We start from the raw sequence: 144179 nt of genomic DNA on the forward strand, positions 1-144179 counted from the left end.
AAGCAAAAGTATTCTTTCACCAGAAGCTAGAGGAAAGATTTTTATAGAACATACCTAGAAAAAAAAACAAGAAAATTACTTGATAAACTATAGTGTAAGTAGTTTCCTTCATATTTGGGAAAATCACATTAGCTACTAGTGATTGGTTGTTTTTCAGTTCCATTTTCTCAGGTAATGCATTTCAGGTCTTGCCATTGGTTTAGTTCCTAGTTTCTTTACATCAGGTACCAAAGCATAGATCACATATCTAATGGCCTTCTTGAAATGCCTTAAGGAAAATAGCAACACTGATTCTTCTGTGGTTTTTTTATTGAGATAAAATATGTTTGCACTTTGCAAATATTTCGGGGTACAATTTCTTGCCTCTTCAATTTCTTACCACTCTTCAACCACCGCCAAAGTCTCAATATCCATCCACCAGTCCACTGGTGTGGCTACTTTGTGGATAGATATCTAGAGACTTCAGTGGGGATGAATATAGAAACAAAAAGGGATAGTGTAGCAGACAGGGTGCTTGCCTTGCATGCAGCCAACCAGATTTGATCCCCAGCGTCCCATATGATAGCCTGAACACTGCCAGGAAAATATCTGGGTGCAGAGGCAAGAAAGACTTCTGAGCACTACCAGATGTAGCTGAAAAGTGAAAAGAAACCAAAAGAAAAAAGAAGAATGCAAAAAATAACTTCATTCACTGTATCACTATATCACTGTCATCCTGTTGTTCATCAATTTCCTTGAGCAGGCACCAATAACGTCTCCTTCGTCCTAGCCCTGAGATTTTAGAAAGTGCCACATTTGAGGCTCTTTCAGTGTCAGGAGAATAAGACCCGTCATTGTTTCTGGTTTTTGGCATATTGAATATGCCACGGGGAGTTTGCCAGACTCTGCCGTGTGGGCAGGATACTTTTGGTAGCCTGCCAGGTTCTCCAGAGTAAGCACTAGATAATACGTTGTCCGGGAGCTGGGTTTTATAGTCTCTGGGTCTTGGCCATTGATGGGATTACACGGCGCCGGGGGCAGTTGGTGAGTGTAATGCCTATACACTGGAAGATGGGGGGGATTTTGGGTCGAGGAGGCCCAGTCCCAATCCGAGCAGGCTTGGAGATCTACGCCCCGGGTCCCGCACACCTGGGTTCCTCTGCCAATTCCTTCATGTGTGAGGTTCGTCCAAACGTGTGGAGAGTGGTCTTAAGCATGGCTGTGGCTGGAACCAGAGGTCCTGAGCTGCTGGGGCTCTGCTCGGGGTGGGGAGGGAAACTCAACCCACCCTCCTCCAAGGGGCCCCGGTGAGGACAGTCAGGCGTGGAGGCAGGAGATTGTGCGCTCTTCTCTTCCGGCAGCTGGGTTTTATAATTTCATTATTTTGTGAAATTGGTCTATACTATGGTTTATACTATAGGTATCATTGGTTTATACTATGAATGTTTCAAGGATGTAATTTCACATCTTGAATCTTGATAAATGTGACCCCTACCACCAAAGGTCTGTTTACAATCCACCACAATCCTAACTCTACCTGTTCTCCCTTCCTCTCTAATCTCCCCTTTTTCATACTTAAAAAGACATTTGCACCTCAATTTTGTAGCCTGTTGCTTTTATATTTTTTAAATTACTATTAGTTTTTTTTATGATAGTCTTTGTGATATTTCCATGTACATTATTGTGTAAATAGGCAAATATAACAGTTTTACTTCTTCCTGTCTATATCTTCTTTCTTTGACGTCCTTTTTTTTTTTTTTTTGGCACAATTGCTATGGTGAAAGGTGAAAATGAATGCTTTGTCTTACAGGAAAAGTTTTCAGATTTTCACTGAGAATATCAGATATGAATTTGTCATATATAGCCTTTATTGTATTGAATTATGCTCCTTCTATAGCTTAAGTTTTTTTTATTATAAAAGGATATAAAATCTTGTAAAATGCAGTTTCTACATTTATTAGAAAGCAGAAATAATTCTGGTCCACTCCTTTGCTGATTTAATGTGGTACATTGATTCACTGGTAAATGTTAAACTATCCTGGCAACCGTGGAATAACCCTCACTTGATCATGGTGTACAATCTTTTTAATATGTTTCTCATAGTTAGATCCTGACTGTGTATGAGAGCCTAAGATAAAGCTGATAGTGATAACTGACAGACTTATAAGGCCAGGATGAAGCTCTCCAGGACAATGCCAGTGTACATCAAGAACTGGGTATGTGTGTGGTGGAGGATTAACAGAAATAGATAAACCATCAGTCCCAGGTAAACACAGAAGAATAGCCGAGACAAGATGGAAAAAGAAGTGAGCTGATGATGGCCTGAAAGGCAAGAACTAAAAAGGAGATGCCACCTACCAACAGTTTCCAGAGAAAAGGAAATTCTGGATTACACCCTCATCAGTGAACTTATTCCCCCACCCTCTTTTTTATTGATGTACCATGATTACCAATACTATGAGAGTTTTATGTCTACATCATTGCAACATCATACTCACCACCAGTGTGCCCACAGATCTCATTTCCTTCTGGATCTCATTCCATCCAACCCCAAAATCTCCCAGTAAGCTTAGTTCTGTGGATCAACACTCCAGTTCTGCTGCCTTTGGCTGTTTGTTGTTTCCTGTGTTTCTTTGTTTTTTTTTTTTTTTGGTCTTTTTTTCCCCCTTTCAGGTCACATCCAGTAATGCTCAGGGGTTATTCCTGGCTCTGCACTCAGGAATTACTCCTGGCGGTGCTTGGGGGACCATGTGGGATGCTGAGGATCAGACGTGTGCAAGACAAATGCTCTACCCACTGTGCTATTGCTCCAGCCCCTCCTGTGTTTCTTTGCATTCCACATACGAGAGAGTTCATTCTGCAACTTACGTTTAGTTCTTACTGGTATTATCCAACTGCCTACTGCACAGCTCCACCAGGATATATTTCTGAACCACTCTCTCCTAAGTGAACCATTTTTTCCCCCAACCTCTATAATTTATTCCTCTTCTGCCATTTCTTTATACAGTAACACTACTACTCATCTTGGTAGCTATTTTAAAACATAAAATAAGTCATCTGCTCTAACCCTTTGATTTCCACCCAGACTGCTTTGTCGGCTCCCTTGAAAGCTGTGTCCCTGCAGCTTGTACCAATAATGGACACTAATAAAGAAACCTGTCACTGGAGTCTGGTCTGGCCTGAGTACCTGCCTGACGTCTGTCTGAATTGATCTCAGAAATATTAATATCCTAACCCTTCTTTTCTTCTTCTACAAAATGGTTATACTACCAATAATCACATAAGCTGTTAGGAGATTTAAGTGTCCATGTAAGGAATTTAGCACGGAATTTGACACAGTGACTGTCCTCGAAGTTTTGGAGATTATGAAATTTGGGGTTCTCTTTCTCTTCTGAAATCACGGTATCTGTAAAATATGTGACTGAATATCTTAACTTTTGCCTTTTCTATGAACGAACTCCTTACAAAATTCATTATTAAAATACTCATTTTTTAGAAATTTTTATTAGTGAATCACTGTGAGGTACAGTTACAGACTTAGAAACTTTCGTGCTTGCATTTCAGTCATACACTGGTCGAGTACCCATCCCTCCACCAGTGCTCATTTTCCACCACCAACGGCCCCAGCATCCCTCCCACCACCCCAACCGCACCCCCTCCACCCACCCCACCTCTGTGTCAGGGCATTCCCTTTTGCTCTCTCTCTCCTTTTGGGTGTGTGGTTTGCAGTAGAGGTTAAAATACTCATTTTTTACTTACACATCCAATCAAGTCAGTTTAAATTATGTGTGCTTTCTTCTTACACACTTTGGATCACACCTTTTAGACAAGAAACACCTACACACACGCTTTCTCTTACCTGTTCCTTTTACTCAAGATTCTTACGAACAACATCTAACATCTGAATCAAGTCACTAGTTATTTCTTAATCATAACATTGTTTAGCAAATACATGATTAATTTTGAAGGGAAAAAAAATCCTTCCCACGGGTTGTTTCTAGACATTCAGATTCAAAATTCAAACCCTTTCGGTACAAAGCTTTTTAGAACGGAAATTGATAATAGCTCGGGTTAGGGCAGGGAGGAGGAGAACAAGCTGTCAGAGTGGTGGCTGGCCCTGTGCATTCGTGGCCTCCCCCATCCCACCTGTCAAACCAACACTCACGTTCTCTTCTTACTAATCCCTCCTTAAAGCTAAATTCAACTCCACCTTATCCAGGGCAAAGGTTCAGAGTGAGAGGGAAAATGAGGACATTACTAGCCCTGACTGGTAAACTGCAGTGGAACGTTATTCCACTGCCCACTGTCTGCTATGCCCTCACTGCTAGCTTCTCTTCTCTTTCTAGCTCTTTCCCAGTTTCCACTAACCATTGCCATTGAACCCGAACTCTGACTTACCGAACACCTCAGTGCCACTGGGGAGGGCAGCAGCAGGCAATGAAGATGGGTTTTGGATGGTTACTTTGCCAAATATTCTTTTCAGTGAGGCACTCCATACAGATTTTCTCCCAAAGAAAATCCATATGGAGAGAGGAGACAGAGAGTTGGTTTTAAAATTAAGGTTTGTGGAATTAGGTCTTAGAATCAATGTTAATAGTAGATTGAGTTTCATAATGGAGGCTCCTTCCAAGAAAAAAAATCTATTAGGAATAACAAATAGGAAAGATTCAGAGATAAGTAGCCATGTCTTTTTTCCTTCCCAAATATCCATATTCTCTCCCCCTCCTCTTCCCCGCCACCATCCTTTAACCATTTACCTTAAACTACACATTCATTACAGAAGCCAATTACTTGCTCTCTGCTCTAATTCTGGAAAATCCCAGATTTCCATGAGAGCTAAGTAAGAGAAGTAAAAATAACTGCTTCCACCATGCTTGCAAAGCCTTGACCATGAAATGTTTATATATGGATCCTAACACGTACGTGTGGGTGCCCCACCCCATGCCACCCCATCCTGTGCCAAAAGAAAGAAGGCACAAAGACTACTCTGTGAAGAAAACCAATTTAAAAAGAGGAACACTGGTACCCACATTGCCACGCACTATGTCTCAAACCAAACAGCACCGGAAAATAGAAAGAATGTGTCTGTCCGAGCTAGTTCCTAGATCCCGGTATCCCGTAATGGAGAAATGGAATTAAAATTCAGCTGCAAAATCCTGGGCTCTTCTTTCCCCAGCGGCCTAAATCAATCTCCCATCCTGGACAAGATGCTGAACAAAGATGTGCAAATATTCCCAGCCACCAGGTTTAAGCACTATTCCTGGTAACTCTGCAGCCAGTGCTACCGTGTGGCTTTCTAATTCTCTTTGATGATTTGGTTTTGTGTATGTAAGCTGAGACTTTTCTTTCAGTATTTCAGCCAGGTAAGCAGGAAGGGCCAGTGCCAAGCTCATATAGCCAATCCAAGTCCATTTCCATTCTTTGGCTGTATTGTTTAGTCTACTCCCCACTGCTTCCTCTTTTCCTGACACCTGTTCTTGTATTTTTAACTGATTAGCAAAAACCTAGTGAAAGAACCTCAGGTACCCACTCAGTCATCTGAAAACTTCTTAGCTGAAGAAGTACCAAGAATACTGAGCTAAAACGGTGTTCTACCGAAGGATAGTAGATACATGGGACAGATAGTTTGCTCCATAGCTGGAAGCCTGCCTCAGGAGCAAAGGGGAGAAGGCAGCTGGAATAGAGAAGGGATCACTAAGAAAATGATGGCTGGAGGTATCAGTCGGGATGGGAGATGTGTGCAGAAAGTGGATAAAGGATCAAACATGGTAACCTTTCAGGGTCTGTATTGCAAACCATAATGCCCAAAAGTAGAGAGAGATTTTGGGGAATCATGCCTGCCATGGAGGCAGGGGGAGGGTGGGAAAGGGGGGGTATACCAGCGATATTGGTGGTGGGGAATGTGCACTGGTGAAAGGATGGGTGTTTGATCATTGTGTGATTATAACCCATACATGAAAGCTTGTAACTATCTCACGGTGATTCAATAATTTTTTTTAAAAAAGTAAAAAATAAGTAAATAAATAAATAAACAAATAAAACGGTGTTCTTTGTGGTCAACCTGGAATCCTGGCCCCAAGGCTCAGAGCAGTCTCCCCCATGGCTGTTTTGAAGGTGAGGTTGAGACCTCTGCTGCTTTTATCAGAGGCGATAGTGACCAGGTCATCTTGCCTATTACCGAATCTCTTAATTCTTGGCTTTGAAGGTGTGTGTGTGTGGGAGGGTAGGGGGGAAAGGGGGGAGGGTAGCAGGGATGGCATTCCGGGTTATTAACTCACTCAAGGGAAAGGCAAACTTGGTCATTCTCACTTGGAAGATGCTATAATAAAAGTTTCCAAGACGTGTTTAAAGTGAATTCACAAAGCAGGGTTGTTGCTGGAAAGTGGATCAGCTGACACTTATCCCCCAAGTTTTGTAGGTCACGGAAGCTTTGTAAGTTTAGAGCAAAGCTTTCCTCGCCGTACTCCTCCTTGAAAACTTCTGTTTACTTTCTTAAACTGTGGGCACCAGTGGAGAGGTAGCAGGTGTACATTCCAGACATTCACACAATATAGACTTGACCGTCTGCCTGTGGGGTACACAGGTCCAGACTGAAGAATTTTAAATGGTGTTAGAAGAACAAATGCATTAGGGGGAGCCACGCTCTGATGCAAAAGGAAGTATTCCAGAGCCTTGCAGAGAGACTGATTTAAAAAAAAAAAAAAACACCGTCATTACTACAAACCCCAAATCACTTTCTTCTGCACAGCGTTCCTCTCTCGCCGCGCCTCTTCACGAAATAAACGCCCATCCCTGTGCTGAGAAAGGGGTAGGTGTAGCTGCACCTTCTGCACAAATTAGATCTGGGCTTGTCGGAGATTTCCATCCCCCGGCACCCAGCTCTATCTGGGGGCGATCAATTCGCCGCGACAGCTGGCCACCACAAATGCCACCGCACACAAGTTGGAATGCCGGAAACATGCAACTCCCAACCCCGTGCGGATGAGCGGGCGCCGGGGAGTTTTTCCCTCGACACACACACACACACACACACACACACACACACACACACACACACACACACACACACACACGTGGCCACCCGCTGAGCCACACGGATACCCCCCCAGCCCTCCCCAAAGCCAAACAGCAGCGGCCGGGCGCTCGCGCGAGCGGTCCCCCCACCCCCCTGCAGGCCGCCGCGCCCGCCCAGCCCCGCCCGCCGCCCACGGTCCCACCCGCCGCCCACGGTCCCCGCCTGCCCGCGGCGCTCCGAGCCCCGAGGCGGCGGGGGAGGCCCGGGGGGTGAAGGGGTGGGGTGGGGTGGGGGGGCGCGAGCGGCAGGGGCCGGGCCTCGGCACCCGGGGAGGGGACAAGGGGCGGGCGCGGGGCGGTGCCCGGCTCACGTGGGCGGGCGGGAGCCGCTGAAGGTCCGCTCCGGAGCCGGGGCTTGTCCTCTCGCGCGCGGCGCTGGCCGGGGCGGCGGCCACCGAGGAGGAGGAGGAGGTGGAGGAGGAGGAGGAGGAGGTGGAGGAGGAGGAGGTGGAGGAGGAGGTGGAGGAGGTGGAGGAGGAGGCGGCGGCGGCGCTCGAGGAGGGGAGCACGGGGGCGGCGTGGGACCGGAGCCGAGCGGCGGCCGCCCAGAGCTCGCCCGCCGGGGCCCCGCTCCCGCGCTCCCCGCGCTCCCCGCGCTCCCCGCTGCCCTGCCCTGCCCGGCTGGCTCGGCGTCCGTGTCCCCGCGGGGCGCGCGCCGGGGGCTGCCCCCCGAATGACGGGCGGAAGGTTCGACTTCGACGATGGCGGCACCTACTGCGGCGGCTGGGAGGAGGGCAAGGCGCACGGGCACGGCATCTGCACGGGGCCCAAGGGCCAGGGCGAGTACTCGGGCTCCTGGTCGCACGGCTTCGAGGTGGTCGGCGGCTACACCTGGCCCAGCGGCAACACGTACCAGGGCTACTGGGCGCAGGGCAAGCGGCACGGGCTGGGGGTGGAGACGAAGGGCAAGTGGATGTACCGGGGGGAGTGGTCGCACGGTTTCAAGGGGCGCTACGGGGTGCGCCAGAGCCTGTGCACCCCCGCGCGCTACGAGGGCACCTGGAGTAACGGGCTGCAGGACGGGTACGGCGTGGAGACCTACGGGGACGGAGGTGAGCGGCGGGGACGCGGTGGGGGGGACGCGAGGCGCACGTGTCGGGAAACCCGCCCCCCTTACCCCCTCCCACGGCCGGGCGACACCGCCACCGCCACCATCCCCCCGCACCCGGGGACGCCGCCCCCCGAGCATCTGGGAGCGGATGGTGCGTCTCCCCGCGCGCGCGCCCGGGGCGGCGGGGCGTGGAGGTACCTGGCCGGAGCCAGGGCCGGGCTGAGCTGTCACTTGAGCCCGTCACATTACGTCCCCGCGCCCTCCCGCTCCCCCGGCCCCTGGTTTGCGATGGCCACTCTGGGGCACCTTCGAGAGGACCAGCCGGGTGAGGCTGGCGGGGCCCGCTGGGTTGCTTGCTGACCGCTCCCCGGATTGGTTTCACGTGGAGTCGTATTTCGCTTCGGGGCCTCTCGTAGCCTAAAGATAGAAGCCAGAACCCCGTAACTGGGATGTGGGGGCAGCTGTTCCTTACTTGGGGTGCATTGGGAAACGTTAGGGAAGGAGGTGCCACCTGATGCATGTGGGGTGCGGAGGGTATGGGGAGTTTTCGAACTTCCATTCGGTTCCTTAAAGCATTGGTATACTGTCAAGAGGTTAGTCTTTGGTCGACCCAGACACCTTTGGGGAAGTCACTAGGAAAATAGTTTAGAAATGCACAGTCAAGTCTACCTCTGAAAAAGCAAGTGGAAAGTTACCTTTGCATGGTTGTTAAATTAGTAGCTACTTTCTTTTCCTGAAAAGGGCAGTGCTTTTGCACCAAGGTGTATGATCTAAAAACAGTATGCTCACCAAAAATCACTGTTAACTTTCTCACGATGTTTGCAAACTACTTTAGCAATATTTGCAGATGATATTGCATATATATATACATATATATGGCAGAGTTCCCCTTTTTAAAAAAAATGGAAAAATTGTGCTTTATCAAAACAGTTGTCAAAACCTGAGAAATTTCCTGAGTGATAAATGAGAATGAATGGCTTATGCTTTGGCAAAATGTAATAAACAAAATCATTTAATTCAGAAGGATTGGAGGAAGGATGTCAGCTTTGGGAATTAAGCAGCTCAGAGTTAAAGGATAGTAAATGAGTCCAATTAAAAGTTTCTCCAGCCCACTGCAACCCTAGTTATGCCAATGCTTATATAAAAGCTTATACAATTTACACTTCACTTACTCAGAACACTTGAGCCATGTTTAAAATGCAAAACAGCCGAATGGTAGGATTTGCTAAAAAGGACATCTTTTCCTCCTACAGTATAAACAAAGAATATAGTTCTCATGGATTAAAAAAGGTGGAGGGGGGACTTTTATATGAGGACATGAATCCTGAGTTCCACAGTAGTTAATTAGAGCCCTTAAATGTTCTGAATGGGTGTAGAGTACCTTGACCGACAGCTCTATAAATGTTAGCTTGTGATCGGATTTTATTGGAGGCCACAACTCTCCAATTTAACTAAACTCCATGCTTAAAATTGGAATGTAAAAATTTTTTTGAGTGTGTGTATTATTTCATAACTTTTTTTAGGAGGCCATAAATAGTTCTCTTCTGTTTCAGAAGATTAAATAAGTTCTTTTAAAGTTAGTATCAATAAAATCTCTTGACCAAAAATTTAATTCACTATACCTCGTAATTATTATCATATAATGTATATATACATATGTATATATATCACAGTAAAGATCATCTCTAGTCTATGTATGTATTCTAGAATTCTTCAGTAACCCAGATGATTTTATGAATCATCCTTCTGTTTTTATAGTCATTTCTTAAAAAACCTTAAAACTATGGCATCACTCTCACCAAAAGTTTGAGTTTCTCACCAAAACACAAAACAAACACAAACAGGATGATGAGATAGTATGGGGGTAAGGTACTTGTCATGCTTGCAAACCACCCAGCTTCAATCCCAGGCTCTCCATGCAGTTTCCCCGGGCACTGCCAGGTGTGATCCCTGAACACAACCCTGAGCATGGCTGGGTACGACCACATAACAACTCCCAACACAAAAATCAAAACTAATATCCTAGTTAGGAAGAGGAAGAAAACTCTTAAAATTCACTATTATAACTGTGCTAATTAATACCCTGCTTTCTTTCATATTCCACCACATTTCATTACAAGGCCCTTAATCATAAAGTGGGAGGTTAAGTGAAGAGCAGTGTATGACTTATCCAAAGCTCTTGGCCAAAATAGGAAATATCACTCTCCTGATATCACTTAAAATGTGAGCTTCTTTTTTGCCTTACCTACAGCATATTTCCACCTATACATTCTCTGTCAGATTGAGGGAAATATGATTGCATATATTTTTGTTGAAATTAAACTAGAGGAAGAAAGGGAAATTCTACTGATCTATATATCACTTTATCTATGTAGTGATTTGTATGTGCAAGTGTTGCTAAAATAGAACCCCCTGAACATTAAAATAATTACTATAAATTCATGAAACCCAAGATAGGCTGCTCAGAATTTTTGTGCAAAATTATGATCTGCTATTCTTCTGTTTTGTTTTTCAATCTGTCACACAATTGAAAATAAGCAGGAAGACATTGTTTTGTCAAATACATACTTGTGTAGATCCATTCGTAGCATGTAAGTGTTAAGTGTGGCTGAGTACGGTCTAAATTTGAAACTCTTTCTGAACTGGATGCCTTCCTTTGCAAATTCGAATAGTTAAATTGGCTAGGTCTAGAAAATTACCTCCCAGATGAAAAAGCAGAGAATATAATTTAAAACAAAGCCCATCAAATAATTTTTACTCTTGCAAAAGAGTATAAGCATCCATATTTAAGGAATGGAGATGAACTAATTAGAACTTTGAGCAGCAGGGAAAATTTGGAATCCACCTGCTTCATGAAGAAACAGAGGCCCTTATTTTTAGGTTCATTGATAAATTAAACCTATTTTAAATTTCAGGTGAACTACTAACAGTTTGACTGCAAGGTGATTTTTAGCAATTTAATGGAGGAATTTATCCACATTACATGATTTAACAGAACAGGACTGAACATGGCCAATACTTTTGGTTCCCTTTCCCTATCTGAGAATTAAACTGAGACCTAAACTTTCTAATTACTGCTGTTGCATTAAAGCACTTGGCTTTTTGAGCAATAGTTTTGGAAATTCTAAATACTAGTCTTTTGGATGTAACAGCTTAAGAGAACTAGTTTTTAATTTTCTCTAAGTTATAGTGAATATTTACTAAAATGTTATGGTTGTATTTTAAAAGTCTAAATAGTTGATAACAAAAAGCACCTCCGGAAATTGTCTTAACAAAATTAACTTGTCATTTAGAAAAGTTAAAAGGATATGGTTATGTACAAACAAAATACTCTAACACGGTTTGTTTTAGCACCTCTTAGTTGGGTTGTATAACTTTTTATTCTAGAGCTTAAACTTTCTTTACACTGACAAAGGAAAAGTAATGTTAAAATGACCTTAGTTCTCAATTTCCTCTGCTGTGAGGGGGATGGTTAGAGATGGCAGTCTTGGGGAGAAAGTTTCCTAACCTGGAGTGTTTTAACTGTGAACTCAATCCCTTTCAGAAAAAGTATAGTATGTTCACCTCACAAGTTCACAGATGTTAGTTTAAGACTGACCCTATCTAGAATATGAAACATGACATTCTTAGTACCTGATCCACTTCACATTTCATCATCATCCTACTACTGTCTTTATATAAATAAAGCAAATATACATCAGAATGAATAGAAAGAACAATGAAGTGCCAAAGTTAGTCAGACTTTTATTTTTAGTGCCCTCGTGGTTTTAACTTTTAAGTGTGGCCTAGGTTGTCACAAATGATATAAAACCCTTGACATGATTGCCTGATTATTTAAAAGTTAATAAGTGCTATGAAATGGAAGTCTGTGTGGGGTTACCAAATGAAAAGTGACTGCCTGTGAGACCAATATAATCAGAAAATGCTTGAGGTCAAGACATACTCTAATAATTAATTTTTTAATATTGTGAATCACTGTGAATAATATAGAAGTCATTACTGAAAATTTCCATGCAGCATCTTGTGATGAATACAATAATTTAAAACTGACCTTTAAAGGAAGTGGCCTTGATTTTTTTTTTAAATTCTAAGCTCCTAGAATTTTAACATTTAACATCAGTTGCTCCTAAGATTGTTTTCAAAAAGCTGCACCAGCTTTTAAAACATCACTGCTAGTTGAGTAGAAAATCTTCACCCAGTGCTTTAGATTTGAGATGATTATATTCTTGAAAGGACATAATACTCATAGAGAATAATCTGGCAACATCAGTTTTCAGGGACACAGTCAAACACAGCTTTGCTGTGAGATCAATTTCAGATTGTTAAAAAGAATAGGTTCCCTCTGGCCTTTCTAAGGACAGTGTCAGCCTTAGCCACCAGAGCTGTGTACTATACAGTCATCAAACAGACCATAGGACACAAGCCATGAGTTTGAAACTTTTGTGTTCTTTCCGGAAGTGATTTCCACCCTCACTGTGCATTCTGGCTCATAAATATGATTCAGAGGGTAGAGGCAGAACCCTGGGAAATCCACTCAGAGTGACCAAAACACAAAGACAGCAAGTCACATGGAGCAAATTTTGAGCTTTTCACTCATGAGTACAAAATGTAAAAGAGATTGCCCATTTTTTTCATTTTTTTTCATAATGATTCACCTTAAGCAGCATAATATATTTATCAAATAACTTTGAACTCAAAAGCCCTCACTCAAGCCTAGATAATAATCCTAAATATTAGTTTCAACCTATCCCTCAATAGATGAACCTGGTGGAAAGAAACTCTAAGACCATTTTTTTGAAGAGCCATGTATTAAGGGTGCTTTCAGATTTATATTAAAAAATCTGAAGCCTCTGAGCTTTTTAGAATGTCACTCTGACAAACCTAAATGGGGGGTGGGGGCGGTGACTGGGGCAATAGCACAGCGGGTAAGGTGTTTGCCTTGCACACGGCTGACCCGGTTTGATTCCCAGCATCCTATACGGTCCCCTGAGCACTGCCAGGAGTGATTGCTGAGTGCAGAGCCAGGAGTAACCCCTGTGCATCGCTGGGTGTGACCCCAAAAAAGAAAAAAAAAACTCAATGGGGCATTGCCATCCTAAGGGATTTTGGAATTGCTGATTTGGGGGGAGAAGGGTTGTTTCCTGGTGTTCATGGCCATTAGAAAATAGTCACTCATCTAAACACCCGGTGTTGTTTAGATGAGCGTTTAGGTGAAAGTCAGCTGATTATTGGAGGATCCCATCTGGCAGTATGCAGGGGCCTGGATTCATAAAAGGACCCAGAAGTTACCCTCAAACTTGGATCTGCAAGCGGGACGTTGGGGTGGGGGTGGGGGGACCTTGGACCGCCTGCTCTGCATGCCAGGCTCCACCCTGTGCAAGTGCACGCCTGCCTGGTGCATTCTGCAAGACCCTCGCAGCCTGGGCACCTGCTGCTCACAACTCTGCTCTCTCGTCCTCTCCTCCCCAGGTACCTACCAGGGCCAGTGGGCCGGCGGCATGCGGCACGGCTACGGCGTGCGCCAGAGCGTGCCCTATGGCATGGCCACGGTGATCCGCTCGCCGCTGCGCACATCGCTGGCCTCGCTGCGCAGCGAGCAGAGCAACGGCAGCGTGCTGCACGACGCGGCGGCCGCAAGCGCGGACAGCCCGGCCGGCACCCGCGGCGGCTTCGTGCTCAACTTCCAGGCGGACGCCGAGCTGCCCGGCAAGAAGAAAGGCGGCCTGTTCCGCCGGGGCTCGCTGCTGGGCAGCATGAAGCTGCGCAAGTCCGAGTCCAAGTCGTCCATCTCCAGCAAGCGCAGCTCGGTGCGCAGCGACGCGGCCCTGAGCCGCATCAGCTCCAGCGACGCCAACTCCACCATCAGCTTCGGCGACGTCGACTGCGACTTCGGCCCCGTGGAGGACCACGTGGACGCCACCACCACGGAGACCTACCTGGGCGAGTGGAAGAACGACAAGCGCACGGGCTTCGGCGTGAGCGAGCGCTCCAACGGCATGAAGTACGAGGGCGAGTGGGCCAACAACAAGCGGCACGGCTACGGCTGCACCGTGTTCCCCGACGGCTCCAAGGAAGAGGGGAAGTACAAAAATAATATTCTGGTCCGCGGCATTCGGAAGCAGCTGATACCCATCAGGAACACAAAGACTCGGGAGAAAGTGGACAGAGCCATCGAGGGCGCGCAGCGGGCCGCTGCCATGGCCAGAACCAAAGTGGAAATAGCAAATTCAAGGTACGTGGGTGGCGGGGCGTGGTGTGTGTGGGTGTGGGTGGGTGTGGGTGGGTGGTGGGGACTTCGGAAGGGCGGAGTGTCACATGGTCAGTCTGTCGGTGACGGAGCCCAGTAAGATCGCCAGTTTGCAGAAATTAAAAGTGGAAAATGATGAAGCCCAGTAGGATGGACGCTTAAGGAGCCCGCGGTCATCATGCCATTAAGTAACGCAATGCTTGAAGGCGCGTAGAAGTCCCCTTCCTGGTGTAAAATACTCCACCAACACCAATAGGGGATTTACTTATACTTATCTACTTTTTTTTTGCTTTTTGGGTCACACACAGCGATGCTCAGGGGTTACTCCTGGCTCTGCACTCAGGAATTACTCCTGGTGGTGCTTGGGGGACCATATGGGATGCTGGGCATTGGACCCAGGTTTGCCGGGTGCAAGGCAAATGCCCTACCCACTGTGCTATCGCTCCAGCCCAACATCCATGTACTTTGATCGATCGTGAAAGTCAACATTTATTTTAAAAGTATTTGGTGGGTTTTTTTTTTTCTTTTTGGGTCATACCCAGCATTGCACAGGGATTACTCCTGGCTCTACACTCAGGAATTACTCCTGGCAGTGCTCCGGGGATCATATGAGATGCCGGAGATCGAACCCGGGTTGACCGTGTGCAAGATAAACACCCTACCCGCTGTACTATGCTCTGGCACCAGTATTTGTATTTTAATTCAAATGATAAACAGAGATATTTGCCTTTAAAGGATTGATGCTTTGTTCAGTTGTAGGGGTAACAGATTTTGATACCTTATTACTAATGCTTTCTTTTATAAAGAGAGCCTTCCTTAGAGAACTGAGATAAAGTTGAAAATTTAATTTTTCAAATTAATTTTCAATAAAAGGGAGGAAAAAAGGTACTGGTGAGATACTGAAGCAGTGTGCTTTGTGTGCAGAAAGAATTTGCCCATCCACATGAAACATTCAGAGTCCCTTTGCTCTGATAACTAAATTGAGGTATATGTAACTCTCCTGTCTCTTTTTTTTTTTCCCCTTTATTGTATTTTATTTTTTTTCTCCTGTCTCTTTATCCTAATTTATGAACCCACATTGGTTACTTATGACTTCTAGGGGAAATTGGTTTTTGAGAAAGTTACCAAGATCGAGATGGGCAGAAATAGAGAGTTGTATGACAAAATGTAGCTTGAGGGTTTTTTTGTTTTGTTTTGTTTTGTTTTTTGTTTTTTAGTTAAGGCTGGGAACCCTGGCTTAAACAGCTCAGAGGGTTAGTGTGCATGTGTGTGCCTGGCGCTGTATGTCCCCCTGGGCCCAGCCTGATCCCCTGAGCAGAGAGAGCAGGGAGCTTTCTGCTCTCACCCAGCACCACCTGGGCATTGGCAAAAAAACAAACAGCGCCACAGAGTTTGTGTGGGGGCTGTGGGGGAGGGGAAGCGGAGGATTAAGGCTCTCAAGAGAGGTAGCTGGACCATCTGAGCACATGCTCTCTGGGCCAAAGAGGTAGCTGGACCATCTGAGCACATGCTCTCGCCGCAGGACGGCCAGGTTCCATCCCCTGCCCTGCATGATCCCCGGAGCACCACTGGGTGTGACCCAAAAACAGCAACAGCAAAAAGGAATGGTCACTTTCTATGCAGGAAAAATGAGTTCACCGGTGTATTAAAGGAAAGAGGTGGGGGGGACCTGGCTTGGACAGATGGGATTGTCAGTGCGCCAAGGTTAGAAGAAAGTAGAGCAATAGAGAAGGGCTGGAGTGAGTAGGAGAAAGTGGGTGCGGAATATACTGAGAAGTGGGTGTGCGGGCACAGAAGACTGTGTGCTTCAAGTTTTGCTATTAATAACAAAGTCCAGGGATCCAGGGAGAAATTAATTGGGAATAGAATTTTATTAGCTATAGATGGCATGTGTCAGACAAAACATATAAAGGAATAGTTGTGCATAAAATTATTTTTATGATTATTAAGAGCATATGCACTGGTCAGTTTGTGTGACTTGAGGCAGCATATAATAGAGAATATCAAATCTTTTTTCAGCTTGATTAATATTCTTTCACAGACACAAAACTTTATTTGTAGCCATAAAATACTCCTGTGTCTTTAGATTTTATCTTTAGCATTAAAATTAACATTAAGCCCTGCCCCCCCTTTTTTTTGCTTGAACCATATGAAAACTCTGATACTTAAGATTTTTTTTAATGTGCAAAAATTAGCACTCAAAATTCAGACTAATGAATTTTCTCTTTCTTCTTCTGGTGTCTTGCGGCCAACCCAGCTCTGTTCAGGGCTTACACTTAACTCTGTGTTTAGGAATCACTTGTGCTGGTGCTTGGGGGCCCTGTGTTTTGTAGTCCTGGGGGACCATATGTGGTCCTGGGAACAAACTCTTGTTGGCTGCCTGCAAGACAAATGCCTTACCTACTGTTCTCTCTCTCTCTCTCTCTCTCTCTCTCTCTCTCCCCCCCCCTCTTCCAGTAGACTAATGAATTTTCTGTTTAAAAATTTATGATCCTGTTTTATGATTGCTATTTCTTTCTGAGAGTCTGAAATAGAAGTTGGACATAGAAGAGGTTTTGTTTTATGTCATTTTAAAGTTAGGTAACATTAAAGGCTTCAAGGTTTCTATTTTTTATCCTAAACACTATGTATTAAAGTTATTATTATTATTAATCCTAAATTCTTCTCTGCTGCTCACCTTTTGGTTTTTCCTGATCACCAAGTGATGTATAAACTTTCTTTTTCAGTGTGCTAATTGATAGGCTATTTGGCAAACCTGATATTACTAGATAGCTTCTCTGGCATTTAACTTACTACTAGAGCTACTGAGAGACCTTTGATTAAGCCCTATTCTTTTATTTAAGACATACTCCTGGATTTTTCCACATGATTTTCATGTTACAACCCTAGTGATACATTGGAGACTGTTCAATCTTCTTGACAGATGGAAAATAAGCTTGTGCAGGGCCTGTTAGGAAATGACTTTGCTATGAGTGTTTTCAGTATTGATTTTTGTGATTATTTCAAATTGGTGGAATCTACATAATGGAAGGGAACTGTTGATGATGCAGAAATGATCTCTAATTGTATTAATGTCTTAAAACTCACCCAGGTCCCAGCCATACTGTCTCTGTTGAAAGTCTTTTCAGGGTAGTATTCTGTAGCTTAGAAGGACTGAATCCATACAGTACTTGGGTAATATAGTAGAAAAATATCAAACATAATATATTATTAGCTAGTTAATTTCATAAAGATTTCAGTTAGATGTTTGAAAAATTATCAATTCATTGTACAAACTGAAATAAACCCGTCATGGCATAGAAATGCATAATTGCATTTATTAGGTACCCAGGATGGTTGAACTCTTAGACACGGAGAGAAATAATGGTTATCGGGCTGGAAAGGGGAGCAAGTGGGAAATTGCCATTCAACAGGTATAAGCTTTCAGTTAAACAAGAGGAGTAAGTTCTAGAGATCTGTTATGCCACATTTCAGCTATAGTTAACAATACTGTATTGTGCCCTTAAAAATTCGTTAGTAGGGTAGAGCTCATGTTCAGTGTTCTTATCACAGGGAATATTAATACTGTTTGGATGACCTAACAGGTAAAAAACTTCTGCTCGGTTAACCTTTCCCTATTTTATTCACTGGGCCTGGTTTAGACCCAGGTCCGCATTATTCTATTACTCTTATTTATATTACATAATTAGTTTAAATCCTGAGGAAATTGATCTGTTTGTGCAATTTTATATTATCTAGAAGCAATATCTGAAGTTAATTCTAACCAAAAATAATAGAGTCATCCAGTGAGGGCTCTTGAAGGAAATCAGGAAACACCTTTAACACCTTCCAAATTACCAAAACAAGCAAAAACAAAAAATCCATGTTTAGGCCAGGAAGATAACTCAAGGCACCGGGAGAACATACTTTGCATACAGAAGGCCCAGATTTGCTCCTTAGTGCTGTGTGGCTTACTGTTGGAGATTCACTCCCTCACCTCCCTCAAATGGTGGGTCTCTGTAGTTGTCCTTTGCTGCTTTGAAGAGGAAGTAGTGGTTCTCCTGAGTAAAATACATGAGGTGTGTTTCAGATCACACCTTATTGGGGACCCCTGTGGAATTCTTAAAGATTAGGGGGATGGCCTGACAACAGACAGTAACAAGAACATAACAGGTAGAGAATTGGCATCTACTGATTGTTGCTGCCAACTTAGCTCCTAAAGAGTTGAAATGAATGCAAAGAATGCTGGCCATTTCCCAATTCTTCTAACTTTTCTTTAAGTTTCTGGTCAGCTCCCAAAAGCACTTGTTTATAGGACCTAAGTAAATGTCTCAATCCCCTTTGTCTTGGTCCTGTGAGCAAAAAGTTATCACCTGGATTTGACAGAGTGACTGAAGCCTGTTTTATTAGAAATGGTCCAAGAGGCGGAAGAGCAGCTGTGGATGGTTTGATCCTCTCTCTGAGGTTAGTGCACTGCCCAGGTTACCCCAACTCTCCAAGGTTTAATTGCACTTCTCCTTTGTGCTCTTTTTTGGCTCCAGTAACTCTTGCCCCCTCAGGAGAGAGGTTCAAGTTGCTGAATGTGAGACAAATATTGTAGGAGGAATTTGAAGGTAAGACACAGAGTGACTTAGACATCCACACTGCATGCAGATTGATCACTGAGAAAGGACTGTTGAAAGAATTGGGTAGAAGCTGCACCTCCAAAGAAATCATACCGCAGTAAAGGATGGAAGATGTGTGTGGGGAAGATGGGAGCGAGCTGGCCTGATGTAGTTGGCATCGACATCTGGATTAGGGCCTCGATGTCAGACAGATCAGAAGAAAGAAAATGAAGCAGGAGGGTAGTGTGGAATGAGGAGTTCCACTTGCATCTGTCCCTGTGGCCACCTCACTAAGCTGATTGGGCAGCTCTATGACCCTGGTGAAGAGACATCCTGGGGACCAGCCACCAAGGACTGTGTTACCCAAGCCTCGCCCCAGCTGTTAGTGCCACTTCTAGGGGGTAGCAACACTGCTTTACTGGCCTGTGTAGGAGGGAGCACACCCTGCCATCTGTGCTAGGTTGTTCCTGAACAGGGAGTGCAAGTAACCCCAGGGAATATGGAGGGCTTTGAGTTCAAGGGACTGTGTGTGTGTGTGTGTGTGTGTGTGTGTGTGTGTGTGTGTGCAAAGCAGCCGCTGCGCTGCGAGCATCTCTCTCCAGAACTCAGGTTGAATCCTGTGCTCGCAACTCTGAAAATGACTTGGATTTTCCCTTGAAGATTTTTTTTAATTCCCTTTAAATAGCCAGGATTCCCTATGCATTCATAAAGCTCCATTATAATTCCATGCCACATTTCTCCTTTCCTCTTTACCTAGATCTCCACAACCTTCAATTCTAAGGAAAGTTATGGATCATCTCGTCCCACTCACACCTACTTGGGGACTCCCCCAGTCAACCCCTTCAGCTGGTCCAGCCTTAGGTTTCCACACAAAACTCTGCAAGGAAGATTTCCCTGGTCCCACATCCTCCCCCGCTGCTATAGCTCCCTTGGTCTCCATCCCTCTATAGTCTAAACGGTCCATTTCACTTCACTCAATTTGTGTATTTCTTTTTCCAGTGACATTGGAAAACCAGACCCTGAATTTGCTCACTTTCATACATGCAGCTGCTCGCTTGGGTCCAGGCACTTTAGGAAAGGCCCTCGTAAATATTTGATGAGCAAGTGAATGCTCCCTGCTTAGGGTATACACTTTTGCAGGGCTTCTAATTCCATTTTGCTGGACATTTATAAACAGTTTTAAGGAAGGAAGCTCTGCTGTAGTAATTTATCATGGCATAATCTGACAATAGTAAGGGAAGTGCAGGAAATAAAAAAGTGTGTGTTTGGGTATTTTTTTTCTTAATTAAGTCAGTGTTGTTAAAATTATAACCAAGGCCAGGAAATTGGGCCTTCAGGTAAAGACTGTGCAGAACATTCACAGAGTCAACTTCTCCTCCCCCTGCTGCTGTTGGTTCATCTTGTATATTTTGACATCATCCAAATGATGTCAAAGCAGAAGAAATGGTCATCCTCCGGGGGGCGGGAGGGGGGATCTAATTTTTCTGAATGCCTTTGAATTTTTTTGTTATGTCATTATGGGGAGGTGGCAAGGAGATGGTTATTTTTCTCAAAAAATAATTCAGTAGAACCTAGCCTCTTAAACTGTGGTTCATGACCTCCCTCACATGGCTATGTGTAACAGAATATGGGACTTGTGAAAAGTAAGAAAAGTTGGTTTCAAAAGAAATTTTGTGTGTGTGTGTGTGTGTGTGTGTGTGTGTGTGTGTAAGGGGGGGGGGCGTGGACAGAGTATAGCACAGCAGACAGAATGCTTGTCTGGTATGCTGCTGGCCATGGTTTGATCCCCAGCATCTCATATGGCCCTCCAAACCCTACCAGCAGTGATCCTTGAGCACAGAGCAAGGATTAAGTCTTGTGTATGCTAGATGGGGCCCAGAAACCAAAAAATAAATAAAATATCTGTAGTATTTATGATGTGTGAATTGTGAGCCTTTGTGCCCAGAGTCATATAAAAATATCTCTGAGGAAAAAAGTGACAAGTGAGAAAGGTTTCAGCAGTTCCTCAGTAGACCAGCCCCTCAAAAAAATTAAACCTTTCACTTATTAGTAATTAAAACCCAGAAGGCAGCCATGAGTCAGTGCACATTTATGGCTCCAAATTAAACTTATTACTACCAGTTTTAAGAAGAAGCTCTGTCTCCGCCAACTTATGGTGAAAGGCCAAGAATTTAGAATTCTTGAATTGTGTTAAACAGAAGGATTCTTTCTCTGGAAAAGCAAAAACCACCATTTCTACCTTTATTTCTTTTCTATACTGTTATTGGTCTCAACATGTCTTTCAAATTGCAGTGTTAAGTGTTCTATTCCAAGGACGTTTTTATGTCTTTCACTGGGGCTCTCATGATTTTCTGATATTATCATATGCAGCTTTTGCAGAAAAGTAGATGCTTGAATGCCCTAGAAGTCATTTTAATGAAGAAACGTGCGAAATAGTTTTAAAAAAATACAAATGGAAATCAGCAAAATGCATATGAGTTTACAGCTAATGCGAATACTGGTCATTTTCTTATGCCTCCTCTGTTCATCCACATCTGCCTTTGCTGTTGCTCTTTCCACCTGCTTCTGCCAATCTTCCTGTGATATCCCAGTGGCTTGTTTTATAGCATTCTGTGGAACAGAAAAGTGACTCTGAGCAAGGACTAATATTTGCTTCATGCTTCCAGAAAGGGTTGTGCTTTGTGTTTGTGTTTTTAGTGGCAAGACTTCTCTCTGCAGAGTTGACAGAACCCAGATCTGTGTTTCAAAATGATCGAATTCAGGGAAAAACTGTCAACTTAGTACTAAGAATTATGAAGAAAAGCAAGCATTTTTTCAAGTTCCACTAAACTGACGCCTTCATTTTAGTTTTTCTATCTTTCTCTGTCTCCACCATTAAAATATCCAGGCCCAGTTGATCTCTATGACAGAAGTTTGAGAAAGCATGCCAAGTTGTCTGCCACACAGAGTTCCCATCAAGTTGGTGTTTCCTTTCACTTCACTTCAGGTCCCTTCTCTCTCTGAGGTGTTTCTGCTAAATTTGGAGAAAAGAAATTGTGACTCTGAGGATTACCTGAGTCTCTGAAAGAATCCTCATCCCTCAGTGAGTGAGGTCTTGGCAACCCTGTCTTTATAGCACATTCAGTCCACAGAAGAGTTGTGGATGAAAAAGTAGGCATTCCAGAGTCTGGTCAATTAAAATCCACTTCCGGAGTCACTGTCTCTGTGAATCCTCCTATCCTACAAGTAACCATTCCCCAAAGAGAAAGTTGACCAAAGACCTGGAAGCCAGTGCAGGATGGAGCCAAAGATGGTAGCATAAGAGGGAAGGAGGGGAAGGCAGAAATAAGCAAACAGACGGGCCTAATTCCACCGACCCGTACGTGACAGAAGGACAGTGGCGAGGGGACTTGGGCTCTTCAAGGATGGTGAAGGTGCATTAACTTTGTACAGCAAAACCATAAAAGTTAACATTCCTACAACCATGTTACCTGAAATCAAAGTGGTTTAATATAAATAACAAATAATGATAACATTAAGTAAATCTCCCAAACTGGCCTACCCATGTGCAGACAGATGTGTGTCTCAGGACTCTTCCCATTGCCAACTTCAGGACTCTCTGAGGTCAAGAGACTGTCAACAGGTCCGCTTTGCTTCCTGTCATTGACATTGCCGTGATGATGGCAGGGGCCACATGCCATGCTGCAGAGCTCAAACCCTTCGATGTGGGTGCTTGGTTTAAAACCTTTAGAGCCTGTCGGCAGGGTAACAGCTAATATGTGGGGTGGTGCTGGGGATCACAATTCAAACTTTCAGGCCTATAAGACAGTTGCCATTGCATTAAGCTCTAGACTCTTGTTAATTTTTTAATGCCCAAAAGAAGAAATGACCTATGTATTAATATCATGCTATTGTGAGGGCTACCTAGGATAATAATCAAACTTTTATAGTCATTGTGCTTCTGTGTTTGTCATCATCATCCTTGTCTGTGGCACACACAAAAAAATTACGATATAATCCTTTCACTGATTTCCCATAAAATGCCCATTTCTCAGTGAAGAAAACGAGAAGACTGCTCTGAATCCCTCCCATTTTTCTGTAGGCTGTTCAAAGAAAGACACACTTCATTGTGTCAGAGGTCTGGGACATCTTGATGGGCTGAAGTTACTAAGAATCCTCTGTGTGGGTGTGCAAAGGGAGCACTTGAAACCAGGAAGATCACCTGTCTTCTGATCCTGCCCCTGAGCAAGGAGCTCGGATTGGAAAGACGCTTCTGGGGCAGAAATGGGGAATGCAGAGAAACTTCTTCCCTCAGTTCCTCCCTGCGCCTCCCATGGTATATGACCTCTCTGCTTAACAGGTCATTACACATAACATGGGAACATACTGTATTATGAGAACCTTGTAAAATGTTCCTAGGGTATCTTGTTTCCAAAGATCTTTCTTTAAAAAGCTCCTCAGCTCTCCTAAGTCCAGCCCCATTCAGAAACTGTGAGGCCTGAAACTAGGCATGTGTTTTAATGATTAACAGTTTTGTTCAGGTCACGTAAACTTAGTAAAAAATACTTTTAGACCATAGTAATGGAAGTCACCCAGTTACTCAGACTCAGGAGCCATTGAAAACATACTTTGAAAACCCTCAAACTCTGAGCTTTCCATTTTGCTTTAGCAGGGAGGGCAAGGAGAAGATGCTGTGTGTAGTGTGAGTGGGATATGAAATAATAGTTCAGTTCTGCAGAGTCTTGGTGAAATCAATATGAGGTAAGGCACTTGCCTCACATATTGCTATCTCAGTTTGATCCCCTACACAACCTATGGACCCCTAAGTCCTTCCAGAAGTGGTCCCTTAGTGCAGAGCCAAGAATAAGCCCTAAACAGCCATGTGTGTCCCCTCACTACCAAAAAAATAAATAAATAAATTTTTTTTTAAAAAAAGGCTTTCAGACTGAAGAAAAAAAAAACAACCATTCAGGATGATTTTTTTTTAAATCTAGGTTTTAGAGATACATTTAAATCTAGGTTTAAAGCTTTTAGACATAGTTATCGACTCTGTTTAAACTAGAAATCTGAGTTTGCAAATAGGATGCAACTATACACATTCCATCTCATTTAGCTCTGAAATAAGACACCTTTTCTGATCCTGTAAAAAATACCATGATCCAAGTAGCAATTTCTCTGTTATATAGTCTCCTTACAATGAAAGACACTCCACTCTAATATTTTCTGGAAAGCCAAAAGTGGGTTGTTGGTGTTTGTGTTCCATCTTGGTGCTCCCAGCGAATTTTAACTTTGCCTTGGAGAGACTGTTTTGGGCAAGTGGCCGGCTCTGGGCAGCTGCTCCCAGGGAGCCAACGGACCCGGCACACAACTTTCCATTATGGATTAAGCTGACTCTGCCAATCTCACCTTACTCAAGACACCAAACTGGACGCTTGCAAGACTAGTGCCTTGCAAATCTTTGAGATGCTTTTCTTATTATAGATGAAATATGAACATTGTGTTTAGGAACAAGATCCAACACATGCCAATGGTATTTATGTAAGTCATTCAGCTCTAGTGCAAAGGCCGCTTGAGAATAAAACCAAATAAACTCTTAATAGGCTTGCCCTTCTATTTTAGTAGGTATTTCACACTGATCTGAATAATATGCCCAATTCGGAATAAGCTGCTTTATGAGAAATTTAATTAATATGTAAGGAATCAAGGTTATCTCCAAATTATACAACTCCTTCGAATCAAACCTCCTTAGGATTTCTAGGCCAAAAGAAACTTTGTGAAGCCAAATAAAATGCATTAGTTCACTTTCTAGTGTTCAGAAAAAAAAACATGCTAGATATTAACTGAATTTTGCTATATTCTTGTCTCAACAGATTTTTTTAATGTGATATAAAATCTTGCTAAACTTTAGAAGATCAAATCTTAATCACAGTTGCTTGGGCTAGAAGTCCCTGTCTGACTTTTCTGCATTAGTGCACAAGGCATTTGTACATTTGGTATTTTAGGATTTCATGTATTTGCCGTTGAGATACATGCAAGGAGCCTTTTGTTCAAAACACTGAAAACCACCCATAGGAATGAGCCGTTTATGGTTTGAGAGGGGAGAACAGGTGGTTCGGGAAAGGGACTTACCCATCCCACTCACCCTGGCCTCTTGTCCCTACCCCTCCTGCTCAGCTAGTGATTTGAAACTCAGCTAGGATTTGGAAGATCCTGCCAAAAGGCGAATGTGCTGGAACTCGGGAGGTCCCTTTCTTTATTTTTTTCTTGTTTCAACACATTATATTATTTTCTATGTTCTTGTTTCAAATTTCTCTTTTCTTTTTTAAAAAATTTTTTATTGGTGAATCACAATAAGAAGAGGTACAGTTACAGATTTACAAACTTTCGTGCTTGTGTTTCAGTCATACAATGGTCAAGTACCCATTCCTCCACCAGTGCCCATTCTCTACCACCAATGATCCCAGTATTCCTCCCATCCCCCTACCTCATCCCCCCCACCTCTGTGGCAGGGCATTCCCTTTTATTCTCTCTCTCCTTTTGGGTATTGTGGTTTGCAATAGAGGTACTGAGTGGCCATCCTGTTTGGTCTATAGTCTACTTTCAGCGCACATCTCCCATCCCAAGCAGGTTCTCCAGACACATTTTACCTGGTGTTCCCTTCTCTATCAGAGATGCCTTTTCCTCCAGCATGTGAGGCCAGTTTCCAAGCTGTGGAGCAAACCTCCTGGTACTTATCTCTGTTTTTCTTGGGTGCTAGTCTCCCATTCTGTTACTTTATATTCCACAGATGAGTGCAATCTTTCTATGTCTTTCTCTCTCTTTTTGACTCATTTCACTTAGCATGATACTTTCCATGTTGATCCACTTATATGCAAAGGTTGTGACTTCATCTTTTCTAACAGCTGCATAGTATTCCATTGTGTAGATGTACCAAAGTTTCTTTAAGCAGTCATCTGTTCTTGGGCATTCGGGTTTTTTCCAGATTCTGGTTATTGTGAACAGTGCTGCAATGAACATACAAGTGCAAATTTGCACTATACTTTTTTGCTTCTCCAGGATATATTTCCAGGAGTGGTATTGCTGGATCAAATGGGAGCTCAATTTCTAATTTTTTGAGAATCGTCCATACTGTTTTCCAAAAGGGCTAAACCAGTTGGCATTCCCACCAGCAGTGTAGGAGGGTCCCTTATTTGTCCCCATGTACATGTCTGGAGTCAGAGAAAAGGCACTTGGTTAATAACCCATTGTCTACGCTTCAGTGTTTAGTGAAATATTATATTCACTCTCGGGTTGATTATATGCTATATAAACATAAAATCTTTGGACACAATTTAATGCAGTTGGGAATGGATCAGTTGACTCTGGGATCATTGGCATCTTTCTGTGAGCCTGATCACAGCTCTGAGGAGGGGTCCCAGCACCTGCTTCTGGAAGCAGGATGCTGCAGGTCGTGTCCATTTTGAGAGCCAGAAGAAGATGGAGTCGGGTGCAAAGGATAATGGTCCATTTGTAAAGTGCTATGAATGAGAAAGAGAATACTAGTGTGTGTTAGAAATAAAGTGGACAAGTAATCAGGGGATTATGCAGGTGTAGTTATCTTGTAACTACAGAGACCCCAGGAACAAGGAGATGGTCCTTCGGTCTAGGGCAGTGGATGCTCAGAGATGTGTGTGCAGCATGGCCAAGACAAAGCCACTCACAGGTGCCATAGACTCATAGTTATATGATAAAGTCTATTGGGATAGTACAGTGGTTATATACGGCAGAAAGGGATGCGTTATGTGTGGGTCAAGAGATAGGAAGAGGAAGAGGTTTACATGGGCTAGATGGGACAAAGTGTCACGAGGTGTCACAGATTTCTATGAACTAATGGAGAGGTGAAACAATAAGCTTTACAGACACTGCAGGTGTCAGCCATCCCTAATTTCAAATCTAATGCTAATCACCAGGGAATACCAGTTCCCCTGGTAACAACTCACCCTCCTCAAGGCTGGGAACTGGGAGTTTCCCCGCACGAGCCCAGCAGTCAAGATGGTCAGGGAATTGTGCCAGGAAGAACTCCAACATACAGGCGCATCTGAACATCTTCCCAGAGACGGGAAAGCCACTGATGGGATTAGGCAACTGATGTAGGACTTGGAAGAATAAAGCGGCGGTAATACTGAAGAGAAATTGATCATCTGCTCACTAATAGCTTAGGCGTGAGCCCATGTATTTGAGTTTTGCAGAGAAAATGGATAAAAATAAATGTAAGAGCCTCCCAGTCTGACTCAGTAAGGACTTGATGGTTGAATAATTGTGGCAGACCTAGGGATGAGAGTGACTCCAAAGATTTAGGCTTGGCCAGCCAGGTGGGTGGTAGCACTGTAGCGCTGTCCTCCCGTTGTTCATCGATTTGCTCAACCGGGCACTAGTAACGTCTCCATTGCGACTTGTTGTTACTGTTTTTGGCATATTGAATATGTCACAGGGAGCTTGCCAGGCTTTGCCGTGTGGGCAGGATACTCTCGGTAGCTTGCCAGGCTCTCCAAGAGGGGCAGAGTAATCGAATCCTGGTCGGCCTCATGCAAGGCAAATGCTCTACCCACTCTGCTATTGCTCCAGCCCCAGGTCCGTGTGATAGTACTTGTTATTCAGATAAGAGCAGAGAGAAAGCAGTCTAGAGAGGAAGATGAGTTTGGAATTTTGACTTCTTGAATCTTGAGGTGCTGGCCTCATAAACAACACACAGTATGGGCCTGTGATGCAGAAACATTTATTCCAGACATTTCAAGTGCAGTCAAAATCCTGAGGAACACAGACATTTATGAGGCCCACAGAGAAAGTCAGGAATTCCATGTACATGAAACAAGATGGCACTCTTCTTAGGAACTGCAAGTAACGCTGTTGTCACATTAAGAAACAGGGAATACATCACCATATGACTCTGCAGTTCAGGTAGCATGGGGTCTGGTCTTGAATTTGTGAAATCATGCTTTTTAGGATTTGTACTCAAATGACCTATACTGTGAGCAAGAGCTGTTGGCCAGTTCCTTGGCAACACACTGGAACAAAATACTACTCTCACAAATTATTATGCTAAAGAAACAGCATTTTACAAGCAGTTAGTGCCAGTTCTGTCTAAATATGGCTTTAGGCCCTGGGAATGCAGAGAATAAGAAACAGTCTGAGAAGGACAGATACCCTGGTGCACTTGGGGGACTCGTGTGCTGACGGGCAGGGCTGTGAGCTTGGTGGGAGCAGGAGTTGGAGAGAGTCACCCAACTGGTCAGAGACTCTTTCCTGGACACTGCACAAATCGCCCTTCACCTGGCGTGATCTTACTGCCAAGCCCCATTGCTGAGCCTTTTCACCTTTCATGGTTACATGCTAGGTCCATACAGGCATGAATCATGTTAAGAAAACCTAATGAAGGCCAGAGAGATGACTCAAAGGACCAGAGTGCATGCTTTGCATCCAGGAGACCTGGAGTTGCGCCCCTGGCCTCCCTACTACTAGGTGTGGACTCCCCAGCATCCACAAAAGAAAGAAATCCTCCCCAAATGCCTATTGGAATAATTTTATCCTTAATGACAAGAATGGTAAGAACAGAATGTACGTAAATGAGAATTTTATCATGCTGAAGGGAAGAGGGCTAGCAGTTTCTTTTTTAAGACATTTAATTTTTAATGAAATCATTTTCATTTCAATTTTAATATAATTAAAATTATTTCCTCATAGAGTCTTTAAGGTAGGTTTTTGTATGGTAGCAGGATTTGGATACAGCAAGAGCAGAATGAGCTCTTACGCCTTTAGAGTTTTGTCAGTATTAGGAGGGTCCTTCTAAATGTTTCACCCACTTGCCTTGTGAAAATATATCTGCCTTTTTCTAGCTAGGAATAGCAGTTTGGATGGTTTATTTAACCATATGCAGTACCTACAGGTTTTATGGTACCTTGACCTGTGCTGTGAACTTACCTATCATCCCACGCAATCTCCATAGCAACCCTGTGAGTTGGTGGGAAACTTGAGGTAGACAAAGGTAACAAAGCTAGGGTCCACCTCTGTGCAGTGGACCCTAGACATAACATCAGCATCTGAGCCTTGAACTGCTGCTAACTTTTGAGACTCAGAATAGGCTCCCCACCTTTCACCCCCTGACCCCCTTAAATCTGTATATTCTCCTTCAGCTCAAAGAGGAAGATTGTTTAGGAGCAGTATTATTTAGTCAGATGTTTGATTTTATTCCCGTTTCATTTAGTACACATTGTTCATTTAATAGCGGTATTCATTCAAAAACTACAAATCTTGTGGGTGAGACAAGCATAAGGTGATAATGTCAGCGTACTCTGGCAAATTCTAAGAAGTAACTCTGAAAATGCTAAGGAGGAATCCACGCAGATTAGGGTTGAGTTGAAATGAGACGATGGAGAGAATGAGTGGAAATTAAACAGGACAAGAATGGTGGAATGGCAAGAGCTCTCCCCTGGCCAGAGAGAGGAATAGATGCACTGTGTTAGTTCCTATTTGTCCTTGGAAAAGTCAAAGCATGTTTCCCACACAGTGGTCCATGTCCTGCAGCAGAGCCTAGAGGGAGTGTAAAAACCCCTGGTGCCAGGGCTGGAGAAACAACACAGGAGTCAAGGCACTTGCCCGTGCGTGTAACTGATCCTGGGTCCATCCCTGTCAAGAGTGATCTCTGAGCATTCTTGGGTGTGAGGCCCAAAACAAACAAAAAGCAACTTTCTGGTACCCTACCCATCGCTAAATTAACCTCTCTCTGGGTGAAACTGGAAGTTGGAATCTTCCAAGTTTCTGGGTTATTTCCACGCAAAGTAGAGGTTGGTTAGTGTAAGGTGGAATATGGTAGGGAACATGCCTGTGAAGGCTTGGAAGCTGGATTTCCTACCCTTGGCCTTGAGAAACCTCTGAAGGTTGTGCAGGAAGCCGGAAGTTCTCTGCCTTTGACATGGATAATATGTGAGACAGAGACTAGAGCCCAAAATGTGGAGAAGGAAAGAAAGAGCTCTCCAAGGGCATGTAGAGAAACAAGGCACAAAATGAGAAGGAATTGATGGAACGAGGAGTGCGAGGTGTGTGAGGAATAGAGGTACATCTCAGGAAATATGTATCTGTCCACTGTCCCTAAGTACGGTTGGTAGAAATGATCACTCATGCCCAAACTGGATGTTTTATTTCGAACACTTCAGTAATCTTGCAGAATCTCTCTCATCAATAAAAGGAAGTGGAGGTGTGGGGAACTGAGCCATTTTGTCACAGTGAAGCCCATAGTCACAGTGAAGCCCATAGCCCCAGCTGCTTGTGAATTCCCCTCCTTTTGCCTGTTTCAAATGGTTTTGCTCAGTCTCTCTTTTTTTCTTAATTTTTAAAAAAAATTTTATTAGTGAAACACCGATAGCACAGCGGGTAGGGCGTTCGCCTTACAAGCGGCCAACATGGCTGACCCGAGTTCGATTCCTCCATCCCTCTCGGAGAGCCCGGCAAGCTACCGAGAGTATTCGATATGCCAGACACAGTAACAACAAAGTCTCCAATGGAGACGTTACTGGGCCCGCTCGAGCAAATCGACGATCAACGGGAGGGCCTTTACCTTTTACCTTTTAGTGAAACACCATGAGGTGCAGTTGTATACTTACAAATTTTTGTGCTTGGCTTTCAATTGTATGATCAAGTACCCATCCCTCCACCAGTGCCAATTTTCCAGTACCACTGATCCCAGTATCCCTCCCACCCTCCATCCCCCCACTCCCCCCTGCCTCTGTGGCAAGGCATTCCCTTTTGTCCTCTCTCTCCTTTTGGGTGCTGTCACTCACTCTCTCCTAAAGAAATTATTCCATAAACCTCATCAGACATCACTGGTGTTTTACTTTTCCTGTTCTGGCTTTGTCCTCGATCAGAAGAGGATGGATGGAGAGGGAAAGTCTGTTACTTTGTAAACTATTAGGAGCCGGTCCTAGTGGCTGTTGTAGCCAGAATTAAAACCACACAGCCTAAAATACAGTGCTAAGGGCTTATGCACATGCCTGGCCTGTTGGGGACTTGGGTTCAATCCCCAGCACTGCATGGTTCCCGGGCACCACAGCCAGTGGCCTTGGTGAGTAGCACTCAACAGTTTTGCCAGGAGTGGTCCTGGGATCCCGAGCCTTGCTTTGTAAACTTCCCATCACCAACCCAAAAATCAATAATCAAAACTGCTGAAGTAACTACTTAGTGCTATGACCAAGGGGAGCAATTGACAGTTGGAGGTAGGAATGAGTGACTTAGTAGGGGGTGCTTACTTTCTAGGAAATGGTCAAACAGTGCAAAGTATTGCATCTGGTCAGTCTGAGTGGAACAATATCCTTCCCTGTATACTTCACATTGGTTCGTGTATACATGTATACTTCTTATCTGAATAGCAAGTATATGTCTAAGAGGTTGGTTGTATGGACTTCAAAATCAAATAGATTAACTTGTGTAGACAACTCTAATACTTGTATTTGACTACAATCCTGATACTGTTTTCAGGTTTTTGTAGTGTTCATGTTGTTATGTGAACTTGATTGGTTGTTTTTTTTAATTATGTAAAATTTTTTAAATTATTTATATTCAGTATTTTTCCAACTCATGTTTCTTCTTACTATTCACAAAACGAGAATCAGTTGGAACCCATGGTTGTAATGATTAAAATCTGATTACAGAGGAGTCACTAATGCTTGCATAACTACAGACAAGGGAATAGCAACAATTTTCTTTTCCTTTTTAAATTCAGAATTTTCTGCAATACATTCATGTGGTAGTGTTAAAGTTCAGTTACAAAATATTTTTTTTGAAAAGTTTTCTTTAAATTATAGTCATATTTGTAACAGTGACAGAGCCTCCACTGTATGCTGTGCTCTAATGGATCTTAGATATACTACAGGGGAACTTGAAGGCATGAGCAAACAAAGGAAAGAAAAGAAAACAAGGGTCTGTAGAGATAGTACGGGGTTAAGGCACTTCCGTTGTCTGAGGTTGACCCCAGTTTGATCTCTGGCACTATGGTCCACCAGTACCTCTAAGCATGTTCCGTGAGCACAGAACCAGGAAGTAGGCCCTGAGCACTCCCTGCTATGCTCCAAACTACCCATTCCCTGAAAGAAAATAAAACAAATCTCCAACAAATATTAGCCCCCATCCACAACAAGGTTCGGGTCAGCATGTGTATAGCAATCTGTGCATGCCTCCCGACATACAGTCTGTGCTTGTGAGAATCTGCTGAGTAATGAGAAAAAGGGGGCGGGGGGGCTGGGCTAAAGGGGCTCATGGTTTATTTTATGTGTCCAGCAGCAGGTAGAATTGGTCTGGGATGGATTTCAGAACCAATTTGAGCCTTGAGGCACAGTTTGAAGGGAAGCAAAGGTTTGATTTGTCACAGAGACCAACCGAATAGGTATCTGATGACTCACAACCTAAGAAGAATGAAAAACACTTCAAGGGAGCCAAGATCCCCAATGTGCATTGCTGTCCTCGAGGTCTGCTGGGGTTCATCTTCCTGTCAGTGTCACAGCCGCCCCCCTGATGCCCAGTGCTGATATGCAGCAGTCCCTCATTGGTTGGGGACAGCCGACAAGGCTGGGGACTCTCCTGGGCAGACCCTTCCCTCTCAGCTAGGGAAAGGATGCCGAAAGCTAGGAAATATGTGCAGGTCAGTGGCGACGCTGTCCCCGAAATTCCTAGCATGTAGTGTTGGTGGTTTGCACCGGAGAATTGAAAAATCAGGAAAGTAGGAGGCTGGAGCTGCTGAATATAACCCTCAGTCAGATTTAGACTCTGGCACCTCATCCTCTTCGAAAATTTTTACCAATTTGTCTGCAGAAAAATGTGCTCAAACCTTTGCATCACTCAGCTTGCATGCATGTATCTATCATCTTTTGACTTCCCCCCCTTGCTTTCCACCCTATATATATTATCCAAGCGTGGGTTGTTATTTTGGTTTTCGAGCCCCACCGGTGGTGCGGAGGGGGGTGTATGCCCAGCCCAAGGCTCAGGGTCTTTCTCTGGGATGCTCACGAGACTATGTGGTGCTGGCCAGCCTTGGCACTTTCTCTGTGCATGTCATCGAGCCCACATGGAATGCTTTGCTTGGTACTGGTATCACACAGCATCTCAACTGAGGGAGAGTTCAAAGGGGCGCGCGCCCGGTGACAATTGCATAAATGGGGGAGGAGGGTTGTGGCGTGAGCTTTGGTGGCAACCTGGCATGACAGGGCAGGAGGGGTAACAGGAAGGAGAAGAGGTCAGAAAGGGGCCACACTGGCATGGAGTGCAGCTGAGTCACGGCAAGAGGAGAGGACAGCTAGATAAGGGGCGCCGACTGTTCCAGGATCTCAGGAGCACTAATCAGGCGTTACACAATGCACAAGTGGCAACTGCTTCAGGGTTCCGAGGAAGTTGGTAATAGGAGCAATTCAGCCTCCTCTGAGGAGAATGCATTTACCTGCTGTGCACGAGGCAGGTGACAGTGAGCAGTGGGGCGTGGGCCATCAAGGACGCAAAGAGATCAAGCCCAGCCTAAAGAATACTGAGTCCTGTACGTGAGCCATGAGAATTCATCATGGGTACCCCTGGGTTGTGGATCAGGTAGTTAAACTCTCAAGATCTAAGCATCATTAGCCAAGCGCACACATGGACCACACAAAAAAAGACAGAAATATGAGATGGAGGAAGAGAAGGAGGAGGAGAAGGAGGAGGAGGAGGAGGAGGAGGAGGAGGAGGAGGAGGAGGAGGAGGAGGAGGAGGAGGAGGAGACAGGGGAAGCTTTGGGAATTCATGGACATTTAAGGAGCGGCATGACAGAGAGATGAGATGCTTGTAAAAATGATGCTCTGAGGCCCGGTGCATTTTAAGAGCTTCTAAAGGAAATGAGACATCAGCGTTGGAGATCTACATTGTCATTTATAGTAAAGAGTTGTTGGGAAAGGGAGTTGAGAGGGCTGGAATGGAGACATTTATGAGGAGTCGGGGTGAGCGGTCCACACTGTGCAGAGAGGGAGTTGTTTTATACCAGGAGACTGTCCGATGAGTTCGGAACCTGGTTTAATTTGGCTGTGATAGCTTTCAGCTCATAGTTGCATAGTTTTCAATCAGAAAAAAAAAATCAGAGGAATAATTCCTTTTTTTTACCCAATCCAATATAGAAACTAGTCGGTCACCAGATAACAGGCAGACTTTCTCTTCAGAAAAACTGGCTCCGTGCACCGGAGTCTTACGGCTCATCAGACAGATAAACATGAACATTTCTAAATGAGACTAAAATCATTTCTATCGTAGACTCTTCAGGTATAAATCACTCTCAAACTTATGGATTGCTGTGAATAGTGCTTTATAAATTTTTTGTCTGTAAGAAGACACTGAGAGAGCCATGGAAATTAAGGGATTTGTTGGTAGAGAAGCTTTTCAGCAAATTTCTGAATTTATAGCCCCTTGCAACCAAGCGAGTATAAAATAGTTAAAATAGCCCCTAGCCTAGAGTCTGAGCTCTCTGAGGGCAAGATCCTCTTCACAATACCTTCAGTGAAAGGGTCCAGCAGGTGATGTGGTTGGTTTGAGCATCTGTTAATGCTATTGATTCTGCTGGAGGCACTCAGAGACCCTCTGCTTAAGTACACCTCTGGTGACAAGCGCACTATAAAGGTATAGTGTAGAGGTGGGTGTTAGTATGTGAATCTGTACACCAGAAACCTTAGTGATGTCAAGAATCAATACCGCATCGGCATATATAATACTGGATGAAGAAAAGGGGGAATGCCTAGATCACCCTTTACCCTAGTGTTTAGAGAAGACACAGAAAGGAAGAGAAGAAGAGAATAGGAGGTAATGGGGGAACAGTCATCAGAGCTTCAGTTATACTGGTGATGTGGGGGACTGGTATAGCCATATACCCAAGACATGGACTCTACAACTCTGAAAATATGAGATCTAAGCTACAACCCTTGGAACTTTGTAATGTACCTGTCAGATTGACAGGTGGGTGCGGGGCGGGGATGGGGGTGGGGAATGGAATAGGGGAATAAGTGGAGGGAAGCTGATACTGGTGGTGGGATTGCTGCTGAAATATTATATGCCTAAGACTCAACTATCAATAGCTTTGTAAATCACAGTTCTTTAATTAAATAAAAAAAATCAGTATCAATTAAGAAAAAAATGTTAGGAGAGGGGGCAGGAGAGGAGAAAGGCTTTCAGAGCAGATGCAGAAGCATGAAGGATTCCAATCGGTTGTTCCCAGGGAAGCCCCACATATTCCTGTAGTTCCGGGCCCCAGAAGGGCCATCCGAGCTGGTGAGGGTGGGTACCCCCCTGTGGAGCCCAGCCTGGGTGCAGATATGGACACTGTCGCAGACATGCTGGAGAGCTCATATCTCGTAGCCCTTTGTAGGCTCAGTGGGAGAAGCGGAAGAGCTATTTGCAGGACGCTTGTGAGGCTTAAATGCATTCATAGGTTTGATGTGGAAAGTGGGTGATAAATGTTCTGCATTATAGTTGGTTTCGTAAGCATTTCAGTGAACACTTCCCAAGTGCCTGCCCTGTGCAAAGCAGAGGAGGTGTCATGAGAGAATGAGAGAGAGAGAGAGAGAGAGAGAGAGAGGAAAGAGTATGTGTGTGTTAGAGAGAGCATGAAAGACTGAGCCTCTCTTGTCTTCAAGCCTGTAGTTGAGTGGCAGATGAGTGTGTCAAGACGGCAATGCCGGGGTTGGAGTGATAGCACAGAGGATAGGACGTTTGCCTTGCATGTGGCCAACCCAAGTTCGATTCCCAGTACCCCTTATGATCCCCTGAGCACTGCCAGGAGTAATTCCTGAGTGCAGAGCCAGGAGTAACCCTGTGCATCGCAGGGTATGACCCAAAAGCAAAAAAAAAAAAAAAAAAAAAAAAAAAGACTGGCAATACCACTTGGAATGAACTGAGAACAACCGTGAGGTTGAGCTGCAGCATGAGAGCATCATCAGAAACAGTCAGTCCCAAGGAAGAGGTAGCATTCCTGGGAGCAGAGAGGTCGGGTGGCATTTTTGCCCCGTGCTCAGGGCTGCTTACTTTGGCTCCCATCAGTGTGAATCTGGGAGGTCCGCCCAGGCCCCCTCTCGGCTCGATTCCCTTCCCTGTGGTCAGCATCATCCTGGCTCCTCTCCTGTCTACCTGGACAGTGTTCAGATGCTTCCCGTAGAGCTGAGCATGGCGTGGTGAGTAAGGTAGGCTTCTACTATCTGCCTGGAAGGGAGGGCGGCAGAGAGCAGGAGCTAGGACCTTGTCAACCAAGGAACGAAGTTGGGTTACAGGTAAATGCTGGGCCCGCATGCCGGCCACATGCTTCCCCTCCCCGCAACTTAGCTGCCCCTGTTGTGTCCTGGTGGTTCCCAGAGCACCGCCGACTCTCAGTTTCCAAGGAGCTCACTCAGACTTACAGGTTGCCACCCCCAGAAATCCCCCAGTGGAGACCAGAGGGAGGACGACTGGTGTTTTGGAAGTCAGTCCGAGAAAGCAGGCAGAGGAACTCCTCCTGCAGCAGAGCCAGGCCCTGGTCTCTGCTCCGCCAGGGAATTCCTGTGGCAACCAGGGCCTACTGGCTCACAGGTGGAAGATGGATGCTTTGGGGCCCCCAGTTACTGCCAACAATTGTGTTTTGATTGCCCTGCATCTAGCAAAGATGTCCCATGGATGTGGGTATGTGCCTGGCTTTGTGCTAGGACTTATGCTCCAATCAGAAGGACTATCCCCTCTTCTCAGCGAATCTGAGTCTGGCCAGGGAGGCCTATAAGTCGGGCACTAATTCAAATCATCGTTGCCAGAAAAATCAAAGGAGGAGTAAGTGTAAGCGATCTGGATGGCCAAGAATTTCAGAAGGGAGAAAGAGGGAAACAAGTGGAATAAATCTTTAATCTGACACCCTGATTTTTTTTTTTTGCCTGGAGAGGTTAGGAAATTCTTTTAAAATGGTTCTGCAATATGGCAGAGTAGTTAAATACGGGCCTCCAAGCTAGGGCAACACTGAGTCTACTCTGTGACGTTTTAGCTGCATGACCCTGGGCAAATAGAGTTGCCTTCCATTTGATCATCATGAGATGGTATGAGAATTACCACAAGGTCAAGACAAGTACCCCGTGACAAGTACCCCGTGAGTCCATGTTTGGAACTGTGCCAGATATCCATACGTGTGGTGTAGATGCAAGCTCTCAATTCTGATTCTAGAACAAGTTTGATGAAATTCTTCTATGCTGCCTAACTGGGCCCTTCTGAGGATACGATAATGTCTCAGAGATAGTATCCAGCATTTTCTGCAGTTCAGGTGTGATGTGTGTTCAGTTAAGAGTACTCAGAGGTCCCTGGTATAGAATAACATTGCCACAGGGAGCTCAGGTTTATTGGGTTACACCCATCACCGTGCTCCCTACTCGCTCCCATTCCTCTGTTTTATCTGTAAACTCTTCTCTGTGCTCTCCCCCCCAGCCAGTTAATCACCTTTTCTCCCTAATCAGATTCTGTTAGCTTGTAAGATCAGATCCTTCTAAGGATACTGAACTTGTATTGTAAGTTATGTCTTTTGCATAGTTTACCTTAAAGCAATGTCCTTTCTGTATGGACACAGGAAGACAGTTAATATTATGCTTTGTAAATTGGTAGTTGATTGACTCCAGATAATATTTACTCCTGGGCATCTGCTTTCTTGACTCAGTTGCCCTTAGTTCCTAGCACCCCAAAAGCAGAGTCCCGACAAGGGACTGAATGGACCCAGAGCAAGCTGTGAGCTATCCTGGCATCGAAATGGGTCAGGCCGAAGCACCACAATACTTAACCATAAGTTGAGGGCATGATCATGGGCACCTGGTGAAGGTAACTGTGGAGATTCTCACCCAAATGTTGTCGAAGGAGAAGTGGCTCCTAAAACATTACTTAACGCACAGAGAACACCCAGGCTGCAGTGCATGCAGCCACACCTGTGTTTAAGTGCCTGAAGACCACAGTAGGACGTGCGCAAGCTACAGATAGAACAACAGATTTGTTCTCATGCAGATTTCTTTTTTAAGAACAAGACAGGCCTGATTCGCCATCGTGTGCTGTCTGCTGCGTGTATTTGAACAGCTTTGAGCCAAGCACCTGTGTCTCAGTCTTGAGTCTTGCATTGCCGAACAGAATTGGATGGGCTTCTGTTTTCCACACAGTTGACTGCCAGCCCACCTGCATTTCACCATTCCTACATTTCATGTTGTTTAGTCAGGGTGTTTTAAGGATGAAGAAGTAGCATTGGAGGTTGAACAGAAATTTTTCTGTACTACAGTCGACCCTGGAAAAATGCAGGGATTAGGGCTACCCAGCCCACCCCCAACCCCAGAGGAAAATCCCAGGATATTGATCCCTGGCCCATCATGTTGGTAGGTATGCATTCACGGTTCCAGCCAAACAACATCAGGGGGTGGTGGAATCCATGAATGCAAGCCAAAGATAGGAAAAATGTCACCAGGAATTCAAACCTGTATGATTCAAGGTCCTTTCTAATTCTCCGTTTATGGAATATGCACACTGTCTCTCTCCTAACACTGCTGCCCCAGAAGTGAGAACGGGCTGCATGTGCTCTTGTATTGGAAAATAACCAATTCCTTTGATGGTGAAAGGTGAAAATTCCATGACAGGCTCCATACTGGGGTTTTGCCTGCAGAACTTCCCTTTCTAGGTGAAAAAAGAGCAAAGAGATTTCCCTACAAGAGTTCCAGAAAAGAACTCACAGAGGAGTCAAAGTTGGAATTTGGGAAGAAGTAAAATCATTCTATTTAGGAACAGAGAGGGACCGAGGGAAAGGAGAGGGTTTTAACAGAAGCACAAAGAGAAATGATGTGCCCCGGGCTGTAATGTCAGCCAGTCTGGAGCACATCACTTTTGGGAATTTCTTTTAATTGAGTACCCATTAGTCTAGAGCATTGTATGGAGTTGGCTCTTGAACCATGGAAACATTGGCTCAAGAAGAAATGGGGGAAACTGTATATTCTTTTTGTTCATTTGTTTCAATGGGGACATTACTCAGTGGTACTCAGGGATTACTCCTGGCTCAGTGCTCAGGGGTCACTCTTGGCAGGGCTCAGGGAACCATATGCCTGGGGACTCAGACCAGGGCCAGCCACATGCAAGGCAAACATCCTTTCTGCTGTCCTGTCTCTCCCACCCAAGCAATATATTCTAAGCAAATCAAACAGCATGTGGAAAGTCACAAAAGCTACGTAGGTGGGAGAAAACAGTAACACAATGGGGAACATCTTGTAATGTTCCTGGTGTGCTCCTGAGGCTTTTGATTTGGGTGCGTTTTCCTGTTAAATACCTTTTGTTATTAAAATCTTTGGGATCATCTTTTATTTTTAAAAAATCAAAGCTTTTATTGTCCTTGGAAATCTGTTAGACCATCTTGCTGTTCTAGCTAAGCAGATTTGTGTTATCTTTCTCCAAAAAAGGATCATATTGTAGATGATGGGGTATTTGTGATGGATGCAGAAACAAATTGTGATGATTGCGGTTATATGAGGTCAGGATCGTTGTTTATTTCCTTTTTACCCAGTGAAACAAGAATGGGAGCTGGCCAAACTATCACTGTGTTTCTATACAGAGTGTATCCACCCCTTAAGGAAGGCAGTACTGTTTAAGGGAGCCTGTAGATTTCAGGGGGGAGGTACTGGTTTGTCTGTATCTTTCAAAGAAGCTTGTCCACTCTTTCTTATACACAGGGTTTACCAAGGATCCAACTCTTAGGAAAAGTTCTCAGCCCTACACGAAAGAATACATAGTTGAAAAATTTGTTGTTTTTGTTGTTATTTATCGCCATGAATTACAAAGGCACAGAGTTATTCATGATTGAGTTTCAGGAGGACGATGTTCTTGACACCAATCCCTTCACCAGGGTCCATTTCCCTCCACCTTGTCCTCAGTTTCCCTCCCAACCCCCCCCCCACCCCCATCTACCTCTATGCCAGGCAACTTTTATCATTTTAAAGAACAGCTCCGCTCTCTACAGTGAACTATTTACTAGATCAGACCAAAAAACGTGTGAAGAAAGGCTACTGGGATCAGTAGCCAAAGATTGTTATGATTTATGAGACTCTCTTCTAAGGAGGACACACTCTCATCTCTTTTGAGAAACCTTGGTCAGACATAACTTGCTTTTTGTTTCACCTCCCTCAAAAACCCTCTCCTTAAATATTCACATACTCTTTTTTTTTTTTAATTTTATTAGTGAAACACCATGAGGTACAGTTACAGACTTACAAATTTTTGTGCTTGGGTTCCAATTATACAGTGATCAAGTACCCATCCCTCCACCAGTGCCCATTTTCCACCACCATTCACCAGGTTTTCTTTTCTTTTTTAAATTTTTTTTATTAGTGAAACACCATGAGGTACAGTTGTAGACTTAAAGATTTTTGTGCTTGGGTTTCAATTATACAATGATCAAATGCCCATCCCTCCACCAGTGCCCATTTCCCACCTCCTTTACCTGACTCTTTTCTCCTGCATCTTGATCTTTTTCTCACCTTCTGCCCACAACTACCTCCCCCTGCACCCAATTTTTCTGACCGTCCCCATTTTCGTGGGCTTAACATTTATATCTTTCTGGGGGTTCAGCTCTGCTTGGCCAACTTGGACCCCGGAAGTCATTCATAGACTCAGTTGCGTTCTCTATGGGTGCTTATTTAAAACCTGTTCCCTTCCCACCTCCCTTCCCACTCCCCCGTCCCCTCGGTGAGGGAGGTCTACAAAGAACAGATCTTCAAAGGTAGTCCAGGCCCTTTGAGTCCTCATCTTGACTTGAGCTGAGACAAACAAGTCAACAGCCCATTCCCAGGGTAGAAATGCTAGTGTAGCTAAAGTTCTGCCCAGAAGAACAGGGGGATAAAACCTGTCCCTGGACCTGAGTTATAAGACAATGGATAGGGCATTTGCCTTGTATGCGGCAGATGCAGATTCGATCCCCAACATCCCATATGCTCCCCCAAGCACCACCAGGAGTGATTCCTGAGTGCAAAGCCAGAAGTAACACCTGTGCATCGCCAGGTATGGCTCCAAAAGCCAAAAAAAAAAAAAAAAAAAAAAAAGAGGAGTACTAGCAGGGACAGGTTTTTATTTATTTATTTATTTATTTATTTATTTATTTATACTGTCCTCTGGTTGTTCATCGATTTGCTCGAGCAGGCCCAGTAACATCTCCATTTTGAGACTTGTTGTTACTGTGTTTGGCATATTGAATACGTCACGGGTAGCTTGCCAGGCTTTGCCCTGTGGGCGAGATACTCTCGGTAGCTTGCCAGGCTCTCCGAGAGGGGCGGAGGAATCGAACCCGGCTTGGCTGGGCTGGCTGCCTGCAAGGCAAACGCCCTACCACTATTCTATTTATTTATTTATTTTGCTTTTGGGGTCACACTCGACAATGCGCAGAGGTTACTCCTGTCTTTGCACTCAGAAACCACTCCTGGTGGTGCTCAGGGGACCATATGGGATAATAGGAATTAAGCGTGGGTTGGCCGCGTGCAAGGCAAATTGTGCTATTGCTCCAGCCCCCAGTACTCCTCCTTGAGTTGCCTTCTGGCCTCTCTTTCCTCCACTCTGCTCTATGGTGTTCCCATACACACTGGATGATAGGTCGATGTGCTCGAGCGGGCCCAGTAACGTCTCCATTGGAGACTTTGTTGTTACTGTGTTTGGCATATCGAATACGTCATGGGGAGCTTGCCAGGCTCTGCTGTGCGGGCGAGATACTCTTGGCAGCTTACCGGGCTCTCCAAGAGGGGTGGAGGAATCGAACTCGGGTCGGCCATATTGTCTGCGTGCAAGGCAAACGCCCTACCGATGTGCTATCGCTCCTGAATAATACTATAGACAGGAAATCCACTTGAAATGTATATGTGAGCATTTTTTTTCAGACATCTAGCCTCTTCTTATAGTTATACACCTTCTAAATCATACCAGATAGATTAGATCCAACAAACAATAATCTGCACTTGGTCTTTTCATCTGTGAAATGGCAACTGGACTGTGACTTGGAAATTCTTGCCGAAGTTTACTGGCTTTAAACAATTGTGGTTCTCAACTAAAAGGTTTGTGTTGAAAACCATGTAGCTGTTTTATTTTGTGACTGCACAGACATGGTATCAGAGTTTGGTTCTCTTAGTGGGCATAATCTCCAAGGTTGAAAAAGGAGAAAATAAATGTAACCTTAATATTTGGGCCTTAATTTTTTGTTTGTTTGTTTGTTTTTTTGATTTGCTTTTTAAAGCAACAGTTTAGTTGGAAGGAAATTTTTCTTCACTGGATGGAATTTCAGTTTTTGTCAAAAACTCAGCTTTTGGTCTTGGGACAGAGCACAGGAGTTAGGCCTGGTTCAATTCCAGGGCTACATAGCCCTGATAAGCATCACTTAGGTGTAACTCAGGGAGCCCCCACCAAGTACCACCAGGTGTAGCCTTAGAGAGAGTCCTTAGCTCCCTGCAGGAGGGCACCAGTTGCCACAGCACTGATCATTGAACCATCCTATCTGGTTGGCCCAAGTCACCAAGAGTGACCCTATGGCCCCCTGAGCACCACCGGGAGCCCCCCAGGAAGAAAGAGAAATTGTACTAATTGTTTGTTGAGTATATTATTAATACAACTTTGGTTTTAACTCTTAGGTTAGTCCTATATCTCACAGGATTCAAAATCAATGGACAGCTCCTCTTTAGCTTTATAGGGAGCAAAGATAATTTTTTTTAAATTTTTTTTTTATTAGTGAAACACCATGAGGTACAGTTGTAGATTTACAATTTTTTGTGCTTGGGTTTGATTATACAATGATCAGATACCCATCCCTCCACCAGTGCCCATTTTCCACCACCATGGATAATATCCCCCCCAACCCCCATCCCCCCATCCCCCCCTGCCTCTGTGGCAGGGCAATCCCCTGTGTTCTCTCTCTCCTTTTGGGTGTTGTGGTCGGAGCAAAGATAATTTTATAGTATAATAATTCTATTTGAAATTTTATTTCATTCGCCATATTTAACAATTTTACAATACTGTCAATAATAGAGTTCCAACACCACAACCCCTCACCATTGTGTTCATGTCCCTCTACTATTGTTCTCGAGTCCACCTCTGTCCACGTCTGCCCCAACTTTCCCTCTAAACCACCACTCCCACCCCTCACCCCCATCATTTTCAATCATGGTAAGTGCCGTTCTGTAGACTGGTTCTTAGGTTCTGTTACTTTGGATCATTTGTTAGTTCCCTCTGATGCTTCTTTATATTCCGCCTATGAGACGGATCATTCTGTATCTTCCCTTCTCCTTCTGGCTGGCTTATCTTTCAGCCAAGTCATTCCATTGTGTGTATGTACCATAGTTTCTTTATCCAGTCATCTATTCTTGGGCACTTGGATTATTTCCACATTTAGGCTATTGTGAATAGTGCTGCAATGAACATAGGAGCACAGTTGTCCTTTCTGAACAGAGTTTTGGAGCCTTTGGGATAAGTGTCAGAAGTAGAATTGCTGGGTACCGTGAAAGCTCAATTCTGATTTTTGAGACATGTCCAATTTATTTTCCAAAAGGATTGATACAGTCAAGGTTCCCATCAGCAGTGGTTGCAGGTCCTCCTTTTTTCTCACATCTATACCAGCACTGGTGGTTTTCATGCTTTCTGATATGAGCCAGTCTTACTGGTATAAGGCTATATCTCATCATCATTTTGACTTGCATCTACCTGATGAAGAGCATTTTTCCATACACCTACTTACCTTCTGCATGTTTTCTTTGAGAATGTTCCTATTTATATCTTCTCCAAACCTTTTGATGGGTTTGAGTTTTTGTTGTTAAGTTTTACCAATGCTTTACATAGTTTGGATGAGTTATGGTGAAATATTTCTCTCACAATCTGTGGGTCGTATTTTATGGCCATTATTTCTTTTGCTGTGCAAAAGCTTTTTAATTTGATCTAATCCCATTTATCTTTGATTCCATTTGCTTGACCAATAGCATTGATACATTTTGATTGAATGTCATGTAGTTCTGCCTATATTTTCCTCGGTGTAATCTATGGTATAATACTTCATTTTAGATTATTTCGTATGAAACTAGGAGCATCAAAATGTAAGTGGGTTTTGCTTGCCATCCTGGCCCATAGAAGTATTTGAAATTTGTAGTTTTGGAATGACAAGAAGTCCACAACTCTCCTGCTAGTTGTTATACGGACAGTGTTTTAGACTTTGGAAGCCTGCTTAAGTTGTATATATTTTTCCTATTTCAAATGGAAATTTGAACTTAATTATAGGTCCTCTTTTAAAAAAATTTATTTGAAACTCCACAATGTGCACTACTGTTAAAGATAGGATTTCAGGCATACAGTGTTCCAACAGCACACCCTCTACTAGGCTGATTGTTTTCTGTTTCCATTTCATTGCCCTTATAAAGCCTTCCTGGGATGATTTCTGTTTTGTAGCTCTAATTCAGCTGAGCTTGTATTTGTCACTATTTGGGCAGGCCCTGGACGGTTAGTAAGAAGACCAAACATTCACATAGTTCAATAAGCTGTCAATTTAGAAAAAGCTGTGCTAAGAAAAAAAAAGTGAAAGCCAGATTATCTTCACTTTCATGAATTTCCAGGGTAATAAAGAAAATTGGGAAAATAAGCAAGCATGGGTCTAGTGCATGCTTTGCTAGAATCACTCACATAACTGAATTAACCACCCAGGGGGTAGGGAGACAAAAGCTCCATTTAAGAAATGAGGCCATAAATAGCATTCTGAAGGACACATCGGCAGCTCTGGAAAAAGCAGGGCTTATTAAAAAAGAGCACCAGAGAAAGGAAAGTTCTGATGTCTAAGGCAGCAGCTCAGAGCATCTCACTGACTGTGTGTTAGTGACTTGTCACCACGTAGCATTGAAAGTCCAGGATCTTGTCGTGCGCTTAGGATTGCTGACAGTGTTTAATTATAATTTTCTTTAAGTTTCGAATAGGTGACACCTGTTGATGCTTCAAACCTTTAAAGGTACACACCAACATGGACTAGGTGATAACTTTCTTTCCAAACCCCAGGCCCCAAGAAAACTGGTTCTCTCTGAAAATAGCCAACCATTACTGGTATCTTAACAGAATGTTTTTGATATTCAGTCACACCAGTGCCAATAGATACATTTTAGCCCTTTGGCACAGGTGATCACCTGTCACCAGTTTGCAATTGCTTTCCAAGCTTTGGGGGTCTCAGTATGTTTTAGGGTGTGTTGACTCTTCAAAAAGCAATGTGGTGCATATGCTCTAAATTCCATAGTACCCGTGGGGCTTGAGCTCTGCTGACTAATCAGACATAGTAATCCTCCAGGGAAACTGAATAGAAATTATAAATAGCCTCATGTCAGCTGCAGGTGTTCCAGTCAAGTAAATTTGGGCACTAAACTTCCAAAAAGAAAATTTTATTCTCACATATTTTGGGGCTGGAGAGATAGCACAGCGGGTAGGGCGTCTGCCTTGCACACGGCCGACCCAGGTTCAATTCTTCCGCCCCTCTCAGAGACCCTGGCAAGCTACTGAGAGTATCCCGGCTGTATGCAAAACCTAGCAAGCTCCCCATGACGTATTCGATATACCACAGACAGTAACAAGAAGTCTCAAAATTTGTTGTGAGACGTTACTGGTGCCCGCTTGAGCATATCCATGAACAATGGGAGGACAGTAACAGTGACATATTTTTAGATCTTAGTATTACAGATAAAGAATTCTAATCCAGTCTGTACATATGCTCTGCACCCTTTGATTTTTTTTAATTAATAAAACATATTAGAATTCATTCTATATTCTCATTTTGTGTGCAGTTAAAACTGGATCATATGCTAGGCTTCGTATAGAAAATATTTAAATACATGTATATACATGTGTGTGTGCGCAAGCAGAAATTCCCAAGATTCATAGATACCGGTACACTTAAGAACTGAACCAGGTCTAGATCAAATTACTGACATCTGATATGAAAATTCTTTATAATGTCCTCTTAAAATGATTAATGTCATTAGAAACGGTAAGCTGTGGATCTATGGAAATAACGTTACTTAATCAAAACCAGAAACTTGATCGTGTGTGCCGTATTGGGAGCGGTGGGCGCAAACCTCAAGAATCAGACCTGGACTTTCAGTATGCCTCCTGAGCGTCCTTTGCCAATGGAACATTCAGGTTTATTTGTAATATCATGGTCGTTAATCTTTGTAGCAAAGTTGCTATTAGAAAGGCAAGAGACTGTTTAAATAACAGACACTTCTTAAAATTGGTGTGTCAGCACCAGGGCCTGGATGGAGCAAGGCAGCAGTAGCCTGCGCAGTTGTCACCCGCCCTGGTGTTGCGGCAGAGAAGCCTGACTAAATAAGGCAATGCCCCAGTGAGTCTTATCAGCATTTGACCAGAATACGGCCTTGCCACAGATACGTGGTGCCCGTCTGCTCTCTGCACTTTCCCTGACTTCTTGGCCACTGTTGCAGTTAACACGCACGTCAGAGTTACAACCTCCGGTGCTCCCACCTGTGGCCCCTGAGTTTTATTTTCTGTAAAGCCGAACATGAAGCCTCCAGTCCCTAGAGAGGAGAAAAAAGGAAGGAGTTCAGTTTACCGTTCCAAAAATGTGTTATGCATGTAAGCATACTTATTTTTAGTGATGTGTCAGTGCAGTTTGTTTAGGAGTTCATTCACCACTCCTGGCTCCCAGCAGCTTTTTCCCCAATCTCCCAAGTGCCTCCGCAGCTGGCCTCAAGATTAGAGGCCAGAGGGCTCGTGTGGGCTGGGGTGCAAGGAAGGGAGAGGTGTGGTCCCCACCACCCACTGGCTTCTGGCGGACATAAGGTGGGGGCCAGGAGAAATGCGGTGAGGGAGGGGGGAGCTCACGCCAATGTTCAACTAACTGCTCATCATTCCCTTGGTCTCTGTGCTCAGCCTGTTTATATTCTGCCAGCCTAAGTATTTATAAAAAGACAGCGGAGCTCTTTTTATAGCAGTCAATCAAGGGGTTCGCTTCTGATGCCGACTCTGTTTTTTTAAGTTTATGTCAGTATTCCCACCTCCAAACACAATGCTCAGGAATTTGGGGGGGTGGGCCTGGAGATGACTTGTTCATGGCACCCATTAAAGATGTTTCCAGAACTGATGATGGTGTATCACCCCACCACAAAAGAAGTAATAGAACTAAAAATAATAATGTGTGGAGACAAAACTCTGAGTAGCATTCCTAACGTATGTCAACTATCTGTCTCTCCTGCCCAGAGCTGTTCTTTCTTTATGCTTCCCTGACCCTTCATTGCAGATTGAAGTAATCACAGTCCTTGGTTTCTGGCCCTTAGTGGAAGATACAACAGCCCACCGCCCCCCACCACTACCATCACATCCTCTCCCCATGCTTGATTTGTTTCCCCAGCCCTGATCCCTTCCCCCCCTGCAAGCTCACAGTAATAGACGTTGATTATGTGCCACAGAATCTGAGTACATGGAAAAGGGCCGGGTTGTTTCCTGTCCTTTTTAGCTTACAAGAATGCATGACCTATCTCCTACAGCTAATTTTCTTTTAATTGTGCTTACCATATTCATAGCATTTTATACTTTCATGTAATTTTTTTCTTTTTTATGTAACCATTTAATTACTAAAAAATGTTTTTAGGTTTTTAGGCTAGGGGTGGAGATTATTGATTTTGCTACGTGCTTTGAATGAGTGAGGTCCTGAGTTTGATTCCCAGCACCAAAGACAAAGAGATATATCCGTGAACTGAATGCTTGGTTCTGACCAGTGCATAAAAGTCTCTGGTGCACATATGTTTCATTATACAAAACCATTCCTTTGGTGAAGATTGTTCCAATTGCCTCCAGTACCCCACCATCAGTTTCAGAATAAACATTACCTCTAACTCTCTTCAGCACCAGAATACAAGTCCTTGAAGTATTTATAGTAAAAATCTTTCAATAACCATTCAATAAAAAATCACCTGCATCCATTTCTACATTCTAGTAGAGAATTCTTTTCGACACTTGAGAGCAGCGGTTCTCCACCACAGTTCCATGCACAGGTGCCAGTTTGCAGTTGTAAAATTAATCAAACCCCCCCCCCCCCATGGTACGCAACATAGCACAAATGTCGGGCTCTCAATCCTATAGACACAGACATAAATGAAACTTTCATTCAGATAGAGCGCTAGGGAATGCATTCTATGGTGAGGAAGATCCCCCCCACCCCCACGTCTTCAGTCTTAGAACAAAATACTCATGCATTTTTGTAATCGTCCAGGTCCTTCATGGATAAAATGGGAAGGAAGATTCTGGACTAGTAAGGAGTGACTGATCTTACTGGGTAGTAGAGATGGGGAGAACCGGCCTTGAAATCAGACTAAGTTTCACCTTGTATGAGCTCTTCAAAGCTTAGGATTTGTGGTTTTCTCCCCAGTGAGGGAGGATGGGCTCCCCAGCTGTTCCCTGGGAGCTGGGATACCACACTCTTGGGGGAAATGGACTCCAGAAACCCACTTGGCTGAGTTCCAGGGGGAACCATGTGCCAGTGATCAAACTCGGGCCTCTTGAGTGCAAGACATGTACATGCTTTGTCCCTTTGAGTGGCTATCTTTACAGTCTCATTATTTAGCCTCTTCAGCCTTCCTTCCTCGTCAGTAAGACTAGGCTCCTTCCAGAACTCTCCTTGCAGGGACCTGCAGAGAAGTAAGTGAGCTCCCTTATGATCCTTATCCCTACACGGATCTTGTGTAGTGCCTGGGACATAGTGGGCCTTCCACAGTACAGAGCTGTGTAATTTCATGAGAGCCTCTTTGCCTTGGGCCAGATGGCAAGCGTGTCTCTGAGAGTAGCTGAGAGCCTCCTCAGCCATTTCTGTGTGTTTTCTCACTATCTTCCAGGCTATCCGTGTCTGAGAGGATGGCTACTGGACCGTGACACTCGTGGGGAGGCAGAGGCCGGCAGTGGGTGGCATCTGTGACTCTACCACAAGGACAAGGTGTAGGAGGCAGAAATCCAGCCACGTTTAAGTAGATTTGTCTGTGACTTAAGGTCATAGTGGGATGGAGAGGAAGGGATAATGTGGGCTGTCAGGTCAGGGCAAGGGTACCGGGACACAGAGAGCACATCTGGTGTGTGTGCAGTGCAGTGAGATGGGGCTGGGGATGTGCAGCTCAGCACATCCAGAAGAACATGGCACCTCTTGGACAAACACTCATGAAAACAGAATGTTCTCATCAAACTTCAGTTAAAAATGGGTCTGTAGACACTTGGTTCCAAAGAAGCACAGGGTTATTGCGGTGTGTTGGGTCCTAGGCTGGGTGTGTTCAGCTGAAATAATTGGGCAAACACATCTGTCCGCCTCGTAGGTGCAGCCCATTTAACCAGAGGGAGAAGCAGGGGGTTTGCTCCCATATTCAGTCTAGTCTTACGTGCCCCAGCGACCACTCAGAACATTCAAATCTGCAGAGGACAATAGTAAGTGGAGTTGGTTTAGTGATGCTACTTAATTTCCGCTTGATTATTACTTTTCCCTGAAGCTAGCAGAATGGATGAGGATTTTTACCTGAATCATCATCTTACTGAGAACTCATTTTATAAGGCCCATGTTTGACCAAAAAAATAAATAACAAATAACCCAACCCAGTATACAAAGTAAACAATGATTGCAGGGTGGCAGATTTCCCGCCATAACATTTAAATTATTTACAGCCAAGAGCAGCATGATATGGAGGGAAGAACACAGGCCCTTTCCTTTAAATGGGCCTAGGTTCAGTGCATGGTCTGCTCGACACTTTGGATGAAACATGATTTTTAGAGCATCTTTCATATAGGAGAGAACAGAACAACCTTGAAGGATTGTTTTGGGGTCCCATGCAATAAAATGTCTATTGAACTTCTTGGGCTATATAGATGCTTGGTAATTATAAGGTAGTGCTATTTATAAAAGTGTTTGTATAACTGCTCATTGTAGTATCATTAAATATTAAACTTTTTTCTTCAGTTTTGGGGTTTAGACCAAGCAGTGCTCAGGTCTTATTCCTGGCCCTGTGCTCAGGGAACTCCTGATGGGGCTGCAGGGACAATATGCAGTACCAGAGAGTGACCCCATGTTGGCTGGGTGCAAGGCAAACACCTTGCCCTGTACTATCTCTCTGACCCCACCATCATATTCCTTTCCCTCTCTCTTCACTTTCCTTATCTCCTGTCTTCTCCAGATTATTCTTTCTCTTTCCTCTCATACATTTCATCCCTAGTTAAAGAGGTTAATGCATTGAATTTTTTTTATTTATTTATTTATTTATTTATTTATTTATTTGCTTTTTGGGTCACACCCGGCGATGCACAGGGCTTATTCCTGGCTCATGCACTCAGGAATTACTCCTGGCGGTGCTTGGGGGACCATATGGGATGCTGGGAATCGAACCTGGGTCGGCTGCGTGCAAGGCAAACACCCTACCTGCTGTGCTATCGCTCCAGCCCCCGCATTGAATTTTAAAAAGGATACTTGGAAAACATTTTTGCTAAAGAGGAACCCAGTCTTTTTATTATTATTATTATTATTATTTTTATTATTATTATTGAATTACCATGAGATAGTTACATAGATAGATGATTTTCAATCACAAAATGATCGAACACCTATCCCTCCACCAGTACATATTTTCTACCACCTATATCCCCAATATCCCTTCTGCCACCCCCACCCTATCCTTACCCCTACCTCCAGGGCAGCCACCTTCCTTCTTATTCTCTCTACTTGGGGGCATCATGGTTCACAGTACAGATACTGAGAGGCCATCCTGTTTGGTCCTTATTCTACTTCAGCCCACATCTCCCATCCCAAGTGATCCCAACAACCATCATTAACTTAGTGGTCCCTTCTCCATCCCAAATGCCTTCTCCCCCAGCACATGAGGCAGACAAGGAACCCAGTCTTGGCACTCATGTTTAGTATGAATACCGACACTCTGCAATCTAATAGCCCCAAGAAAAGAACAAATCTCTCCATGCTCCACTTCCATTTACCCAACTATAGGATCATTACTTTGCATCCTGTATGGTTCTGTGACCAGGCTGTTATTATGGGTGCTGGTCCTGAGAAGATACTCAATTGTGAAGGTAAAGGTAAAGGCCCTCCCATTGTTTGTCGATTTGCTCGAGCGGGCCCAGTACCGTCTCCATTGGAGACTTTGTTGTTACTGTGTCTGGCATATCGAATACGTCACGGGTGGCTTGCCAGGCTCTGCCGTGCGGGCGAGATACTCTCGGCAGCTTGCCGGGCTCTCCGAGAGGGGCGGAGGAATCGAACTCGGGTCGGCCATGTTGGCTGCGTGCAAGGCAAACGCCCTACCACTGTGCTATCGCTGTAAAATATAAATGTATCCAATGTGCACTTGTGATTGGATACAAGCATGTATGTATATGGGGGGGGGGGGCAGGTTGTGGGTGTGGTTGTTGTGACCTTAGCTGTCTTAGCCCTAACCTATCTGATCTATATAAATGAGCTCATACTAAATGATCTTTCAGGTCTTTCTCAATTTTTAGCTTTTATGTAATATGTAGATATATCAATAAATAATTCAAGGTTTAATACATATCTGTGGGATACTTGAAAGACTTTGACTACCATTGGAGACCCATATATGTAGTTAATATGCCATCAATCCTTCCAGATAATCTGACTTTGTGTTCATATATAAACATCGTTGTTTGACTTTTTAAACTGAATTGTTATGAAATACATACAGTTTCATGTTTTACTTTCTACCAGTGATTTGATTGCTGTGCACCACTAATTTTTTAGATTTTTTGTTTGTTTTCTTTTTTGAAATAGAAAGATTTATTGGAAAGTAGAAGGAAAAGGAAAAGAAACTCCCCAGCTAGGGAGGAACTTAGTATAGGACTAAGATTTTTTTTAGTATTTGGTAGTATACAAATTGTAGGAAAGTTTTATTTAGAAGGTGTCTTATTTCAATCTAATCTCTCTAACTCTGTTTACCAAAGTAAAATAATCATATTTAGGATGAAATACTCACTTTTTTTAAGTACTAGCTTTCACTTATATAATAAACAGATTGTCTCTTTTTGAAGCGTAAAAAAGATTCTTGAAAGTGTAGCTGCTGCAGTTACTAATTGCAGAGAAGGAACTAAAGACCTCGCCTGGGGCCGAAGCCATAGTCCAGCAGGGATGGTGTTTGCCTTGTACATGGCCAGCTCAGATTGGATCTCCAGCATCCCATATGGTTCCATGAGTACCACCAGGAGTAATTCCTGAGTGTAGAGCCAGGAGTAACCCCTGAGCATCGCTGGGTGTGACCCAAAAAGCAGCAACAACAACAACAAAAACAAAAACAAAGACCTACGGGTCATGATGTTTTGGTCAACAAAAGATCATCTATATGACATCACCCTGTCAGGCTGTGCCATAATCTGTATGTAGTGACTCTGAGACTTATGTCATTCCATACTGTGCTGTTTGCACAATAGCAAACCCTAACATTGCAACTCTTAGGAAAGATCCCCTGATTTAAGTGTGACGCTGCTTCTACAGGAACCTCCTCACTGTAATTCCAAGCCTCCTATACTCATAGGGCTCAGGTTTTTCTGGACAGACTGTTGATGGCCTATGACAAGTGAAAGCTGAGGAGACGGAAGTAGGTGCCTGCAAGTCAGAACTTAGGTACTGTCTGATCCTCTGTGAGGCCAGGGAAGCTATATTAAATTCTTTTCTAAAAGCAAATTAGAACTGTTCTAATCCAACCCTATAATTTTTTTTGAAATTTAAAAATTTCTTTATTAGGACAAAAAACACATTTGTATATTTGTAGGCCTATTTGAATTCAGCCCTTACATTTTTCTTTTTTTTTTAATTTTTATTTTTATTAGTGAGACACCATGAGGTACAGTTGTAGACTTACAATTTTTTTGTGCTTGGGTTTCAGTTATACAATGATCAAATACCCATCCTTCCACCAGTGCCCTTTTCCCACCACCACGGATCCCAGTATCCCTCCCACCCCCATACCCCCCTCCCACTGTGCCTCTATGGCAGGGCAATTCCTTTTGTTCTCTCTCTCCTATTGGGTGTTGTAGTTTGCAAAAGAGGCAATGGGTGGCAATCATGTTTGGTTTATAGTTTACTTTCAGCATGCTTCTCCCATCCTGGGAGGATCCTCCCAACACCTTTTATTTGGTGCTCCCTTCTCTATCTAAGCTCCCTTTTCCCCTAGCATGTGTAGCTGGCCTCCAAGCCATGCAGTAAGATTCCTGGTACTAATCTCGGCCATTCTTGGGTGTTAGTCTCCTATTTTGTTACTTTATATTCCCCAGATGAATGCAATTTTTCTATGTCTATCCCTTTCTTTCTGAGTCATTTCGCTTAACATGATACTTTCCATGTAGTACCACTTGTATGTAAATTTCATGACTTCATCTTTTCTAACAGCTACATAGTACTCCATTGTGTAAATGTACCAAAGTTTCTTTAACCAGTCATCTGTTCTCGGGCACTCAGGTTTTTTCCAGATTCTTGCTATTGTAAAGAGAGCTACAATGGACAAATAGTAAGGAATCAGCCCCAGAATCCAAACCTTTTTTTAAATAGGGGGTTAATCTAGTGGTATGTGGTTAGGAAAGAAGGTACCAGGCTCTCCCAGCGATGCTCAGTACAACAGATGGAGGGATCACCCAGGCCACCCGTGCAGTGCTTGGCAGCCAAGTCGTCCTGGGAATCTCAGTAGGCCTGAGCCTTACCACTTGAGTCCTATCCCTGACCCAAAGCCCAGATCCCTTAAAACTCCATGCCTAGTGGCTGGAGCGATAGCACAGTGGGTAGGGCAGTTGCCTTACATGCGACCAACCTGGGTTCGATTCCCAGAATCCCATATGGTCCTCCAAGCACCACCAGGAGTAACTCCTGAGTGCAGCAGAGCCAGGAGTGACCTCTGTGCATTACCAAGCATGACCCCAAAAGGAAAAAAAAAAAAACTCCATGCCATGCTTGGTTTCTTGCCACCAGCATAGCAGAGGGCCTAACCACAGCCAGAAGCAAGAACATGAAGGACAAGGTCTAGCAGCCACACAATGAGAAGATGGAGCATGTTGCATCTGAGAGAGTGAGAAACGCTAGTCTTCATGTCATCAACTCCTCTGGTCCATTTATCTCTAACATCTCCTTAATTTTTTACTGCTATTTATTTGTTTTTTTCAGGCTAGAGGATGTTTCGAAGTAGTGCGCAGGAGACCTGGTGATACTTAACCAACTGGGCCAGAGTGCTCAGTGCTAAAGTCTGACAGTACAGTGGTACTGGGGACCACTAGGTCTAAACTCAGCCGTTCTCAGGGCTCCATGTATGGGCTGCAGGACTGGGAGGATGGTGAGTCTGCAGTGCTGGGGATCAAACTCAAAGCCTGGATCTCTGACTCCTTACCTGTCTCCCCCCAACCCCATCTATTTTCAACCCTGTAGGTCACTTTTAAGTAAAAAGTTTGTTCATGCAATATTAAGTGAGTCCTTGGAGAAGTTGGAACACTTGTTGGGGACATTGAACAAGGTCAATCTTAAGGCACTGAGCACACCACGCACCAAGTCTTTGTTCCTCAAGGAAAAGTAAACCTTCGTGACTCTAGGCTAGGAATGTCAGCTGGGCAGATACCAAGACAGAAATAGAAACTTCATACTCTCCACATCCACAACTGGTGTTTCCAGAAGAGAAAGAGTGGCCGAATGGGTTAGAATGGTTTATGACTGTCGATAATGGGGTGTGTGTGTGTATGTGTGTGTGTGTGTGTGTGTGTACGCCCTCAGTTTGCAAAATTTTGCATGCCTCTCCCCATTCAAGCGTTGGTTGATGACTGGTTACCAATTCTGTACCTCCTAAATGGTTATGTACTCTACCAGGGTCTTTGCAAATGATGGCACCCAAGATGGGTCTTCTGATCAGAACCCCATTACCTCTTTGCTCCTCATTTTACCTGTATGAGGCATTCACACTGCCTCAGGTCAAGGACAGGAGGCAGTAATTTAGCCCAACATAATGGTTTGTGCTGGATTTGGTCACCGTTTTCTAGTTGTATTTCACAAAAGTACAAAAGTATTATATGTATTAGATTTTTCTTCACCAAATGGAGAAAATAGAAGCATTTATTTTTCATTTTATATGCTTAAACTCTGTGATAATCTTTTTTCAGAATAGCAGTAGTGTTTGTCTCTGGCTTTATTAGTGCTGAGGTGAATGAGGAGCAAGAAAAAAAGGAAAACTTTCCTCAATATTTTTAATAATGTATAGAATAATCTCAGTATGACTTATTCATTAACTAAATGGGCTTTTTGTTTGGGGGGGGAGTAGATTTTGGGTCACACCTAGAAGTGCTCTGAAGACCATGTGCTGCCAGGAATTAGGGTTAGTCACATGCAAGATTGGCGCCTTAACCCCTGTTCTCTCTCTCTCCAACCCAACTTAATATATTTTCATTTCTTTTACTCAATAGATAAGTACCTGTAATGACAGTGAGTGTTCTCTGCCCGGTTTTCTCTGCCTTAACAAATAATCTTAGGGCTTCACACAGGTGTCATCATAATAACAACCCTGCAAAGTTGGTTTGGCCACTATTCTCATTTTCCAGATGAAGAAACTAGGGCACACCAAGGCTAAATTTCTTGCCTTGGGGTACATATAACAGGGATAAGAGTTAGTTGGCATCGAGACAGTCCTATTCTAGAGCTTATATTGGTAGCTTCTGCAGGAATTGATTCGATTAAGCAAACAAGAAGACTTAACTTTGCATTCCAACATCACGATCATGCCCTTTTTGGTTTGCACTCTTTGGATGTATGGGGCCCCTTTGTTACAGATCTCTGTCTATAGAGAGAGTCCAAGGAGATGGTGAGATTTCCATGATGCCAATCTAATCTGAGGATGCCATGTACACGGTGCTAGTAACAGTATGCTGAGGGTGAGGCGCCCGGCTTTTCCTGCCAGGTATTAGCACTACTGAGCCGAGGGAGGAGGTGAGGTGAACAGTTGGGGCCTCCAGATGGCGGGAGGCAGCAGGAACCAGGATGGTCTGGCAAGTGGCCTCAGAGTGGCCTGGCAGGCAGCAGACTTCCTATGCCACCACCACAGGTGACAAGTGTCTGCTTCAGGGGGCTTGGCATGTGTCACCAGCTGGACATCCCAAGGAGGAGCTATAGGTCAGCATCTTACAGTCACTGAGGGACACTTCTATCCAATATCTTGTGATAAATTCATGGAAAAGCTAGTATTCAGGGGGTAATGTGTTCTTGGGGAATGGGGAATTTGGGGCCCCACCCAGTTTTTGTTGGGGGCACTGGAAATCAGTACCAAGAGGCTATCAAACATGGATTACTTGATTTCATTGATTTTATTTATTTTCGTGTTGGAGGCCACACCCCATTGTGCTCAGAGCTTACTCCTGGCTGTCTAGTGCAGAGAGTCCCGTGATCTAGTTCCTGTTCTTTTTTATTTAAATTTAAAATGGTTTTTCTCTAGAAGATAATTTTATACAAGAGTTGAACATTTTATACAAAAGTCAAAATCATGCAAAAGAAGTGTCTAATTTGACTTAAGAAATATGTTCATGGGGCTGGAGTTATAGTACAGCTGGTAGGGAGTTTGCCTTGCATGCGGCCAACCCAGGTTCGATTCCCAGCATCCATATGGTCCCACGAGCACTGCTAGGAGTAATTCCTGAGTGCATGAGCCAGTAGTAACCCCAGAGCGTGGCTGGGTGTGACCCAAAAAGGAAAGAAAAATGGTCAGAGAGAGAGTACAGGGGTTAGGTGCATACCTTGCGCATGGTCTGTGGTCAGCCTTGGGTTGACCCCTGCACCACATGGTGTCCCCCAGCCAGAGAATCACTGGTACCACATGGCCAGAGCAACATCCTCAGGCCCTTACATTGAACCTCTGGCCCAGCTGGCTGAGAAGCACAGGGAGTAGCCCTCCAGGCCCCCCAGGCAATGCTTGGGAGCTCCCCCACATCCCCAGAGTATCAAATTTCCTATCTGGAAGAAAGTTAATCTTTTAGTAACTCAAGTAAAAAGGAGAACCAGTATCAAATAATGGCAAACCCTGCGCCTTGGATTTCAGAATTTATTAACAAACTGTGAGGGAGGGATAAGGGGCAATGAAGACCAAACCAAAGGGGACATAAGGACAGTATCTGGGCATCACGGCCCATGGGCACTTTGGTGGTGCGGGGACAGAAACTTTGAACACCAGCACCATGAGCCTTACATCATGGGTTGCATGAAGAGGAAGAACACTACAGGAAGTCTCTTACTTGATTAGAATAATGGAAGGGGGCAGATTATGGGAGGCTTACATGCAAAGGTCTTCGAACGGGTAGTGCAAGTTATGTCCAGCATATGAAGAATGCTCGGTAGGGCCAGAGAGATAGTACAGGGGTTAATGCCTTGCCTTGCACTCAACCAAGCAGGATATGATCCTAGCACTACATATGGTTTCCTGAGTATTGCCACCAGTGATTCTTGAGCACAGAGCCAGGTATAAGTTCTGGCACCTTTAGGTGTGCCCCCCCCAAAAAAAACCCAAAGATATGTTATCATAATGGTATTTTTACAATTTTTTTATTTTATAAAGTAGTTCACAATATTTCATTACATTTAATATTCTTATATCAATCCCACCACCATTACACCTTCCCAACCACCATATTTCAGGTGTTTCCATCCCAAACCCCAATCCCTGCCTGCCCAAAAGCAGAATTGAAATAATGTATTTTGTATTGTTTGTTATGAAAAACTGCTGAAAATGTTGCTAGAAGTTGAGCCTTGTATGCTTTTATATATACCTGTAAAAAAAAATCTCCCTCTAAATTAGTTGCCTCCTGCTTTGAACTCCATCAGAAGTGATGCAGTACTCTTGGAGTATAGGTAGGATGTGTGGTATGAAGTGTTGTGCGTCATCAGCCTTCATCCAGATCACATGTCCTTATCTCCTGGAAGGGAGCATAACATGACAATCACCATAACCATGCCTCCAGACCCTGTATCAGGCTGTTTCACTCAGGGTGCTCCAGAGGGGGGGGGGGGGGGGTGAGAGCCCTCCCCGCCACAAGGGACCCAGCCCTGGCAGCCGAAAACCTCCAGAACACAACCACCATCACACTCATGGCCACTCACCACATGCTCGGGCCAAGCCTCACCCACGAGTGAACCCATAATATTTTTTTAAAAACACAACTGTTCAGGATTGGTATCTTTCTCTTTTCCTTTTTTTTTTTTTTATGTAGGAGTACTGCTATTTATTCAGCCACTGATTAGCTGATTGAATTGGGCATTTACTCCACCTTACTTTTTTTTCATTTTTAATAATTTTATTTATTGAATCACCATGAGAGCGGTTACAAAACTTTCGGGTTTAAGTCTCGGTCATACAGTGAAACACCCGTCCCTTCACCAGTGCCCATTCTCCACCACCAAAAACCCCACGCCTAAAGCTGTTCAAGCAGTTCTGTGAAGGGACTTGAAGTTCCTTTAGGGACATCCATTATTTGTTGTGATGTAGTTGCAGTTATATTCCCATTGGCAGCATTTCCAAGGCAAGTTGTTGATCCAGGCTTCTTGTAACTATGATTTATTCTAAATAGTCATGCATAGTTGTGGTATAATGGCTCACATCATTCCATCCTCTTCCTTTTATAAGGAGTTGGCGGGGATTAACACAGGCGAGCATGGCAGTGACATGGAGGCGTCATTGGTAGAATACATGTTTCCTTGCATGTGCGAGGCTCTCGATTTGATCCCCAGCACAACAACCAAAGAAATGTACTTGGGAAATGTCTTAAGAAACAAAAATTGTTTAGGTTTTGGCCTGGGAGAATACCAGGGAGCCTTAGAATATAACTTGGAAACAATAGTGTGTTTTATTTATGGGAATTTGGAATTAATAGTCTGGAAGCTTAAGGTTGTAAAGGATTTAAATTGTGACTTTCTGATATTCAGAGCATCATTATATTCAGTAACACTCATGTGCCTTCTAGTAAAAAACCAGCCACTATATTTTGATTCATTTCCTGCATGTCCATTTTTGCTCTGATATAGATACAATTTTCGAAAGGCTGTTGCATTCCTGAATGCGTATAACCAACTAGTCTACTAGTGGCCCCTCCCCTGTAAGAGGCATTTAAGAGTGGTTTCTGGCAATTGACAGGTCCATGAGTCAATTTCTTTTCTCCTCTAGCATCTTTTAAATTATTTTCTTGCCCATTCCAGAAAAGAGAAGTACAATCTGTTGTTTACTATCTACTTGGGCAGTAAAATTAATTGGCGGGTTGCGGGGAGAAGTAGAATCTTGGCTGACAGCAGGTAAATTGAAAGAGCCCACACAGTCAGAATGAAGTATCTCAAAAGTCAACAGACAGAAATCCTGCTTCTGTACTTTAGCTCCCTGGATCAATAGCCAATAAGATCCTGTAACTAATGTGGCTTTAGCTCCTCTGCCAGCCAAAGGAGCATGTCACAATGCCCTTTGATGTTCAGGTCTCAGGACAACAATCCCAGACTCTCAGACTAGTGAAATGCATCCTTTAAAGTAAGCTTTCTTCTGAATGCATGATTCTAGCTGTCGGCTAATTTGGAACTGTGTGATGGCCCTAGAAGCAATTCTCTACAGAAAGTATTTCTGAAACATTAACTTTTCCCCATGATGGGCACTTCCCATTTTTTTTTTCTCTCTAAAGCAACCACTTAGCTCTAGGAGCTTACACCTCTTACCTGGAAAGAGGTAAGAAGCTCAGAAACTGAAGCGGAGGTTGGGGCCAGTGTTGAGGGCCAGCTCGTAGCCCAGAGATCCTTAAAACATCTACTTTGGAAGGCTCAGGAACTTGAGAAAGTGGATGCCGGCAAAGCACAAGGCAGGGCATATGCTTGGCTCTTTTGAGGCCCTGGGTTCTGTGCCCAACATCACCAAAAAAATTAAAAAGATAAAAGAAAGAAAGAAACGGTAAAGAGCTGCCCTTTTGATGATCGTCCCATTTCTCCCAAGACTCTCAGATTAGCCACATCACGTCTTACAAAATTCATATGTGTATATTGGTCTATTAAAAATTGTCGGCACTGCAAACATTTCTCGTGGCATGCAGCCAGGAGCTGGAGGCAGCTTTTCTTTGCATTGCTCTTCGCATCTTGCAATTTTCTACAAAGTGCTTCGTGACAGCTCCGTGGGTCTCGGATCATTTTATCCCTCCCAGAAGTTCAGCCCTGCCCCACCCCTGGTGTCTGAACACCTGGAAGGTGGGGAGTGGGCTCAAGAGCGGGGGTGGGGTGTGTGATACAGAACCTCATTCAGCTTGATTCAGAGCCAGAACACCACTGGATTATGTCAAAAAGGGAAAAGTGCCACGTGCGTTTGCCGTGCTCCTGCACCGCACAGACCGATTTAAATATAGCCCTACTACCACAACGTGTGCAGAATTAAAATAGCCCAGAACAAGTGGCAAATGGCAGGGAGTGGGGCTCCGTGCCAAGTTGTGGCTAAGGACAGAAAAAAACGGGCTTTTAAGATGGATTTTGCAGGATCAGAGGAACATAACAGCGAGAACACCCTGAAATCCTCCTTCAGAAGTGACATTTGGGGTCAATATGAATTCCCACAGCAATCAAGAGAAGACTGGTGAACACTCTCTGGAACTTAGAAGCCAATTTTCCAAACACGAAAATATGCCGTATTCTAGTTCCATCACTAAAATCTAGTTACTTGGCTTCCCGTATGATTTCTCATCAATTGAGTCTAGCCTATCCCATTTGCAATTAAGTTTTCAAGACAGAGGAGACATTTTAAACCCAGGAATTGAATTACATAATAACCCTGTAATAAAGCCTTAATTTGACAAAGGAGCCCGGTGCTGAGCATGATGAAATTATAATTAAAAATATAAGCAGCCCTGAATTACTAGTTGCCAGGGCAGTGTTAGTGGTTGGTACAAGAGCTTGAGCTGTATTTTTTTTAATTATTCATTTCTGAAATTTTTTGGTTGATTAGTTTCCTTTTAGTTTTTCTGTTATAATCTCAAGGATTAACAGCACTCACCCCCCCCAACTCATTTATTAGCATTTAGTCGTTATCCAAAATGAAAGCAAAACTTTATACTCACATAATAATAGAGTAACATTAGTGTTGGTGCAAACTAATGTTTGGTACAAATATATGTATATGTATATTTCATGTATATTATACATGTAAAATATGCTCATATAATATATTTATATATGTATATATTTATCATATATTCTTGAGCTGGATAGCACAGCAGGTAGGGTGTTTGCCTTGCTCACAGCCGACCCAGGCCAACCCCAGTTTGATTCCTCTGCCCCTCTCATAGAACAGGGCAAGCTACTGAGAGTATCGTGCCCGCACAACAGAGTGTGGCAATCTACCCTGACAAAAACAGTAACAAGAAGTCTCACAGTAGAGACATTACTGGTGCCCACTCGAGCAAATTGATGAACAATGGGAGGACAGTGCAGACAGTGATGTATTCTTGCCCCCAAATTTACATATATGTTATACATATACATGTTATACATATACATGTATATACATGTTATACATATACATGTAAAATGCACTCATATAATGTATTTGCATATATTTATGATGTGTTCTTGCCCCCAAATTTACTATAAAATCAAGAAAACGTTCCCACCTATGATATAAGGGATTTACAATTCTACGATAAATTTTCCATTCTACCATACAAGGGATTTATCATGTTTTCACATTTAAAATGTTAGTTACAGCTGCTAATTACTTCCAAGCTTGCAAAGCAGATTAAAAATAGTAATTCCAGGTCCTTTCATATTTAGAATGAAACTGGTATGCTTCAGAAACTAAAATCACATCTTTAGAAGCAAGATAAAGAAAACATTGCAGAGAAATTCTGTATTTGTGATTGATTGTCGCCAGCAATGACTGTCCACCAGAGGCAGATTTAAAGGTGAAGAAGCTGTGATTTGAACCACCCAAGTTACAGAAGGGCCCAGAGCAGAACTGGCAGTGTGTGAGTTACAAAAATAAGTGGAAAGATAAGTGAGCGTCGTGTGAAAAGTCAGTTGGTATTACCTGTATGCTTGGAAATAGAAGATGATTTTAAAAGCATTTCTAGACATTTGTAAATCATGTAGTTTGTTGATGGTGTGGCTTGAGGTAGAACAAAATGGGTCACAAAGTGAGGATAGCAAAGAGATGTCAGGAGAAAAGGAGAGAGATCATGAGAATGATATTAGGAAACCAAAACTGAAATGTTATCTGGAGTGAGGAGAGTGTCAGTAGGAAGATAAGGAGCAGTAGACATTTGCAGCACTAGTAGTAACAGCACAGTTCTGAACTCAGCTGCCACAAACGCCCATGCTTCTTCCTTGTCTTGGATGGAAATAGGTTTCTGAACTCTCCTTCCTTAGAGCAAACACGAAAGGGTTTTCCAAGGTCAAAGTTTTCCAAGGCTTTCCACTCTGCCATTATATACTTCTGAAGATGCTGGGCATTCTGGATAACATGATTGATTTCCGCAGGCCTGTCCTTTCATCACTGGGGTCATAGGTTGAGCCAGAAAGACCTATAGGAAGGTATAAAGGGGTTTTATCTAACCTGTATCATTCTATAACAAAGCAGAGAAAATGAAGTATCATTCTTCATTGGTCCATTATCAACATTAGTTGGCTTCAAATTTGCTGAATTCCTAAATACATTTTATTGGTGTACATGAGATTTCTTGAGAGCAACTCATGGTTATAGCGTTTCTGCCTAAGTGAGGGTGGGGGGTTGTCTACATTCCTACTTCAGCCAGGAAAAAGGATCTCTAATACCTGGGTACATCCTTTGTCACACAAGTCTGTCCTCATGTCATTAGACTATTGTGATTTTACTGGAAAAGGGAAGAAGCTACTGGACCAAAGAGAGAGACGGGGAGAGAGAGAGAGAGAGAGGGAGAGGGAGAGAGAGAAATGGATAAGGTACTTGCCTTACACATGGGCACCCCAGGTTCCATCCCTGGAACTTCAAATTATCCCCTTAACCCTGCCAAAGTAAGCCCTGAGCATGGAGCTCCCCCCAACAACTACAAAGTATTTTTTTTCAAACTCTAGCTGCTGGGAGAAATTTAGCACATTCAGGAAATCTCACTTTGAAAACATTTGCCTGCTGCTCTGAAGTGAACCTGAAATCTCATGAGCCTCCATCTGAAATCAGTGAAGCAACGGAGAAGGCCCCAATTTTCCTCTAATTCTGCACAGTTTCAGCCAGGGGGAGGACAGACTTGGAGGTTGCCAGGTAGAGCCTCCTGCTCCCTTCCCGGTGACAAAACAGCAAGCAGTAGATTTTGACTTCTTTGGCCTCAAGAGAAAACTTTTAAGTATAAATCACATTATAAATGTCGACATTGTTCTTGGGATGAGCAGCATTCCCTCAGTGCATAAAATTCTTGTGGAGATTCTTTGGACTCAGTCTGAAATCTGGGATGGGAGAGGAGTCGGTCCTTCCGGCCTGTGCATCTGTTGCAAAGGAACAGAGTCCAGAGAGGTGGACCCCGCTTTCTCCACAGCAGCCGGAGTGAGGGGGTGTCCCTCCAACCTCCTCACGGTCATAGTAGCCTGGCTCCAGAGTCAATTCATTCCACCACAAGAAAAAAATGAAGGTTAAAAGTTCATTCGAATATGTCTTAAGTAGATATCTGGGCAGACATTCAACTCCTGGTCAAGAATATGCCAAGAATTATAAGCACCGCGAAGATACAGTTTCAAAGCAGATCATTGACGATCTATCAGGACCGGAAAGAAAAGATGACTGTTTTTGGAGCCAGAATTTCCCAGGACTCTTTCACTCTCTTTAAATCCTGCTTTACCTTGTTCCCACCGCTTCTAATGAAGGAGAAATACACAGTTTCATCCTGATGTACATATATTTATCTTCAGAACTGCATTTGCTCCCAAATTATGCCCAGTGTTGCTTTTGTTTAAAGACACTGATCAAAAGGTCAGTTGCCCTATATTATACATTATTTCTGCCTCCATTTTTTCTTACTAGCTTTGAATAAGCTTTTATCTCTTGAGTATTAAATGAAAAGCTTCCATTCTCGGTCTAATGTAGCAAAGAATGAAAACAGTTAAACTTGCAATAGAAATTGTTTGAGATTCTCATGAGATAAAAGGAGAAACTTTTCAATTCGCGAAGAACTAGATGATCTTCTGATATTTCCTTTAAAACTTGGAGGCGTTAATTACTAATTTGGTGATTTGGGAAAGGCAACTCTGAGTTGGATGAATCTGTAGTATTTTTAACACCACCTAAAAATGTTCCTGCTAAAGAATAACCTTGATGAAAACCAAATCTTCCCTATAGTCTTTAGTAAGATGTTTTCTAAGCTGTGTTATTTCATTTGGAAGTCAGCCAAATCTGAAACTTAAAAATACATATAAAAAACCCTCAAACTTTGCATTTTTCAATGGGAGCCATATATTTATTAAAATTAAAGAATCGAATATAAAAATAAGCAGGGCACAGCCAGAGACACATGAACGTAAGAACCTAAAACTCAATACGGATATGAAGTCTTTCAGCAGAAAGAAAACTTTATACCTAATGAAGTCATTATAAAACAGAATATTTACTGAAGCAAAATTGAAGAGACTGTAGTGCAGAAACCGGTCACAAAATAGTGACCCAGGTTTGCACTAATGGAGACCTGAATTCTGCCTATCCTTCCCATTGAATATATGTGTGACTTTAATTGTGTTCCTCATTCTCTCTAAGTCTCAAGTTCCTACTGAAGAAAGGTCTGTGCATGTGGAAGCACAGGGACAGGGACAGTGGCTCTGAGAGCTCCTTCCAGCTCTAATGGCATTTTTAATTTTCACTTTGGGGGAGGTTGAGAAATACACCCAGCTGTACTTCGTGCTTACTCCTGACTCTGTGCTCAAGGCTTAGTCCTGACAATTCCCAGGGGACCATTTGAAGTGGTGGGGATCAAACCAAGGTCATCTCTCTGCCAGACAAGCACCTTAACCCCCGTTCCATCTCTCCAGCCCCCATGGTGTTTTATAACTCACATCTTCGGAAGCAGAACTTGCAAGATTCACTTCCTCCAAACTAGAAGATTAATGGCAATCAGAGCAAATCCCTTATTCTCATTATATTTTTGTCCCCAGTGTCTGCTGCAGCAGCCAGAGGTTGAAGATTTAAAATAAAAAATAGTTAAGGACTTCTTATTTGAACTGATGAATGATTAATTGTCACAGTCCAGGCATGAAACAAAGTTCTGTTACTGCACTAGTAACTGCATTACACTTCTTACCGAGGAACGTGGAGTGAGCAAAAATAGTTTGCTGAGAGGATGACTGTACCCTTGTTGCTTCAGCATTGCCTATAGAGCAGCTTCAGCACAGCTATAGCAGAGTTTAAGATGCAGGATGGGAGTAAAGGGAGGGGCGTGGTAGGTGTTAAGGCACTTTGCACAGAGCTGGGAGTAATCCCTGACCACCACCTCGTGTGGCCCAAATCCCCAACCTACCCCACCCCCAGCAAAAATAAATTAACTAGATCCATGGTAAATGGACGGAGTAGCACATTTAGGACCTGAGATGTAGTACAGGGATTTAGGCACTTGCTTTGCATGCAGCCAGTCCCAGTTCAACCCTCATCACTTTTTGAGGTCCCCTATGCACCACCAGGAGTGACCTCTGAACACAGAGTTGCAACAAACCCTGAGCACCACCAGGTATGACCCAGTGCCCTTTCACCCCCTCATACCCCCTTAAAAAATAAAAAAAAATAATTTAAAAAACTGAATACAAGAGGTTTTGTGTCAGTCACAAGTTCTTACACTGTTCACATCAAATGCCCAGTCAGGGAATAGAGTCGTTGGATATTCATTGTTGAGGCTTGTCCAGACAGAACAAAGTAAAGTGGAAAATTGGAAGTTGAGGGTTTTGGAGTCATTTTAAGTAATCACGACCATCCTGTTATTCGTCAATTGCCTCGAGCAGGCCCCAGTAACGCCTCCTTCATCCTAGCCCTGAGATTATATTCAAGGCTCTTTAGGAGAATGAGACCCATCATTGTTACTGGTATTTGGCATATTGGGTACGCCACGGGGAGTTTGCCAGACTCTGCTGTGTGGGCAGGCTACATTCGGTAGCCTGCCAGTTTGTCCAAAGTAGGAATGAGATAATAAGATGTCATAATAAGATGTCGCATGGCCGCGAATGCGACATAACTCCCTCCTACTGGAGTTTGGAGGATCTGGGTGGAGGATTCCCGGCCCCAATCCGAGTAGGCTTGGAGATCTCGGCCCTGGAACCCGCATGACTTTGTCCCTCTGCCAGTACCTTCATGTGTGCGGAGAGTGGTCTCAGCATGGTGGTGGCTGGTCCTAGAGGTCTTTGGCTGCCGGAGCCCTGGTCGGGGCAGGGAGGAAAGCTCAACCCGCTCCCCTCCAAGGGGCCCTGGCGAGGGCAGCCAGGCGCAGGGGCAGGAGACTGCAAAATCCCAAAATCCAAAAAAGAAAAAAAATTAAATCTAGGCATACCACAGAATATGCTATTACTAGGCATTTGCAGTAGGCAGTGACGATGAGCTCTCTGTCACCCATCACTAGGTCCCTTTGTCCCTCAACTGAACACCATGAGCTGCTGGTACATGTTTCAGACCATTAGTTTCCCTCTGCTCTAAGTCTTTGTCATACTCTAATTTATTCTCATAATAGGTTATTGGAAAAAGAAGAGAAGAACAACACTGATGTGGAAATAAAATAGCATCAACTTGGTCATTCTAATCATTTTCCAGACATCTCCTCAAGTGCTAAGGGTCACAAACTATTAACAATCCATATCATCTATAGATATACCATATATCACATATGTCATATATACACCCATATATCATTGAAACATCCAGGTTCCTATGATGCATTACTAATAAGCAAATGTTACCTGGTTATATATAGTTTTGTATGTAATCATTATATAGCATGTAATTATTATATAGTATTGTTATATAGAAGATACGTGTTTTGTAAAAATTATTTGGTCTTCCTTTTGTTACCAAAAGTCTACTTAGTAGCTGAATCTGATAACTTTTTAAGATATATACATATATATATATATTTTCACTTCATGTATGTATATCTTAAAAAATAAAAAATATATATCTTCACTTTATGTATATATAGAGATATCCTTTAATAAGCAAATCTACTTCAAAGAAATCAGTTTCTAGAAAATTTTACATAAGAAAGATAGAAGTGTTACTTTAGTTACAGGTATGATAATCTGCATTTTTATGATTTTTGCAGTTAACAGATTGTCTTCACATAGTTTGTTTCTAACTGGACCCTTCCTATTTTATCTGGTCCAGCACCCACTCTTGCCTTGATTCCCTCCACCCCAAAGCTCAGTCGTGGTTTGCATCCCCATCCTGCATCCTGGAGTCCCTTCTCTGTACCAAAGCCACCTTCCCTGCTTCTGCCAGAGAAGAGCCAAGCTAGGAAAATTGAACATTATCTAGGCTTGAAGTTAGTTCCTCTTTGCCTCATGCAACAGTTCCAGTATCCTTTCTTCTCTTCCTTAGAATGTGTACCATGTCCATATCTTTGCCATTTTAAGCCCCCAGCATGTTCTTCCTACCACCCCTAAATTTTAGTCAGAATAAAAAAGGCCATGTGTTGTCTAAATGTGATCATGTAAGTTAGTAGTAAGTACTTCATATAAATTCATTCTATCTAGAACAATTTCCTCATTACAAATATGGAAATAAATCAGATGACCCAGTCGGGATCTGCTACACTGGGCTGCTGAACCCAACTCCAGTTCCAGAGCTGATGACACTCATTTCAGGTTGAGGGTCCTTCAAATAATGTAAAATCATTGACTCCAACTATATATACTTTTTCTGTTTCTTTGCCCTAACTCCGATAATTGTCACCTCTTCAGGTTTCTACAGTTTTTCCTTTTCTCTGAGGGTCTTTCTTCTTACACCAATCAGCTCTTAATTTTCTTAAGATGCCAGTAAAACTTCTCTTCCCTTGACGTTGCCTGTCCTTCTGGTTACTGTCCAAATTTCCTCCTTCCTTTCTGGGGTCAAAGATCCCCAGCATGTGGCCCACACCTGCTTCCTCTCCTTCCTCTCTTCGTTTCCTCACCAGCCCCCTTCAGTAGTATGTTTGGGCTATGGCCTTCTTGCTAAAACTGTCCTTTCCAAGGTTCTCACCAATCATCCCTTTTCTCGGCTCTCACTGTCCTCCAGCGGACATCGGGATGAACACCTCATCCCTTCTTCAGATTCTGTGTGCTTTTGTTTTAACCAAAAAAGAAAAATTGGCCTCTCCCTACCAGTGGACTCTTACAAGGACATGATATTTTCCAAAACTAAGAACTTCAAAGGGTTCTCTTGGAAGTTCACCTTCTACCTATATGCAACTCCGCTCAGACCTAGGACACTTGGGTCATGGTCTCCCAAGACCTCTTTGCTCTTTTGACTGACATCCTTAACAGATCCATGCACCTTTTGTGAACTCATCATGATGCCCACATTCCTGTTTCTAATTTTGACCTTTACTTCGCATGACAGCCCAGTATTTACAGCTATAAATGTCTGTGTCATGTAAAATCCTGCTTGTCTAAATCTGAACTTGTCATCACCTTCAGACTCTCCTTCCAGCTGCACAGTTTTATTTGTAATAATAAAACCATCTGAATACCAAATCAGAAATCTTGTGGTGACCCATTATGCTTTTTTTTGGACCCATTTGTCCATCCTATTCATATTTGCTAAAGACAGTCTCTGTGTCAGTTTTGTTTGGCTCCCCATTCATCCACCTCCCATCGCCACCCCCAGTGGGCTAGGCAAACACCAGGAGGCCACTCTCATGTTCCCAAGTTCTTCCCATGAAATGGCCCTTGGTGACTCCTTTTCCTTAGAACCCTTCCTCTCATTAGACACTCAGCATGCTGTGGCTTGGGCTAATGCAGCTCCTCAGACAGCTCAGCCTTTGATCTTTTCTCCTCACATCCTCTGACCCATAGGATGCTCTATAAATACTCACCCATCAAGCCACTTGTGTCTTTGTTTTTCACTGTTCGACAATGCACTTAACAAAAAAATGTTGCCATCGTAACCACAGTTCAGTAGTGGCAGCGTATTCACATCACTGTGTAAGTAAGCGATTTTCAGATATTTTTTTTCTCTTGCAAAATTAAAACTCTAAACCCATGGAATAACAATTCTTGATGTCCAGCCCCAACAGTTATCCTTCTTGCTATCTAGGAACTTGACTAGCCATTGCATATGTGAGGAATCATGCCGCATTTATTCTTTTATGACTGGTTTATTTCATCTAGCATAATGCCTTCAGTGTTCATCATGTTGTAGCGTGTGTCATAATTCCCTTCTTAAAGCCGAGCCTATGTAGATCCCAGATCTATGTTCCTCTATTCATCCATCTGTGTGTCTTGGGGTTATTTCCATCTTTTCGCCACTGGGAGAAAAAATGCTGCTATGAATGTGATATACAGATAACTCTTTGAGACCATGCTTTCAATTCTGTCGAGTTGAAAGGAGAACTTGTGGATTATTTTGTGATTCTCTTCCATTTTGCATTCTCACTAAGAGTGTTTGGTTTCCAGTTTCTTCATCTCCTCACCAGCACTTGTTATTTTCTGGAAGTTTTGATAGTAGCTATCTTTACAGATATGAGGTTGTAACTGATTGTGATCTTGATTTGTTGCATACCTTTTCATGTGTTATTGCTCTTTTGTATATCTTGTTTGCAGAAGTCTCTATTCAAGTCCTTCCTCCACTTTACTTGGGCTCTCTCTCTCTCTATATATATATATTCATATATACATATGTATATATGTATATAATGTATGTGTATATATATGTATACCATGAACATATATATTACCAGAAAGTACATTCTTCCCATTCAAAGGATTATAGGTGCTTATATTTCAAAGGAGAGTTTTAATCTTATTTAGTGATGATGTTTTTGAAATTTCAAATGACCTCATTAAAAGGCCTTTCATCTAAAACATCTCTCAAGAATAAAATATCCCTCTTAACTTTTTAACATCAGATTTTTCTCAATGCATAAATTATGTGGAGATGCAATTTTTAGATGAATTTTTCTCAAACTCAGAATAAAGTAAAGATAGTTACTTGGCATATACCAACTGAGGATTAGAAATGTGCTTTGTGCCTAGCCTATCCAAGGAGTATAGCCTTTAAGCTTATTAAGTTTGATCAAATGCTAAGGAATAAAGTCTTTAAAGTACTTAAGAATAGGGATTTATTTTTCAAGCTTGAAAATGTGCTGGATATAGAGAAAAAATCCTATTAAGGAATTCAAACATTAGGTTCTCTTGCCCCAAAGTTGTTATTTGTGTCCCAGAGGGGACTAGAATTCAGAAAACAGTGTAACAAGAGCATATTGGCCAAGATCTTCTTTTCCATTGTTCTCCCACTTTCAAAAGAAAGAAAGAGTATGACTAGTCATGTAAGTAGCCTTTCTGACACTGGGGAAAGTCAAAATCACATAGTGAGGGAAGAGAGAGTCACACATGCAGGTGAAGAATCATTGTAGTCCTGGTTTCCTGCTATCCTTAACCAAAAGAGAAAGATTAATGAGATAGTTATCATTGGATAGCACAGTAAGACACACAAGTTAATCAACAGAGACCAAATATTTCAGTAAAATGATTATGTCACCTAGATCTTTATAGACACGATGGTGATATACATAATGTACAATATTTTACAAAAGGCACATGATCTTTGTTTATGTGAATCTTGGTCTTTTATCTCCCTTTAATAAAATTCTAAGTGCTATTGTTTAGATTCTATATGATTTCCATGTTCACTAAAGTGCTGTTTAACTTCTGATCTCATAAGCAGAATTTATCTGGGGCCTCAACTGGCCTCATTCTAGTTCTTGGTTCTTTCATAATGCTTTTAAGCTTGTTATCTTAGCACCTCTGTGAGAATTGGAATCCTCAAAACACCAAATACCACATTACAATGGAATGCCCTGCCTTTTAATTTACTTTTTTTATAATTAAATAACCGTATATGGCTTAGAGGAAAGGAATAGATAAGCCCATTGTCCTGAGGGGGACAAATAAAATATATATATATAAATATACATATATATGTATATATATATTCTGATAATGTAATTTGTTCAAAATTACAACCCAGTCATTCTCTTTTGAAGTGGCTTATTTAGGTTCTCACTTTCAAAAAAAAATCTCAGGGAAAATATTACATTCATAAACTAGTAAGTTAGGCCAGAGCGATAGCATAGTGGGTAGGGCCTTTGCCTTGCACTCGGCAACCCGGGTTCAATTCCACCGTCCCTCTCGGAGAGCCCAGCAAGCTACCGAGAGTATTTCGCCCAGATGGCATAGCCTGGCAAACTCCCTATGGCATATTCGATATGCCAAAAACAGTAACAACAAGTCTCACAATGGAGACGGTACTGGTGCCTCCTCGAGCAAATCAATGAACAACAGGACAGTGCTATACAGTGCTAAACTAGTAAGTTGGCGCTATCAAGATGGGAACCAGGAGACATAGTTCATCCAAATTTAGCAAGGATGAAGCTTTAGTGTAATCTTTTTTCATTTAAATTTAGATATTAGTGAACTCTTTATTAGCCAACAAATAGATGTATAGACTGGCAGGAAGGCTGTGTATGTGTTGAGCCCTGCCGGTTGGTCATACAGAGAACCAAATCAAATGGAAAGGCCAGCTTCTCACACAAGTGGAACGACTGAGAAATCGTGTCTCTACTTGAGCTCGGCGGCTTTCCTGCTGCTTGTTCCTATCAAGGGTAGCCCTTGCTTAGCAGACAGATTTTGGCTTAAAAAGCACCACAACTGTGTTATGCTCTAGATAATTGGTTTTCGTAAATCCAGATGTCCCATAAGTGAATTATGTAGCTGTCCAAAAAAGAAAGGCAGTAGGTTTTTTATTTATTTATTTATTTATTTTGCATGTTTTTATCCCTGATGGCATATCCCAGGAAAGAATTGTGGTCTTGTCAGAGTTTTCAAGAGAATGAGAAAGGGGATCTAAGGTGGGGACATTGAGAACAGCAGAGACGTCAGGTCTGCCATGGCAATAGTCCTGGTGACAGCAACTGTGATGGGCAAGAACAACAGCAGTGAGCAGAACAGGAATGGTTGGACTGGGGGATGTGTTTTGGATCTGGTGTGACTGGATCAGCTGACCCTAGTCACGGCATGTCAGAGAAAGGGGGGTGTTTGCAGATGACTCAAGGATTTGGGCTTGAGCAATCAGAAGAATGGTCTTGCTCTCAGCTGAGATTTAGATAATTAAGTACAAAACAAACAATAAATTGTTTCGATGCCAGGGTCAGAACCCAGAGCTTTTCTCACAATGTGAAGTGTGCCTGGTTCCACCTGGCTATATCCTCCATCTCTTTTGCTTGTGATTTTAAGTTCTGCTAATATCCATGGTTTGAAATTTGGACATCAAAACTTTACATGTACAGCCTGTTGACTACCATTTGAGTATAGCCCTTCTCATCAACTTTTAAATCAAATCATAAGCTGACTCACCTAATGCATAGCAATTTTTTTAAATCTTCACATTTTAGGGATGTGGCCCGATGGTAGAGCACAAGTCTTACATGTGTGAGACCCTGAGTTCAATCCCCAGTACTGAAAAAAAAAAGTACCAAATTTAGTATAATTTCAGTGTATCTTTCATTAATGTTTGTTTTGTTTTTTGGTTTACATTTATTGGTTTTAGTACCATGACCAGCAGTGCTTAGGAAATACTTCTGGCTCAGTGCTCAGGGGACCACATGGTGCCAGGGACCAAAAATATATGCAGATATGCGTGTGCAATGTATTATTGATATACTTCTTTTTTAACTACAGTGTTATGTTCAGGGGGGAAAAAAGAAAGCAGTCTCTGAGTTCTGAGTAAGGGAACTTAAGAGTACCTGAAACCCTGTTTCACTCACTAGAAAAAGTCAGTCAGGGGGAACCTCCAGTATTCATCAAATTACTGATTGGCAAAGAAAGTTGTAATGAAGTTAAAGTCCGGGTGATGCCTGACATGCAGGAATTCCACATTTGATGTTTCAACTGTTCACAAGTGACCTTTGTGGGGCTTCCATCCAGGAAGGAGTCACTGAGCTGCTGAGTGAGCTTATCCAGCCGCCCGGGACTCTTCGCCCATACCTCGGCACTGTGCACGCCCAAACCCCAGCTTCCTGCCCTCGCACAGAGCTCGTGGCTCAGGCCTAACCCAGAGAAGCTGCTTTTCACTTGCCTTTACCCCACTTTAGGGCAGAGAGCGCATGGCCTTGTGACACTGGGAGATCCGTGAAGATTTCTGGGTTTAAGCAGATTCTTGAATAAATGAAAGGAATCTTGGGCAAGCGTGTGTGTGTGTGTGTGTGTGTGTGTGTGTGTGTGTCTGTGTGCGCGCGTGTGTGTGTTTAGAAATTTGTGAAGACTTTGGGGACCTCAGTATATTTTTGAATAAGTAAAACAATTCCTAGACCAGTATGGGGGGTGTGGTGTGTGTGTGTGTGTGTGTGTGTGTGTGTGTGTGTGTCTTTAACTGGAGACTCCAGCATATTTTTGAATGAAAGGATTCCTAGGCCATTGTGTGTGTGTGTATGTGCGCGCGTCTTTAACTGGAGACCCCAGCATATTTTTGAATGAAAGGATTCCTAGGCCATTGTGTGTGTGTGTGTGTGTGTGTGTGTGTGTGTGTGTGTGTCTTTAACTGGAGACCCCAGCATATTTTTGAAAGAAAGGATTCCTAGGCCATTGTGTGTGTGTGTGTGTGTGTGTGTGTGTGTGTGTGTGTGTGTTTAGAGATTTGTGAAGACTTTGGGGACCTCAGCATATTTTTGAATAAGTAAAAGAATTCCTAGACCAGTTAGATCAGTATGGAGTGTGTGTGTGTGTGTGTGTGTGTGTGTGTGTGTGTGTGTGTGTGTCTTCAGAGATTTGTGAAGACTTTGGGGACCTCAGCATATTTTTGAATGAAAGGATTCCAAGGCCTTTGTGTGAGTGTGAGTGTGTGTGTGTGTGTGTGCACCCATGTCACAAGCAGGGCCTCTGCTTTGCGTTGTGTTAATTCATCTCTGCAGACGGACTGGCCTGAATGAAAGGATTCCTAGGCCCCCCCACCCCCCCACTCTTGAACACTATCGTGTCTCACCTGCCGGCCACTTGGTGGAAACTGAGCCTGGGATCTAAACCCATGAATGAAACCTCACAGGAGCCAGGGCAGAAACTATGCAGCTTCAGTGGCTGTTCACACAAAGCATTTGGCAGTAGGAAACTCAATGAGGCCTGTTCTCTTCTTGTTATCAGGGAGAGGGCTCTCAAACTGACCTCTGGCTTCAGGTTAGCGTGTGGTGTGCGTGACTCATCTTGACAGCTGTGCAGGAGTGCTGACACAACAGGGGCACCCGATGCCCCCTCTGTTTGGTCTTAAAGAGCAAGGCAAAAAGGAGAGGGTTAAGCACAAACCTCTCTCAGCGAAGTGGGGCTTCACTGATGCTGAGCCTACAGAATCTATTTGCATCAAGGTGAAGCTGCGCTTCTCGCTCGTCTAGGGTAGCCTGTTGTCCCAAGAGTGGAGATAATACCACCGTCTTACTAGATTGTGGAGCGGTGGGGTTATGGGTGGATGAGGATAAATTGTATTTGAGTTTCATACATTTATCACTGAAGGACTTGCAGACTTTATTATAAGGCAGCCTCACTGTATCCTTATGGCTTCATTAATTATAACATCTAGACATAATTAGGCTCTAGCTAAGAATAGCCAATAACATGGAAAATAATTCCAAGAAAAAAAAATATGAGATTCTGGGCCAGGGAGAAAGAGCTCAGAAGCATCGCACACATGACATACAAGAGGCCTGGATGCAAACTCTGGCAGTCAAGCACAGCTGGGAGCGACCCTTGAGAACTGAGCCAAGAGTAGGCCCCGAGTATGCTGAGTGTGATGTAAAAAAAAAAAAATTTAAAAAAAAAGTATAGTGAGGAACTGGAAGAACAAAGCAGAAGGTGCCCATTGATCGTCAGACTCACATAGAATTAAAACATCACCCCTCTGGGGCCAGAGTGGCAGTACAGCAGGTTCTTTTATGCCTTTTATGTGGCTGTCCCAGGTTTGATTCCTAGCACCCCATATGGTCCTCTGAGCCCAGCCACGAGTGATCCCAGGAGTGAGCCCAGAGTGAGGAGTAAGCTCTGAACAGCACCAGGTATAGCCCCAAAACAACAACTAGCACTAGCACTATCCTCCCATTGTTCATCAGTTTGCTCAAGCAGGCCCAAGTCTCCATTGTGAGACTTGTTGTTACTGTGTTTGGCATATCAGATATGTCACGCATAGCTTGCTAGGCTTTGCCGTGTGGGCAAGATACTCTCGGTAGTTTGCCGGGCTCTCCGAGAGGGGTGGAGGAATCGAATTCGGATTGGCCATGTCGGCTGCATGCAAGGCAAATGCCCTACCCATTGTGCTATCACTCCAGCCCCAAAACAACAACAACAAAATTTAAATAAAGCATCATCCACCATCAGTGAGGGCTCCCAGGTATAGTTCCTCTATCTTCTTATTTAGAAATATATTCCTATCCTCCCCACTGTGTTTCAAAATTCTAAACAGGGATGACTTTGTATATACTCCATGATTCTGAAATATCAATTTTGATGGTTGGGAATTTTTTTTAATTCTCAGCCAACCCAGCCGGTGGTTCAATGTGAGGGTCCACGGATGCGATGCTCCTCAGTCACCTGGAAATGCCCTGGAGTGGTGCTTGGGATTTAACTGGGGTCAGCCATGTGCAAAGTATTTTGCACTATTGACCCCTTTTACAATCACCGTCACTGTCACTGTCCTCCCATTGTTCATTGATTTGCTTGAACGTGCCCAGTAACGTCTCCATTGTGAGACTTGTTATTACTGTGTTTGGCATATTGAATACATCACGGGTAGCTTGCCAGGCTTTGCCGTGCGGGCAAGATACTCTCGGTAGCTTGCCAGACTCTTTGAGAGGAGTGGAGGAATCAAATCTGGCTCAGCCAAGCTGGTTGCACACAAGGCAAACCCCCTACAGCTGTGCTACCGCTCCATCCCCTCTTTTACAATAATTTTAATAATAGAGTTATCTTAGAAAAGTTTTGAGTTTGTAGAGAAATTGAACCTAAAGTACCTAATACCAAGTTCCTGTGCACCTCCTTCCCCAAGGCCCACAGTTTCCATTATTATTATCATTTTGTTTTAGTGGCTGTAGGTGGTACCACTGATGAACCAAAACTGAAATATTATTAATTGATGCCCATAGTTTACATCTGATTTACACTCTCCCAGATTTTTTTATTTAATTCATTGGGGGGTTCTGGACCATACCCGGTTGTGCTTAGGGGGACTCTTCCCATAAGTACTTGGGGACTGTGCCGTTACTGACATCAAACCTGGAACTTCTGGATGTGAGCATGAGCTCTGGTCTTTCAAGCCGTCCCCCTGGACTTCAGTGGCCTTCAAAATATGTCACATATCCCCACTTCACTTGCCTACAGAATCATTTCACTGCCCTAATACCCCTATGTTCCACCTATTCATCTGTGCCCTACTTTCAGCCTGAATCCTGAGCAACCACTGATTTTTTCACTTTCTCTCTCTCTCTCTCTCTCTCTCTCTCTCTCTCTCTCTCTCATTGTCGGTGCATTTATTTTTAAGTAACTACCCAACTGTTGCTAAGGTGTCATCATTCATTCCTCTTTTCACAAATAACTCTGCCATCTCTCAGTAACTGCTTTGCGCTTGGCAGTGCCCCGTGCATCAGGAATATGGCAGAGGATCAAAAATTTTAAATCCCCATCTCCATGAAGCTTACAGAGCAGGACATGAAGTCTTGAGGTCTGGCTCAGTCCTAAGTAGGAATCACTCAGGCCCCGTGGAAGCACAGGATGAGAGGCAGGGCGAGAAACTAGTTTGAGAATGGGCCCTCCTACCAGTGTGTCCCCTGGTCTCAGAGGTCAGGCCCAGCCTCCCTCTTTCCTTCCTGCTGTCTGGTCTCAGGGATTCTCTCTTGGCCTCCTGTGCTGTGTTTGCTTGTCCCGCTCAAGCACAATGCCATTCCCCAGTGCTTCCTCCCAGCCAGCCTCAGAGACAAGGGCCCGCCCCTCCTCGAGACCACGGTGCTGACTCTGGTGCTTCATTTGCACTCGTGAAGCCACGTTCAAGTGTGAGCCACCCCTGGTATGTGCCAGTGGCAAGGTGTTAAGTCTGAAAACTTGCTCTTCATTATTTGTGGCCCGGCCTCATTTTTTGGAAATAGAAAGTTGAAGAAGTTGGAGGTCCGTGATCAAAACTCCAAGAGTCCAGGATCATCTTCTGAATGCCGACCAGACTGAATCGATCTCTGGAAGCGAATGCAACCCCAAGTTTTTTGCCTGACTCTCCAAATCCTTCTATCTTGGACAGCCATCAAGAAGCCCCCAACTACCCCCGCCCTCTCCCTAGCTAAGAGAAGAGCTTTCAGCTGAGAAGGCGGGCCAGGGAGCAAGGCCCTCAGCTCTGCCCCACTATGTTCCTTTTATTTCGTACCAGAGGAACCCTCAGGGAGCAGCTCCATGTTCTTCTGGAGACCAGCTGACCTACTGGCCAGCTCCCATGGGCTGCCTAGCTCCAGTTCCCGCATCACTGACATCACACAGCTAACTTGAAATTGGCCGTGGTCAGAGTATTTACACCTAGAAACAGCGCTAGAAGTCTATGTTCCTCCCCAGGAGAGCTACTTGACCAGCAAGTAGTCCTGGGAAATCCCTTCTGAACCAAATCATTAGAGCAAGTCTACCCTAGGAATTGGTTCGGAGCCATAGCACAGCGGGTAGGGAGTTTGCCTTGCACGCGGCCAACCTGGGTTTGATTTCTCCGCCCCTCTCGGAGAGCTCAGCAAGCTACTGAGAGTATTCTGCCCGCATGGCAGAGCCTGGCAAGCTCCCCATGACATATTCGATATGCCAAACATAGTAACAACACGTCTCACAATGGAGACATTACTGGTGCCCACTCGAGCAAATCGATGAACAACAGGAGGACAGTACTACAGTGCTACCCTAGGAATTAAACTGTCCCCCCCCACCCCGGCGGTTCCATTCCCCCATTCATTCATTTGTTCTAATTCTACTATGTGGCTTGAGGCTGAATACCACCCCAAGTTCACAGGAGATCAAATCCCACACCTTTTGGAAACCAGCTTTAATTCAAGCTTATCAGAACTGGCTCATCCTTTCATTTTGCTCAGAATATTGGGCCAATATTAAATGGATCCAGCCTGATTCCCTCCGAGGGCAATCTAAGTAGTCCGACTGCAAAACTTACCCTCACAGGCTGATGATGAGAATCAGCCTTGGTTTCCCCGGGGTGGCCAGCACCTTATTTGTCTGTGTGTAAGCAACATGGGACCCTCCTTGCTCAATGGCCTTTTGTGCTTGGTGTAGGACCGCACACGCAAGAGCAAAAGCCGATGCTGCGGACCAGGCTGCACTGGCGGCCCGCCAGGAGTGTGATATTGCAAGAGCCGTTGCCAGGGAGCTGTCACCTGACTTCTACCAACCAGGTAAAACACTTGTCCTGGGGTGTGAGAGGAGGGAGCAGTATGTCCGATTTCCTTTTCCATTTCACGTGAAGAGCTGTGCTCCATGAAGCCCGCTTTGCAGGGCAAGTGGGAGCTGGGACGAAGTACCTGTTGGTGAGTTAGAACTTGGCATTGGGCTTAGTCCTCAGTGTCTTCCTTCCTGCCTTTCGGACTCCAAAATAAAAGTTTCAAGGTGATGGCAAACATGAGTTGGGAGCACAAATAAAGTATGTGGTTTGGGGACCAGGGCTTAGAAGCTAAGATGCTTGCCTTGTACCCCACTGTCACCCAAAAGACCAGGAGTCACCCCTGATCACAGAGCCAGGAATAGCTGGTGAGCGCCCTGAGATGTGGCCCAGAACCTCCATCCCATAAAGGAAAGAAACTGGTTTTAAGAAGTAGTGTCGATGTGTTAGTGACCACTGTTACAATAAATGCCTTAAATTCAGAGTCAGTGGGTAATGACATCAGCAGAGAGAAAAGACCCAAAAGCACTGTGCTATTTGCTTAGGGAGCAGAGTTGGGGCGGGGGTTAAATTTTATTTCCTTTTTTCCCCCTTTTTTTGTTTTTGTTTTTGTTTTGGGGTCACACTCAGCAGTGCTCAGGGCTTACTCCTGGCTCTTCACTCAGGAATCACTCCTGAAGGGGCATTGGGGACCAATTGGGGAGCTGGGGATTGAACCTAGGTTGGCTGCATTCAAGGCAAGCACCCTGTCTGCTGTACTATCATTCCAGTCCCTTGTGCTGGGTTTTTATTTGTTTTGTTTTTGTTTTTAATGTACCAAACTAAAGCTCAACTTTGTTAGAAGATAATGAAGAGTATCATTTTAAAGACAGATTAATCTGCACGGATTAAGGGGAAAATGCATGTCCTGATGCAAGAAAAAAAATGGCATTTTAGAGAAAACAAATCCTGATTGTCTACCTCTCAGATGCTATGAAATAGCAAAAAAATAAATATTGCAGGAAGCTTAACTACTTAACTCACTTCCACAAGGCCCTGACTGTTTTTCTATAATGGTGTTAATAAAGTGGCAATGGCCACGTTTTCCTATAGGCTTCTCTATTGTTTGATAAATGCCATCTTCCTAGTGATTGAGTGGGCCTTAGAGCTCTGGTGAAGAGACACAAATAAATTTGTTCTAAAATTTTGAGTACCAGAATTTGTATTTTCATGATAAATATTTTTCTGCATTGGTTTGTCTTTAATTTAGCTGAATCATTAGCACCCTTCATCATCTGTGAGCTCAGTACATGTCGGTTTCTAAAAGATGTTATATATAACACACGAAGCATTACAGTGGGTAAATGAACAAAGCGAACAGAATAGCAAGATTCAGATAAAAGCTAGAAACCTGGCTGTAAGGAAGGATGAAGGGACGAGAAGAAAGTGCTGAGAAGAAGGATGAGAATGGAGGGTTTGTTAATTTTCCCAAAGAACAAAGAGTAGTAGTAAGGAGGACATAAGAAAAAAGTAAGACAGCACAGATGTGAAAGGCTGCAGAGAGGTCCAGAGGAGATGCTGCTTGTCAGTTACTCCTGCAATAGTTCAGCACCCAAAAAGGCAGCCTGTGGTTGTGGCTGTTTTCTTTCATGTGAACCTTAAATCTTCAGGTGAGGTTTAAATCCTGTAATGAATATGAATCCATCCATATTTATTCATCCATCAATTTATCAATACTTATCAAGCATATGAACTACATGATTAAACATGAATAAACACATGTATGCACATTATAATGAGCAAAAGGAAATGTCCTTGTTTTTTTTTTTTTAACTGATGATAAATGAACTCCCTTCCCTGGTCCTTAAGAATATTAGCAAACTGCCTGTGGCTGGGTCTGAGTGAGTCCATAAAGGTTCTAGTCCCCAGGGAGGTAGTCCTGTGCCTGCCTCCACAGGGAACACTGCATTTGGGAAGGACACAGGGCCTTGTGAAGTCACACTGGACTGTTGCTGCTTTGAAAGCGAACAGCCTTCCTATTGTCTGTGGATGCTCACGGCTGGGTTCTGGGGTGAATTCTTTCGAAGAATAGGGCCCCTATAGATTTCTACCATGTGTACCTAGAAGTAAGTGATACTGGAATTCATTTCAGTTTCCCAGACGAAATGGTTTTAAGAGCCTTTTATGATTGAAAAGCAGCTGAAGGGGGTTGGAGAGGGAATATTGTGAAAAAAGGTAATTCCACCCGCGTAGAGTTAAAAGAGCCTCATATAAGCAAGTTGTCCACTAGTAATGAATACATTCCAATAGCAAGAGATGACAACGGGCCTATTCGAGACAGGAGCTAAGCGGGAAGGCTGCAATCCCCTTTGACCCACGGCCAACATGTCCATCAGCAACTGTATAGAAGGCCTTTTCTGTACTCGGTATTATTGATTTTCTCAAGGGAGCATAACTCATGCTTTCCATTCAGCATTTACAGGATGATCAAATCAGATAGACATTTTCTAAAAGGGCTTTCGAATACTTTTTTTAGGTTCAGGCTGCTCATTTAATTTACATATCTCTGATATAAATGTTTCCATTGTTTGGAACACATGTGTCATACTCAGCATTGTTAGCCCTGGGAAAAGAGGGTACGTGGCAGAGCTTTCTGAACACTCTCGTGGGTAAGTTACCTGTTTCCAGCTACTGGCAGCTTTCTCAAGCTATTTACCATCCCAATTAAAGTCTTACACTTTCCAGAACTATTATTCTATAGTTTTGTTAAAACTAAGAAAAAAAAACAGTGTGGGATAACTTTGTTACTCAGCATTAGATATTAAGTTCGCATGACAAAAAGCACATAAATGGTGTGTGTGATGGGTATATAGCTCATTGCCTACAGAAACCTACATTGTCATGAGTGTGGATGAGAGGGTGAATCATCCCCCTAGGTCTTAAAATTAGCCCAGGGTACTGCATAGAATTATATAATGTACTTTAAAGATGAGTATTGCCTTATAAACTGATTGAGTATATTTATACATCTAAAGAAAGACTGAGGGCCGGAGCGATGGTACAGCGGGTAGGGTGCCTTGCATGCAGCTGACAGAGTTCAATCCCTGGCATCCCATATGGTTCCCCCAAGCATAGCCAAGAGTATTTCCTGAGTGCAGAGTCAGGAGTAACTCCTGAGCATCGCTGGGTGTGACCTAAAAAGAAAAAAAAAAATTAAAAAAAAAGAAAGAACGATTGATCAACCAAAGAAATATGAAAGGAAAATGAAGTCACAGAGGTGAAAGTTGGCAGTGCCCATCCAAACACTGTTCAGAAGAGAGAGAATAGCTAGAATCTCAGAGTTTCAGTTGCCTTGGGAAGAAGTTTCCATTAGGAGGGAGGTTGCAGGGAACTGGAGTCAGTGATATATGGCTGTATCAAAAGATTCTCCTGATGGCATTGGATATTTGATTCATCTCATATTCTTTGTCCTGATTCCATTTTGGTTTCTCATTTTGGTTTCTCATGGGGGTAGAGCATACACTGGTAGTATCAGTGCAGGTTCCCTGGCTGGCCGGTGTGGGTTTTTTGCATTGCTTATAACTGGTGAATTTGACCTTCTGATATTATAGTTCAGTCTCCTGAACTTTGATAATGTGATTCTACTCTGAGGAACAGCTCTTCATAGTGCTGCTAAAATGGGTGTTTAAGCCTGGAAAGCCGAGATAGGAATTTCAAGGGTGATCTCTTACGGAAGAAGGGGAGTAGTAAATTATGTGGAGGCTGGTTTGGCAATTAGATGTGTGACTCTTCATTCCACTGTTTCAGCATCCTTCCAGTCAATGAATTTTAGCTTCAAGTGACAAGAAGTAGGTTTTCATAATGTTATAGTTATCAAGCATGGGAAGGACAAGACATAACCTGGAAGAGGGAAAAATTAGAAAGAAAAAAAAAACAACGAAGAAGGAGGATCGCTGCCCTGGAGTGCTGTCCATGTATTAAGCCGTCTTGAGAGTTAGCCAACATCCCTCAGGCAGCTGCCTCAAAAGGTTTCAACTTCCCTTGTTTAAAAGTATGTGTGAGAATCAGCATAGCTGCTGTAACAAATTGCCACTGACTGGGTGACTGGAGTGGCAGGAATGAATTTCCCAGCTCTGGAGGCGGGACCTCTAAGATGGGCACTCTAGCATCATGGGAGTCTGGTAAGCACAGTCATCTTCTCCCTGGATCTCCTGTGGTCATTTCTGTGCAGGAGACAGAGAATTCTGGTGTTTCTTTCTCTTTTATCCATGAATCCTTCGATCTGACCTTCATACCTCCCAAAAGCTGCACCTCAAAGTACCTGTCAATCCGGGGGTTAGTCAGGCATCCCATTTGGGGGCCTTCACTGGCTCTCCCACACACTACCCGTTGACTAAGGTGCTCAGTGAAATCTTTAATGTTGGCATTATGGACTGTTGTTTAAGCTACATTTCTGGTAGCAGCTAGGAATGTTTATTCACCAAGATGTATTTTTATTACATAATCATCTTTCTTAACATTGTAATATGTTGGTTCAGAAAAGGGAGAAGAATCCAGAAAGGCATAGCATCTAAACTCAGTTTCCAGACCCCAAAATTTTGGATGAATTTTCCATAGGAATGGGAGAAATAGCTTAATCAGATTGAGCTGAAATGAATAATTCTTGGATTCGCTGGTTATCTGAGGACCATCCCCCGCAGTGCTCAGGGGATACTCCCAGCTCTGTGCTCAGGGGTTGCTCCTGATTGAGGATTGATCCCAGCCCTCCCACCTGCAAAGTGTGTGCTCCAACTGCCATCATGGGAGGCAGTCTCCCTCTCCAATCCCTGCCGCTTATTTTTACATTGACTCTCTTATATTCAACTCCACACACGTGTGTCGCGCCCCGCCACGTGCAGGGCACTGGAACCCCACAGTTTGCTGACAAGAACTCTAGGGCTACAAGCCACAGAGGTTGCAGTATTGTTACAGAGGCAGCTGCCAGGTGCTGTAAGAAAGTGGCATTCTTTCTGTGCAGAATATAAAAGCGATCTTGCCAACCAGATGTAGGATCTTTCTGGAATCCTTCAGTTTGCCCTTTGATTGGCAGTCGCCATAGAAAAGATCTAATTGCTGAGTAATGTCTTTCATCCTGCTCGAGAGCTATCCTCACGGCCCCTCGGGGCTTGTGCTCCAGGAAGCTGTGGCTCTCCTTCTGCCCGTAGGCAGCCTCTCAGGCTAACTCCCGAGTGTGCCCTGCAGTCACCATCTGCTGTTCTCTCTTCAGAGCCTCCATGCCAGCTCTGATACAGAGCCTCTCAGTGCTGGTGGATGGTATGTGCTCCGTGTTGTGATTTTTTGTTGTTGTTGTTATTTTGTGTGATGGTCTAGCTTGGGCTTCCCTCTACTATGAACCCCCAACAAGGTGAATTCCTTACCATGTGTTTGTATTAACTAAAGAAATCGTTGCAAATGGTGACTTCAACGAGTCTCAATATGTGTCACAGTTTTCCTCCCTGACCACTCTCTATACGGATCTGCTACATCATGGCAGCTTTTGCTGCTGGTTTGCAGTGTTGGCCCGTTGCTGCTTACCAGGGAGCAGACGCGTGTTGTACGTTCCAGAAAATAGTCCGGGAAAATCTTGCACATTGTATTAAATGTCTCGGTTTTAAAGCTCTGGAAAAAATCTCACTATATATCCTCACATAGCTGGCCAGTTCTCACTGGACGCAGTGTTGGAGCCATTGCCAACAGGATATAGTCTTCTCAGAATGGTATTATTTGGAGGTAGTTCAAGAGGAGGAGCACATGTAAGGTCCTAAATTTGATTTGAAGTGTTGCATACTCCACCCCCTGGCACCTACAGACTGTTTTTCGCTTTCAGTATAATATTCCATAATTGACATGAAAATTACATGAGATCTGGGCCAGTGTGATAGGTCAGGGATAAAGTGCTTGCCTGGGCTCGATCCCTGGCATCCCATTCGGTCCCCTGAGCACTGCCAGGAGTGATCCTGAGCATGGAGCCAAGAGTAAGGGCTGAGTACAGCTGAGTGTGGCCCCAAAGCTGAAAGGAAATAATGTGAGATCTTTCAGCAATTTGTTACTAATAAGGGTTTGGGTATAGCAAATTAAATAAGGAACAGAAAGGAGGGAAAAAATTATCCTCCCTTCACAAAAAAAGTATCGCATCTACATGCAGCAAAATATGTTTCCATGCCTTCAACTGTCTACAGCTGAGTACATTAGAATTCCGTGAAACATTTCTTTTTTTGTAACTAAAACATATTTTCACTTCAGGTATACAACATAATGATTCAGCATTTATATATACATTGTGAAATGTTTATAGTACTAAGACTTCTTACAGCGTTCTCTTGGCAGCTTCAAAAATTACAATATGTAATATTGGTTAGAGTTCTCTTGCTGTACAGTATAGTCCCTTTATCTGCTTATCCTGTAACTGGTCCTGTCACCCATTTTCCAAATTCCAAACCTCTCTCTACCCCTACTGGTTACTACGTGTTTCCTATGATTTGAGGGATTTTTTTCCTATAGGGTCCATGTCTAAGTGAAATAATATGGTATTTGTCTCTTTTTCTGTCTCTTACATCATTTACTCCAGGTTTCCTTGTCACTAACGGCAGATTTCCTCTTTTTTTCTTTTTCATGGCTGAACAATATCCAAGAATACAGAGTTTTCCCCCCAGCTAATGATGTATTCGAATCACATGATGCAAAAAGCAATAAATATTCAGTAGAAGTCATATATTTATTTTTGAATACTGAATTTTTTCCTTTCCTAGCATATGATCTCTTCTTGGTATAATATTTTCTCATGATGTTGGTTATAAGACAAGTGGTTATAAGCAACTAATAATCTACATACTTTTTCCACATTCAATATATGTTTAATTATAAACAAGATATTCCAACACTTTTTATAAGTTAGGCTATATGTTAGATGATTTTCCCAACTACAAGCTAATGCAAGCATTCTGAGGAAGTTTCAGTTGCTCTTGATTAAGCAGTTATGTTGTTTAGCAGGCTCGGTGTATTAAAGGTACTTTGTCATAGAATATTTTCAACTTAGGTTGGATTTATCTGAAAATAACCCCATCGTGAGTTAGGGGATACACACACATACCACAGCTTTCTTATTCATTCATCCATGAGAGATGATAATAAAATTGATATTTTATTTATAAATAATAAGGTAAAGGTAAAGGTAAAGGTAAAGGCCCTCCCGTTGATCGTCGATTTGCTCGAGCGGGCCCAGTAACGTCTCCATTGGAGACTTTGTTGTTACTGTGTTTGGCATATCAAATACTCTCAGTAGCTTGCCGGGCTCTCCGAGAGGGGCGGAGGAATCGAACTCGGGTCGGCCACGTTGGCCGCTTGTAAGGCGAACGCCCTACCACTGTGCTAGAACAGGGGAAGGGCATTTGCCTTGCACATAGCCAGTCCAGGTTTGATTTCCCATCACACCATACAGTCCCCTGAGCTCACCAGGAGTGATCCCTGAGTGCAGAGCCAAGAGTCAGCCCTGAGCATTGTCAGATTTACCCAAAAAGAAACAAACAGACCCAAAAAAGAACAGACCAGCTAATAAATCTCCCTTACATATGACTTAGATACTTTTTCAAATTGCTACTTCTGAAACTGGGAAGGTAATTCCAGTCAACAACCCAGTTCAGACAGCATACCATCCCTGCAAACGTTGACCTGCCATGACCCTGGAGGCCCTCAAGAAATGCATGGACCAAGCAGCATCACGCAACCATGCCCAAGCTTTGAACTGTCTAGGTTGATGGGCCAAGTGTCCCCCAAAGTGACCTTTAGGCTCCCTAAGCACTGCCAAAAGCAAACAAACAAAACAAACTGTTCCTTTTATTCTAGTTCTGAAGGAGAGTGATTCTGCACATGTCCTTTAAGAGTGAGTGAACTCTCTATCCTTCACCACCTCTTGAGTCTGCTGGTTGCAACTATCTTGATTTTCCAAACTACTGCCTTGATGTTTCTGCAGTGCAGGCCCCCAGAGTTGGGTCTGCTACTGTGGTTGCCCGTTAGTCCTCCAGGAGAAACTCGTGTGAGATTCCTCCTAATTGTGGGTTGCTGCGTCAGGGTGGGATTTCTCCAAGACAGCCTCTGATTCCTATTTCAGGATGGCCTCATTTTCCCCATGAGGTGGAGGGTCTGTTCATCCCATCAGACTTTTTTCAGAGGGGAATTGTCCCCTGCATTGCTGCCCATGAGCCTGGGAACCTCCTACCTTGTGCCCCAGTTGGGATTATTTCTAAGCATTAGAACTTCTAGACTTCGGTTCCTACTAGAGTCTCTGAGACTCATAGCCTAGATACCTCTGAAGAGCAGCAAAAAATAAAACCGCTGCTTTGGAGCACATTTGTTGCCTTACCAGCCATGTTTTAATAATTTTTTAATGAATTGTAAAACTAGGAATTTTTTTAATTTAAAAGTCATCACTGGAAATGTACTGACACCATTGAGTGAATTCCGAGCTCAACGGATTCTTAATATCATCATAATCCTTTAGATTAATTTGAATGAATAAGCCCCAAAACCATTTTAGGAGAGAGACAGAAGTAATCACATAAGAATATTCTCAGACAAAAACATTGTGTCTGGGGGCTGGAGCAATAGCACGGCAGGTAGGGCATTTGCCTTTCACATGGCCAATCCAGGTTCGATTCCCAGCATCCCATATGGTCCCCCAGGCACTGCAAGGAGTAATTCCTGAGTGCATGAGCCAGTAGTAACCCCTGTTTGTTGTTAGGTGTAACCACCCCCAAAAAAAAAACATTGTGTCTGTAGAAGCAATACTAAGACTTCTAAAGGCCAAAAGAAGTGATTAGGCTGGGAATTGAGTTAATAGCTTCATAAATCCATAAATAAAAATGTCTACACTGGCCAAATCATTCTCAATATGACCTATTAATAATAGTATAAATTGAGATATAGGAAGAGTTCTATTGACTGTTGACAAAAGGTTTTTGAAAGTGTGCTTTGCACAACATTATTACAAGTTTTTGTTTGTTTTCCCAGATAAATGCATGTACATTGTTTTAATATTTACAGTAAAAAGGGAACTGGAGAGAAAATTCAGTGAACTGAATACATGTAAAGCTTTGTGTATGGGGGAGGCTGGATTTGCTCTGTGACACCATGTGGCCCCTCAAATACCACCATGCATGACCCACTATCCCCCCCCCAAAAAAAAAATTGGTCATGCTCTCCCTTCTTGAATTCATTGTTAGTATTCTGCCAGTTTCCGCTTTCCTGGTAGCTGTCACTTCTGTTGGGAATTGTCAAACTATTTCTCTTCCTCCTGTAAGTGTAGGTAGGATCAAAGGATCTCTTCTTACTACAGTTCAAGTCTTTTATTAAATGTGGTATAACATAGCTACATATTTAGATATTTCAATTAAATATCAACTGTACAAGAGTCATTTCATTATTGAGTATAAACCTTACATTTTTAGTTATGCCATATAACTTGAATGCATAGATTAATTATGATGTTGCCAGCAGTGCTCCATCAATAACTTACTACAGTATTCTTTTTTTAAATTTTTTTTATCTTTTTTTATTAGTGAATCACAGTGGGTACAGTAACAAACTCGCGAACTTCCATGTTTCATTACAGTCATACAATGATTGTTTACCCTTCCCTCCACCAGTGCCCATTCTCCCCCATCAATGTTCCCAGCATCCCTCCCACCACCACCCCCCATCCCCCACCACCCCAACCCCACCTCAGCAGCCGGGCTTTCCCTTTTATTCTCTCTCCTTTGGGATGTTGTGCTTTGCAATAGAGGTATTGAGCTGTCATCGTGTTGGGTCTGCTTTCAGCACGCATCTTTCAACCCGAATGGGTCCTCCCAATGTACTTTACATGGTGTTCCCTTCTCTATCTGAGCTGCCTCATCCCCCAGCACGTGAGGCCGGTTTCCAAGCTCTCTACCACAGTATTCTTAAAGTAAACCAAAAACAATGCACTTCTTGGAGAATTCTGAACTCTTTTTTTCTTTTTTTTTCTTTTTGTTTTTTTGGGGTCACACCTGGTGATGCTCAGGGATAACTCCTGGCATATGCACTCAGGAATTACTCCTGGTGCTGATTGGGGGACCATATGAGATGCTGGGAATCAAAACCGGGTCAGCTGTGTGCAAAGCAAACACCTTAACCACTGTGCTATTGCTCCAACCCCAAATTCTGAACTCTTGAATGTCTATGGTGATATAAGTAATATATATCAAAAAAAGCACTGTTTTATGGGGTTCAGAGAGGTAGTACAGTGGGTACAGCATTTATTTTATATGTGGCAAACCCTGATTCTAACTCCACCACTGAGATATGGTCCCCTGAGCAATGCCAGGGTGTCCACACCCCTGAGCACCACTGGGGATGAGCCCTCAAATAAAAAAAAAAATTAATGAAAGCACCTTTTTAGTGAAAATATCCCTCCTGAGAAATGAAATGAGTATATGCTAAAACAAAGTCTTTTAAATGTTTCCTAAAAGGGGAAATAGAAAGGAAAAGCTAATTTAACACAAGGACTGCACGCTATGCTTTTTTTTTTTTTCACCTTCCTTTCTACTGTCAATTTTTTTCCAGGCCCGGATTATATCAAACAGAGATTTCAGGAAGGTATCGATGCTAAAGAAAACCCAGAAGAGAAGGTCCCGGAAAAGCCTCCTACTCCTAAGGAATCTCCTCATTTTTATCGCAAAGGCACAACACCCCCACGGTCTCCCGAGGCAAGCCCCAAGCAGAGCCACTCTCCCCCGCCTTCCCCCCCACAGTTCCCCAAGAAGCAGAACCACAGCTCTGGGGCCAGACTCAGCCAAGACAGAAGGAGTGTGGCTGAGGAGCAGGTGACAGCCATTGTCAATAAGCCCCTGCTGTCAAAGGCGCCCTCCAAGGAGTCGGGCGCCTCCATGCCCCCGTCCAAGTACTCTGGCCGCCACCACGTCCCCAACCCCAGTAACGGGGAGCTGCATTCTCAGTACCATGGCTACTACGTGAAACTGAATGCCCCCCAGAACCCTCCGGAAGACGGGGAGGAGAACAGCAGGGCAAGCCAGTCGTCCTCAGCACTGGTGCACAAGCCATCACCCAGCAAATGGAGCTCCACTCAATCTGGGACAAAATCAGTTGCCAAAGAAAGCAAAGCTGAGCCAAAAGCTAAGAAGTCTGAACTCGCGAAACCAAAGAACCCAGCAAGCAGTGATTCAGGCCCCTTGGAAAAAGAAGCCAATTCAGTAAGTTGTCCCCTGAAGTCTTTTCTCTTCCTTCTCATGGGTTCTTTCCAGGGAGCAGCAGGGGGTGACTGGCACCCTGACAGGGGCCAGTGGAGTCCATGACAATTGAGAATAGAGGTTAGTTGGCACGTTGGGACCCCGAGGTAGCCAGGAGCTCCCCAGGCAGGAATTCCTCCCTGTTCACTTTGCCACCTTCAGACGTTCAAGTAGGTTGAGATGGGACCAGCTTGATACGGCGTCATATTTCTGCCCTCCAGATCCACTTCCTGGTGGCTGTCCTGGTCTCAATTTCACTAATAAAAATAGCCCGGAGACCAGTGCCCTCAGTGGGCCCCCGGGATATTCCAAGGGGGCCACAGAAGATGACAAGGGCACCCTCAGTGGGGAGGGAGAGGCATAAGGAGGAAACAAGGATGGCAGGTGTAGAAACGCTGACCTAGAGCGGAGCATTACCAAGCCAGGGCTTTCTCACAGTTCGGAGTCTGGAGGATCCCAGGTCCAGGTGTGGCTAATCCAAACCTTGATGTCCTGATGCTTGTGGACAAGGCCACTGGTCTTAAAGCAGGCTTGGAAGCAAGCTCTCTGGGTCACTTGCCACAAGGAAGACCAATTTCAGTACCGTCAGGAAGACACCACTCTCCAGACCTAACTTAGTACCTTCCAAATCTCCAAAGACCAGGAGAAGGATTAGGATCTGGGAGGCACAAGCATGCCAAAGAGTAGCTCTCAGGAAGGGAATCGTGACCCCTGCCAGGGCCCACCCCTTGAGGACGGCGACTCTGCACTTGACTAAATTCTTAGCCCCCCTTCTAGCCCCTTAACAATCAGCAACTTTAGACAAAAGAATGTCTCTTCTTGCTACTATAAATTACTCCCCTGAAAAGTTTGGATTTCACTTGTTCAGTCTTGCTTTGTGCAGCAAGAGCATTTTGCAAGAGCATTTGAATCTCCTACCTTCTCAGATTGTACGTGCTACTAAAAGTTCCGTTTTATTCTATTTTTTCATTTATTTTTCCAAAATTGTATTTTCTTATATTAGAAATTAGTTTTATGATTCAATCTCTATTGATAACATCCTTATTCAAATGAAAACAATTGAATTACAAACATTAACCTTTTATAGTGAGTTGATTTAGTGTTAAATTTTAAAAAATCTGAAGTTAAATAATTATTAGTTTTTAAAAAGTGACCGCTTGGTCTATTCACCTAGTTACATGACTTTAGCATAGAGGTATTAGATGCTGCAAGTTGCTTAGGGAAGAAGCCAGAGGCCCTACCCAGTATTGCTGGAAATTTCAGAGATATATTTGCATAAACTTGTGAATTAATATCTTGACCAGTAAGAATGTAATGAAGTCATTAGATGTTTCTTACTTTTGCCTAGTATATTTTCTCATAAAGAATTGAAATTTATCTCATTACCTTATGTTGGAAATGTCTGAGATTTTACTTTGCTAATACACAAACACTGGGTTCTCTTTTTTTTTCCCAAATCTTCCTCTTTTTAACTATCAAAATATAAATTAATCAGATTAACCAAAGTATATTCCTGAGAGTCTACCTCCATGGGACAAATGGTTTTCAAAATATCCTAACTTTATGAGACTTAGAAAGCTATTTTTTTAAAGAAAAAAATTAACATTGATAAATCATTATTCTGATTTTATAACTCTGACAAGTAATGCCACTATCAGATTTGTTCAGTGTATAGTTCACTTTTCATTAGACCTTCATAATTTGTACAAATGCTAATAATGCCTGATACATATTATACATGCATATGTATATTAGTAATTGTTTACCTAATTTTAATGGGGAGATTCAAAATGGCAAGGTGGTACAGTTGACACCTATAGGGTTTACTTTCAGAACACCCCAAGGAGACACTGAGCTGGCAAATTAGGACTAGTCCTTGTCTGGAAAGATCTTTCTAGTAAAAACTAGTAATAATAAGGACTAATAATAATCTTAAATTCTGGGTACTAATTAGATGAGTTTCCGGGTGGTTGGTAAATACACAGCCTCCTTATTTAAAAGTGTCAGGTTCATGTATGTGCAGAATCGCCTGATTTTTGGAGTTAACCAAGGCTTTGACCTCTGGGGCTCCCTTTCGACACAAGACAGGGTGCCAAACAACTCCGACCTCAATGGTGATGTTGAGAGAAATGGAAGTCTCTCCAGAGATTGACTTGACATATTCAAATGAAGATCTCGACAGTTAATCTCTTCTTCCTAATAATAACAGAAAGGTGCCTTTCCTGATCAGTCTCAAGTGATAGCACCACCATAAATGTAGTTGGTGAAAGAATTTTGAAGCAAAGAAGTGTTACACAGTTTCCTCACAGTCTGTGCCTTGACTTTCTCCTTATTGGTACCTATGTCAGAGGATTGTTGTAAAGATTTAGGTGAGTTCATATAGGCGGGTACTTCATAATAGCACTTCGGTCAACAGTGCCTTGCAGGCACTCCTTGGTTCTGCTCTGTCACCTTGGCATGTTGTGATTTATGCTATTAAGTTTGTGAAATACAGCCTGTGATGGCCTCAGAGACACATGAATATACCTATGAATTTCTCAGTTTGATACCTAGCACCTAGTAAGTTTCTAAAAACACTGGCTATTATTTGTTTCAGTTACAGAGGATTTCGACTTATTCTCAAGACCCCCCTGAGTACAGATCTCCAAGAAATACTTAAAATTTTCTGGGATACAAGCTAACACAGAGCATATTAATTTCATATTAGAGGAAAGAGAAGGGATGCAATGGCAAGGATTACCTTTTTATAAACAAATATCGGCAGACCTTAATTTGAGTACTATAATGCACTTTGGGTTTGTTATGTGTATCATATTTGTATGATACAGTGATCATATTTATGTATGATCATATAAAATATATGACAACTATAGTTAAAGGGTTAGTTGTATAGTAAATGGAACTCATTTGAAGGAACTAATGTGAAATAATATATACTTACAGTTAAGGATGGTTGTTATAATTATTTATTTTGGAATAACTTGAGAGATATAGGTAAGCAAATACAGAAATTACAGTATAATAAATATTTTATAATAACTAAGGCAAAAAATGATGACTACAAGAACAAAATAGTAAGTGGGAAAGATAGTAATATTATAACCTACTTAATTTGTATCAAGAAGTAACTATAAAAATTTTAATCAAAGGATAGAGATCTTCAGTTTATTAAGAAAATCAATATATCTACTAGAAATAAACTCTAAACATTTCAAAATAAAACTTAAGCTAAAATAAAATGGTAAAAGAAATACCGTGTAAGTGCTAGATATTGCTGTTTAATACATATAAAGTAGAAGTCACATAAAGGATCATTCAGAAACAAAAAGGGAAAATGTCATTTCAAAAAGGGTGATTGCGTGCACTAGAAAAACAGCAAACACAAATACTTTGCCTATACACTCAAATGCTTCAGGGCTTAAGAACACAGGAAGTGAAACTAATAGAACTGAGTGAGAAAAAGACAAACCTACAGTCATAATTGGTAATTTTAATGCATCCTTCTCAATAAGTCATGGAAGTGTAGTTAAAAAATCAGTCTGAATATAGGAACTCTGAGCAAAACTAGTAAACATCAAAATACCTTTTATAGGACCACATCACACCTGTGAAATACCAATTTAAGTGCACAGGAATATCCATTAAGAAAGACCATATGTTGTCCACTAGAATAAGAATTTTAAAATTTCAAAAGTATTAAAATACTGTTAAGGATTATTTTCCAAGTAATCTTCTTTAGGAAACTTGTCATTCCCATGGGTTGAGTGTGGACCAATGTCCCAGAGCTGTCCAATCTGTGTGATGTCAGAATTTTATAAGATTTTGGAGAAGGTGACTTAGATTGTAGGCAGTAAAAGTATCTTTATTCCTTCTGAAAACTGCTTGTTGTTTTTTTTTTCCTCAGCATTCCCAAGTTTATTTTGAGATTTCTCTAATCTGTTGACTTGTGAAATTTAAGGCACCCCTGTCTGATTGTGTTTGAACTACACATACACCAAAAAGCAATAAATACATGTCACTAACACTTAGCTTCACTGCACATTTAGAGAATTTAGATTTAGACGAGAAAACTACCTCTCTAGAAATCTCACAGGTTTTATTCTTCACAGAATCGAGCATTGTATATTTTTACTTCATGCATTTTATTTTCTAATTCATGGATGTTTCTTCCAATTGTTTGCACTTTGCCCCGCTACAGATTTTTTTTTTTATTACACTTGCCCCAGTCAATTTTAAAAAGCAAGACTGATTTTTGGCTTGATTGTTTTTCTGTTTTTAGCTACAACTGGCTACCATGTCTTATTTTTGAGGCTTCACCTAATGTTTTCCACCCTGTATCCAGTCTAGGTATTAAAGACAAAGGTCTAGTCTGCTGGGCAGCCTGTGAGACTCGGGGGCCCAGCTGCTGTTTGAACCTTTTGTTACTCTTACTCTCATCTTCGTTCTGGTTGTTTATCTGTTTATTTATTGAGTTAGGAGGGATAGCACACAGCCAGAGATGCTGAGGATTTACTGACTCTGCTCAGGGATCACTCCTGGCTAGGTTTGGGGACCAAATGTGGTGTCAGGATCAAATCCCGGTTGGTCATGTGCAAAACAAGTGCCCTACCTGCTGTATTAGCTCTCTCATTCTTTCATCAAAAGAGGGTGGGTTTTGTTTGTTTTGTGATGCCAGGGATCAAAGCCAGGTCTCATCCTGTGAGGCTGCAAGGCATGTACACTGCCACTGAGCCCCATCCCCCTGGCTCTCACTGAGTCCGCTTTAAGATTGGCCTTTTCAGGCCAGGGAAAGGACTTCAATGGGAGAGCATATGCCCAACACATGCATCGCCCAAAGTTTGATCCCTAGCAACAAATGGCCCCTCCCCACCTGCAGTTCGGACTGAGCATTAACCCATGGTGCTGGAAACACCACACCAGCCAGAGTATTGCTAGGAGTGGCCCTAGGTTCCCCCAAACACCTCATAGATGACCCCTTCTAAAAAAAATTGTAATTAGGGACTGAGAGAGAACACAGCTGGTAATACACTTACCTTGAATGTGGCGGGCCCTAGCTCAATCCTTGGCACTGCATAGGACCTCCCAAAAACTGCCAGGAGTGATCCCTGAGCACAGAGCCAGGAGTAAGCCCTGAGTATAGCCCAAAAAAAAAAAAATTAAAAATCATAATTAAAAAAGAATCTAATGAAAGTATCTTCCTAAGTGGAGCTATGTGGGGAGGGTAATTATATACACATATCTAAATATATACATATGTAAATAAATATATACACATATATGTAGCACTATAACACTGTCCTCCCGTTGTTTATCAATTTGCTTGAGCAGGCAACAGTAATGTCTCCATTGTGAGACTTGTTGTTACTGTTTTTGGCATATGAAATATGCCATGGGGAGCTTGCCGGGCTCTGCCATGCGGGTGGGATACTCTCAGTAGCTTGCCAGGCTCTTCAAGAGGGAGCTTTTCACAAATATATGTATATGTGTATAAACATACACATATATATGCACATTAGAATATGAGTAGTGGGAAATATGTGTTCAGTCGGAAAGTTAGATTTTATACATATTATATCTTATACATATAATACACATTTATAAATATATAGAGAAAAGATGGAAATCAGGAAATGGCATATTTCAGGATGGACACAGAGCAAGGCACTCTGACTCCTACCAGACATCTGTGGCCTCATTGATGGTACTCTGGAATTAGTGTGTGGTCACCCCCAGGCCTTTTGAGATGAGCACTAAACCAGTAGCATTTCAGTTCCTTCCTCACCTACACCCCTCCACCTCAAATCACAATAATATTTGAGGACCCTGTGAATACAGTTTTAGTCTCATTCACATTAGGTATTTCAATATTGACGTAAGGTTTTGTTTGGGACTTAGGTTTTTAGGTGTTGGACTTTGTTTTTGTTTTTTGAAACATATGACTTTAAGTTTTAGTACCTAAACTGATTGGTAGCTATTATAGCAGCATGTATCCAACTTACACTCCATTATTTGTTAAATATAACCTGACTTCTAAAACATGGTGTTTGATAGCAGAGGCATTGGACTTAGAACTGTACAGTGGTTTTGTGAGAACATTCCACTTCCCGCCTGTAGCTTTTAGTATGAGAAGGTAGTACCCAAAAAACAGACCCAGAAAATCCAAAATCAGAAAAATCTCGTGTTGAGTTTCTTCCAATTTCTTTCCTAGGAGTCTTTATAGTTTTAAGTCAGGTTTTGTTTGAGAAAATAACTCTTCCTTATCTATAGTACACCTGAGCAGATGGATGCTTATCCAATTCCTGTTGGTGCTAAACCCTCCTCTTCACTGATAGCCTCTCACTCAGACAGACGTCCAGTGTTTGGAGGTGAATGAAGTCGATTAAATCCACAAGACGGCTTAAAAATTAATTGAGACTTAGATTTCTTTTTAAGTGAAAGTTCAGAGATGGCTCCATCTACATACCCCATGACTATTTTTACTTATACCTTTGGCAACTGCTTTTATTACGCATGTCTTACTTACTGCCCCTGTGTTTGGTGTGACATTTTGAGTAATTGGTTTTGTAAGCTAAATCCCGTATTGATGCGGACATGGAAAAAGTTAGGCTTCATTTGTTGTGTTTCATTTCCAGGGCCCTAATTCTATCATGATCATCCTAGTCATGCTGTTGAATATTGGGTTGGCCATTCTTTTTGTTCACTTTCTAACTTGAGTGGAATTGGGAAAGGTAAGCATCGCCTAAATTGCTATCTAAAATTCACAGTGTTTTAATGTTCTTTGCCCATATTCAAATTTACGCGTGTCTTTTTTTTTAAAACTGCATATTGTCCTTCACTTTAATTTTGGCTGTGCCTGAATGTGATTCAACATAGTTACTTAATGATCTAACTGTTTTGACCCTTCAGTGAAGTCATGACAACTAGTGGTGTTAGCCCACAGTTCTCTGCAGTGGTGTCCTCAGCCCTTTAAATGGCACACACCAGTCAGACTCAGAGGGAAGGAGGCTTGGAATTAGGATGGGATCGCAAGAGAGATGAAACTCGGAAAATTCAGCCCGAGGATCTGCTCGGTTCCCCCTGGGAGTGCTTTGTGGCTTTGGGGTCCGCAGAGGGCTGCAGCACAACAGCCGTGGTGGAGAGCAAAGCTTAATAATCGTTCTCTCTTAAAATCTGCTGAAGCAGCCCCATCCGGCGAAGTTCTTGGCTTTGGCTACTCCATCTGTCCTAGCAGAGTGTGACTAAACTGGAAATGTATGGAGCTGCATTTTCTTTTGATGGAAGTCAACAGCTGCCTTACCGTTTTACCATCTGACGTTTTTAGTAGGGAGCTGGGGAAACAAACGGCCGCCCGAGGAATGCGGGCGGAGGATTGTGTTGCTGTGGCCACAGTTCCAACATTCACTCCTATCTCATTAGAATAGGTAGCAGCCTCGCTCACCAGTTTCATGCCATGACCTGCTGCTTTAACGTCTCCTGGAATGTTCTGGGAGAGAACGTCTCGTTGGCCTGTGCACGACTTTGTTCATTTTTGCTGTTGATCTAAATATGATGGATAGTCCTCTACAGCGTGCTGTCCTGGCCGGATGAAACACACGTGTTGCACACCTCAAGGAAAAGAAACAACAAAAATTTTCGAGAAAATATGTTTATTGCAATAGCCGTCTGTCATTTTTCGTGTCATTTTTGTCTTCCTAAACTTGTAAGAGGCGATTTATTCTTAAAATGTAGTCATCCGAAGACATGACCCTTGATAGGGATCTTTTTCTTTTTTTTTTTTTTTACATTTGAACATGATTGAGATTGTGTAAGGCACTTAGGAGGTGCTAAATTTTAAAAAGCTGCAAGACAACAGAATTCTAAGAAGTATAGCCAAAATGTTGCATGGATTGCAGTAATCGGTGTTTAAAGGATTCAGTTTCATTGCTGACGTACTTTACAACGAAATAAAATCTTGTCAGTGGCTATGTTAATTCCCATGAAAGTTAAGCAAGATGCTATTAATAACTGATCTTTTTTTTTTTTTCCCTTCCCCAACTCAAATTTTCATTGAATACATTCAGGTAGAGCATAAAGCTTTGTTAATTCATTGCTTCTCAGTTTTATGCCTTTCATGTTTTTCAAAGTCCTTTTGTAATTTTATTTCACATTTTAAAGACTTAGGCACTTTCATTTAAATGTCTTCTGAAGTCCTTTGTTATTTTGACATAATCTGATTTTTTTTGCTATTTTCTAATGTATCCTTTATTACTCAGATGCATGCTTAGAGAAACTACATGGTCTTTACTTTTAAAAAAATAATTTAAAAAGAAATCAGGGGAGGAAAGGTTTCTGTTAAGTCTCTCTGAGATATTACTCTGCAGAGAGGGAGCTAGACCTATGGATGTTCACAGTGTGCATGGTCTCATCAGATTCTCTTTGCCATATCTGCTACTTTCCGCTGGAGAGGAGACAGCTCACATGTTAGCACGGGTGGAGACTGAATGCCTGATCCCCTAGAGGGTAATAACCCAGTGGTGTTTTTTGCAGAAGTACAATATGTTGGGAATCCTGGGTGTGACCAATATGGAATAAAGAAGAAAGCAGAAAGAGAGCAAATGAAAATTGCAACTTGTATATTTGTTTTTTACATTTTGCTTTGACTTTGAAAATCTAGGAAGGACATTTTGCCCCAAGAAATGTTTAAGTTCCTGTGTCAGTTCTCAGCACTGTCACAGTTCCTTCCTAACCCTAGAGCTCTTTATGCTGGAAAGCTGATTTTTTTTAAATAAAAATATTTAATCTTCTTAAGTGTTTATTTAAAATATGTAATGCTTTGGAAATAATGGGTAACAGATAATAAAGGTTATGTTTATAAAGTGAGCATGTTGGTTCCATTTATAAATATATGTATGATTTATAAGCTTTTTTAAAACAAAGCTCAAATTGTTGGTATTTTTCTAAAATGTGCACAGCTGTATTTTACATGAAAGGCTCTTTCTAATGGGTTGTTATACTGTACTCTACATTTTGGACAGCACATGAAGTCTGCCAATGTACTTAATAAAACATGACTTTGTTTATTTAAAGTTTCTTGCTGTGAAAAAGAACTCCCTACCTGAGTTCCTTTTATTTATAATCCTTGAAACCAAAATGTATAATGTACAGTTTTCACAACTGTATCTGCGCTAATAAAAAAATTGGTTATTAATAAAGTTGCAGGTGTGCTTCCTTTATGAGTAAATTACTGTCTCGAGTAATGTGGCCTCTTTTGCCGGTGGTGGTTCAGAAAGAAAGAGCTGTTGAAAATTAACAATAGCAATGATGAGGGTAAGGATATAGCCAGAGTAGTCACCGGGCGAAGAGAGTTATTCAGCACCACTGTTTCCTTCTACACTTCTCGCATGCTGGGTCTTTCAAAGAATCCTATAAAATAAGATTCGTTGCTTAGTGCCTTTTAAAAAATTGGATTAATTCATTATCCAGGTGTTTTGTTGTTGTTGGGTTTGGTTTGAGGGTTTTTTGTTTTTGTTTTGTTTCTGTTTTGGGGAATTTTTTGGCTCTGTGTGTTTTTTGGTTTTATTTTTGGTTTTTTGTTTGTTTGTTCGTTTGTTTTTTTTTGGGGGGGGGGGGTCATACCAGCAATGCCCAGGGGTTACTCCTGCTTCTGCACTCGGAAGTCAGTCCTGGCAGGGTTCAGGAGACCATGTGGGGTGCTGAATCCAAAACTGGGTCGGCCCTGTGCAAGGCAAGCACCTTATTTGCTGTCCTATCTCTCTGGCCCCACCATCCAGGTTTCTTAATTAGCTCCTATTTTGTTAAAAAGAAAACTCCAAAGTTGGAGCAAATATCTCTCCTGCATGAGTATTTTTCAACTAATTAAAGTCTGTTTTCTTACCATTGTGCCCCAAATAAGTTAATATGTTGCCGTGACCCCTGCAGCTTAGGCACTTCTGGGAGTTTTGACACATGATGCAGCTGAATAAAATTACTGCCTGGAGACCTTCCAGCCACTGGGCTCCTTTGAAGCCCTCTCCGTGCTGGCCTTGGCTGGCCCCGCACACAACAGCTTCTTCTGCGGTGCAGTCATAGGGCCTCCTGCAAAACAGCTTCGTGGACTCAACCCAGAGCTCTTAAATCCCTAACCAGCCACTCCTGTTGAGAGCTAAGGTGTTGGAGACCCGATGGAAGTAATGCACAGTTATCACCTCTAAGTATTAAAGACTTATCAACCTAAATGAATAGTCTCCTAGCAATTCCTAAAATAACTCAGACTATTTCCGAGCAGGCAGGGAAAGCACAGGGTGCTCAGGAGATGACTGATTCCAGAATAGATAATGATCCCAACATGGCCAAACCTTTTTTTAAATTTAATCTAACTTTTTTTTTTAAGTATGTAAATAGAAAACATTTATTCTATTTTCTTCCAAGATTTTTTTATTGGATCACTGTGAGATAGACCCTTACAAAGCTATTCATGATTAGGTTTCAATCATACAGTGTTCTAATGCCCATCCCTTCAACAGTGGACATTTCCTACACCAGTGTCCCCAGTTTCCTTCTCATCATCCCCCATCTAACCCTCCCCCTCTCTCTCACCCCTCCCCCCTTTTGGGCATTGTGGTATGCAATACAGATACTGAAAGATTGTCGTGTGTATCCCTTTACCTACTTTTAACATTCAGTTCTTGTCCAGCGTTATTTCCAACTATTTTTGTCATACTGGTCCCTTCTCTATCTTACTTACCCTCTGTCCCATACACAGTTTTGGTTGATTTCAACCATTGACCAGTCCTCCTAGCCCCTGTTTTCCCTGACCTTGGATATTAGTCTTCTAGTACGGACTTTGTGTGTACCACAAGTGAATGCAGTCATTCTCTATCTCCTTCTGACTTATTTCCCTCAGTATGATACGCTCTATGTCCATCCATTTATAAGAAAATTTTATGACTTCATTTTTCCTACCAGCTGCATAGTATTCATTGTGTAGATGTACCATCATTTCTTTATCCATTTGTCTGTTCTTGGGCACTCAGATTTTTTCTAGATTCTGGCTATTGTGAATAGTGCTGCAATGAACATAGGAGTGCAGGTGGTGTTTCTGCTGTGTGTTTTTGAACCCCCAGTATATATTCCCAGAAGTGGTATTGTTCAGTCATATGGGAGTTCAATTTCTCGTTTTTTAAGCAATGTCCATGTTATTTTCCCAAAAGGCTAAACCAGCCACCATTCCTACCAACAGTTTTGGGGAAGACTTTTGATTATCATCTAGTTTCCTCAATGAAAATCGAGCTATTCAGGTATTCCAAGTCTTCTTGATTCAGCCTTGGAGGTTATTGAAATTCAGGAATTTATTCATTTCTTCTAGGTTCTCTTATTTCATGGCATATAGACTCTCAAAGTGATCTCTGATGATCTTTTGAATTTCTTTGGTTTCTTTTGTGTTGTCCCCCTTTTCATTTCTGATCCAGTTTATTAGGGTTCTCTCTCTTTGTGAGTCTTTCTAGTGGTTTATTGATCTTGTTATTTTTTTTCAAAGAACCAGTTCTTGGTTTCATTGATCTTTTTGATTGTATTTTGGGATTGCAGCTCATTGATTTCTGCTCTATGTTTTATTATTTCTTTCCTCCTGCCTGGTTGGGGCTCCTTTAGTTGGTCATTTTCTAAGATGTTAATCTGTGAAGTCAAGTTATTTATTTGGGCCCTTCCTTCCTTCCTGAAGAACATCTGCATAGTCATAAACTTTCCTCTTAACACTGCTTTAGCTGTGTCCCACAAGTTCTGGCAGCTCGTGTCCTCGTTCTCATTTATTTCCAGGAATCTCTTGATTTATTCCTTGATTTCTTCTCTAACCCACTGGTTGAGTTCAGCAATGAACTGTTTCATTTCCAGGAGTTTGATTTGATTCTCTATTTCTGTGTGTGGTTAACTTCTAGTTTCAGTTCAGAGTGTTCTAAAAAGATAGTTGATATGATTTTTATCTTCTTGGTTTTATTGAAGTATGTTTTGTGACCACCATGTGGAAAGTTCTGCATGTGCATTGGAGAATAATGTGTATTCTACTTTGGTGGAGATTAAAAGTCCTGTATACATCTACTATCCCTCTCTCCTCCAGTTCTTCAGAGCTAATATTTCCTTGCTGATTTTTAGTCTTGTTAATCTATCAATGGGTGACAAACAACAACCCATGTTTTAATAGCTGAATCCAAAGCCTGGGTGAAGACTGTAGTTGTAGAAATTGGAAAATATTCTCCATCCCCTTTAAATGCTATAACTGTTTCAAAACTTGGCAGGAGCAAGCTCCCCAAATATACATGCAACCTACAGCCCAGCTCCCATCCTTTGGAAAGTTGTATGGCCTCATCTTCCCAACTTAGTAACTATAGACATGGCCTCAACTGACCCTAAGAGCAACAGTTCAATAGGTTTTGCTTATTGTCCCAGGTTTGAAAATTATCTACATCGAATATTTTCTTCTTATTGTAGGAAAAGGACAAAACTTTAATCTTCTGTAATAGTTTCTTAAAAGGAGTAGGAAAAAATTACAGAGAAAACAAGTGCTGATGAAATGGATGAAATCCTGACTGTTCCTTCTCTGATCTATGCCTGTTTTTCTCATTCACAGAGTCAGCATAACCGTAGCACCAACCTCACAGAGTGATGGTGAGCTTATTTCTGTTAGATGCTTGATACAGTACTGTAACTTAGTAACTGTACATTTTAACTTTATTAATTGGAAGAGCTAAAGGAAAAAAATTCCAAATTGTGTCTGAATCATATTTTAAGATGTATTGTGTCTAGAAGATAGTATAGTGGTTAAGCTTAGCATGTGTTTGACCAAGGTTTGATTTTGGAGTCTGTTTGGGGGTTTTTTATTTGGGGGGGGGGGTGTTGCATACCCATCAGCGCTCAGGGCTTACTCCTGTATCTGTGCAAGGGATCACTCCTCCCATGCTGTGAGACCATATGCAGTGCTGAGAATTGAATACTTGCTATGCTACCTGCACTATCTCTTTGCCCTGACTTGGGTTTGAATTTGGGCACCGTATGATTCCCTGAATATTACTGGGCACAGCCTTGGGGACCCCTGGCACTGCTGGGGTCACCAAGATATTCTTACCAGGGCCCAGGCAGCACCACATCTTTGGACCCTTGTGTTGAACCACCTGCCCAATTGGCCAAGAATCACCAGGGTGTCCCAGAGACTGTTGAGCACTGCTTGGAAGGCCCCAAAAATTAATAATATGGGAAGACCCGTCCCACTAAAGGTCACTTTATAAAAGGTTTTTGTCATGAGTCACATGGTGATCTTCATTGGTTCTCTCCTGTGAAGACCATAGGCCACATGGAGAGCTGATTCTCTACCCTAAATATGACTCAGTGGATGAGAATATATTGTCTCTTTGACTTCTTGCCAAGAAATATTATCTGATGTTACATGACTTGTCCAGTGTCATGTAGTCAAAAAGTTCTTAGATCTCTCCCGGATCTGGCTCTAAATAAATTTCCTCATGTCCTGCGTTGACTAGTGCTGTTCCACACTGTCATAATTATCAGTCATTAAAAATTGGGAAATATGTGAAATTCAGTATATACTGAAGGCTGAATGAACCCATTTCCATAATTCCTCAATGGCATTTTGTGTCTGTATACCAGATTTAACAGTTTTGAGTAATGTATATATAATCATACTGTTTTCATTATTTTCAGTAATTTATGTATGGTATTTTTAACATTTTGAGTACTAAACATTAATAAAACCTTAACACTTAAATTATGTCTCATTATTTTGAAGGAAGAGCATATCATAGTGATCTTGGAGTCTTTGTTTGTACTTGTTCTCCTGGATTTACTCAGAACTTGCAAATATTATCTAAAGGGATTAAAAATTTTGGACAAATATTGGGATGTTCCTTTGATACTTCATCTCAGTTTCCTTAAAGTTTACGTGACATTTCCTAGAGTCCCAAGTGTGATTTAGGTAAACTATTTGTGGGATATTCCTTTTAAACTGTTAACTAAATCAGAATCAGTATTCCCTAAAATTTCATCAGTATTTTCTTGAATGCTAGGTATGGTTTAGGTAAACTGTTTGTAGAATCCACATACAAATGAGAACGTAAGATTTGTTTAGCCTGCTGGTGGCAAAGTTATTCACTTATTGTGGTTAAAACCAACACCAATCTTTGGAAATAATTTTGAAAGTACATTTAGAAGCGAGATTCAGTTCAATGAAATTAGGCTGACTTACAAATATTTTCTTATCCCTATTCTTTCCCAAGGAAAATCATTCATAAAGTTTCAAGAACAGTATTGAACATTCAGTATAATTCATGATGATACTTGCTTGATGAAAAGTTGATTCCCACACTGTATTTTGCATCCCTCCCATGGATAGAACGGATTGAGAGGAAAGAATTTGAAAAATAATGCATGTCCTGTGCTGTTATTGCTCAATCTCTGGTGGCTGAATGCCACTTGTCCCTCTAAGAAGTTGGGGGACGCCGACCGCTCGGGGGTCGCGTAACTAGTTAGCATGCCAGAGTCTCGTTCGTTATCGGAATTAACCAGACAAATTGCTCTGCTATCACGGCAGAGTCTGGCAAACTCCCCATGGCATACCCAATATGCCAAATACCAGTAGCAATGATGGGTCTCATTCTCCTAAAGAGCCTTGAATATAATCTCAGGGCTAGGATGAAGGAGACGTTACTGGGGCCTGCTCGAGGCAATCGACGAATAACAGGATGGTCGTGATTCGTGATTCGTCCTGTGCTGTAAAAGTAAAATCAAAAAGTAACAAGAAACCAAGGTCTTTTACTTTGCCTATGTTCTGGGGTGTTTTAACAATAACTTCGAGGCAGTGGAACAAGCAGATAAAAGGACTTAGTAAAGGCCAAGTAGATGCTCAAATACCACAGTAATAGAGAGCTAACGGGCAGTGTATTCTGTAAACTTCATAGTTTGGATGGCATTTTGAAAGTAGCTTCACACCAAATAATTGAACCAGATGAAAGGTAAAGATTAAAAATATTCAACCATATGCAGTATTTAGAAGGTCACACATATAACTTAGCCAACTCTTATCATTCTATTGAAATTAAACAAGGATTGGGCAAGTATTCTTAACATAAAAAATAACCAACCAAGAATGAAAAAATTTCTGTGCTCAAAATAAGGTTTGATCTTAACTATGATCAGTTTGTGTGTCATAATAAAAGTAATATAAGGAATTTTGAGTTGTTTTTCATTTCTTAATGTCCACTTCTTTTTACTTCCCAGTATTTTCTTACTTTTCCATTTTCTAACATCAAAAATTTTTTCATTAGGACAGCATGATCACTGTATCATTGTATCACTGTTATCCCATTGTTCATTGATTTACTCGAGCAGGCACCAGTAACGTCTCCATTCATCCCAGCCCTGAGATTTTAGCAGCATCTCCTTACTCGTCCTTCCCAACAGTGCCTCATTGGAGGCTCTTTCAGGGCCAGGGGAAAGAGACCCATTTTTGTTACTGTTTTTGACATATTGAATACATCACATGTAGCTTGCCAGGCTCCTCAGACGTATGGGCGGGATACTCTCTGTAGAAACATATATATATATATATATATATATATATATATATATATATATATATTACGGTCATGGTCCTCCCGTTGTTCATCGATTTTCTCGAGCTGGCCCAGTAACGTCTCCATTGTGACACTTGTTACTGTGTTTGGCATATCGAATACGTCATGGGGAGCTTGCCAGGCTTTGCCGTGCGGGCAAGATACTCTCGATAGCTTGCCGGGCTCTCCGAGAGGGGTGGAGGAATCAAACTCGGGTCAGCCATATTGGCTGCGTGCAGGGCACACACCCTACCACTGTGCTATCACTCCAGCCTATATATATATATATTTCCCTCTATGATTTGTTCCCTTACTTCCCAGTATTTCCTTACTTTATAATTCAGTTTTCTAACATTGGAATTTTTTTTATTAGGTCAGCATGATATGCAAAGTTATTCATAGTTGAGTTTTAGGCTTTCTGTTTTTCAGCACCAATACTGATACCAGCTTCCCTCCACCAGTGCCCCCAGGTGCCTTCCCACCTCCCCCTAACCCTAACCTGCCTCCCTGACAAGCACATTTTTAAGTTTGGTTGTTGTAATTTGGATCTCCTGCTTTCATTGTCAAAATTTAGAATTTTTATGCATAGAAATGATTTCCTTTTTTTCTAATAAGCATGTCTACTTTTTTTATCAAAGAGCCACATTTTTTAAAATGTGTTTTGTTTTGTACTATTTTACTCAAAAACTATTAATTTTATTTGTATTTATGTTGATATTCTGATGGCTGCCTAAGTAAATGATAAAGGGAATACTTGAGACCTATTACCTAACACTGCTCCACGCTTTAAGAAATTTTAACATGGCTTGTATTTTCAGTCCTTTGCTAATGCCATAGTGCCCTGCAAAATTTTAGTTTTCCATTGTCCCTAACCATAGATAATTCCTTGTGAATTTCCCTAGAACAGTAATATGCTGAGATAAACACAACAATTCGGTTTGACAAACATCAGATCAACTGAGGATAGTAATTCAAATAGAAAAATATTGTCACTGTCACTGTCCTCTAGTTGTTCATTGATTTGCTCAAGCAGGCATCAGTAACGTATCACAACAAATTTTGAGACTTGTTGTTACTGATTTTGGCATATCGAATACATCACGGGTATTTTGCCAGGTTTTGCTGTGCGGGCAAGATACTCTTGGTAGCTTGCCGGGCTATCCGAGAGGGGCAGAGGAATCGAACCTGGGTCAGCTGTGTGCAAGGCAAACTCCCTACCGCTGTTATACTGCTCCAGCCCAGTAGAAAAACAGAAGGTATAAATTCGGGCTTTTTATTCTCAGTGGTTTAATGAACTGACCACATCTTTTTGTCATCTCCATGTTGGATTTGCCAGCACCAAATATTATATATTCATTTTTTATGTACTCTCGGGATGGCTTAGTTTGTGTAAATTGGGAACAATAATATCTAACTTGGAGTATTTTTATACAGAAAAAAGCATGTAACTTCAGTTACACCCCCCACTCACACACTCAATGTGCGGTATCGTTACACCTAATAGTCTCACTTTCATTACCAATTTTTACTCAGTCCTTCATCAAACATGCATTGGATACTGTTAAAATTGCCTTTATTATACCAAGATAGTACCATTAAGGTACCATCAACAAACTAAAATTTGAATAATTGTCATCTTAGTAAATAACAACTGACCAGAACTATAGTATTCCAGCCAGACATAAGCCAAACTAACTCTGATCTCCATAATTCTTTCCTTGCATCTTCTTGCCCCAACATGTTTAACATTGTTGTCACAGTACAACAGATATTTTCCATTTTCCTCTTAGTCTTTATCTTAAAGATGTTTTCTGTCTTTTCCCCATTTTGCAATTCTCCACCAAGAGACTGTTAACTTCATAAAACCCTAATCTTATATTATCTCAATTGATTTTCTTAATGGAAATATATCCCCTATTTATGGATTGGAAGGATTAAAATACCGTCCAAATGGCAGTCTTGCCCAAAGCATAATACACATTCAATGCTGTCCCTATAAAAATACCCACGAAAAATTTTTAAAGACATAGATCAAATGTTGTTGAACTTATATGGAGTAACGAAACTTCTCGAATAGCCAAAACAATCCTTGGGGAAAAAGATCAGAGACTCCTCCTTCCCCAGCTTCAAACTATATTATAAAGCTGTAGTAATCTAAATGATATGGTACTGGAATAAGGACACAGTTAAACTAAAAAAATATAATTGAAAGTCTGAAGAGAGATTCTTGGGTATATGGACAATTGATCTTTGATAAAGAAGCAAAAAGTATAAAGTGAAGCAAAGAAAGCCTCTTCAACAAGTAGATTTGGGAAACAGTCTGTCATATGTAAATGAATAATAAATAAACTCAGACCCCTTTCTAACACTATGCACAAAAGTCAAATCAGAATGGATTAAGGACCTCAAAATTTGATCTGATCCCATAGATTATACTGAGGAAAATATAGAATACCTCATGACCTTGAATCTAGATGTATCTTCAATGATTCAGTGCCATTGGCCAAATGGAAAATGGAAACAAAAATAAACAAATGGGACTACATCAAACTAAGGAGCTTCTGCACAATAAATTTTGCCAGAAAAAAAAACCCACACAGTGGGAAAGAATAAAAAAATGGGTGGAAGATATGAATAGAAAGTTCCTGAAAGAAAACATACAGGTGACCAAAAAATATATGAAAAATGCTCTGTATCACGGATCATCCAGGAAATTCAAATGAAAACAATGAGATACCATCTCATGTCATCACAAAGATGAGACCACCTCGTATCACAAAGCAAAGATAACCAGCACTGGCATGGATGCAAAGAAAAGCGAGTCTGCATCATATTCATTGCCAGTGGGAATGTTGACTGGTCCAGTCCTTTTGGAAAATAATATGCACACTTCTCAAAACACTAGGAATTGAGCTTCCTCATGACCCTGCAATTCCACTCCATGGCTTGAATCCTAAGGGCCCAGGAACTCTATTCAGAAAAGACATTTTCATTCCTGGGTTCATTCAGAAAAGACATTTTCATTCCTGGGTTCATTATGGCATTATGCACAGGAACTAAGATCTGTAAACAACCCAAGTGTCCAAGAACAGGTGACTGGTTAAAAAAATTATGATACATATACACAAATAATTACTACTCAGTTATAAGAAAAGGTGAAATCATGCAATTTGCTGATTCGTGAATGGATATGCAGAGTATCATGATGAATGAAATTAGCCAAGAGAAGGACAAATAGAATGATCTCTCTCATATGTGGGATATAAAGAAACGGGAATAACACATGCCCTCAAATAACAGAAACTAAGAACTTCAGTAGGAAACTTACCATGGGGTAAGTGAAAAGAAATGGGAGGCAGAGTCCTGGGACAGTGGTGAAAATAACTGGACACTTTGGTGGAGGATATGAAAGATTTTATTCATGAAACCTTTCCATTAACAATTTTGTAAATCATGGTGTCTAAAATTAAAATTTTTAATCAAGAATTTTTTTAAAAATGTTTTTCTTGATCATAGTTTTCTCACATTTTTATTGAAGTACCACGGTTGACAATGCTATTAATGGTCATTTTATGCAAAATCGTTTAAATATCACATTCATCACTGAAGTCCCTCTACCAATGTTCCAAAGACCCCCACTCATCTACCACCACCTCCCAAGAAAATCCAGTTTTGTAGACCAACTCTTCAGTTAAATTGCCCTTGGTTATTTGCTGTTTCCTATACTGTATATTTTTATTTTATTTTTTAGACATTTTAGTTTAAATAAAACTAAAATTTTTTATTTTTATTTTAAATAAATTTTTAAATTATCTTTTACTTTTTAAAATCCTTTTTTATTTTTTTTAATTTCCAAATGGGGCTGGAGCGATAGCACAGCAGGTAGGGCGTTTGCCTTGCACGCAGCCAACATGGCCGACCCAAGTTCGATTCCTCCGCCCCTCTCAGAGAGCCCGGCAAGCTACCGAGAGTATCTCGCCCGCACAGCAAAGCCTAGCATGCTCCCCGTGGCATATTCTATATGCTAAATACAGTAACAACAAGTCTCAGGATGGAGATGTTACTTGGCCCCCTCGAGCAAATCGATAAGCAATGGAAGGACCATGATATACCATGATAATTTCCAAATGTTTGAATTTTTCTTCATTTTTGTTTATGATTAATTTCTATTTTCTTTTTTAATTTTATTTTATAATGTTTACAAAAAGTTGTTATATTCAATATTCCAACACCAATTCCACCACCATTATACCTTCCCACCACCATAATTTCTAGTTTTTCCACCAACACCCAAACTTGCCCCAAAAGCAGGCCTTAAATAACTTATTTTGTATTGCTTGTTATAAATAATACACTAAAAATGATCCCAAAAATTTCCTTACAGGAAAGTGTGTGAAGATTGTAATATCTCATACTGGAACCATTAAGCCCTTGTGTAAGATATTTACTAACATGTTGTTACACGTTGAGCCTTGTGTGCTTTTAGTTTTTTTATCTAGATTGGTTGCCTTCTGCTTTACACCCCATCCACTGTGGTGTGCCACTCCTGGTACATCAGTGATGTAGAGTATGAGATGCCACTCCAGGAATTCTAAAATTTTAAATAGGGTGATACAGCTGGAGTTAAATTTTTAACTGGATGGTGATTTTGGAGTCCTGAGGCATCTCTGCAGCTTGTTGCTCCCTCCCGAGATGTATTTGTGAGTCTCTAGATCATGGTCATTAATGAGCTTCTGTGGCACCAGCGGCAGTTTGCAAGGCGTGACTGCCAGGCTCCTGGAAGAACAGGGAGATGGGGGGAGGTGACCCAATTCTGACTCTGTGAGAGCCTGGAAATTTCGGTCACAAAACCCGTATCCTGAGTTGTTCAACAGATTCATTCTTGGATGAGGCTTCCTGGGCCAGTGGAGATCAGCCATGAGCATGGTGGTGATTGGATTCTGGAGGTTTTCAGCTGCAAGGGCTCTGTTTGGGTGGGTGGTGGGCTCATCCACCCTCCTCCAGGCTGCCCCAGATGAGACTGGGGGCATCTCTGCAGCTTGTTGCTTTCTTCTAAGATTTTTAATTAATATTTTCAAAGCATTGTGTTCTTAGAGGTTAGTTGACACAATTTCTCTCTTCTTGATTTTATAGAGATGTTTTGTGACTCAGCATATAACCCATTTGAAGAATATTCCAAGATATCTTCTCTTGTAGAAAGATAAGTACTTGACTTTTAGCGGGGATTGGGGACCCCCCAAAAGTCCACTTTGTCCATCTCTTCCATTTCTTCCTTCAAGTTCAATGTTTCCTTGTTGATTTTTTGACTAGTTAATCTATCTAGGAGTTATATAGGAGTGTAAAATTCTACTACTTCTACTACTTTACTACTGTGTTGCTATTAGTCCCTTTCTTCATGACTCTTAGCAGGAGGCCAACCTCATCTGGAAAATAAAAGAGTAAGTAGAGGGCCTGTGGTCTGGATGTGGGCCTATGGAGATGAATACCCTGATCATTTTCTAACATTGCTTAAGTATTGTTTCTTTCAGTGATAATGAATTTGGGGATCATTAAACATCCAGATCCTTCCCTAAGGAGTATATGCTGTATATAGAACCAATTGTACTTTCCACAATTAAATGAATTCCATCTTAAATGCTAGAAGATAATTAAAATACAAAGCTGCTGGTGGAAATCAGAAGATAGACTAGCTAGTACTGATATATTTCTCATAAAAAGCTAAGTGGTAATAATACAGAACACTCATGAGATACAACTATTCATTAATGTCTGTTACTCCCCCAAAAAGCATTATATAAAAATACAATTAAGGTGTTTGAAAAATGAGGCTGACAAGGCTTGTCACATGGATTATATTCTTGGTTATAGCAAAGAACTTCCTGTTGCAAGTAGAACATCAAGATTTTCACTGGTATGTAGAAATATATTAACGGACCTACTATTACCTTTAATCACTGTGGCTGTGAACATAGGCAAAAGGCTCCATGGATTTAAATAAAATTAAAATACATATCATCAGAAATAAGAGCATAGAAAAATACTAGAATATCTGGAGTATCTTCTAGATCAGAGCTGTCTAGTATCCATTAAATTTATATGTTCTGTCATAAATATTTCTAGACAAGGAACATAAAGGATAAGGAGTTAATTGCTCCAGTACAGGCTAGACATTCTTTGAACTTATCTCCAGTACTTCATTAAATTCAAGTGTTTTTCTTGAAACGTAACAAGAAAGTCTTCCCTTGCTGGAAAAATATTTTATTCACTATTTTAAGGAAAGCCCCAAAATAGATGAAAGTCACCTCCTGGGACTTTAAATAGCTTTTATATCAATAAAGCACAGGCACATACTTTTTATCCCTTTTATTAAATCCCATTGTATATTGACCACAACAGGAAGGAAACTCAGTGGCTCTCAGACTTTAACAAGCATTAAAATCACCTGGAAGCAAGGAGTTGCAGGGGCTTTATCATTAATTTCTAATGAGTAGAATTAACTAATTTCTAACATTACCAGATGACGCTGATGCTACTGGCCCAGGGAGCCATACTTGAGCACCACATTATATAATGAAGCTTTGTAGAAGAGCCACTGCATTCAAGTCCATTGTCTTGGCTGTTTGAAAAAGGAAAGAGAGTCAAAAAAAATACAATTACATACATAACATCACTAGAGAGTTATAGTATTTGATCCTTAATAATAGTGAACTAAAGGGCATTTCCCCATTTTTCATATCAGAAAACCAGTATTCTGAGGAATGGAGAGAATTATTAAGCAAGACAGAGTTCAGAATTAGTTAAGACTCTTACCGAGAGGCTGGAGCGATAGTACAGCGGGTAGGGTGTTTGCAATGCACGAGACTGACCAGGGTTCGATTTCCAGCATCCCATATGGTTCCTCTGAGCACCACTAGGAGTAATTCCTGAGGGAAAAGCCAGGAGTAACCCCTATGCATCGCTGGGTGTGACCCACAAAGAAAAAAAAAATAATTCCCACCAAGTTAGCTCTGTCTCCAAGTTCTGGGCGCTCTTTCCTCTATCCCAGCTGCTCTGGCCATCAAGAGATTAGAAACGATACTCCATAATTGCCATCAGAAATGAAGATTGAGTCCTTGGGATTAGTTGAAACAAAATTTCCAATGTTGAAGGCTATACATTCAAAAGAACAAAAGCAACCTGTGTTGGCGTGGATGTGGTGAGAAAGGGACCCTCCTTCACTGCTGGTGGGAATGCCGACTGGATCAACCCTTATGGAAAACAGTATGGACAATTCTCAAAAAATTAGAAATTGAGCTCCCATTTGACCCAGAAATACCACTTCTGGGAATATACCCCGGAGAGGCAAAAAAGTATAGTCGAAGCGACATCTGTACTTGTTTGTTCATTGCAGCACTGTTTACAATAGCTAGAATATGGAAAAAACCTGAGTGCCCGAGAACAGATGACTGGTTAAAGAAACTTGGGTACATCTACACAATGGAGTACTATGTAGCAGTTAGAAAAAATGAAGTCATGAAATTTACATACAAGTGGTACACCATGGAAAATATCATGCTAAGCGAAATGAGTCAGAAAGAGAGGGACAGACATAGAAAGACTGCATTCATCTGGGTAACATAAAGTAACAAAATAAGAGACTAACACCCAAGAGCAGCTGTGATAAATACCAGGTTGTTCATTCCATGGCTTAGAGGCCAGCCGCACACTCTAGGGGCAAAGGCAACTCAGATAGAAAAGGGAGCACCAAATAAAGGGTGCTGGGAAGATCTGCCCAGTATGGGAGATGCATGCTGAAAGTAGTCTATAGACAGAACATGATTGCCACCCAATGTCTCTTCTGCAGACCACAGCACCCAAAAGGAGAGATAGAACAAAAGGGTGTGCCCTGCCACAGAGGCAGGGGAGATGGGGGATGGAGGGGGGGTGGGAGGGATACTGGGATTGGTGGGGGTGGAGAATGGGCACTGGTGGTAGGATGGGTACTCGATCATTGTATAACTGAAACCCAAGCACAACAACTTGTAAGTCTAAAAAATAAATAAATAAAATATGAATGAGAGTCATTCTCAAATCCATGTAATTGTCTATCTATAGATGTTTCTCTCAAACCAGTTATGAAATTGGGCCTTTTTTCTTAAGATTTTCACACTCAAATGCTTCAAATTTTTTTTTTGTTTATCCTCCAAGCCTACACTAAACTCCCTCTGTCCCTCTGGGTAGCCTTTCTCCCCTAGTATTAGCAGAAATCAAATAGGGAAATCCTACACAGATAAAGACTGCCTATACATACAGAATTCTGTTGAGTGTCCTGACCTTCCTCTGTGACAACCAGGCTAGAAAAGGAACCTTATTTATCAGAGAGCAGCAAGTGACAGGAAATGGAGGGGTTGTTTTTTTTTTTTTAAGAAAACATCCTGATCCTTATTTTTGTTATGAGATGTGTGCGGCATTTAGGAAATAATTTCTTATCAGGCTGGTTCCCTATCTGCCTCGGAGAGTTTGCTTTCAACATTGAAAATGTTAAAAACAAAACCTCAACAATACCAAGAATAGTCAATACACAGAGAAGCAAATAAGACCTGATCAATAAATAGAAAAGGATGCGCAAACTGACTGGTAGCCAGGAAATGCACATTGAAGCGAGACTGGTTTCCATCCACATTGATTCCATCTGTGGTTGAAATGGGAAAAGAGTCTGATTTGGAGGCTGTTCTGGATTTCTGCTCCAGACCTCTTCTTTTCCAGGTTTCAAAGAGTGTGCCTACCCATAATTTCTTGATTTCTCAGTACTTCACTGCATAAACCATCTGTTTCTCAAGATTTTTGTATGTTTGGGTCATTCCTGGTCATGTTCAGGGGACCATGCTATTCCAGGTATTAAAACGTAACCTAAGGCCTCTGTATGCAAAGCAAAGCATGAGCCATCGCCCTATTCCTCAAATCTGTTCCTACCATCTGCTGTGTACTCCTTTCAAGTAGGAAGTTTGCCTCATCTCTCTAGCCCAGCAGTGCCTGATACATACACACAGCCAATAAGATGGGTGAGTGAATTAATTAACAAAAATAGCCTTGCCATTGGATAGCTCACTTACTAGTGTGATAAAGGTGTGTTCTAACATGCCCTCAGGACAAACCCTCACTGCAATTCTAATTCCTGGTATTATATTACTATCGTACAACAGGTAGCACTTTTGCCTTGCATGCAGCTAGATGGGGTTCGATGCCTGGCATCCCATGTGGTCCCTCGAGCACCTCCAGGAGTGATTCCTGAGTACAGAGTCAAGAGTAAGCACTGCTGGGTGTGTCCCCAAAAGTATTTTAAAATTACATAGTACTATGTTAAATGGGAGGGGGATGTTGAAGATTATGCAAGCAAGAAGTTTTAAGCATATGTAGCAATGTTCATCAGATATAATTATTTCCACCCTGCAAAAATGTCCAAGAACGTTTGTAATACAAGTTTGCTTAGCAATTTGGTGCTGTGCTTAAAGACCAGGAGATCGCTGTCTTAATTCTAACCAAAAGGCACAAAATTTTAATTAAGCTGAGTAAGTCTTAGACATCTGCTATGCAAACAAGTAGTATCAATATAGTACACTTAAGATTAGGAGGTGGGCTGGAGCGATAGCACAGCGGGTAGGGCGTTTGCCTTGCATGCGGCCGACCCAGATTCAATTCCTCTATTCCTCTTGGAGATCCCGGCAAGCTACAGAGAGTACGCAACTCTCACAGCAGACCCCTGGCAAGCTCCCCATGGAGTAGTCAACATGCCAAAAACAGTACCAAGTCTCACAATGGAGACATTACCGGTGTCCACTTGAGCAAATAGATGAACAATGGGAGGACAGTGCTACAGTGCTAAAATTAGGAGGATAGATTTTATGCTAAATGTTATCAATACGTTTTTTAAAGTTTTAAAATTTTTTATCACCTTGAATTTTTTTCCAGATGTTTAGGATTAATGAGCGGCAGGTCAGTTAATAGTGATCATTAGGAGATCATTTGGAGATGATGAAAGTACCTGATTTCCTGTTTACCTTAGAGTGGCAATTCTGCAGGCAAAGAGAAATGGACAAATTAGAGCTGTGTTGAAATAGAATTAACCTGAAATCGTGAATGATTTGCTGTGGGGGGAAATTAGACTTCAACAATTGGTGGGGACAGGAGAAATAGTAAAATGGGTAGAGCGTTTGCCTTGCACATGGCCAACCCAGGTTCAATCCCCGACATCCCAAATGGTCCCCCGGGCACTGCCAGGATTCCTGAGTGCAGAGCCAGGAGTAATCCCTGAACATCGCCATGTGTGACCCAAAAGAAAACCCCCCCCCAAAAAAAGCTTTTTAAGAACTGGTGTTCCATTTTCAATCTTGGGATACTTGGTATTTGTTTGGACCCTTTCTAAGACAGGGAATATGGGCTAATGATAATATCAAGTGTAGACAGAGGTGAACTAAGGTGCAGGTTGAAGCCCTTCACCAGAAATCTTGATTTAGGTTTGCAGATACAGAGTAGTATGCCTCAAAGGACGAGACCCTAAGGGAATTCCTTAATCACCCTGGTGCCAAACAGCCTGCAACCTGCCCTTTCTAAAAATAGACTTCCCTATTCTTTTCCTTTCTAACAGTCTCTTGTAACCATGCGGGGAAGAAAGTCCTCTCAGATGCCAGCCTCCATCTTTTAAAATGCTGGTTTGTCCATAATGCCCAAAAGTAGAGAGAGATTATGGGGAATCATGTCTGCCATGGAGGCAGGGGGAGGGTGGGAAAGGGGGGGTATACCGGGGATATTGGTGGTGGGGAGTGTGCACGGGTGGAGGGTTGGGTGTTTGATCATTGTGTGATTGTAACCTAAACATGAAAGCTTGTGACTCTCTCATGGTGATTCAATAAAATTTTACAAATAAAATAAAATAAATAAAATAAAATGCTGGTATGTTGCTAATAAAGCTCTTTCTCAGCCCATCGTCTTGTCTCTCAGTTGCCTGTAACCCATCCGGCAGCCTCAAGAGCAGACTTCGCAGCAAGCAGTCCCCATTGAACTCTCCAGACGGGGATCCGGAGAAGTTGAGCTCCCCGTTCTCCTGGCACAGAGCACTGAGCGGCGGGTACAGCAGGTTCTTGATAGTGAACAGGAGGGAACTCACGGATTGATCAAAGGTCTCCAAACACCTCGCAAGTTTATTAGAGGAAAGAGTTGAAAGTACACTCCGGATCGCTGGGAGCAGGCCGCTATGAAGCAGACTGCCCCAGGGAAAACAATCGGGTTCAGAATTTTTACCCTCTTCAACATGAAAAGGCAGAATGAAGGGGAGGGTTGGAGTTGGGCTGCTCTTGGAAAGCACCAGCCCTTTCTGATGTTTTTAATGGCAACACCCCGATTTTCATGTGAATTCCCACAGTGGAGTGCATCCTCAAAATTGCAGTGCTGATGTTATGTAAGAAAGGGCACAATAAGATGAAGTCATGAAATTTACATACAAGTGGTACTACATGGAAAGTATCATGCTAAGTGAAATGAGTCAGAAAGAGAGGGACACACATAGAAAGATTACATTCATCTGGGAAATATAAAGTAACAGAATGGGAGACTAACACCCAAGAATAGCCAAGATAAGTATCAGGAGGTTCACTCCATGGCTTGGAGGCCAGCCACACAATGCTGGGGGAGAAGGCAGCTTAGATAGAGAGGGGAGCACCAAATAAAGGGTGTTGGAAGTATCCCCCCAGGATGAGAGATGCATGCTGAAAGTAGACTATAGACCGAACATGATTGCCACTCAATGCCTCTTTTGCAAACCACAGCACCTAAAAGGAGAGAGAGAACAAAAGGGAATGCCCTGCCACAGGAGTGGGGTGGGATGGGGGTTGGGGGATGGGAGAGATGCTGGGAGCATTGGAGGTGGGGAATGGGCACTGGTGGAGGGATGGGTACTCGTTCATTGTATAACTGAAACCCAAGCACAAAAATTTGTAAGTCTACAACTGTACCTCATGGTGTTTTACTAATAAAAAAAGGAGGGGCACAGTAAGCAACGGGGCACTTTGCCAGCACCACACTCCACCAGGTTGGCTTTTCCTGGTTTATACAGCTGACATGGAGAGTCTCATGCTGAGTGAAGTGCGCCAGAAGGAGATGGGCAGACCTTGAATGATTGCACTCACTTGTGGGATGTAAAAAAAACATAGTATGAGACTAATACCCAAGGAGAGTAGAAACGAGGGCCAGGAGGACTGGCCCACAGTTGGAAGCTTATCACAAGTAGGGCAGAAATGCCATTAGGACAGAGAAGGAGCCACTATGATGGTGACAGTTGGAAATGATCACTCTGGACAAGAACTGAGTGCTGAAAGGAGGGAAAGGGATATACAGGATAACCTGTCAGTACCTGTATTGCAAACCATAGGCCCAAAAGGAAAGAGGGAGAGAGAAAGAAAGAGGAGAGAGAGAGAGAGAGAGAGAGAGAGAGAGAGAGAAATGCCTGTCAGAGGTAAATGGGAGGTGGGAGTGGGAAAACTGTGACATTGGTGGTGAGAAATGTACACTGCTAGAGGGACGGATGTTGGAACATTGTATGACCAAGACCCAGACATGAACAACTTTGTAACTGTGCATCTCACAGTGTTTTAATAAAAATAAAATAATGAACTGGTCAGATGAAGAGTTTTCAAATATGAATATTTATCAGTGGGCTGGAGCGATAGCACAGCCGGTAGGGCATTTGCCTTGCACGCAGGCGACTCAGGTTCGATTCCTCCATCCTCTTGGAGAGCCTGGCAAGCTAGCAAGAGTATCCCGCCGCACGGCAGAGCCTGGCAAGCTTCCCCCTGGCATAGTCGATATGCCAAAAACAGTAACAACAAGTCTCACAATGGAGACATTACTGGTGCCCACTTGAGAAAATTGATGAACAACGGGAGGATAGTGCTACAGTGCTACAGTGCTTGGCAGGTCAGCATTCCAACCCCAGGGCCAGTGCTCTGTCCTTTCTGTTCTGCGCCTCAATGGTCTTTTCTGAACACAAAAGGAGCTCAGCAGATTGAAACCACTGAGCTTTCCTTCCCTGATCCCACTAACCTTCCCTCTGAGCCCTGTGCTTCATTCTCAGCTGGCTCCTTCCCACCTTCCCTTGGTGGCTCTGCCCCTCTCCCTGCCCAACAGAGAGCTTCAAATGCAGATGCCCCGATTCCACCTTCCTCCCCTCCCACCTCCCCTTCCACACGCAAACACATCTCATGCCAGCCCACCACACAGCGTATGTACCTCCCACATGGCATTGACCTGCAACCTTCCACTCAGGTCACTTCTTGTGGGAACAGGGCCAGGTTGCAAATCCACTTTGAGAAATGATGAGGTTGTCTGAGGTAGCATTCACCCACCTCTCCTGTTGATTGCTATCCTCCCGGCACCCAGGAATGATGTGACTCATAGAGATTCAGCTCAAGTCTAGAGCTCGGTTATTTCCTGAATCTGGAGGTTCCGGTTCAAGAAGCGACCTGAGCAGAAGGTTTGCAGGTCAATGCCTTTGAAAGAGCCCTTGTGAACCCCTATGGGCAGCTAGAGAGCAAGAGGCTGATGCAGCGCCTCATCGAGGACCCCAGCTGATTCCTCACACCTCAGTTGAAGGGCTGAGGGCGCCTTCAGGGTCAGGTTTAGTGAGAGCATTGGGCTGGGAGTGGAGGCTGGGCGAGGATCCAGGGTAGAAAGGACACCTCGGAGAGCAGCAAACCCCAGAGGGTTGACAGCTAAGGGCCATCTTCCTGGAGCACAGGAAGCTTCTCATTCCCCAAAAGGTGCGGGGCACCTCACATTATGCACCATGCAGGTACTCATTCCAGCAAAATCCAAAAGACTTGGGCTTCCTCTCGGAAGCCCTCCCTGTCCACAGCATCTCACAGGCACTCTTTCTCCTCCAGCACCAGATCCACGGCGGCTGTTATTTTCACTGGTCATTATTTCCTGTTAAATGGGGCAGGTAGTACACCTGTAAAAGGCAGCCACATGCGCTGTCCATGTGGCCTGCCCTTTGGCTCTTTGTCCCCATGCAGTGACAGGTTCTGTCTTTGTAAAGAGAGCTAGGCCTTGGGGTTGCACCCTACCTGGAATTCTTGCTTACACAAATCATTTCCAATATTTCAGCAATCAAGTGTACGTAGCCTGGCCCTGAATGGTGTCTGTAGGCACTAAAACTACCCCGAGAGGCTATGATGTACCCGAATACATTATTCTTCATCTTTACCACCTTGTTCTTTTGACTTTAGCAATGTCAGGAAGGAAAGGCAGACTGAGACCTCCAAGGTCCCGACTGCATGGGCTGCAACAGGCCTTTAAGGCCAAACATACCTGAGACCAAGGCTGGTCCCTGTGCTGCCTCTATACCATGTAACTCATTCAGAAATGGACATTTTATTTTTATTGAATCACCATGAGATACAGTGACAAGCTTTCATATTTGAGATTCAGTCATACAATGATCAAACACCCATCCCTTCACCAGTGCACATTCTCTACCACCAACATCCCCAGTACACATTCCTCCTTTTCCAACCCTCCTCCTGCCTCCATGGCAGACAATTCCCTCCATACTCTCTCTCTTTACTTTGGGTCATTATGGTTTGCAATACGGATACTGAGAGGTTATTATGTTTGGTCCTTTGTCTACTTTCAGCACACATCTCCCATCCCAACCAGTTCCTTCTTAGTTAGTGATCCCTTCTCTATTCCAGCTGCCTTCTCCCCCAGCTCATGATCAAGCTTTCAGCTATGGAGCAATATTCCTGGCCCTTGTATCTACTGAAATAGACAACATTTTGCTTTGTTCATTCACTATGAAAGGGTGCATGACATTCAGTAATTCTCAGGCGCTATTCCTTCCTCTTTGCTAGGCATGTTCCCTAGCAGTGCTCAGGGGGCTATGTGTGGTGCTAAGGATTGAACTGAGTCAGCAACATGCAAGGCAAGTACTTTATCTCTGTACACTCTGCATCCCAAAGCCCCCAAATTTTGTAACATGGCGTTCAAGACCATCCATGATTTGACTCCACACCACTTTGCAATCCCATCTTTTATGCCCTGGTTCTAGCCTCACTAGCCTATTCCCATACTCAGCATTCACTATCCTGCCACTCCTAGAAGACACCTCCCCTTTATCTCTAGCAGACACCTCCTCGTCACCCCAGCAGACACCTCCCCCTCAACCCCAGCAGATGCCTTCATCTCCCCCAACCCAACCAAAACAGCACCCCCTCTGTGAAGTTTCTCACGTCTGCGTTCAGAATTATTGGATCCTTCTATGTGCAGATACTCCTACTTCAAGCCCTTATGCCATCCTCCTTGGGCCACGTCTGGTCATTTATTTAATGCCATCATCAGATGGACAGGTCTGAAGCAAAGAAGCTGCAAGGACTTGGAAAAGAGACAGAAACAAGAGGGGAAAAAAGCCTGGGGTCAGGAGATTGATGGCCTTACAGACGAGAGCCCCAACTGGCCTCCACATACTATATTTATTGCTTAGGCCAGTAATCGAAGAAAAGAGAAGGACAACATTTTTTGCTCAAATGTTTACTATCTTTATCCAGACTAGACAACTGAGGACCTCAGTATATCAGGACGAATATCTTTGTAATGGGTGTTTTCGAGGGAAGATTCTTCTGGGAGAAGCAGAAATGAGGGAGTTACAGAGGCAACATTCCTACTCGGAGTGCCAGCATTCTGAATTTAAAGGTCCCATAAACCATCCATCCTGTCCGGCTCTTTTATCTATCTATCTAGATCCCAACAATTTAAAATTCTGTTCTTGGGTAGATTGGAAGCTCCTTGGTTACAAGAGAAAATCTATGCTATTGTGCTCCTCGTAGCACTCTGCATAAAATGGGTTTCTTATTTTACAAGTAATAAGTACTGAAGATGAATTGAAAACCGTAGTTTTTCAGTTCCCAGAAGGCTTTGTAAAATCGCTCATGTCTGGGAGTGGGGCAATAGTAGAGCAGAAAGGGCATTTGCTTTGCACATGACCATCCTGGATTCAGTCCCAGGTTTCCAGGAATTAGCCCTGGGAGAATGGGTCTGAAGCAGGGTCAAGACAAAATGAGAGAGAAAACCACGGAGTCAGGCAGCTTACAGCCTCCTGGAATGAGAGCATCATTCTCCACCATGTAGCACTGTAACACTGTCCTCCCATTGTTCATCAATTTGCTCAAGCGGATAATAGTAACATCTCACAATAAATTGTAAGACTAGTTACGGTGTTTGGCATATCAAATACGTCATGAGTAGCTTGCCAGGCTTTGCTATGGGGCGAGATACTCTTGGTAGCTTGCCAGGCTCTCCGAGAGGGGCAGAGGAATCGAACCCAGGCCGACTGTGTGCAAGGCAAATGCCCTATCTGCTGTGCTATCGCTCCAGCCCATTCTCCACCATATTCCATATTTATTGTCTTAAACAAAACATCATCAGAAGACCAAAGGCAATCACTGACATACACTTGCCTGTCTATGCTAATCCAGCCACACTAAGCTTTTACATATTAAAGGAACTGAGCCCCTCTTTATCTAAAAGACCCTAGTCTTTTTCTATACCTGGCACATTTTTGCAGCCAGCAGATGTTTGTGTTGTTCTGTGCTTTTCTGTTACATTATATTTTACATTCTATTACCTAAATTATCTTGCCTAACAAAAAATAAAAAACCCTCCTATCCCTGGGGTTTTTTTTTGTTAAGGAGATGAATTGCCACCCCCAACACCCCATACAATCCTGCAAGCCCTACCAGGAGTGATCCCTGAGCACAGAACCAGGAGTAAGCTTTGAGCACTGCTGGATGTGATCCAAAAACCAAAATAAAATAAAGCAAAATTTCTAATGCCTTCTCCTTTGGGGAAGGATTAAAATTCTTTCTTGAGGCTGGACCCATAGTATAGCGGGTAGGGTGAATTGCCTTGCATGCAGCCAACCTGGATTCAATCCCAGGCATCCCATATGGTCCCCTGAACACCACCAGGATGGATTTCTGAGTGCAGAGCCAGGAGTAACCCTGGTCATTGCCAGGTGTGACCCAAAAAGCCAAAAATAGATAATTAATTACAAATAAAATAAAATAAAATAAAATTCTTAACTTGACAGTGGAAGAAGCTTTGCTTGGGAAGGGGGGTGGGGGGTAGGGGGGTGTCCCTGAGCCACAGGTCTTCTTGCTTTTGAATCAGTGGTTTTTTTTCTTGCCCATTCATGATAGTGTGTCTCCCAGCCTCACCCAGGCCCAGGCTGTTTGGGCTCCAGCCCCCAGACAGATCAGTGAAGGGTTGAAGGTGGGCCCTGAATGAGAGCCCAGAGAACCACGTCCCTCTTTAGAGGGGGCTCCAGGAGGGAGGGGTCATGCCACAGGGAGGATCAGAATTGACAGGAGATTACAGAGGCAATAGTTCTCCAGCCCCGCCAGGACTGTCCTTCCTCCCCCACTCTCCACCCCCTACTCCCCTACCCCTGCCCAGAGAGACACGATCTCTCTTCTTCAACCATCTGGACCCTCAACCTTCACCAAGTACCATGGAGAAATTCTGGTCACTCTAACTCTATTCCCAGGGAAATAGTAACTAAAAACTTGCTTCCCGCCCCAACAATTTACCAAATCATGAAATGGGCAAAGAGAGCCAAGGACATAGGCAGCCGCTGCCTCCTCAGAGTAAGTCTATGGCGAGACTGGACAATAAATTCTCTTTTCTCTAGAATCACTTGCACCTAGGAAACAAAAAGGCAAACTCCCTGCTGTACCTAAACACTTGCTTTCTAGAAAGCAAACAAAGCAGCCAAATGGCCTTTCTGCCTATTCCCATGCCAGGTCTCCTGGGTCTGAGGACAAAGTGCCCAGGCCCATTATCACGTGGACTTGGAGAAGTAAAAGCAGTAGCAAAAAGCCTCCTTGTGCAGCTCAGATAGAGAAGGGAACACCAAGTAAAGGGAATTTGGAGGATTCGCTTGGGATGAGAGATGCGTGTTGAAAGTAGACTGCAGACTGAACATGATGGCCACTCAATACCTCTATTGCAAACTACAAGACCCTAAAGAAAAGAGAGAGCAAAAGGGAATTCCCTGCCACAGAGGTGGGGAGATGGGGGGATGGGGGCTGGGAGGGCTACTGGGTTCATTGGTGGTGGAGAATGGGAACTGGTGGAGGGATGGGTACTCAGTCATTGTATAACTGAAGCCCAAGCACAAAAAATTGTAAGTCTACAGCTGTACCTCATGGTGTTTCACTAATTAAAAAAAAATGAATGAATGAAAGACATAAAAATTTTTTTAAAAAATTTAAAAACCTCCTTGCACAGTGCCCAGAAGCACCTGCGGTGGCCCCTGCCTAAAGCACATGTGAGCTGGTGTCTTTGGGGACAGAGGCCACTGGACTGTCTTTACAGCACAGAGTATCCACAACACCCATGAATGTGCTTCATCCCAAAGAGCAGACCATGTGCCAAGCACCACAGAGGCTGGCCCATTGAGGCTACTTCCTGGGGCAGCATTTGCAGAGGAAAGGAAGGCGGCCAATGGGCCACATTTCAATGATAGCTGGAAATGATCAGTCTGGATTAAAAACAGCGTACTAAAAGTAGGTAAAGGAACAAGCATGATAACTCTCAGTGCCAGTATTACAAACCATAATATCCAGTTTGGAGCAATAGCACAGCGGGTAGGGTGTTTGCCTTGCATGCAGTCGACCCGGTTTGATTTCTGTGCCCCTCTTGGAGAGCTCGGCAAACTACATAGAGTATCTCACCCGCATGGCAGAGCCTGGCAAGCTACCCGTGACGTATTTGATATGCCAAAAACGGTAACAACAAGTCTCACAATTTGCTGGTACCCTCTCAAGCAAATCAATGAACAATGGGAGGACAGTGAAGTGCAGTGCAGTGCAATGTTTGCGGGTAGAGAAGGTATATAGAGAAGAGAGAGAGAGAGAGAGAGAGAGAGAGAGAGAGAGAGAGAGAAGAAAAGTGCCTCCTATAGAGGCAGGCTGGGGGGTGGGGAGGGCAAGGGGCTGGAAGGGTGGAAAACTGGGGTCATTGGTGGTGGGAAATGTACACTGGTGTAGGAATGGGTACTGGAACATTGTATGACTGAAACCAGAGCATGAACAGCATCATCACTCTGTGTCTTTTGGTGACTCAAAAAAATAAATAAATAAATTTAAAGGACCGCGTTTCCAATCTAACAATGGCTCGTCATACATATGGGACTTCTACTAGCTTCATGCAGAGCTCTCTTAGAGAGAACACACAAGTTCCTTGGGAGCCTCTGGGATGTGCTGAGTTCTCCAGTGTGGAGAGAAACCACAGCAGAGCAGGAGTGGGGAGGGAGAGTAATATTATCAAAGAACGCCCTGGTTTCTTTCTTTCCCTGGCTTTAGTTTGCAGAAGAATCTGGAAAAGGGAAGAAGAAGGAGGGACAAAGAGAAATGAAGAAGAGCATAATCTAGCAATAGTGTATGAAAGTTCCTATGCAGGGAGGAGTGATCTTACAGTGGGTAAGGCACTTGCCTTGTGTTTGGCCAACCCAGATTAGATTCCCAGAACCGCAAATGGTCCTCCAAGCCCCACCAGGAGTGATCCCTAATTGCAGTGCGAGAAGTAAGCCCTGAGCACAGCTGAGTGTGGTCCAAAAACAAAAGAATAAATACTTCATTTTATAAAATGCCCGGATCAGGCAAATAAGCATATCCTCCGAAACAGAAATTAAATTGGTAACTGCCAAAGATGGTGACGGAGAGAATAAAAAGAATGGTGGTAAGTACATAGGGTTCCTTTGGAGAATGATGAAAATACTGCAACACTGAAAAACAATGATGGTTGCATAACTCTGAAAACCACACAACATTCAAAAGCTGTAATTCAAGGTATGTGAATGTATCTCCACAGTTATTATTTTTAAATGTTTTTTGAAATTTTTCTAATCCACTAAAGAAATTGGGGGGGAGGGACAACAGAAATACAAAATATCCTGAAAATAAAAGAATGGCAGAAACCCCATGCTTTCTTACTTATATGAACCTCATATTTTAATAACCCCTAAATGTGAATGTAAATACCAACCCAAGACACAGAGTGGCTAGATGGATGCAAACTCAAGATTCATATCTATTATGCCAACAAGAGTCCCGTGTGCAGTTCAGTGGCAAGGCTCAGAGTGAAAGGCTGCAGTGCGTGTTCCAGTCCAATGATGCAGAGAAGAGGGCGGGAACTGCCATTCTCACATCTGACAAAATAGACTTCCAACTAAAAACAGCAATGAGTCCATGACAGAGACCATATGTCTATCAAGCAGCCATGCAAGTATAGTGGTCCTCATCAGGAATACACCCAACATGAGGGTCACCCCTAGATATGTAAAATAACAGTCCTCAGGAATGTGTCGATAAAATACAGGGATCTCCATATACAAATCATCTTGAACAGGAAACAAAGCAGGGGAAGGGATGCTAAATGAAGTAATAAGATAAACTAAACCATTATTCTTAGAACTTATATCTCAAAAGAAAGAAATACACATTCTTCCACACACCTGAATTAGACACAAAGATAGAGCATGTGTTGGTATACAAAAGAAGTCACAACAATAAGTGAGAACTGAAATCACACTAAGTTCCTTTCTCCAGTTACAATGATATGAGACTAGAAATCAACAACAAAAAAGGGGGGGAAGAGCCAAATTGTGGACATGAAAAATCTTGATTTTGAAGAACTCTCAAGTCAACAAGAGAAATCAAAAGAGAAATAAGAATTTACCTAGAAAATGATTAAAACAAAAGATAAAGCTATCAAATCCAGAGATAGCAAAAGCAGTAATAACAGGCAAGCTCAGGGCCAAAATGACCCAATAAACTGAAAAGCCAGGTATGAGCCAGCAGTGACGGGGCAACTGCAACCTCATGGGAAGGGGGGCGTTCCCAGCTCATCCTTCACGCCCTACTGAGATCACGCGATGCCCCCCATGACCAGATCTCCAGCACGGCCATGGCTCCAGAGCCACAGAAACCAATCTTGTAATTATCTGGCTCTTGGCAGAAATCCCTCCAGACTTAATAAGTAAAATATCAGAAATCCAAAATGGCGCAGCCACATGGCCACGCGACATCATTTGGTTCTCATAAACAGCTATAGAAAACAAATTATTTCACAGTGTCTTTTCAGCAGTTTTGATTGTTGGGTGGAAACTCTAAACAATAATGGTGCATCTCTTGTTGAAATAATGAATGTAATCAAAGTAGATAGAGTTAAGTAGAATTCATCTGCCTCACAGGCATTGGGAGGGGTGAGAGGGGGTTATATTTGGGTTCTTGGTGGTGAAAAATAAGTACTGGTGAAGGGAAAGGTGTTTGATCATTGCATGACAGAGACTTAAACCTGAAAGCTTTGTAACTTTTACCACAGTGATTCAATAAATAAATATTTTTAAAAAAAATGACCCAATAAAATAGACCCAATGAATCAATAAGAAAAATCTCAAATAAACTTACCTGGAATGAGAGGTAACAGAATCACAAAGGTGTTTTTCTCAGAGAGAGTCTCATTCATTGCACTAAGATGTGCTGTCCCCTACTATGTCCCCAAATGTGGGAAACTCAGACAGCAAAATGTGTGGTGGCAAGAGACTGCATTCACTTCCTCCTAAAAGAAAAGAAAATGGATAAGAAAAAATAATCTAAATTTATATCTGAAAGAATACAGAAGCAATAACCAACAGAGCCAGAAATCCGCAAAAGGATATAAAAATCATAGTGAAAATAAATAGAAATTTAAAAAAATAATTCAAGCGGATAGGGCGTTTCTTTGCATGGGTTCGATCCCCAGCATCCCATATGGTCCCCTGAGCACCACCAACAGTAATTCCTGAGTGTAGAGCCAGAAGTAACCCCTGAGCATCGCTGGGTATGACTCAAAAGGCAAAAATAAATAAATAATATAATAAAATAAAATTTTGACTATTGTAAATAGTGCTGTACATATTGCAATATTTTCCATGTCTACATCAATAAATTGTAGGGGCTACCTCATAATATCTAGTGTCTCTCTGAAGCTTATAGCTCATCATCTGCATGAAGCACCATGTTGATTTGGCTTGTCTAGAACTCCAGTGGATCTGATAGGAAACCTGAAGTAGAGACACAAAATCAAGGATGCAGTTCATTTGCAGCCGCACAACAATTCATAGGACACACATTACCCATACTCCAAGAGTACCACACCACATTTGATGGCGTTCAAAGTAGTAGGACACCAATACAAAAATATATATATTTTTGTACAGCTATTTATATTAAAAAAGCACTCAAGGCTCAACCTTTAGCAACATGTTAGTGATCTCTTATAGAAGGGCTTAATGGCCCTGGATGAAATACAACAATCTTCACACTCATTCCTCTAAGGATACTTTTTTGTAGCATTTTCAGCGGTTTTTCATAACAAACAATACAAAATATATTGTTCTGGTTCTGCTTTGGGGCAGGAATTGGAGTTTGGGATAGAAGCATCTGAAATATGTTGGTGGGACGATGTAATGGTGGTGGAATTTGTGTTTGAATATTAAATGTAATCAAATGTTGTGAACTACTTTATAAAATTTTTAAACTTTTTAAATAAAAAACAAAAAGAATTTGCTTCATATATGTGAAGCCCTGGGTTAGATTTCTGGCACCACCTGGTCTCCTGAGCACCAAACTGGGAGCAGCACCTAGCGCAACTGGATATGGCCCCCAAACAAAACAAGACACCTCTTGGAATCAGTCTCACCTTTGGGGAAGACAGCAAATAGGAGAGAGCCAAGGAGTTAAGGTCTTGCTCTTCCTCATTCATGCATTAGTGGACTGCTCTAGGAAACAGGGTTTCAGCCCAGCTTGTCCAGTCACCCTATGGGGCTTAGATATTGGTTTAAAGCGTTTGAAAGAGCCTCTTGCTTTCTCTCTGTGTGAAGTAACACATCAGTTTATACAGGCTACCCATCCTCCCCTGTCATCTCTCTCTCTCTCTCTCTCTCTCTCTCTCTCTCTCTCTCTCTCTCTCTCTCTCTCTCTCTTTCTCTCTCTCTCTCTGCTTTTCTTCAGGCTTTGTCTCCTAAGCTAAGGTGATACATATATATTTCTTTATCAATTAAAGAGGCAGAGGGCAGATAGTCCAGGTGTTAAGGCACAGACCTTGAATGCAACCAACCCAGGTTCATTCACTGATTTCACTATTGTGTGTACCTCTCAGCAGTTCTGGGAGTGTGGCCCATAGGCTGAGAACCCTAGGAGGGTCTCTAAGCATCCAAGCACTTCTTGGAAGGCCCCCCACAACAAAAGAAGATAAAGAGAAACCTAGTTAATTTTTTAGAAACCCAAAGACCCAAATAAATGAGAATATTTGAGCCCCAATGCCTTGAATATAATCTCAGGGCTAGGATGAAGGAGACGTTACTGGGGCCTGCTCGAGGCAATCGACGAATAACAGGATGATCTGTGATCTGTGATTGAGCCCCAACCAGTGGGTTTGACACCATTCATTCCATAGACTTATTTCTTTAGTAAAGCAAAAAATTAAATATCTCTTTTTCAAAACAAAAGTGTTTTTGGATTTGGGGCCAGTAAGTTCTGTGCTCAGAACTTACTTCTGGCTCTGTGCTCAGGGATCACTCTAGCCTAGCAATGCTCAGAGCACATGAGGTGCCAGGATTGAACCAGGGTCACTACATATAACACAAATCCCTTAACTCTCTCTGTAAATCTCTGTACTTTCTCTCCTCTCTCCTTCTCCACCCCCACACACCACCTTTTTTTTTCAAACATAGCCTAACATCCATTTTTAAAATTTTTTTTCTCTTAATGCACCTTACTGAGTCTTTTTAGCGAGCAGTAAAAACAGAAAATTTAAAATCACGATACATGAAAGAATTTGGATTTTTGCTGAATGATCGAAACCCAAAGAGATGGATTCCAAAAGCAAGGACACATGAGAACACCTGCCTGCCTGCGCTGTCCTCATCTGACTTTGTTTGAAACTTGGAGACAGTCAAAATCCCATCATTTTGGAATCCGATCCACAGACGGGCAGGACCAACAGTGGACTCCAAGGCCACGCAGCGGTTTCTCTGTTGACACGGATTCTAAAATTCACTGGCAGCGGTATGGGAGCTGCAGGCCTCGGGAGTTGTGTCTCTGGAGCGAGCTGACCTAAGTGAGAATCCTCATGACTGCATTTCTCTGGACTTGGAGTAACAGCCACATTCCTCAGGCATTCTTCTGCCACAACCCAGCTTCAAAGTCACCAGCTTCTGCAGCTGCAACGAGGAGCCAGCACCAAAAGACCACAGGCTATCAGCTGAACGCAAATGTCTCTCCGGCCTTTGGGGATGGAGGCCCACCTTGCGCCCCAAGAAGTCAACCTTTGCCTCTGCAGCAGATCAAGATGCATCAGGTTGACTAAGACAAGGGTAGGCATGTTCTATCCAGGAATGTACAGAGAAATTCGGTTACTCAAACACACTTGGGGCTATCACACACACCAAAGTCATCCTTCCTATGTTCTGGGAGTTCCTTTGTCCTTCCTGCAAAGGGAGGAAATGACAGCAGGTGAACAGTCACACTCCATGGGTCCCAGCATCAACCATCAGAGAACCACTGACAGAAACACCGGAGGCCTATTCCCGTCCTGCCGAGACACAGGTGTCCAGTCTAATTGTGTCCAGTACAGCCACTTTCACAGCAAATCAGGAATTTATACACTTGGGCTCTGAGCAGGATAATTTACACAACCACACGGTGGAGTAAGTCAAGTGCCCATCCATGTATGAAAGGTTAAACAAAATGTATAACAGATACATACCATAGAACATTATTCAGTTTTAAAGAAGAATGCAATTCTCTGGAAGATGATACAGCAGTTAGACATGCAGCTAAGCCAGATTTTATTTCTGGAACCACTTGTCGCCCCCCCCCCCCCACCTCCCACCAAGCATCACTGGCTGCAGCCATGGAGGTCCCCGAGCACTGCCAAATGCATCCCTGGAGAATCCCCTGACGACTCAGGTGTCCAGTTAAACCTGGCACTGTAGGGCCTGAGAAGCATCATGTTTACAGGTCCTTGCATTGAACCAATGGTTCAGTTGATCAAGAATTTCCAGTGGGGCCCCCAGGTCTCCTGAGTTGGAAGACTTCCACAAAAAGGCAGTGGGTCAGAAGAAAGAAATTAAATTCTCACACACACCTTCAATGTAATATCAGTGAACTTTAAAAGTTTTATACCAGTGAAAACCTAGACCAGGAAAATTCATAAAGATAAGAATAATGGAGTTTATGGGACCGGAGCACTAGTACAGTGGGAAGGGCGTTTGCCTTGCACGCAGCCGACCTGGGTTCCATCCCCGTCATCACGTATGGTTCTCCAAGCACCACCAGGAGTGATTCCTGAGTTCAGAACCAGGAGTAACCCCTGAACATCACCAGGTGTGACCCAAAAAGCCAAAAAAGAAAAAAGAATAAATGGATTTTATCAAACATTCAAAGGAAAGGGGAAGTGAGGGAGTTGTTTAATGAGTATAAAACTTTTGTCTAGGATGATGGAAAAGTGTATAGATTGTGATCATGGTTGGCAATATTATAAATGTACTTAATGTCACTTAATTTTATACTCAATATAGTTAAATAATATAGTAAAAATAGTAAAATTTTATTTTATAGATATAGAACAATTTTTTAATCACTGTGAGATACAGGTTTCAGTCAGCAATGTGCCAACACCCACCCTCCACCAGTGTACATTTCCCACGACTAAACTAATATTCCAAGTTTCCCACCCACCATCTTTCCCATAGCCTGTCTCAATGGCAGGCTCTCTCTCTCTCCCTCTTTCTCCCTCCCTCTCTGTCCCTCTCTGTCTCTCTCTATCTCTGTCTCTCTCTGTCTGTCTGTCTCTCTCTCTTTCTCTCTCTCAGTCCTCCCCCAGAATTTGAGTGAAGCTTCCAACTATAGACCATTCCTCCTGGCCCATGTCTGATATTGAGGTCTTTAATCCACTTTGATCTGACTTTTGTGCCTGGCATTGGTGAAAGATCTGAGTTCATTTTTTTTTGCATGTAGTTGTTCAGTTTTCCCAGCACCACTTGTTGAAAAGGTTTATAGAGCAAATTTTTAAAAACAGGACAGAAATGCCATCCTGTGAGTAGATGTATTACACTTAAAAATAAGCAAGGTCTTCACCACACATCTATACAGTATCTATTATGTGTTCAAATAATTTTGAACAAGTAATTTTGAACAAATTTTGAACAAATAATTTTGAACAAGGTCAGGAATGGTCAGTATCCATAACACTCAAAACAGAAAATCAGTACGGAGGGACCAGGATGGCTGAAGGAATGAAGTACATGCTTGACTTGAGGCCCCAAGTTCAATTCCCGGCACCAGACTCTCATATTCACACCAGAATAGTACTAAATGTGGCCCTGTACCCTCCAGCATCACAGCTCTGAGCATCAAACTCTCAAGCTGGCTCCCTGAAGCTGCAGTAGAGAATATTGCCTGGGTCTCTGACCCCCCTGGAATATCCTTCAAAAAGAAATCAGCATGGGAAAAAAATAGCTAATGACACAGAAGTATTGTAATAGAGTTTGAAATAATTCCTATTATGTTATGTTTACTCAAAACTCTTGTGTACTTTTAAGAAGTATAAAATCAAATAACTGGAACTTGTGTTTTGCATGCAGGAGAACCAGGTTTTACCTCTGAACACCATCGGATGTGACCCCCTCATACTGAGGCAGAAATAGTCCCTGAGCACTGCTGTTTGTGGCCCAAAAAGCAAACAAAAAATGAACCCCTTAAACATATGCAGGCTAATATTCTCTAAAATTCTGGTTTTTTTTCAGGTTTGTTTGGTTTCATAAACAATGTTCAGGGGTTTCAGCCTGTTGCACTCTCTCTAGCACCCCCAGAAACCTACTCCAATTTTAAATTCATTTGGTTCATGTATTTTAAATAGTGGGTGACATTTGAACCAAATTAAGTGTTCAAAAATGCTCATCATTGGTAGTATTATGTGTTTTGGTCTTTTATTTATTATTTTGCACATGTGAATATGGGAACACATGTGTAACCAGTTCCTCAATGATTAAGCGGTAACGTCAACATGGTCTTTCAATATCAATGTCTTAATTCATCCCACTGAATTGCAACTGTGCTGGTGAACGGATTTGACAATATATAGAGGTCTCCCTCCTTATCAGGGTATAAAATGCCCTTTCTCTCTAGAGTTGATAGGATGCGGTTGCTATAACAAATGCAAAGCAATACAGACTTAAACAAAAAGCCTTTCTCCTTTATGTAACCAGCACTGCGGGAATAGGTCATTGCTAATAAATTATGACCCTATGGTACTGGGATCTCTGGCTCTTTTCATCCTGCTCTGCCATTCTCAGCATGCAGCTACCATGGTTGAGAGGGGGAGAGGGTGAGGGATGCGGGGGAGGGTGTCTAAAGTAGTACAGAGCTCTGGCCACCACATTCCCATTACATTGCAGTCTACAGACCAGAGAGTAAAGACTCCATCCCTTTCACACTGCAGTGCTGGAGTGGCTCACAGCCCTTCCTTTCACAACATGGATTTTTTTAACTGGTATAAAATCCAGAAAATTGTATTAACTCAGGAATGAACAGGGTTTGGGGATAAAGCGATAGCACAGTGGGTAGGGCGTTTGCCTTGCATGTGGCTGACCCAGGTTCGATTCCCGGCATCCCATATGTCCTCTGAGCACAGCCAGGGGTAATTCCTGAGTGCAGAGCCAGGAGTAACCCCTGTGCATCGCCAGGTGTGACCCAAAAAGCAAAAAAAAAAAAGAAGAATGAACAGGGTTCAACAAATACATAACATCAAATCCAATTATTTAAAATAGAAATATCCTTGGTTCACCATTGATTTATTTACTTTATACATGTAGATTGTTCAACTTAACATCTCTAACATACACACACACACACACATATATATAAAACATATTGAAGTATCATCGCATTTTAACGTTATTGCATGATCAGAGGTATGCCATGCAGCCTTTTTTCCATTCTCCTTCCTCTCTCCCTCTGATAACTCTTTCTTTTTATTTTTTTATTTTATAAAGTAGTTCACAATATTTGATTACACTTAATGCTCAAACACCAATCCACCAAGATTATACCTTCCCACCACCATATTTGGGATGTTTCCATTCCGAGCCCCAATCCCTGTCCCAAAGCACAACCAAAATAATATATTTTGTATTGTCTGTTATGGAAAACCAGCAGAGCATGGATCTTAGCCACAGCAAGTTCAGTAGAACCTGACCTCCACATGCCCAACTCAAGCTAGGGCCTCATATCAGGCCTTCTCTGCCTAATGTAAAAGGAGAGGTTGTGATGTGAAGACAACATGCACACTCTGCTTTCAGTATTCCAACATCCGGATAAAGTCTGTCAAGGTCCGTGGCTCCTGATTACCCACTGAGTCAACACAGTCTAGAAGCTTCTCTGCCTTACCAGCTTTCCGGCTTGTCCCTGGCAAACAAATGGTGCTATGCACAAAGCAATCTGATAGGAGAATCTACACTAGGAGATTAGAGCTTTACATGGGAGGAAAGGAGATATTCCCTTAAATCAACACAATCTGCTCTGTGAGTAACTTTATCCATGGGAGGTGTGAGAAATAAGAAACAACACAACCTGCAGCAACTAGAAAAAGCTAGCCACAGGTGGACTGGGCCAGAGGCTTCAAGAAGGCAACATGGCTTAGCAGCATGGCTAAGCTCTTTATGTCTATATTCCCAGCAACTACAAGAGTATAAGGCCTACAACAAAAAATTAATGAACATTTGTTTGGTACTTAACAATTTACACAGTGCTTCCATGGTTGTTCTATGGAAGACCATCATCTCCACCCAAACCCTGGAAATAATTAATCATGCCCATATTTAATAGATTAGGAAAGTGAAGTTCAATTAAGTGAATTAGCCTCAAGCTGGCCCCAAGCACACACTCAAGAAAGGTAAGAGATCCATTTAAAAGCAAATTTCATGACTTCATTAATGAACATGGAGACTATCATGCTGAGTGAAATGAGTCACAAGCATAAGGACAGGTATAGAATGGTTGCACTCACTTGTGAGATATTAAAAAAAGGTATGAGGGTAATACCCAAGGACAGTAGAAACAAGGGCCAGAAGTATGGGTGATGGTTAGAAGCTTGTCTCAAGTGGTAGGAGAAGAAAGCAAGTGGGACTTCATAGAAGTGACCACTATTATACTAATAGTTGGAAAACGATTACTCTGGATAAGAACTGAGTGCTGAAAGTCAGGTAAAGAAACAAACATGATGATTTCCCAGTACCTGCATTACAAGTCTATAATGCCCAAAAGGAGAGGAGGGAGGAGGAGGAGGAGGAGGAGGAGGAGGAGGAGGAGGAGGAGGAGGAGAGAGGAGAAGGAGAAGGAGAGGAGGAGAGGAGAAGGGAGAGGGAGAGGGAGAGGGAGAGGAGAAGGAGAAGGAGAAGGAGGAGGAGAAGAAGGAGAAGAAGGAGAAGAAGGAGGAGAAGGAGGAGGAGGAGGAGGAGGAGGAAGGAGAAGGAGAAGGAGAAGGAGAAGGAGAAGGAGAAGGAGAAGGAGAAGGAAGAAGAAGAAGAAGAAGAAGAAGAAGAAGAAGAAGAAGAAGAAGAAGAAGAAAGAAGAAGAAGAAGAAGAAGAAGAAGAAGAAGAAGAAGAAGAAGAAGAAGAATTATTCCTCCGCCCCTCTCAGAGAGCCTGGCAAGCGAACGAGAGTATCTCGTCTGCACGACAAAGCCTGGAAAGCTACCGATGATGTATTCCATATGCAAACACAGTAACAACAAGTCTCACGATGGAGGTGTTACTGGGCCCGCTTGAGCAAATCGATGAACAACAGGAGGACAGTGATGGTGATAAATCATGCATGACACAAAGTCCTCATAGAATTAAACAAGAAAATGGTATCTAAAGGGAAAAGACAGAGAGAGAGCAAGAGGAGAAAGAGAGAAAAAATAGAGCCTCTTACAGAGGGCAGACTGGGGAAGGGGGTGGAAGGAGAAATGGAGACATTGGTGGTAGGAAATGTATACTGGTGAAGATACCAGAGTTGGAACATCATGTGACTGAAACCCAATCATATACTATTTTGTAACTGTGTATCTCACAGTGATAAGAAAAGAAAAGGAAAGAAAAGAAAAGAAAAGATTAAAAAAGTAAAGAAAGAAAATGTTATTTATTAAGATAGTACACTGCACCTAGCATACGTGATATCCAAAGTAAATATAGCTGTAGAATTTTATGTCAGACCATCTATTCCAACGTGCTGCCTATGAAAGAGAGGTGAGGTTTAGGCCCCAGGTGAAGTCAACTGGGTAGTATGGAGTCCATAAGGGATAGCAGCTCTTTTCACACCCAGTCAAGTGCTCTAGGCCTCCTACCAGGTTGCTCTGATGTGGGGAAGCAGAAAGGAAAGGCAACACAAATGCAGATGTATGTGCCTATGAGTGTGTTTCAGAAGTGTGACTCTAAGCTATGTGCACACACAGTGTGTATGCAGTGTGTATGCAGTGATCCTGGAGGGCAAGGATTTTGTCATCTTGTTCACTGTTATATACACAGTGCCTTGAACATTATTAGGCAAGTTGTAGATCCCTGCCAATATTTTTTAGTCACCATGAATTACAAAGCTGTTAATAAAAGTTCTAGGCATCCACTGTTCCACACCAAGTTTACCACCAACATCAGTATTTCTCCACCAGTGACCCAAGATTCCCTTCCACCCCTTCCTACTCCACTTCTTTATCAACCTCATTTATTTGATGGACACACACATACACTGTGATGGGTTGACTTCAGAATGGACTGCACCCCCAGTTAATTTATTTACTGAATTACTGAAATGAGCGCACACACACACACACACACACACACACACACACACACACACACACCACTTTTCTATTAGACAGACCCAGATTGGAATTCTATTACCTAGTAGTCCAGTGAATAGTGTGATTTATAGAATTTAAACCAAATTAGAACCTCTTATCTACTAGAAATCCCTTTACCCAGCATCTAATCCCACCCCTCAATATCCTAAAAACTTTCAGTTTCCTGACAACTTCTCTTTTTTTGGGAGGGAGGTTGCAGGAATGGGGGTGTTTGGGGCCACACCCAATGGTGCTCAGAGATCACTCCTGGCTTTGTGCTCAGGAATTACTCCTAGCATGCTCATATTTTACTCCTAGCATGTTCATTATTACTCCTAGCATGTTCATATGGGGTTGAGCCCAGGTCAGCCATGTGCAGGGCAAGTGACCTCCCCATTGGACTATCACTTGGGCCCTTCCTGAGAACTCCTCTACTATCAAAACACACCCTCCTCTTGTGAAAAACTTTATGAAAATAAAATTTTAAAATGAAATTTAAAAAATGAAAATTGGTGTGGAATTTTCCAAAGGGCACCAAAAATAGTGAATCATCATTTCCCTTGATATAAAAAAAAGAACAATGAGAAAACATAATGGATGATTATCTACACTGTTTATGATGTGTTTTTCTCTTTCCTTGAGGCCCTTGGCCATTATGAGACATTAGAAAGTCAGACTGAACCCCACTCTTGATATTGGCACTAAAGAAATGTCTCTAAACTTTCTGATTTATTTGCAACCAGGATGGACAGGATGTAATGTGATTCAAGGAAGTCAGAAAAGACTAATCAAAACAGAATGGAATTAACAGTGTCTGGAATTAAATAAAGAAAAAAAGAAACACTAGGCCGAGCCTCACCCACGAGTGTACCTATTCCTGGAGCACGGCCGCATTTTCAACTGCATGACACTTCATACCACACACCACCCATACTCTAAAAGTACCACACCACATTTGATGGGGTTCAAAGTAGGAGGCAACCAATCTTAGAGGGGAATATTTTTTAAGATATATATATATATATAAAAGCACACAAGGCTCAACCTTTAACAACCTGTTAGCCATCTTATAGAAGGGCTTGATGAGCCCTGGGCGAAATACAACAATCTTCACATTTATTCCTCTAAGGAAACTTTTTTGTAGCATTTTCAGCAGTTTTTCATAACAAACAATAAAAATATATTCTTTTGGTTCTGCTTTGGGACAGGAGTTGGGGTTCAGGATAGAAACATCCGAAATATGGTGGTGGGAAGGTGTAATGGTGGTGGGATTAGTATCTGAATATTAAATGTAATGAAATATTGTGAAATCCTTTATAAAATAAAAAATAGTTTTTTTTAAAAAAATGTGGAAGATATAACTCTCTAAAAGAAGTCTTCATTCATTCAATTGTTTACCTCATTCATTCGATTGTTTACCGAATTATTCACTCAACTAGTAGCTACATACCAGCCATCTCCATGCTATATGTTTGGTCCATGGAAATCACATGAGCAAACAAAGATGCAGGCAAACAATCTGCCTGCAAAGCATAGATTGCACTGGAAGAGAAAAATAAACAAATAATAAATAAATAAATAAATTATCAAACAAATAATCACACAAATAAGAGTAAATGTTTCCCTTAGGCAAAATCTCTGAAGAGGAGATTCCGATTGTTGGAAATCTGTCAATGCCAAAGACAAATAGACCAGAACAGTTTTGTTCCTCATCTCTGCAGTGTCCTATGTTATTTGTCGTTGAGGAAAGGGTCATGTCAATGAGATGATGGACACCTACAGACCTATAGACCTTGGTGATGCCAAATACTTTCTCCTATCTCTTCCACTTCACACACTCACATACACACACACACACACACACACACTATTAATGCTCTGTGTCTTAACATAACTGTTATAACAACTTTTGAAGTTCTACATTTGAAATGGGCTGGAGCGATAGCATAGCGGGTAAGGCATTTGCCTTGCAAGTGGCCAACATGGCTCACCTGAGTTCAATTCCTTCACCCCTCTCGGAGAGCCCGGCAAGTTACCGAGAGCATATTGCGCACACGGCAAAGCCTGGCAAGCTACCCGTGATGTATTCGACATGCCAAACACAGTATCAATTGTCACAGTGGAGACGTTACTGGGCCCGCTTGAGCAAATCGATGAACAACGGGAGGACAGTGATAGTGACAGTGACATCTGGAATGTTCTTTGGTTCCATCCTTTTCGATTCTGTAAATTGCAGCAGCAATATCTTCATATGTGATCAGTTATATGTTAATAGTCAAGAAAAGGACATCAGCAGAACGTTCCAGGACAGTGCCCTGAACTCATGCCTCATAGAGCGCAGACAGGCCTTGTCTGAGCTGTCTTCACAGCATCTGCCTGGAGAATTCCATTTCAGCTTATCCATGTTTCAAAGTAGAAATCCATCTGTCATTTTTCTTAGAGAATTATTTGGTAAATTCTGAGTGCTCTGGGTCATTTAAGGACTCTGCATTACTTCCTAATGACTTTTATTACTGGGCAGCCATGTAACGTGTACCCCCTCTTTATTCAAAATGATATACATTATAGAAATACATAGATTCCACCCAAAAGGTTTTGTCTCGTATTTTGATGCTTTAGTGCACTATGAGTTCAACCTCACAGTCAGGAAATGCTTCCATTTTAGAGAGGAGAAACAAAGTTCAGGGAACCTGGGAAAACTACCTAGTGAGAGAACTGGGACAAGACTAGGTCTCCTAGTTTCTGTCCCCTAGAAGCAACTGTGGCATGTCAGAGTTTGAGAGGACCTAATGTAGTCTAATGTACTCCTTTCATTTCGAGAGAAACACAAAACTAATTCTAAAAAAGAAATAAAACCTAAAGCAAGCCTAGAAACATTCCCATGCCGTGTTCTTGTGGAAATAATGATAGAATCAGGCAAAACTGAATTTGTCATCTTCCTTGTTCTAAAAAATGAATAAGGCCAGAAATATGGCTCAGTGGTAAAGCACATGTCTTGCAATTTTGAGGATCTTGGTTAAAGTCCCAACATCACAAAAGTAAATAAAAGATGAATAAGGCCACTTCCAGTTTGCTCTAGTAAAACAGCACTGACCCACCCATAATTCAGCCCACAATTATTTATTGAGAGCCCAGATCTGTGCTAAATACTAGGGAATTGGTAATTAATGTCCAGTGTCACTCCAGTACATAGGACTACACTGTCACTGTCACTGTTCTCCCGTTGTTAATTGATTTGCTCTAGCAGACCCAGTAACATTGTGAGACTTGTTACTGTGTTTGGCATATTGAATATGTCACGGGTAGCTTGCCAGGCTTTGCCATGCAGGTGAGATGCTCTCAGTAGCTTACGGGGCTCTCTGAGAGGGGCGAAGGAATCGAGCTCGGGTCGGCCATGTCAGCCACATGCAAGGAAAACGCCCTACCCACTGTGCTATGGCTCCAGACCCTTAAGACTACACAAGAGACAAAAAAATCAGTAGGTTCCAGTCGTGTAGGGAATGTCTTACTAAATACAGATATGTGTAGGGAAAGGAACCCTAAGGCAGGTGACTCTCCCTGCTAGGAAAGAACAACAAAATGTCCAAGAGAGGTGATATTAAATTGAGTACAGCAAGGTTAAGAAGAGTTTGCTGAATACATGAGAGGAATACAAGGTGAGTATTTTCAACATAAGGAATGGTTTAAGCAATGGCAAAAGGGCTTTGTAGCATAGCATTCGAGAAAAGGTGCAAAAGTAGCCAAGAAAGGGCCAATATATGAAAAATTGTTTGTATGCTAATGAGTTTAAACTTGAGGCATAAGGTGAAGGTAAACATTCAGTGACTTTGTAGAAATGAACATAATGTGATCATATTTTAATTTCTGAAAGTTGTTTTTAGAGGAATATTTAGAAAAGAGAGTACAATAAATGAAGGAACTAGTTAATAACCAAGGTAAAGTATAGGTGAGAAACAATTGAAGTTTAAATCAAGGAGCAGAGGTATGATAAAAGAACTTAAAGGAAGTTTAGTATGTAAGTAATGTATGTAAGTTTGTAATGTATGAAAGCAATGTATGTAAGTTTCCAAAGAGCAACTTGGAAGAAGTTCTCCAAGTTGCCATAAGAGAGATTGGTGTGGGTTGTCCCATGCCAGCCGGACAGCTGAATGGAGAGTCATGAACTGGGGGAAATAGGAGTTTGGAATCCAGTTAGAAGGACTGTGGATTTTGGAGTGATCAATAGAGAATTTGTAGCAGGAGTGGTTGGTAGGAAGGAATGACATACACAATAACAGACAAAGCAAAAACTACTATAAACACCCTTGGGGAGCAATAGTTCTGGAGATAAGAGGAAGAAATAAATGTATGTAAGAGAGATAACGAAGGGATTAGAATAAAGAGGTAAAATAAGAAAGAAAATGGCATCATAGGAATTTACAAAGGAAGGCAAGAAAGTAACAAAAGGAACCTAAAAGTGACTGAGCTTGATCCTGTACCCAGCCCAGAGCCAGAAGTTTTACATACCTTCTCTCACTTAATGTGCGAGGAAAATCCTATGAGCCAACTATGCATGTCTTTCTTTAACCAAAAATGGAAATTATGGCCCAGAGAAGTGAAATCACTTACCCAGGATTGCATAGCTACTAAGTGATGAAATGGGGTTAAAGCCAAACCTATCTGACTCTAGGGTCAATTACAATCTTTTCATACCATACATCGCTTCAGAAAGGTCAAGACAAAAAGGTATTGAAGATGCCCCATGAATGTAAGAAGCTACCATTCAGTCGGGGTAAAGGCTTCCTCGTGTAAACTACAGAGGGGACCAACAGTAATAACAAAGATGTCAAGAGAGACACAATATAGCTTCTCTAACACAACTGTCTCCCACAACAGGTTTCTACAAAGAACATGGTACTTGCTATTGACTAACTAACAATTTGTCTAAAATTGGTTTGATTTCTTCCTTAACTATTAAGTCATTTTCACCAGTAAAACCATTAGAGCATGGATTGTTTGTGTATGTTTATGAAATGTTTTTAATGATTTATTTTAAAAATCTTGAGTAGGCCATGTGGGGTGCGGGGCTTGGGGGGCATGGGGAAATGGGGAGGCAAAAAAAAAGTCTTGAGTAGAAGGGCCAGAGCAATAGTGCAATGGGTGGGGCATTTGCCTTGCACATGGCTGATCTGGCTTTGATCCAAAGCACTCCATAGGTGTAAGCCCTGAGGATTGCCAGGTGTTACTCCTGGAGGAGCTCAGGGGACCATATGGAATGCTGGGAATCGAACCCGGGTTGACCGTGTGCAAGGCAAATGCCCTACCCACTGTGCTATCACTCCAGCCCCAATATATGAATTTTTATGTTAAAAATTACAAAACATTTCTTTGGGGTGAGTAAAGGGCACACCCAACTGCCTTCAGGGCTTATTCCTGGCTCTGTTCTCTGGATCACATCTGGTGAGGCTTAGTGCACCATATGTGGGGCTGGGATCGAACCTGGGTTGGCCTCATGCAAGGCGAGAACTTTATCCATTGTACTATCTCTCTGGCCCCTACAAACATTTCTTAGAGAAATTAAACAGGTTTCTAAATAAATGCAGAGCTTTATCATAAAAGTTTTTTTTTAAAAAAAAGAACTTTTTAACCATTCAACACACATTTCAAAATCAATATAGTTGCATTTATTACAAAAAGTACACTCACTTTTCTTTCCACTTCTTTACTACTTTCCAAATTACAAGGGACACAAAATGTGCCAATTAAAATACAGAAACATATATAGTTTAAATATTAAAACCTTAGTCTAGGGGCTCACGTGTGAGGCCCTGGATTTGGTCCTGAAATCCCAAAACCGACAAAAACAAATACACTAATAAATTACAAAAGTCTCCAAGTTTCTAAAGCAAATCAGAGTTTTCTTTTAATTATACCTAATTTATATTTATTATGAGGTTTGAATGGAGGAAGTTTTGTGAAAACAAAACATAGTCTTATATTTTGCTTTATCCATTGACCATGAGCGGTTTCTGAGAACAGTGATCTCTGGCCTGTCTCGTCCTCTCTAGTGCTCTTACCATCTGGTCAGTGAATAGTCATTCCAGAAATGCATAAGTAACTGCTATCCACAAGCTGCCACACTCAATTGTGGGTGTATTCATCAGTGGAAGTGTTGGGTAAGGCCTGTCTTGAATGGAGTTAGAGATCAGTGGGATTCCCTGTTCACCTTTATGAGAAGCCCACACACCCAGACTCTGGGTTCTTCTCACCCCAGCCTTCCTTCCCATCCCCATCCAGAACTACTTCAGCCACACTCTTAGCTTAGCTATCTTTTCTCCTGCACTTACAATCACTTCTTTCTATCAAACTACTTGTCACACCAACATATCCTCGTTAGAGAGACATTTTATCTCTGTGCTTCCAGAAATGTACATATTTAAGCCCTAACCCCCAAAGTTATTTAGAAGTGAGACTCTTGATAGGTAATTAGATTTTGATGAGGGTATGGGTAATGGCAATCAAAATTGCCAACAGAACTGATAAGTGATGTTGCCAAGGACAGGTGAGAGAAGGGACCTACAGTTGGGAAGATGCTGATATTCTGCTGTGGGGGCGGTGGAGGGGGTGGGGAGGAAATGGGGAGGGCAGTAGTATATTGCAGCATTATAAGCATAAGACAACAATATTAATACCATTGACCACTGTAAGTGATACTTTAAATTTTGGTTTAAAATATAGATTAGATCGTGGAGGTGAGACCATCAGCGAAATTATTGTCCTTATAAGAAGAAATAAAGAGTGTGCTCTCCCTCATCCTCCCATCTCTCTCTTTCTCTCTCTCTCTTTCTCTTCCTCTTTCTCTCTCTCAACAATGTTTAAGTATAAGCTTCTGGCATAGTTCCAGTTTTAGAATGGTCCATAGATCATAGGAAATGTGGCGTCAATGAGCTGAGTGAATGTATATGTTGTCACACTCTGGAATGGAAGCAGTCTACATAGAAGGATTTCATTTGGTTGTATGACCCTCGTGGTAGGAATTTTAGGAATGGGACATGGAAGAATCCCTGGGCCCCAGCAATATCCTGGAAAAGCAGCTGTTGCTTTGGCTATGCCTGGGTGAGTCCTAAAAATACTGGCTCTTTAATTCTATTTATCTTCTTTCTTACCACTTCTCTGAATTCCTAGAGAAGTCCAAGAAAAAAACAGCCTTTGACTACTGTGATAATTCCTTAGAGGTCGTTGACCTTCAATGCCTCTTTTATGTATAGCCATTTTGCATATTTGACCCAATTATCATAAAAGTGATGTGAATTAAAACTGCCAATGAATAATATTAACAGTAACAGTGGCCTGGCTCTCTTTTCAATTCCTCTTCTCACTCCCTCTTAATTGGGCCTTAAATTGAGGGTCTAATTCAAGTTTCACTCAAACCCATAGGCTTAAAATCTCCATTTAGGGACTCTATTTCATCATTCACTTGCCTACTCTAGCTTTGTTCGTGTTACTCCTGATGTGAATTTCTGGGCGGGGGGAGGGGGGTGCGGGGGGGGGGGGGGAAATCACTGAATGCATAGACCTTAGAGGCTAAATCAACTTTATTAAAGTGAACTTGAATTTCATATGGTTTCCTTATTGAAACTCTTCAAATCACCTCAAAATTCCATTTTCTTGAAAGTTCTGTTTTATACATTTACTGAAAGCTCAATGGATTCTATCTACGACAGTTAAAAATTTTACTCGCGTTTGATTTCTACTTTTTTTTTCCAAGAGAAACTCTCACTCACTCTCTTAGCCACCTTGTAGAATAGTGCTGGAAAGTGAGAT

At 42.5% G+C, this 144179-nt stretch overlaps 1 protein-coding gene and 1 non-coding gene across 6 annotated transcripts; both read left to right on the top strand.

The window, feature by feature from the left end:
• The first annotated feature begins 7640 nt into the window (after nucleotides 1-7640).
• Nucleotides 7641-99022, top strand: JPH1 (junctophilin 1). 5 transcript variants are annotated; one of them, XM_056128908.1, is made up of 6 exons: nucleotides 7641-8105; nucleotides 13574-14336; nucleotides 78450-78568; nucleotides 89149-89795; nucleotides 96464-96559; nucleotides 96738-99022. In XM_056128908.1, exons 1-5 carry the CDS (start codon nucleotides 7727-7729, stop codon nucleotides 96542-96544), a joined length of 1989 nt encoding a protein of 662 aa, XP_055984883.1. In that variant the 5' UTR covers nucleotides 7641-7726; the 3' UTR covers nucleotides 96545-96559; nucleotides 96738-99022. The 5 variants fall into 5 exon arrangements, with proteins under 5 accessions (XP_055984883.1, XP_055985057.1, XP_055984968.1 ...); XM_056129082.1 differs by having other exon boundaries at nucleotides 97011-99022; XM_056128993.1 differs by having other exon boundaries at nucleotides 97014-99022.
• Nucleotides 99023-126913: 27891 nt separating this feature from the next.
• Nucleotides 126914-127075, top strand: LOC130023432 (U1 spliceosomal RNA). The gene has a single exon (XR_008792466.1). It is a non-coding gene; the product is annotated as a U1 spliceosomal RNA (small nuclear RNA).
• The last annotated feature ends 17104 nt before the right edge of the window (nucleotides 127076-144179 follow it).

The sequence above is a fragment of the Sorex fumeus genome, unplaced genomic scaffold (genome assembly GCF_029834395.1).
Source record: "Sorex fumeus unplaced genomic scaffold, SorFum_2.1 ptg000002l, whole genome shotgun sequence".
NCBI classification, from domain to species: domain Eukaryota; kingdom Metazoa; phylum Chordata; class Mammalia; order Eulipotyphla; family Soricidae; genus Sorex; species Sorex fumeus.

Bases quoted from the DNA above. Each gene is read 5' to 3' on its own strand.
- JPH1 (XM_056128908.1), top strand. From the start codon at position 7,727: ATGACGGGCGGAAGGTTCGACTTCGACGATGGCGGCACCTACTGCGGC. The intron at 78,569-89,148 runs GTAAAACACTTG...ATTTTTTTCCAG, and splicing joins ACCTGACTTCTACCAACCAG to GCCCGGATTATATCAAACAG. The intron at 89,796-96,463 runs GTAAGTTGTCCC...TTTCATTTCCAG, and splicing joins TGGAAAAAGAAGCCAATTCA to GGCCCTAATTCTATCATGAT.